General features: G+C 39.5%; 1 protein-coding gene, 2 long non-coding RNA genes and 1 pseudogene across 20 annotated transcripts; 2 read left to right on the forward strand and 2 right to left on the reverse strand.

Annotated features, from left to right (window-relative positions):
* Positions 1–14,660: 14,660 nt before the first annotated feature.
* LOC120093914 (U6 spliceosomal RNA) lies at positions 14,661–14,760 on the forward strand (annotated as a pseudogene).
* Positions 14,761–38,804: 24,044 nt separating this feature from the next.
* On the reverse strand, positions 38,805–88,943 carry LOC102552490 (uncharacterized). Its single transcript, XR_015625613.1, has 3 exons — positions 88,548–88,943; positions 49,727–49,812; positions 38,805–40,252 (listed from the first exon to the last, which is right to left on the reverse strand). It is a non-coding gene; the product is annotated as an uncharacterized LOC102552490 (long non-coding RNA).
* Positions 68,424–74,987, forward strand: LOC102552316 (uncharacterized). Of its 18 annotated transcripts, none has more exons than XR_015625612.1 (5): positions 68,424–68,499; positions 69,191–69,330; positions 69,434–69,623; positions 72,509–72,591; positions 74,298–74,453. XR_015625612.1 is itself a non-coding variant. In XM_087559798.1 (5 exons), the coding sequence occupies exon 5, from the start codon at positions 74,509–74,511 to the stop codon at positions 74,854–74,856; it is 348 nt and encodes a 115-aa protein (XP_087415924.1). In that variant the 5' UTR covers positions 68,424–68,499; positions 69,191–69,330; positions 69,431–69,623; positions 72,509–72,591; positions 74,298–74,508; the 3' UTR covers positions 74,857–74,987. The 18 variants fall into 18 exon arrangements, 17 of the variants coding, with proteins under 17 accessions (XP_087415924.1, XP_087415914.1, XP_087415919.1 ...); XM_087559798.1 differs by having other exon boundaries at positions 69,431–69,623; positions 74,298–74,987; XM_087559788.1 differs by having other exon boundaries at positions 69,431–69,608; positions 74,146–74,987.
* Positions 77,553–77,764, reverse strand: LOC148004812 (uncharacterized). The gene is made up of 2 exons (XR_015625614.1): positions 77,679–77,764; positions 77,553–77,585 (listed from the first exon to the last, which is right to left on the reverse strand). It is a non-coding gene; the product is annotated as an uncharacterized LOC148004812 (long non-coding RNA).
* Positions 88,944–144,179: the final 55,236 nt, after the last annotated feature.

A 144,179-nucleotide genomic window follows, 5' to 3' on the forward strand; every position in this document is an offset into this window, starting at 1 on the left:
CTGTCTCCATGAGGATGTCCTCACCCCTGACCCCCACCCCATCAGACCTCCCCACTCCCTGGGGCCTCTAGTCTCTTGAAAGCTAGGTGCATCTTTCTCTGAGTCCAGACCTAGCAGTCCTCTGCTCTATATGTGTTGGGGGCCTCACATCAGCTGGTGTATGCTGCCTTGTTGATGGCTCAGTGTCTGAGCAATCCTGGGGGTACAGATCGGTTAAGACTGCTGGTCTTCTTATAGGGTCGTCCTCTTCCTGAGCTTCTTCCAGTTTTTCCCAAACGGACCACTTTCTGTTCATTCTGCAGCATTGATTTAAGTGTTAATCTCATCTTGCACCAAAGTGTATAAATAATGTGACAAGGTGGGTTAGTAGGATCTCATGCTGCAGAATGCAAGGATTCCAACTTGTTTTGTTTCCTATTGCTTTGATGACATAGTCCATCCTTGGATTTGGGGAATTTAGTTCATGTAGTTTTAGTTTGATCTTACATAAATAGCAGTAAGTACTAATCTGATGTTTCTTAGACTGACCATTCTGTGTATAGTCATTAGACCAAGGATGTGTATAACCATTTAACAAGATGTTAGAAAAACATGGAGACAATCCAGGCAGACAATGTTGAAAGGTAGAGTTACCTTGCCTGATGAAAAGGAAGGGTTTGGGGGCAGGTGATTGAGATTAGGGTGAAATATTGGGCTTCATGTGCCTCCAAGTTTGTAAGAATTCTACCCAACAGTACATCAATAGAGTCATTAAAAGACAGGATTTATGATCTCAGCATGGGAGTCACAGAGTGTTTATGAGAAGTGGAGGGGCCTGTGTAGCTTGGGAAATCAGGGACATTGATGCTGTTTGACAGTTTGAACAGTGATGAATAACACACACTTTTCAACTTTGGAGTAATCCTGAGAACTTTGGGAATATTATAAAATAGGTAAAGGACCCACTTGTCTCCCAAGGGGACAGGAAGGTATAAAATTTCCATACATAGCTGTCTCATATTAACCCAAGAAGCAAAATTATACAGAATCACAGGCTCTATTCTGAATTCACTGAAGCAGAATATTGGTGCTAGACTGACCCATGTACGTGGGTAATCTTTCCTTCTTTGTCTATCCTACACAGATCCAGTTGAGGACTTGTGGTTAGGAGGTAAAACTTGAACTTTGGGTTTAGACAAACCAGAATTTAGATGGAAACTCCATCGCTCATAATGACCCAAGTTCTGAGGCAAAGATCCTCTGTTTAACACAGGTGCAATCACCCACCTCTCCGGGAGATGGTGTAGGTTGTTTGGTGTCACTGCCTTGGGAATGTTCACTCCAGTTCTTAAGCATAGTAACAACAAAGAGTCATACGTCTCTACACTCTTGCTTTCCTACTTAAGTGTAGGATGTTATTCTGTTTAGGTTGCCAAGCACTTGTGGAATTTCAGAATGAGTTTCCCTTCTTGGTAAAACCTTAGAGTTCTCCTTCACCTACATCTGCCCTTGGCTCAATAAGAGGTCATTTTGAATTCTAACCAGAAAACCAGAGCACTGAAAATGACACTTCTCAGGTAGTTGATGTTCCTAGTCTTTGCTCCACTCGAAACCGTCTCAGAGACAGTGAAACTGAAGATGATGAAAAGATTGCTTCTGCAAAGGCAGAACTTCTTCTGACAACCTTATATGAAAAGACTCCTTTGAGTTTTCTAGGAATCACACTAGAGACAGATTTAGCCATTAATCAGGTTTATTCAGTAAAGAAATGTCTACTTTGATTTTGTGAATGCATTGTCCCCTGTCTGTGGAAGAGGAAGAGCTACTTTCGCATGTGAAGGTGTCTGGGTGGTGACTTTCTAAAATAGAAAGAACTTGGAGTTGGAGTCCGTTCCTTTTCTCTTTGCCTCATCCCTTACTCATCATTCCTTCCTCTACCTTAATAGATTTTTTATTAATGACAAACACATAAATAGGTAAACTTACCAATGGATGTTTCATTTCTTTGCTTACACGTTCTTTTCTCTTTCCCTCTTTGCTTTCCTTAGTATTCATTTGTTTATCAACAGGATTTATTCCTATTTATTTGTATATATGTGTGTTTGCAGATCTATGTGCATATCATGTATGTGCAGGTGCCAGGGAGACCAGGAGAAGCTAAGGGATCACTGAAAGTGTAGTTACAGGTGGTTATGAGCCGCCCGATGTAGGTATTGGGAACTGAACTTGGGTTCTCGGAAAGAGCATTAAGTGTCCTGATCTGATGAGCAATCTCTCTAGATCCTTTATTTTATTTATTAACATACAGAGTTAGATAATTAAAATCAATGTTCTTAGACATACTGTAATTTCTTGTAAAATAAAAAAGGTAACTTACATCTGAGCTGCTTCTCAAGGAATTTCGTGAAGATTGAATGAGATGTCTCATTTTATTTATTTATTTTTCTTTCCATTTTTATTAAATTGGGTATTCCTTATTTACATTTCAAATGTTATTCCCTTTCCTGGTTTCCTGTACATCAGCCCCCTAAACCCTCCCCCTCCCCTTCTATATGGGTGTTCCTCTCCCCATCCACCCCCCGTTACCATCCCCACAACAATCCCCTGCACTGGGGGTCCAACCTTGGCAGGTCCAAGGGCTTCCTCTTCCACTGGTGCCCCAACAAGGCTATTCACTGCTACATATGAAGTTGGAGTCCCAGGTCTGTCCATGTATAGTCTTTGGGTAGTGGTTTAGTTCCTGGAAGTTTTGGTTGGTTGACATTGTTGTTCTTATGGGGTCGCAAGCCCCTTCAGCTCTTTCAGTCCTTTCTGTAATTCTTCCAATGGGGATCCTGTTCTCAGTTCAGCAGTTTGCTGCTAGCATTCGCCTCTGTATTTGACATGTTCTGGCTGTGTCTCTCAGGAGAGTTCTATATTCGGTTCCTGTCAGCATGCACTTTTTAGCTTCATCCATCTTACCTAGTTTCAGTGGATGTGTGTGTGTGTGTGTGTGTGTGTGTGTGTGTGTGTGTGTGTATCTTTGGTCCACATGTGGGGCAGGCTCTGAATGGCTGTTCCTTCAGTCTCTGCTTCAAACTTTGCCTCTATATCCCTTCCTATGAATATTTTTGTTCCCCTTTTTAAGAAGGAGTGAAATATCTGCATGTTGTTTAATATATTATTTCCTTTAATATATTGATCCTGAAAGATAATTATTACTTTCCTCATTGAGAAATTTGAAATTCAGAAATGCCGGTTTGAATAGGGTCATATAGCTAGTGGGAAACTGAGTTGCTTTCTTGTTTCAGTTTGATCATATGTGTGTGTGTGTGTGTGTGTGTGTGTGTGTGTGTGTATGTGTGTGTGTATGTATTTGTATATATGTATATATATGAGAAATAAATATAAAATATTTATATAAATAAATATAAAAAGCAGTATATTTTTAAAGGCTCAGAATAAGGCTAGTAAGACAGCTTAGTCAGTACAGCGTTTGTTATGCAAGCATGAGGACCTGTGTTCAATGGTGAAATCCATGTTCAGCTAAAGACCCTCTCTCAAAAAACAAGTTGGTGGTGTCTGAGACAGACACTCTCACTGATCTCTGACATCCACAGAGACGCACATATGCACACACATAGAAGCATGTACACATACCCCAAACAGGTGGAAACATCTTGAGGTGTTCTGGTGTCCCAGAGTGACCCCTTACTGAATAGTAAGAATATTTTTCCTCTTGTTAGCTCTATACTTTTCCATAGAACAAAACCAGGTATGTCTTAAAGAGTGTCTTAAAATGGCTACAACATGAAAGACTGGTGTACAGTTCGACTTAGAAACAACATGATTTTAGGTTATTCTGTTATTAATAGTCACCAACTAAAACACAATGCGGAGACTTGGTGAGATGGATAATAAGGGTGGCTGTTAAACTCAGCCACTGTGGATGATTCTGTCACTTTCATTGTTCTTAGATGCACAGTGATGAAGGCAGATAGCCTTTTAAGGTAAAATATCTGGAATATTGTGGCTTCAAGAATGCCATCCTAAGACTCTCACAGTGGTAAACTCAGACTTTAATTTTAAAATTGCATCTTAGGCTTTGTCTATGACCTGCATAGCTCTTAAATTCAGCTCACATTTCCTCGCTTTCTTTCACTGGTCCTGTGAATATTTCATGGTGGGAATAGTGAAGGAAGTGTTTGCTCACGAACTCATGTCAGCTGAAAAGTTAACTTACTGTGCTTCAGGAAATTTGTCCTGTATTCCCATTCTCATGATCACCATTTCTCCCAGTGCTGCCTTTCAGCTGCTAACTCTCCATCTTTAACCTCATGTAGGCTTCTGACCACACCAAAGTTGTTGGGGGACATATGGCTTCTGTCACCAAAGCTTTATCCTTCTTCTTAAGGTCACTTACTTTATTTCCAAAAGATCAGCCCATTCATCTAAAACCTAGGTGGTAAAATTTGGAGTTATTGTAGGATGGAGAGCAAGACAGTGAAGCTATGGCTGTCATCACTTAGTTCCTTCTAACATATTAAATCTACTAAGAAAGGTTTCATGACATTATTTCCTAAGTCTTTCCCAAGGTTTTGTTGTCTCTTGGTTTATTTGACCACCACCTCCTCCTCCTTTTTATTAAACCAGCTGTAGAGTCTCGTCTATAACTGACTGAAGTAACTTTCTTCACATGCAATGTAAAAGCTTTTCTTTTTCTGTATTTTATCTCTTAGGTTCCAAAATGGAACTTTTTTCTTGACATGTTAAGCCTCTTGTTTCCTTCCTTTTGGCATTTAATGTGTTGACTATAAATAACTCCAGGCAGCCTAGGCCTTGAAAATACACCAAGTCATGATGTTCTGTATTGGAGGTTACTTGAGAGGAAGTATTGAAGCAAAATAGAGTGGGTGTTCTTTTGAGCTGCCAACAATCAAGGCAGAAAGTGAGGGGGAATGTGGGATTAGAATTTAAGCTCTGTGCAGACTGGAATGAGTTTCTATTCCCAGACTTAAAATTGTACCCAGCAAATATAAGGTGCTCAATCATTGTCTACTGAAAGAGTGATGAATCATCAAATGGGAGTAGAGTGACTATTGACTTAAAGATCAGAGAGGGCAATGTAAGATTGTAGGTGCTGGATATTATTCAAAGTGAGGTGGAAGAGGTGGAAGGGAGGAAGGAAGGTAGACACATCAATACTCTGGGGTTGGTGAATATAGGCATACAAAAGCATGACCATATTTAACAGCATCTATGGCAGAGCAAGTGACAGGAGCAGTCACAGCACAGTGAAGCCTAAGCTTGTTATAGAAAGTTATTATTATTTTTTGGTAGAAAGTAGTATAATGAAGGAACCATTTCTGAAGTGAAGAAAGTATAATTATGCCCTTCCGCTATACCCATCTTAGAAAATATCCAGTATTGAGTACCAGAACCAGTGTGGTTGATGCTGAAATTTCAACCTGTCTAAGATTCTCCTTTTAATATTCCCAATCTGTCCTGCTGATGAGTCTCTAACAAATCTCTTTTTTTTTTTGGTTCTTTTTTTCGGAGCTGGGGACCAAACCCAGGGCCTTGTGCTTCCTAGGTAAGCGCTCTACCACTGAGCTAAATCCCCAGCCCCAACAAATCTCTTTTAATGTGTGTTCACATGTAAGAATGCCAGCTATGAGAATTTGGGCTGTAGCATTAGATTCAAAGTCATATAACCATAGCAAGTTACATTAATGAAGAAAGTTTATATCCTGGAACATTATACCTTCCATTCATTCAAAAAGTTTCTTCTCCTCCTTATCATCTTCCTCTTCCCTCTCTTCTTCTTCCCCTTCTCCCTTCCCCTTCCTCTTCTTCCTCCTCTTCCTCCTCTTCTTCTTTTCCTCTTCCTCTTCTTCCTCTTCTTCCTCCTCCTCCTCCTCCTCCTCCTGTTGCTGCTGCTTCTTCTTCTGCTTCTGCTGCTCCTTCTTCTACTTCTTGTTCTCCTTGCTCCTCTTCTTTTTTGTGTGTGTGTATTTGTGTGTGTGTGTGTGTGTGTGTGTGTGCTTGTGTGCTTGTGTATCACAACTCCTGTTTTGAGTACAGAGGACAAGTTTGTGGAGTTACTTTTCTCCTTCCATCATTACATTGGTTATGTGGATCAATTTCAGATTGCCAAACTTGGCAGCAAGCATCTTTAACTATTAAACCACCACTCTCCTGCTATAACTGCTTTTGAAATAATGGTATAGGTGTATCTTGGTCATCATTGCAGCTGATGACTCTTGATATGTGTAAGAGTCTTATCTTGACCTAAGATAGCAGGTGATCCAGAGCACTGGGTGGCTTTTACAAACTTCTCTTAATATGAGGGAAAGTCCTGGATCAAAGCTAAGAAAGGAGTTCTAGGTTCTCAAGAGTATTCATGAGAGAAAATTTCTTAGAAATAGAAATTGGAGTGTTAGAGACATTAGGCTTCCCTTCACCCACTCTTCTTTTGAATCCAGTTTCCCTGCCTCAGAGATAGTCATTGCTAATAATAAAGATACATTACTATGCTGGTGAATTGGGCTGACTATGTAGTTAGTAAATATCATGGAGTCTTCAGTAGACCATCCTATAGTTCAACCATTTATTACTCTATGTTAAAATCCTATTGTTTGGCCTATTTAGAATTCCTTTCTGCTCCATAGACCTCTCAGCATCTATTTTAACCAATGGGGACATACAGAGTCTGTGAGGGGTTGTAGGAAGATTGGAAGGGAGGTAGCCTGTGGTTTTAGTTGACTTTATAACCTATATTCTCAGAAACTCATTGGCTACTCTATGTATTTCTGTGTTCCTCACAAGGTGGTAATTGAATGTATGATTTAAAACAGAAACATTTCCTCTCATTCTGTAGGTAGAGGTGACAGAGGCTCAGAGGTTTTGGATGGCTTGCCGAAGGTTATGCAGGTAAGTGTTTTCAAGGCAGGATTGAATCTGCTCCCTCTGGCTCAGCTTTAGTGTTTCCTCCACTGGTAGTGATGGTGGTCACGGTGGTGACGTCTCCTCAGTCAGAAACGAGGAAGCTTCTTAGTTGTTTTTGTGTGGGGTCACTTTTAATCCTGTCAGGAGCCACCCAGGAAAGGCTAAAGGCATTAAAGTGACATTCTTGAAATGACACATTGTATTGCATGGTCTATGAAGGATAATTCTGAATTGAAAGGCTTTCAGCAATCTCATCTCAGGATTGGTTCTTGCAGCTGATTTGCCTTTTTTTGTCATTATTAAATTAAAATAACAATTACTGGGCATTAGCCCACCCTACTGGGAAGATTTTCTGCAGATCAATTAAGATGTACTCTCTTGTAGCAATGTTATATAGACAAATTGATGATTTTATGATTCCTAATAATGATTCTATAGAATTTCTAAATTAATACAAGTACATTTTGACCCCTTTATAATGTAGGCTGCTCTAGGGCTCTATAAACCTTCAGGTGTCATTAGCTAATTGCACTAGGATAGAAAGCCAACTTACTATTGGGGAAAATATTCTGATCAGGAAAAACATTCCTTCTGGGCTGGGCATGAAACCACTATCTGATAACTAAAGGTCATAAGTAGAGAATGAATAATTTATTGTAGATGCAAGGACAAAAATAAAATATCGACTGGGTTTATCTGTACAAAACTTTAATACTAATGAGACACAAGGCAAATAATTTGCCTCTTGACAAAACTGTGCTAACTTTGACATAAAAATTATTGTTTTAAACTAATAATAAACCTGTCGAACCAGTGGTTGATGATGAATATTTAATTAGATGACCAGTGTTAATGGAGTCACATGTAAATATCTCTGTTGTAACTTCTTATACAATTTATGATTAGAATTTGTGTTTGAACTTGTTGTGAACTTTTGAAAAAAGATGCATGGAATACTATGTAATGTATTTTACTGAAAAAGTACAAGAATTAAAAATGAGGACAAGAAGAGTAGAAGGAGAGGAGAAGCAGAATAGAAGCAATATAGAAGCAAAACAGAGCAGAGCTGAGCAGAATGAACAGAGCAGAATGCCAAGAGAGGAGGCAGGCTTCTGACCACAGACAGGTGTTTTCTTAACAACAGGCTTTTTCTTTTTTTTTTTTTTTTCGTTTGTTCTAGGGATCTAGGGTAATTCAAGCATTTGGGCTAATAGCCACTTATCAATGAGTGCATACCATGTATGTCTTTCTGTGATTGGGTTAGCTCACTCAGGATGATATTTTCCAGTTCCAACCATTTGCCTACGAATTTCATAAACTCGTTGTTTTTGATAGCTGAGTAATATTCCATTGTGTAGATGTACCACATTTTCTGTATCCATTCCTCTGTTGAAGGGCATCTGGGTTCTTTCCATTTTCTGGCTATTATAAATAAGGCTGCGATGAACATAGTGGAGCACGTGTCTCTTTTATATGTTGAGGCATCTTTTGGGTATATGCCCAAGAGAGGTATAGCTGGATCCTCAGGCAGTTCAATGTCCAATTTTCTGAGGAACCTCCAGACTGATTTCCAGAATGGTTTTACCAGTCTGCAATCCCACCAACAATGGAGGAGTGTTCCTCTTTCTCCACATCCTCGCCAGCATCTGCTGTCACCTGAGTTTTTGATCTTAGCCAATCGCACTGGTGTGAGGTGAAATCTCAGGGTTGTTTTGATTTGCATTTCCCTTATGACTAAAGATGTTGAACATTTCTATAGGTGTTTCTCAGCCATTCGGCATTCCTCAGCTGTGAATTCTTTGTTTAGCTCTGAACCCCATTTTTTAATAGGGTTATTTGTTTCCCTGCAGTCTAACTTCTTGAGTTCTTTGTATATTTTGGATATAAGGCCTCTATCTGTTGTAGGATTGGTAAAGATCTTTTCCCAATCTGTTGGTTGCCGTTTTGTCCTAACCACAGTGTCCTTTGCCTTACAGAAGCTTTGCAGTTTTATGAGATCCCATTTGTCGATTCTTGATCTTAGAGCATGAGCCATTGGTGTTTTGTTCAGGAAATTTTTTCCAGTGCCCATGTGTTCCAGATGCTTCCCTAGTTTTTCTTCTATTAGTTTGAGTGTGTCTGGTTTGATGTGGAGGTCCTTGATCCACTTGGACTTAAGCTTTGTACAGGGTGATAAGCATGGATCGATCTGCATTCTTCTACATGTTGACCTCCAGTTGAACCAGCACAATTTGCTGAAAATGCTATCTTTTTTCCATTGGATGGTTTTGGCTCCTTTGTCAAAAATCAAGTGACCATAGGTGTGTGGGTTCATTTCTGGGTCTTCAATTCTATTCCATTGGTCTATCTGTCTGTCTCTGTACCAATACCATGCAGTTTTTATCACTATTGCTCTGTAATACTGCTTGAGTTCAGGGATAGTGATTCCCCCTGAAGTTCTTTAATTGTTGAGGATAGCTTTAGCTATCCTGGGTTTTTTGTTATTCCAGATGAATTTGCAAATTGTTCTGTCTAACTCTTTGAAGAATTGGATTGGTATTTTGATGGGGATTGCATTGAATCTGTAGATTGCTTTTGGTAAAATGGCCATTTTTACTATATTAATCCTGCGAATCCATGAGCATGGGAGATCTTTCCATCTTCTGAGGTCTTCTTCAATTTCTTTCCTCAGTGTCTTGAAGTTCTTATTGTACAGATCTTTTACTTGCTTGGTTAAAGTCACACCGAGGTACTTTATATTATTTGGGTCTATTATGAAGGGTGTCGTTTCCCTAATTTCTTTCTCGGCTTGTTTCTCTTTTGTATAGAGGAAGGCAACTGATTTATTTGAGTTAATTTTATACCCAGCCACTTTGCTGAAGTTGTTTATCAGCTTTAGTAGTTCTCTGGTGGAACTTTTGGGATCACTTAAATATACTATCATGTCATCTGCAAATAGTGATATTTTGACCTCTTCTTTTCTGATCTGTATCCCTTTGATCTCCTTTTGTTGTTTGATTGCTCTGGCTAGAACTTCAAGAACTATATTGAATAAGTAGGGAGAGAGTGGGCAGCCTTGTCTAGTCCCTGATTTTAGTGGGATTGCTTCAAGTTTCTCTCCATTTAGTTTAATGTTAGCAACTGGTTTGCTGTATATGGCTTTTACTATGTTTAGGTATGGGCCTTGAATTCCTATTCTTTCCAGGACTTTTATCATGAAGGGGTGTTGAATTTTGTCAAATGCTTTCTCAGCATCTAATGAAATGATCATGTGGTTCTGTTCTTTCAGTTTGTTTATATGATGGATCACGTTGATTGTTTTCCGTATATTAAACCATCCCTGCATGCCTGGGATGAAGCCTACTTGATCATGGTGGATGATTGTTTTGATGTGCTCTTGAATTCGGTTTGCCAGAATTTTATTGAGTATTTTTGCGTCGATATTCATAAGGGAAATTGGTCTGAAGTTCTCTTGCTTTGTTGTGTCTTTGTGTGGTTTAGGTATAAGAGTAATTGTGGCTTCGTAGAAGGAATTCGGTAGGGCTCCATCTGTTTCAATTTTGTGGAATAGTTTGGATAATATTGGTATGAGGTCTTCTATGAAGGTTTGATAGAATTCTGCACTAAACCCGTCTGGACCTGGGCTCTTTTTGGTTGGGAGACCTTTAATGACTGCTTCTATTTCCTTAGGAGTTATGGGGTTGTTTAAGTGGTTTATCTGTTCCTGATTTAACTTCGATTACTTGTATCTGTCTAGGAAATTGTCCATTTCCTGAAGATTTTCAAGTTTTGTTGAATATAGGTTTTTATAGTAAGATCTGATGATTTTTTGAATTTCCTCCGAATCTGTAGTTATGTCTCCCTTTTCATTTCTGATTTTGTTAATTTGGACGCACTCTCTGTGTCCTCTCGTTAGTCTGGCTAAGGGTTTATCTATCTTGTTGATTTTCTCAAAGAACCAACTTTTGGTTCTGTTGATTCTTTCTATGGTCCTTTTTGTTTCTACTTGGTTGATTTCAGCTCTGAGTTTGATTATTTCCTGCCTTCTACTCCTCCTGGGTGTATTTGCTTCTTTTTGTTCTAGAGCTTTTAGGTGTGCTGTCAAGCTGCTGACATATGCTCTTTCCTGTTTCTTTCTGCAGGCACTCAGCGCTATGAGTTTTCCTCTTAGCACAGCTTTCATTGTGTCCCATAAGTTTGGGTATGTTGTATCTTCATTTTCATTAAATTCTAAAAAGTCTTTAATTTCTTTCTTTATTTCTTCCTTGACCAGGTTATCATTGAGTAGAGCATTGTTCAATTTCCACGTATATGGGGGCATTCTTCCCTTATTGTTATTGAAGACCAGTTTTAGGCCGTGGTGGTCCGATAGCACGCATGGGAGTATTTCTATCTTTCTGTACCTGTTGAGGCCCGTTTTTTGACCAATTATATGGTCAATTTTGGAGAAAGTACCATGAGGAGCTGAGAAGAAGGTATATCCTTTTGCTTTAGGATAGAATGTTCTATAAATATCCGTTAAGTCCATTTGGCTCATGACTTCTCTTAGTCTGTCGACATCACTGTTTAATTTCTGTTTCCATGATCTGTCCATTGATGAGAGTGGGGTGTTGAAATCTCCCACTATTATTGTGTGAGGTGCAATGTGTGTTTTAAGCTTTAGTAAGGTTTCTTTTACGTATGTAGGTGCCCTTGTATTTGGGGCATAGATATTTAGGATTGAGAGTTCATCTTGGTGGATTTTTCCTTTGATGAATATGAAGTGTCCTTCCTTATCTTTTTTGATGACTTTTAGTTGGAAATTGATTTTATTTGATATTAGAATGGCTACTCCAGCTTGCTTCTTCTGACCATTTGCTTGGAAAGTTGTTTTCCAGCCTTTCACTCTGAGGTAGTGTCTGTCTTTGTCTCTGAGGTGTGTTTCCTGTAGGCAGCAGAATGCAGGGTCCTCGTTGCGTATCCAGTTTGTTAATCTATGTCTTTTTATTGGGGAGTTGAGGCCATTGATATTGAGAGATATTAAGGAATAGTGATTATTGCTTCCCGTTATATTCATATTTGGATGTGAGGTTATGTTTGTGTGCTTTCATCTTTTTCTTAGTTAATAAAAAGGTAGAAGTATTTTCTTTCTCTAAGCAATAAAGGCTAGAACTTACTTTTCATCCAGAATGAGTGAGTTCTTTCTATGTTGGCGCTTGCTTAATGAACTTGCTAATGGGAGCCTTTGTTCCATCTACCAAATATACACATACAGATACACATACACATACAGATACACATACACATACAGATAGAGATACACATACACATACATATACATCATGTACATCATCTATGTATACATACACATACACATATATGTATACATATTCAGTGTATTCATGTAAGCATGCATATGTACTTGTGAAGATGATATAGGCAGTCAGGCCTGACATGAATGTATGAATGCCTATTCACATGTGCTTATGTAGAAGTTACTATTTTTTCCGTGAACATGACTTTCTTTTCCAGTTTCACTAAAAGTCAATTGCTCCAAGCTTCCCTCTTTCCTGGACAGTGAAAGTCAAGGCTTCTGGGCCAGAGAGAGAGAGCAATAAATCCTCTACTGAATTTCCTGCTGTTATTCAGCATATGTTAATTGCCAGAGATTTATAAAGTAAGTTTATAAATAAGAGTTAAGCTTCCCAGAGCTTATTCAAGTACAGAGAATTATAAAGTAAATACTAAGAGATATAAAGAGTTAAGTTTTCTAAGCACTTAATGAATGGAGCGAAGAACAGTAAGAAAGAGTTGAGTTTTTAGCATGAAGCAGTAAGAAAAAGTTAAGTTTTCCTACCAGAGATCATTGGTCTTTTGACCTGCATCCAATGGTGTGTCCAACTTTAGCCCATTCTAAGGAGGGGAATCTCCTGGCATATTCCTTTTTCCTTGCATCCTATCCTAAAGCCAGACATCTAAGGTGCACTTGTTAAATTAATTCTTATGTGTGGTAAAATCAAAGACTAGCTCTGATACAAGTCGAGCATGCTCTGTGGGCTTAAACATGGGCACAGACCCAGGATCATGTGCCAGGTGTAATGTCATACTTTTCTTTTTCATTACTAGGATGTGAATTTTGGGGTCTTGTGCATGACAGCCAAGTCCTCTACCACTCCTATGCTTTGATTTCTTTTTGAGACATAATCTCACCATGCTGCGCAGGCTGACCTGAACTTTCCTTCACCATAGTCAGGCCTTGAGCTTGTAATCTTCCTCCTTGGTCTCTTGAGTAAATGGGATTATAGACATGAGGCACAATTTCCAATGGAATTACTAGAGTATATGGATCATATAAGAAGCCATACTTTAAACCTATGATTTTGGTTACTTCAACTTCTTTGCATTTGTACAAACATAGTCCTTAGTACATCTTAACGTCCTTACATCTGCCTCTTCAGTATTTTATTAGATCAGCAATAACACATTGGTCATATGCATGCAGAGCTTACCTTGAGGCTGGGGGAGATGGTTATTTGGATGGTGCTGTGAGAATAAGTTAGACAATATGAAAAAATAAATTCCATGTTCACATAATAGCTACTGCTAACAAATGTGCAGCCTCATGAGGGAAATACAACTGAAGCAGAGGCTAAGGAATGAGATTCCCCAGCGAATACTAAAGGCACTGGCACCTCTCAGAGCAGCACTGAGCAGGATCAGCTATATCAAGGCTACGATGAGTGATGAGAATACATGGAAAAAGGGGAGAAGAATGAAGAAATGAAGCCTCACGGACATTTAGAAAACATGGCAACTTACATTGATCTAGCTGATAAACTATGTTCATTTAAATGTCATAATCATTCCACGAAGGTGGCGACATCAGTAACATTTTGTGGATGAGAAAACTAAGCTCACAGAATACTTAGTAGTACTAAGGAACCCTACAGATTGATAGTGTTTATAATTCACAGCATTTGAGAAAGATAGATAAGGCGGATTATGTACTGTCTGAAAAGCCATGGCGAGTGGGTTTAGAATAATGGTCTAATTTTAAGCTTCTTGCAGGCCTGTGTGGAGAAAGATTTATGAACCTTCCAGACTAGGCTGCTCAGTATGTCTTGGTACTGCATCAAACTTGGGCTCTGGAGAAGTGATGGTGAAGATGAAGGCAGATATTTACCATCTTAATCCTTCTATAGCTTCTTGTTTTATAGAAAACCAATATTAAGAGTTACTATAGCTATTATTCCTGGGGTCAACTATTTCCCAAACCTGCTTTTAATCTTCAATTTACTGATTCTTAGGACAAGAAAACTCTCAAAGTGGAAAACAACCAACCAATCCCTGACCTAAAAAATAATAAAAGAAATGCAAGAAGAAATATAGAAATTTATTTGTTGGCATTGTGGGTCAAATGAAAATGTAGCACAGAAGTATGAGTGTTAAAAATTTTAAAACATATGTAATCGCAACACAAAAAGGGCTTCAAACTTAGGCATACATCAGTAAACATAAAAGGCTTTCAAACAACTTCAGAGTACCACCCACTTAATTATAAAACCAAAACAAAACATTGGGTCTGGGATGAGACTCTTCATACACATGGATGAAGGCTGCTTCTTTTGAAGAGCCTGTTAATAGCTTTTCCTTGAACGTCAACCCGACGAACCTTAAAATGTAAGGAATTATTGAAACACGCATATTTTAAAAGATCTGGGAGATTCTGTCTGTCACTCTCATGGGACTTGTTAATAAGAGTTTCTGAAAATTGGATCACCATTTATTTAATTATTGCTTGTTTTGGCATTTACTAAAATTGGAAGCACACAGAGACGATTAGCACAGCCCCTATGCAAGGATGACAAGAAAACACTGCAAGTGATCCATACGTTTGGAAACCTTTACACCATTAGTTGAAATGTAAAATGGTGTACTGCTATGAAAACTAGTATGTCTCTACACCCTGAGAAGCCAAAAGAGGGTCTCGGATTCCCTGAAGTTGCCATTACAGAGGGTTTTTGAACCACCTGATGTGAACATTAGGACTGAACTCTTCTCTTCTAAAGGAGCAGTGGGTTCTCTCCAGCCATCTAGCTCCCAAGAACTTTTATAAAGTATCGGTGATGAGTTGAGGCTCTAATCTTGTATGTGATGTGACCTGTGAATAAGGCTTTTTGGAAGCTCCTCAGACAGTAGTAAGGGCTGTCAGACATTGCTAGATCAGTGATTTACACGTGTGGGAAGTTATAAAAATGTCTTTGAGCATGTCAAACTTATATATGCTTAGGATCTTTTCCCTCTCATTACCTCTGCTGAGTCTGATTGCCATCATCTCCTCTTACTAATTTGAGAATTATAGCAGTAAATGATTCTTTTTTTTTATTAACTTGAGTATTTCTTATTTACATTTTGAGTGTTATTCCCTTTCCCGGTTTCCGGGCAAACATCCCCCTAATCCCTCCCCCTCCCCTTCTTTATGGGTGTTCCCCTCCCCATCCTCCCCTCATTGCCGCCCTCCCCCCAACAATCACGTTCATTGGGGGTTCAGTCTTAGCAGGACCAAGGGCTTCCCCTTCCACTGGTGATCTTACTAGAATATTCATTGCTACCTATGAGGTCAGAGTCCAGGGTCAGTCCATGTATAGTCCTTAGGTAGTGGCTTAGTCCCTGGAAGCTCTGGTTGCTTGGCATAGTTGTTTATAAGGGGTCTCGAGCTCCTTCAAGCTCTTCGAGTTCTTTCTCTGATTGCTTCAACGGGGATCCCGTTCTCAGTTCAGTGGTTTGCTGCTGGCATTCGCCTCTGTATTTGCTGTATTCTGGCTGTGTCTCTCAGGAGAGATCTACATCCAGCTCCTGTCGGCCTGCACTTCTTTGCTTCATCCATCTTGTCTAATTGGATGGCTGTATATGTATGGGCCACGTGTGGGGCAGGCTCTGAATGGGTGTTCCTTCTGTGTCTGTTTTAATCTTTGCCTCTCTATTCCCTGCCAAGGGTATTCTTGTTCCCCTTTTAAAGAAGGAGTGAAGCATTCACATTTTGATCATCCGTCTTGAGTTTCATTTGTTCTAGGCATCTAGGGTAATTCAAGCATTTGGGCTAATAGCCACTTATCAATGAGTGCATGCCATGTGTGTTTTTCTGTGATTGGGTTACCTCACTCAGGATGATATTTTCCAGTTCAAACCATTTGCCTATGAATTTCATAAAGTCATTGTTTTTGATAGCTGAGTAATATTCCATTGTGTAGATATACCACATTTTCTGTATCCATTCCTCTGTTGAAGGGCATCTGGGTTCTTTCCAGTTTCTGGCTATTATAAATAAGGCTGCAATGAACATAGTGGAGCATGTGTCTTTTTTATATGTTGGGGCATCTTTTGGGTATATGCCCAAGAGAGGTATAGCTGGGTCCTCAGGTAGTTCAATGTCCAATTTTCTGAGGAACCTCCAGACTGATTTCCAGAATGGTTGTTCCAGTAGCAGTAAATGATTCTTAATGCCTTTCCATAACATGTATATGTCTTTCAGTTTTAGAAAGTTCTATTCTTCATCTGCTCAATCCATGTGATCAGAATCCTTTTTGAGCCTAAGACATTCCTAACTTTGGTCATCCTTGTGACCATCTGAGGCTTGCATTTGAGTGTTTCAGCCCTCAGATGAAACATGGCATTGCATTTAACATTAAACTTTTTAATTAAAGTTCTATCATTTTGTTTGTGCTTTAAGTTTTATAATGTATGGATCAGTTACAAGATAATTTGAAGGACAAAGGGATAAAGTTTCATTACAAATGAATATTTGTGTACAGGGATCAACTTGTGTCAAGGGTGGTTTACTCTGATTTTCCAAAAAAAAAATGTGTTGTTAAAGGTTAGGTGGACAATATGAGGAATTAGCTAAAGTTCACAGCTTTGAAATAAGTCCCCCAAAGTCACTTATTAAGAGCCAGTTCAGATTTTTATGAGATCAAAAATTTGGCAGCAGAAAATGCATGGACTTGCCAACCTAATGCTGTTTAATATTAATTAAACTTAATATAACTCAATATCTGTTTCTCAGATATTCCCAGGAAGAAGACCAGAGAAGGAAAAAAAAGACTATGTTCACAGCATATATATTTAAATTGTATAACCATAAGTTTATTCATAATTACATATTCATTTGGTGTAAAATGTTATCATATTTTCTAGATTTCTGAATATTTCTAGAGTCACTGAAGGAAATGAATGGGTGCACCAAGTCACTAATGCCTGTGTAGTGAGGCTACCTGGGAAAATCCACATGAAGAGACTCAGATGCTGATGTTATGCAAATGCAAATGCTCAGTTCCCTTAGAAAACTAAAGCATTGCTGTGTGGCCAGCACAGTAGGCATTCGGGAGTAGGAGTAATTAAATTTGGAAGAGCGTTTGTGAGGAGACATCATGGAGGAGATGAGTTTCCAACTGAGAAACATTTCGTGAGGTGGCAGATATGAAGGTATTCAGTAGCACTCAAAGGACAAGCAGCATCAGAACTTGGGCACCATCCCCCTTTGAGACGATGCTCAAATCTGAGACCTGAAGTGAAAATGGCACTGTGCTTCTCATCCGAGCAAGCACATGATATTACAGAGGCGTCTCTACTGAGTACCCCTTCTTCTTTTAAACTTAGTGTTTCTAGTAGTTACATAATGAAACATCATTAAACTGTATATAGTATTGAATTAGGGTTTCACAAATAGGCTATAGCAGACAGTGGCACTATTATTCACCTGGAAGATAAAATAGAGGAAGCCTTGGGGAAGCCTGGGTGTTTGTTACCCTGTGAAATGTTCCATAAATTTCAGGTTTCAATCTATACAAAATATGGTAAAATACATATTTTAAAAACCAGGATTACCAATTACTGTAGTGGAATGTTTTGAAAGTATTTGTTCTTTAAACTAGATCATAATTTATTATATATAAAATAAGTCCTAAGGATGTGAGTGCATAAGAATTATGTAGAAGAACTGGGGATATGCTTCTGAAAGTAAGAAGGCTTGCTATGCAAGCATGAAGACTTCAGTTTGAACCCTAAGACCCCACATTAAAAGCTGTTCAGGTCTGGAACCCCAAGATTTTGGTGCAGAGGCAATAGGATCATGTGGCCTGGTTGACCAGCCATCATAGATAGAATGTAGAGCTTCTAGTTCAGAGAGAAACTCTGTTTCAAGGCAAAAGACAGAGAACAATTGAGGAAGACTTCTGATATCTGTGCACATAGCCACAAACTCATGTTTAACATAAACTCATGTATAACTAACACACACGCACACACACACACACACACACACACACACACACACACACACACACACACCAAGAACAACAATAACAAAAAAAACAAACCCAAACAAAATTAGGGAGGATAGATTGTTGCTTCCAACCTATATGGAACAACCAAGATTATATTAAGCACCCCCACAGAAAAAAGTAAAAAGTAAAAACTATACAGAATGCAATGATTTTGAAAACAGTGGTCATTGGGTTAAAAAAAGACAGCAGTCCCTGAGAGATAAGCAAAGGAGATGAGTCTCACAATGGAACCAGCATACTGTGTTATTGGCTGTTATTGGCTGTGTTATTGGCTGCCACCAATATGTTAGGCTTGGTGCTCTCCTCTCTGAACACTGAGGGAAATGGCCTTGAGACTCTAAGGAAGTCAAATCAGCCAGGATTTATAGGAGTAAGTACTGGATTAGAGACAGCAGTACCCAGAAGGAGCCCTCAGAACTGCAAAAGGTCTTACTTACGGTCCTGGGCTAAGTTCTTCACAGTGCCTACTTGTGGAAAAATGTGGAGAGGTAAGAAACATGCAGCTTCTAATGACAAAAACATCTATAAAGCTAGGGAAACGGTGGGTGGGAGGACTCTCAATGTGATTCAAGACATCTGCGAAAAACTTATATTTTCTCTTTGGACCAGGACTAGCAAGCTCCTAGGGCCACTTGTGTCCACTCCCTAGTGCTGAGCTCGTAGGCATATACAACTGTAACTGACATTTTACATGCATGCTGGAGGCTAGAACTCAGCTCTCTTGCTGCACAGGAAGTGCTTTTAGACACTGGACGATCTACTCATGGCAACCCGAACTTCTTAATGCTCACAAATAGATAAGTACTGTTTACCAGCTCATGTTTATTCATTTAAGGATGAATGTATGTAAAGATGCTATAGAAGGGCAAAGCCTACCCAGTTCTAAAATAGTTAGCATGAAAAACCAGACATATTATGTAAATTATCTGTCTAGCATATCTGTCTGTCTGTCTGTCTATCTATCTATCTATCTATCTATCTATCTATCTATCTATCTATCTATCCAACATATCTATGTATCTGTGTGTTCACATATCTATGTGTTTATCTATCAACCGTCATCCATCTATGTCTCATATGAATAAAATATATTGTAGTATATATTAAAAATTGTGAAATGTTATCAAGTGTCAAGAAAAAACTTTGCCCAAGGAAACTCACTTGTAGGGTGAAGATTGTAATCCCGAGTTTGAGTTGACAACTACTATAGGAGGGTGACATATATGGAAGACAGAGACATAATCCAATTAACTAGTAATTAACACTCTTTTATTTTGTGCTTTAAATTACTTGACTATTATCGGTGTGTGTTCATGTGTGTACATGTGTGCCATAGAATGTATGCAGAGGTCAGAGAACACCTTTGTGGAGTCAGTTCTCTCTTTCCACATTTACCTGGGTTTGGTCAGACAATCACCTTTACCCACTGAGCCATCTTGCTGACTCTCTGATTAATATTCTCAATGGCGATTTTTTTCCTTTCTTTTTTTTTTCCGGAGCTGGGGACTGAACCCAGGGCCTTGTGCTTGCTAGGCAAGCGCTCTACCACTGAGCTAAATCCCCAACCCCCTCAATGGAGATTTGCCCTGTGGCTTCTATTTTGCTTTCTAGATGTTTAAGAGAAATGGTATGTGAAGACTATGAAGTTCAAAGTATGACCCATATTAAGAATTTTATAATGATAGTAAAAATTATATGTGAGTTTCAAGCCCTCCTGAAACAAAACCCAACACTATTCACAACAATGCTTTCCTTTACAATATAGACGAGAAGAAGTATTCCCTTCTGTTGAGAATAATTTAAGCCATGCAATTTGTACCATTTCCAGTATTGCCATGGTTACCTGGAGGCTCAGAACCAATTGTGAAGCACAGTTCTAACGACTCCAAAATCTCTATCAGTTTTACATCTGATTTAGCTTTCTTTCCTTTGATGCTCTGTTCGTTTTTAAATTAACTTTCCAGTAAACTGCCCATTTACTTTTGAGAACTGGAAAGAATGAAAACAAAAGCACCCATACGTAATTCGATTGGATATATGTGTGTTAATATTTATATATTTATTTATTTATTCATGAGTATTTATTCTGGCTCCACCTTTATTCACACTCATGAACAACTGAGGCAGTGTATGTAAGCCACTGGAGGTTGTAATTACCCAGTACTGTGGGTAAACTGAGTCCATCTCAGTGCCTGTGTCTACCCTGATTCTATCGACTCATTCCATAGAAACTTAACTTGAAAGAAAACCCATCCTTTTTTGGCTAAGGAGGATGAGGCGTTAGCTAATTAAATTCTTCATAGGCCTCCCCCCTGAAGCAGCAATACTAAATCCAGAGATAAGTTGTCTTGGAAACCACTTTGGCGACCGTTACCAGCTCGCTTTTGTAGCTTGTGAATAAAGATGTTTGAGAATGTAAATTGCCAGCTGAGGTCCAACTGTTTTTCCCTTCTTGCTCTTCCAAAGAAGCTGGACACTAATTGATAACACAGTGCACTGCACTGTTGTTTATGTGTGAATAATAAAGCCATGTGCACAGCTCAGCCTTTGGATGACTGCATATATTATTCATGCTTTCAAAATGTAATAAAGATACATACTTAATATCAGCTTTCCCATTAGAGTTTATGACCAAGCTCAGTGATAGTTACAGTTTTTGGCAGAGGTTTTTAATTTTCTTCCTATGTGTTCTTGAGATTTAAAAGCATAAGTGGTAGTGTGGAGGGAAAAGAGTAACAGAAGTAGCACATGCTCACAAAAAGATGCAGTAGCCACACGTCATTCATCCTGTAGCGGACCCGGCAAAAGACTTGACAGTAGGTTCTCTGAAAAGCAATTTCTTTTTAATAAAAGAACATTTCTGTTTGGGGCCCAGCACACTGGCAAAAATGTCAAGTGAGTGAATTAACCATCAACTTTGGAACCCTCTAATGTGCTCCGACTGCCTTTAGTTAGCCCTAAATAAGAAGGCTGAGAAACCATTTTTACTAGGTAACAAGGCACTTCTCATTCTGACTTCCTACTGGATTCCTTAGAGAAACCCAGGCTGTTAAACAATCATGTAGGACTGAAGGAGTCTGAAATTCTTTGATTTAAAACCTTTGCTTTATAGAAACAGTTTCAGAAAAGTCGTGACTGTCCTATGATCCAGTCTGTGTTCCCCAAATACTGCCAGTGTGACGTGAGGTCTTCTCATGGTAGCATTTCTTAACCTGTATGTGTGAAAATAGCCTTTTCATAATACTCTTTATTCATTATAGAGACTAAAAGGTATATTGTAAGAAGCTAGTCTTGTGTGTCATATAGACCTTTGCTCAAATATGCATTGCTTATGTTATGAAATAACATAATCTTGGTTATATATAATCTTGGTTTTTATATAATCCTTGTGGTCAGATAGTGGATTTCTACCTGTAATGAAGGAATTTCGGAACCTAGAAAATATAAACCCAACAAAGGGTTAAAAACATTTTGGAAATTTTAACTACAAACTCCATCAAGTAGAAGAAAGAGAGCTTGAAGACAAGACAACACACACACACACACACACACACACACACACACACACACACACAGAGAGAGAGAGAGAGAAAGAGAGAGAGAGAGATACAGACAGACAGAGATAAAGAGAGAGACAGAGACTGACAGAGACAGAGACAGGGAAGACCATAGTCTACTATATTTTATGGAATTCCATTCAATGAATCAATAAAGATAGCAGGAAGTGTATGAATAGCTGATAGACTGTGTCATAAGAAATTTAGTATACACGATGTCTTTTGTCAATGGCTAATTTAGAACAAAGGGTTAACTCTAGTCTCCCTGTGGGAAACTAAGTTACTAACAGGCAATTCATAAAATAGGTCAACAAAACTTTAGTGGTAGCTTTTCATTGAGGGTCCACTGTTCGTGTTTGGTGTTGCTCACAAAACGGGGATGGGTTGTCTAATATTTTTACATATTGCTCCTTTTCCATGTAGGTTAGTCATAAAAAAATAAATAAAAGGACTAACAACAAACAAAAATCGTGACTATTTGTTTCTTTAGGAAAGGTTGCAAAATACCAGAGTGCAACCCTCTCCCCTTTTCCTTCTCTTCCTTCCTCCTCCCCCTCTCTGTCCCCACTACAGTACAATGTGTTCAGTTCCTTCTGAACCCATCCCTTCTGAAGCATAAGTTGGAAAGCTTCTTTTAGAGTTAGCCATTTGGTAGGGCTCTCTAATACAAGTGTGATGGAAACAGTATATTCATAGGCTCATATGATGGACACTAAGCTTCATGGGACTTTTCAAATCTGGCTAATCCCATAAGGGAGCTAGATTCTTAATTTCACTTCTATTTAAATAGCCACACATAAGGAGAGGCTATCTATTGTATGGAACAGGTTGACAAGTGAGGTGGAGAGAACAGAGCCTCTTTCTCTTACTCCTGGTTTTTTCTTCTTTCCTTTCTGCCATCTTAACGCTGTTTCATGTTTCTTCCCTCTGCATGATAAAGTAACCTAGCCAAATAATATACTCACTTGTCTTCAGAGGAAATATCATCACATGCTTTTTCTTCTTCTTCTTTTTTTTTTATTAACTTGAGTATTTCTTATATACATTTCGAGTGTTATTCCCTTTCCCGGTTTCCGGGCAAACATCCCCCTAATCCCTCCCCCCTCCCCTTCTTTATGGGTGTTCCCCTCCCCATCCTCCCCTCATTGCCGCCCTCCCCCCAACAATCTAGTTCACTGGGGGTTCAGTCTTAGCAGGACCAAGGGCTTCCCCTTCCACTGGTGATTTTACTAGAATATTCATTGCTACCTATGAGGTCAGAGTCCAGGGTCAGTCCATGTATAGTCCTTAGGTAGTGGCTTAGTCCCTGGAAGCTTTGGTTGCTTGGCATTGTTGTACATATGGGGTCTCGAGCCCCTTCAAACTCTTCCAGTTCTTTCTCTGATTCCTTCAACGGGGGTCCTATTCTCAGTTCAGTGGTTTGCTGCTGGCATTCGCCTCTGTATTTGCTGTATTCTGGCTGTGTCTCTCAGGAGCGATCTACATCCGGCTCCTGTCGGCCTGCACTTCTTTGCTTCATCTATCTTGTCTAATTGGATGGCTGTATATGTGTGGGCCACATGTGGGGCAGGCTCTGAAAGGGTGTTCCTTCTGTGTCTGTTTTAATCTTTGCCTCTCTATTCCCTGCCAAGGGTATTCTTGTTTCCCTTTTAAAGAAGGAGTGAAGCATTCACATATTGATCATCCGTCTTGAGTTTCATTTGTTCTAGGCATCTAGGGTAATTCAAGCATTTGGGCTAATAGCCACTTATCAATGAGTGCATACCATGTGTGTTTTTCTGTGATTGGGTTACCTCACTCAGGATGATATTTTCCAGTTCCGACCATTTGCCTACGAATTTCATAAAGTCATTGTTTTTGATAGCTGAGTAATATTCCATTGTGTAGATGTACCACATTTTCTGTATCCATTCCTCTGTTGAAGGGCATCTGGGTTCTTTCAAGCTTCTGGCTATTATAAATAAGGCTGCGATGAACATAGTGAAGCACGTGTCTTTTTTATATGTTGGGGCATCTTTTGGGTATATGCCCAAGAGAGGTATAGCTGGATCCTCAGGCAGTTCAATGTCCAATTTTCTGAGAACCTCCAGACTGATTTACAGAATGGTTGTACCAGTCTGCAATCCCACCAACAATGGAGGAGTGTTCCTCTTTCTCCAGCATCTGCTGTCACCTGAGTTTTTGATCTTAGCCATTCTCACTGGTGTGAGGTGAAATCTCAGGGTTGTTTTGATTTGCATTTCCCTTATGACTAAACAAAGAACTCACAGCTGAGGAATGCCGAATGGCTGAGAAACACCTAAAGAAATCATCACGTGCTTTTTAGTGCATTCCTTTTGGTGACAGTCTTTTTTCATTAATGTTTTTACTCATTCACTTTACACACTGATTGTGATCCCCAATCCCTCCTCTCCTCCCAGTCCCATATTTACTAATCTCTCTCCCCCATTACCTCCTCCCCTTATTCTCAGAGAAGAAGAGCCCCCCTCTCAATTCATATATGCACTGGGACATCCAGTTATAGCAGGACTAAACATATCCTTACCTTTCCCACTGATGCCCTACCAGGATGTCCAGTTAGGGGTAGGGGATCTAATGGCAGCAACAGAGTCAGAGACATGCTCCACTCCACTTGTTAAGGGGCCAGCATGAAGACCAAGCTTCACATCTGCTACAAATGTGAGGGACACTTAAGGTCCCACGTCTGTGAGAGCTCTTGGGCCCAGGTTCGTTGACTCTGTATGTCTTCTTGTGGTGTCATTGACTCTTCCAGCTCACTCGATTTTATCCTTGGGGACCATCTTAATTTAGGCAAACAGTATAAGAAGTTTAGAGTTGGGGCAGAGAAAACCCTTTATGTTAAGGAGCTCTGTGGTCCTCCCATGCCTCTCAATGCACATCTTCTGAGGTTCCTCCATGATAGCTTAAGGCACTGAGCATCCCCTGTGCTGCTGATACTGCCGTCTCTTCATAAGCTGCAGTGATGTCTACTCTCCTGAGTTTCCTCTTAGAGATTTTAGTGCCAATGCCTTTCAGATCCTCAGAGTAGGCTTGACTCTTAAAACAGACCATGGTTTCTTCTGTTAAGCTTCGCTCATGTGTTTCTAGTCTCCTTGTTTCCATGATGTTCTGTCAACAAGGACCTCAGTCATATTGGTAGTTTCTTTAAATAGTTTTTGAGAAATTAAAGAAATATTCATGGAGAATTTCATACACATGTACACCAAAATATGATTCTATTCATCCCACATCCCCCCCAATTTCTTTAGTATCCCTTGTAACACATCCCTTTCCCAGATTCATGTCCTCTTTTTCTTTTTATTAATAACTTACTTAGTCCTATTAATGCTGTCATATGTGTGCAGGTATGGTGCTGACTACTGGAACATGGACTTCACACCAATGACCACCATCCTACTTTCAATCAGCTGTTGCTGGAGGAAGACAAAATGAAATAATAATAATAATAATAATAATAATAATAATAATAATAATAATAATAATAATGGCTTAGTGCACAGAGGCAGAAACAGACTAACATCTTAAAGAAAATCCTCTAGGAAGCTTATATATTTTTTAGAGAACATTTGTCTATTGGTCTAGTGTCTTGGGTAGTTTTGAAATCTAGGTACCTGAAGTCATGTGCTCCACCAGTGGCAGCTGAGAGCACCTCTACTGTACCAGAGGTACTGATGTCCACTGCTGCATTTGATTTGACTTTCTACGTAGCAGCCAGTTCATTATGAACCTAACAGGAATCAGAAGGCTGAGGTTATTTTTATTTATTTATTTATTTTTAACATGTCCTTGATAGCTGAACATAGGTATGCTTCAAGGAAAAACCTCCTAATTGGTTATTCAGGTGGCTAGACCTTAAATTGTAGATGCCGTGTGTGCATGTGTGTGTGTGTGTGTGTGTGTGTGTGTGTGTGTGTGTGTGTAACAATAGCAATTAAATAAGAGGCCACAATTTTGAGAGGGAGCAAGGTTAAGTACATCGGGGGATTGGAAGGAGAAAAATAAAAGGGGGAGATTATGAAATTTTAATGAAAAAATATAAAGAATAATTAAAAGCTACTGTTGGTATAATAGTTTACTTTGTAAACTCAGGTTGCAACATAGTTTTAGTCTGTTGTCAGGACATTCAGCAAGCTTCCCCATTCTCCACTCCCCAGTGAATCCTTTCCATATTTTTATGATGTTGTGAAGAATTTGTTTCTATCACACTCTTAATATCCATGGTATTAAAAGTGGAATAGAAGCAAATGAATTTTGCCCTACCTATCAGCATAGTGATGTTATGATTTTTGTAAATATTATAACATGGATAAGGGAAAACCCCATTTCTTTAGTTAATATTCTGGAGTTACCTGTTTCAACTTGGTCTGAGTAAGTTTCCTCCATTCACAGAATAAAATCCCCAGGAGGTGAGGTTGTCATCCATACTTGGAGATGAGGAAACAGAAGCTCTGGGAGTTGGAGGAGATTCTATAACATTTCACAGCTCGTGGTGGTGCTATTAGCACCCGAGCCAGGGTCTGTCTGGCCACAGTTACAGCTCTTGCCACTTTCCACACATTTAAAACCCTGAAAAAGCAGGCTGGTGTGAAGTGTGCTTCATATTTAGCATCCAGATTCCTTTACCAAGGACTCTTAAGTATTCATCACAGCAGACCAGCCAAGACTTGGAAATGAAGGAAATGTCTCTGAGGAAAACATTCATAGTATCACAGCCCATTTTCTTCATGAAGAAATAAGGTTTCTATCACCCTATTACGTTTTGGAGCCTGCTGGGAGCCTGCTCACACCCACCTGTGTTTTGTTTCCTGTATGCACACATGCAAATCCTGTCTTGAAAAATGAAACGCCATTTTCTGAAGATAACTATTAAAAAAAAGTTAAGCATTAAACGTACTTACCAACTATTTATTGGTTTGTTTGAGAGCGTTAGTGCAGAGCTGGACTCACAGTTCTCCTACCTTAGTCTCTCCGATTCAGGGACTATAGGTGCACATCACCAGCCACATCTTGCTTGCTATGTAGTTTCCCTCCCCCTTCCTTCTCCCTTCTCTTTCCTCTACTCCCTTCTCTTCCCTCTTCTTCTCCTTCTTGAGACATAATTTTACTATGTAGCCTAAGTTGGCTTTGAACTTCCCAGGCTAGACTTGAACTCACAGAAATCTTCCTGCCTCGGTTTCCTGAGTGGTGCCATGCCACCTTGGCTAAGACAACCAATTCCTCTAACTACTATTTTCCAATATGGGAATTTTACTGAGGATGGTGTGATGTATCTTACATCATTTTCCTCAAGGAATTGAAGATTTAAGAGTGGATTTGACAGAATCTGTACTTTGCTTTTGAGGCCACTGCCTTTTCCTGACCTTTGTCATTTGTTGTCCTTTGGGGAGAGATACATCATCAGCCTGCCGCTCATGCCTGCAGCATTCTTCTCTTCACCATGAAGCACTCGGAATATTCTCTTCCTCACAGAATCCTCATTCTTCTAAAGCATCTGAACCGACATGCCTTGATTTTGCAGATATTCTGAGAGCTTGTCTGAGGGAATCTTCTCTATCTGTCATTGCAGAGTGGCCACCAGGTGGCAGCCCGAGTGCCCGCATGGTGGTTGATCATGCCCAGGGTGCTTACTTATATGGAGAAAACAGGGTCAAGTGTCTGCCAGGGTGATGATGACTGTGGAGGGCCAACAGTGCAGGGAACCACTTCTTGATGGTGTTTTAAAAGCACTAGCAACATCACTCTTCCATTTGTCAGGCTTTCCAGGATGCGTTGTTTTACACAGGAAGATTAATCCCCATTTGGTTAGAGGAAACAAAAAAGGGGGGTTAGTGCAGGGGGGATACTTTCCTATTATCCAAAGTCATGGGTTCTCAACCTTGAATGTAAATTAGAATATACTGAGGAAAATTTTAAACGATTCTCTGGGGCAGTATCTAAGAGATTAATTTTTTAAAAGTACTTCAGGTGATTCCAAAGTGTATTGAGGGATAAGAATCATCTCTTCAATTTGTTTGTTCACTTGCTTGCCATCTACCACATAATTCCTCTTGTCAGCTGTGAGCAAGGCAATGGTGCTGGTGTAAAATTACATTATTCGGTTGCCTCCTAAGACCTTGCAAGTTAGTTCTTCAATTCAATGGAAGTCAATTCAGCAAACAGTTATCAAGTTACGATTACACAACAGGTTCTACAGTAAGAGCTGAAGAAGAGGCAGTAGAAATTTCTATGGGCCAATGTTTGGAGTCTAGTGTGTGACATGTACAACTAATTATCATATAGGTAGAATGTGGTATCAGTTGTTCTTTACTTTGTCATAACTTTCCATGGTAGCACAAAACATTTCTGTCTCCCAATTAACTTTGCAGGCTGATGAGCGACCAGCTCTCATTACCTGAAGAAATATCCACGGTGTATGAACAAGAAGCAGAGAGAGTCCTGATACTCAGAGGTCCCAGGATTCCATGGTTAATATCTCTTCCATGTTAAGTATTAGGCTCAAGGAAGGAGAATGATCTATTTCATTTCAGAAGTGAAGCTGTTTGCCCTAGGAGGTATCTGTGCATTTCTCCTAAACATTCTCTTTTTTGAGGAATGAGGGAATGACCATTTCCGTGCATGCATCTCCCAGAAAGACTCCAAGGTCTTTTCTGCTTATGTTTATTTGCCTCTTAAAACTACAATCCTCTGCTTCCACCAAAATGCTAATCTAAAACTCTGTGGATGCCTTTTGTTTTGAAGAGAAAACTGATAAACATTTAATTCTCTGGGCAAATGAGCTTGTTATCAGTTTCTGTCAGTCACAGAGAGGTTTAATTAGGGGACCAGAAATTAGTCCAAATGTATATTAAAGAAGCCAGACATGTCTCATTTCCAGAGGGCTCCATTCTGTCATCTAACAGAGTTTGAAGTCAAATGCCATATGGATGAGGACTGGTGAGCAGGATAGTTCGTGATGAGCATGTTTTAAAAATTAACCTATGGTTGGCTTACAGTGCTGGCTCTTAAGAGAATGTAGGTGACTCACAAAAATATAATCCTTGCATAGGGCAGCAAGCACAAGGAGGTGTTTCAAGGTTCCTGTTTTCCTGACCCATGGTGTTTCTACTGCACAGTGAACTTTGATGTAGATAATGTCAACTTGGGCTATGGAGATGCAGATCCTTTATCTGAAGGCATAGTCCTGTCAGGATTGTTTTGAGGCACTAAAGCCACAGAAGAAAGAAAACTAATACTGTCAAATGCAGAAGACTTCATCTGGAGAGGAATTAGGATGTATTTTGAAAGAGGGTTGAGGAACTGAACTGTAAAGACTTATAAATACAAATGGGAATGTGAGCAAGTCTATGAAGAAGCAGGCATGTATTCAAGAAGGTAGCCGTACACCAAGTCTGTTTTGCGCTAATGACAATGGCAGACCAAGACTGAAAGTAACAAAGAACACACTCAACTCAACCTGATAAGCCCATTCAAATGAAGGACTGGAAGCTGCTGCTTCATAAACTCCCTATTTTGTTCCGGAAGACTACATCGGGTATGTGGAGTACAGAATTTAGCAATCAGTTGCCTCAGATGAAGATTCCTGAAGTTATTTAGCCATTCTTAATTATTTTTATGTATCTAAGACTTTTATCATATTGCCACGGGTCATTGAACTTGGCTCTCTGAGACAGGGTAGAACTTGGCTCATTGATGTAGAAAATTATCCTTGATTATGTGACCAACGGGCAGTGAGTGAGCAAGATTTTCACCAAGTCTTTTCCTGTGAACATATGTTTTAATTTTTATGTTTGTAATGTCAACTCAGTTGTGTCCAGACAGGAAGAAAGGTCCCCTGTGCCCATTCTATTTCTCAACCTCATCATGAGCTTGACCCCTCATTGTTCACATCTGAATCATGCTCAGATATGGAGAGTTTTCCAAATGCACTTTCTTCATGATGATTTTCAGCCTCCATGAAAGTTATGTCAGGAAACAAGGTGCTCCATTCTCCACTGGCATCTCTGTCCACCATGACTGCTTCTTCTCCCTCTACTGCTTCCTCTGCAAAGGAAGCCACCCCTCACTCCCTGCTACTCTTTTGCCAACAGTGTTGCTGCAATGCTTTCCCCCCTTCCGGTAGGTATTATTAATTATTGGTAGGTATTGAATTGACTTCTATTCAGCTTCAGAGCCCTTCTCATGTCCTTCTAGGTAGATGCTACTAATTAACCAGAGTTTGTAATTGAGAGTCAGTCAACTTTTCTCAACATTATATTTAAAGGGCTTATGAACCCTTATTTGATTAAGGCCATAGTTACTATAAAAATAATTGTTTTTTTAATTGGACTTTTTAATTTACAGTTCAAATGTTATCCCTTTTCCTGGTTTCCTGTCCATAACCTGCCTATCCCATCCCCCTCCCCCTTCTTCTATGAGGGTGTTCCCCCATCCATCCCTTCCTGCCTCCCTGCCCTGACATTCCCCTATATTGGGTCATCCAGCTTTGGCAGGACCAAGGGCTTCTCCTCCCATTGGTGCTCATCAAGGCTATCCTCTGCTACATGTGCAGCTGGAGCCATGGGTCTGTCCATGTGTACTCTTTGGTTAGTGGTTTAGTCCCTGGGAGCTCAGGTTCGTTGGTATCATTAACCTCACCAACACCCATAAAGCTAGAGATTAGTTCCTTAATATACACTTAGGGGAGGACTTGGTTGAGAGAGGTTAGGAGGAGAAGAAGAGCTCCATGACCTTCCAGTGTGTAGCCGCACTTACACCAGGGCACAGGGCATGAATTGGCTGAGTGGAGAATGAATAGAGAAAACAATGCCCTCTGCTCTTTTAGAAGATGGTTTGGACAGTCCCACTTGTTGCTCCTTTAAGAACTGATCTTAACTTCTTAAGTGTAAGATCTGAAGCTTCTCTGGCAGGAATAGTCTCACCTTTGAAGTCTTCTCCTTCTTATTTACACAGCTGATTAATAGCTGTTCTGTTCATGGGAAGGGCTGCTTCTCTCATCTCATTGCTTTGCCACAGCTCTGTTATCTTTTCAGTGTAAAATGCCCACTTACCCACGGGAGATCTCTATAACTCTCTCCATTCCGGTTGTCTCATACATTTGCCACAAGGGAGCACTATTCAGTGGCCACAAGTTTCTGACCTTTGTCTACCAACATTTTCTAGGTTGCACTGTCACCTCATCCATGTAGAGAACTTGCTTTTTACAAAAAACTTTAACAAGCTTCTGCTTCTGGCCTTCCAGCACTGCAGGAATCGTTAGTGTGAAGGAGAACTAGTGGGTGACAGGGCAGACACTGGAGGCAGACAGGAAAGGTTCTACTATCCATGTTCTATTTGATTTTGGAAGGATGCTAAATGCTAATCGGCTTTCTTATTTTAAGAAAGAGTATCTTAAATGATTATGCTTGCCTCATATGATTTGGGGGATGATTACATACTGTTCCCTCAGCGAACAGGAGCTTATAAAAGTTTTTGAATAATTTCTTTAAAGGTCCCAAAGTATTCCTAGTCTGAAGATGAAAATGGGCTGAGTCATCTTATCTAGAGGAAGTATCGGAAAACTTTGTAGAAAAAGAGGTTTGAGTAAATCTTCTGTCACAGGGGAAGCCATGTAGAGCAAAAGTGAAAAAGCGATTCTTGCCAATGCTTGAGGTGAGAAGCTGGCATAGTGTAGTTTTGTTTTGGGGTGTGGTGATAGAGCGTGTAGTAGAAAATAAGGTGAAAGATACAAGTCAGGCTCCAGCTCAGGATATGGGGACAGGGTTAAGATGGAGGGCTTATCATGTACTTTGCTTTTTCTCTCTGCGGCAGATAGAGCAGGCACCAACAACATCCATTGGGGGACAACTCCTCCACTGGGAGTTGTTTCTGGGAGTTTGGAAATGAACAGAGTAATCCTTCCTCGGAAGTGGATCTGTGATCTGGGCATGACTAACCATGGCCCTTTGCTAACAGGCAATGCTTTGAAGAGTTGCAGCAGCTCCTTTTGAAATCCCTGCCTTAGTCATTTTCTTAGTTAGGAAGTCTTTGAAAGCTCAATGGACAGATGTAACAGTTCTCTTGTCTAGAGGCTGTGAACTGAGCAGGAGCTGAGCCCATGGTGAGAACTAAGTAGAAGACTCTGACAGTTGGTTAGAATACACAAATGTGGGCAGAACCAGGCTACTAGAGGAGATACTGAGATTAAAACAGATCAGGTAAGGAGCTGGAGATATGGCTTAGGCAGAAAGTGCTTAGCTCACTTGTGAACACCTGAGTTTGTGCCTCAGTAGCCATTGAAAAAATCTGGCTATAGGAGCATGTGGCCAAAACCTCAACCCTGGAGAGGATGAGAAATTCCCGGAGCTCACTTTCTGCCTACACAGTGTTCCAGGCCAAGTGTGAGATGCTGTCTCAAGAACAAGGTGGACAGCATGTGAAAAATGACAGCTGCACTTGACCTCTGGCCTCCTTGTGTGTATATACAAGTATACCTGCAAATGAACATGCACATGCGCGTGCGCGCGCGCGCGCGCGCGCACACACACACACACACACACACACATGTGCGCGCGCGCACACACACCTTTATATACAAACAGGAGGAGTACCAAGTGCTAAATACCATGTCTCAGCCCTAGTTTCCATCTCTGACATTTAGATGCTTGCCTCAGGAAGAGGACTTTGGGGCTTCTGTGCAAACAGCAACAGAAGCTTTGTGAAACCTGTTCCCCACAGAAGCATGTGAGAATGCTTGTCAGTTAATGGAAGAAGAGTTATCATTTATACATTATTGAAGAGTTTGATACAGAAAGCTTTAATGTTTAGGAAATAAAAGTGTATTTTTACTATTCTCGGGTGCATTGTCTAAGACAGAGTATACTATTATTATATCTGAGGGCTTTATATTTATTTATGTTTAAGTCTCTGGCCCATAGGATATTGTCTTCCACAGAGCAGGCATGCAATGAATATTTGCTGAGCTTGGACTTGTGAACTCCAAGATTTGTTAGCAGTATGTCTCAAGAATGGACTGAGTCCTTTCATTATACAAGGTATGCCTACCTGAAATCTACATATACCTAACATCTATCAAGTTATTCTAATTAGCCAGGACGTAGGCTAAATTCCTTTCTGATGAACTCATTTAATCTTTATGACTAACTTATTAAAAAATCAAAGGGACCAAGCAGTACCTCAGCAGCTTTTTTATTGTTATGGAAATGGAAACACACAGGAACTAAGTCACACACTAATGATTTAACATTGAAAGCACAGACAGTAGATAATGTGGGATTTGTTTATGTTTGGTTGCTTCTTTGAGACAAAGTCTCATTTTATAGCTAAGACTACAATTCTCTCTATAGCCTAGGCTGATCTCAAACTGCATCTTCCTACATCTGCCTCTTGAGTACGGGGATTCCAGGCGTGTCCCAGAACATTAGGCTGTTGATAGAGTTAAAGCTTAGGTCATGTCACTCCAGAGCCACCAAAGATAGTCAATTGAATATTCTTTGAGTGAATGAGTGACCATTAGCCATAACTCATGGGGTTGAATGAGTTTAAAACACAGCTAAGAATTCCTGAATGCTTCTCAAGTGACATGAAAACCTCAAGCATGCAAGCAGTCTCTGTTTTAATCCTCATCTCAGCTTTCCAGTCTAGGTGCTATTGTGTGTGTTCGACTGATGAGGAGTGGGACAGAGAACTCTTGAAACTAGGTCACCAGAGTCTCAAGCTTACCAGCTCCTTGCACATGACCATCCTCCCTGTCCTGTGATACCAAAGGATCAAATAATGAGTCCCCTTCACTCATCTGCACATGCTGCTCTAATAAAACTGTATTTGAATTTCTCTTGGAACTGGTTATCACAAAACACCATGTATGCTTAGAAATATCCTAAGATGTCTTTTATGCTTAGCCATTTGCTGAAGATTGGCTGAGGGCTTAAAGAGCTAGCTAGACGTGACAAAGAGACCCCTTAGGTAACATGATAGAAGAACTGAAATACTGTGTTGAGTAGAGATGGGGTGAGGTCTTGGTTTCCCATGTAGCTTACTTGGGTTGCAAGGGGACTTGGAGAGCTCATGTGTACTTCACAGTTGTATTTCCATGCTTCCCAGGTTGTAATTATAAAATTAGATAATAATTATCCTGCTTTAATAATATTGTATAAGGATGGATAAATGTAACACATATAAAACTTTGTGACTCATATAAGCCATTGTGTCTTTTTCTCCCATCCCTGGTCACTTTATTCTCCTACTTCTCTTTCTATATCTTCTTTTCTGCTCCATTTCACCCTCCTTCATTCTCCATTTCATTATTTGTACAACTTCCTAAAGAGGGCATTAACAGAATGAGTGGAGTTAGGTTGAGGAAGGGAGTGCAGGTCTCCTGTGCCTGATGAAGTTGAGCCTGTCTCACTGGGCTCTCAGACTCTCAGAGGTCCCATAAAATCTATGCTCTTACTCCAAATCACAGGTCAACCCAAAAGATAGGAAGATCCAGCCGGTCTCAGGTCTGGAATTTGTACAGTTTTTGGACCTTCTTTTAATTACAGAATACATTATAGGCAAATGAGATTTTGTCTTAGACTTTAATGTGGATTAAATTAAGTCATAGAAGGTATACCTCACTTTTCTTTTCTAATTTTACTTAACTAAAGAAAAAAATTAATCATACTCTTGAAGTAATTCTTGATTTTATAGTTAGACAGAAAGTGAGGGCTGTGGAGCATATCTGAACAAGATAAACTTGGTTTTACACGAAGCACATCTTGCTCTGCTGTCTTTTGATTTTCTATGTTTGAAGTCGAAATACTCTCACTGGATGCAAGAACAAGAACTGATGAATTCTGGAGTGTGTGACTGCCTGGGGCAGTTAATTCAACGCAAGGCATTCTCTGGGACAGTTTGGATGATGTGAAGCAAGGTTGGAGTCAGGAGAAGCCAAGAATTCACTGAACTCACTACATACATCATCTGGGCAAGTTATCAATTAAGAAAACTGTCTTCACTGGTTTGGGGATCCTCCTGGATGGTTTGAAACAGAGTGCCCAACTGTTGGTGATGCTGAACAGAAATATATTGTCCCATTTCATGCTTTGGTCTCTATTCCTCTCATAAATGGGGACTGGGAGCTCCCTCCTGACAGGGTATTTCTAGAGAGATTAATTAGCTTGTATCAGTAAAGGAACTTTGATGATAACTGCTAAGTATTTTCATTATATAATTGGTGTTTTCCCCCTAAAAATGTCTGTAGAGCTACTAACTAGTCATTGTCAAAGTACTTTGTATTTTTTATTTTACTGTTGTCTTGCAATTGCCTTGGATGAGTACCAGTTTAAATGATGTGCATTGCCCATTTCCTTGGTTTAATTTTTTGAAAGTCTTTGGAAGCCTGGGCATTGTTGTATTGCTTGTTTGCTTGTTTTTACTTAGTTAGCTGGTTCTACTTCAACTTGAATAATTAACAACGTTAATATGGCTTTGGGTGGCGAGATTTTCAACAGCTAGAGTCACTTAGAAATTTTAATTAAGAACAGTACTGTTGTACTTCTTGTGAATATTTATTTTTATACCCAAGCACTCTGAGAACTGTGGCCTATGGCTTATGACTCTGTGTATGTTCATGTTGGCCTGCAGGGTATATGTGGAAACCTATACTTTTCATGACCAGTGTATAAACACAAACTATGAAGAAAGAACCAAGACCTCTTGTGAGACACACACACACACACACAGAGAGAGAGAGAGAGAGAGAGAGAGAGAATGAGAGAGAGAATGAGAGAGAGAGAGAGGAGAGAGGGAGAGGGGTAGGGAAAGGGAGGGAGAGGGGAGGGAGGGAGGGAGGGAGGGAGAAGGGAGGGAGACAGAGGGGTAGGGAAAGGGAGGGAGAGGGGAGGGAGGGAGGAGAGAGAGAGAGAGAGAGAGAGAGAGAGAGAGAGAGAGAGCGCATGTGTGTTTGCAGAGGTCAGTATCTGGATCTTATTTTATTGCTCTAAATTTTGAACTGGGAAATCACTACATTGGCACACTTGATTACAATGAGCAGTAGGCCATTGCGTTCCTGGGATTCACCTATATCTGCTCCCTTCAAACACCTGCTGGGTGTTATTAATGTGCATCACTCCACTTGGCTTTTATGTAGGTACTGAGAACCCAAATTCAGGTCCTCATGTTTCCACAGTAAGCATGTTACCCACTGATTCGTCTCCCCAGACTGGGCATAGCTTTCTTGAAGACAAAATGTTTTTAAATTTGTTCCTATTTTCTTACTCTAATCTAGACATTTGAGTTAGCTTGAATCACACTTCATATGTTAAGTGTCTGCTACACTGTCAGCTATTGACCTTAATGTATTTCATGCTTCCTTTAATCTACAACAAGTCAGCGAGGCCTTTCATAAATAACAAAATGAAAGTTCAGAGAGGTTAAATATGATGTCTAGGTCATGCCATTATTAATAAGAAAAGAAAAGGCTCAGGCTCAAATTTGCTAGATTCAGGTTTGGGCCCTTTTTACTCTGTCTCTTTAAAAAAAATGTCTGAACTTTCTATTCAGAAGTGAGTCTTGTCACCCAAATGCCAACTCGTGTCTTTTCTAAGAACTCTCAGAAGATCATGTGTCTAAATGCATGCTGTCTTCTGGACTTTGGTATTAGATTCTACAGCATCTCCTAGGCTTAACTTTATATTATCTGTGTTCCAGGGGTGAGGAGAGCAATGTAATATGATATATATTGAAAGCAGGGGGTTTAGGGACAACTAGATTGCAGTTCTCACTCTGCCTTGTGCTATCTGGATCATATTCTACAAAATTTAGTCCTTTAAAGCCACATGTTGTTGATGTGAAGATTAAAATGGAAACTATATAGGACATTCTTAGGACATGAATGCACAGAAGTCATATAATCAATCCATGGCATTTGGTTGTGTGGACATGAAGCAAAGGAATGAATCAATAAATGATAGGGACCTTTGCTCATGTGAATGAATATGTTCCAAAGTTCTTATCCCTCAAACTTGTACTCTCTATCAGTTAAGGCAGTAGCAAATAGTACTTGAAATTTAAGGTTTTTATGGTTGAATCCGAGGCATCATTCTCATAGGAAAACCATACTAAATTATATTGATTCTTATGGAATATTCAACTCTTTGTCATCCAATGTTTAAGGTCAGAAAACATTGATATCAATAGTTATAAAATGCAAAGTTCTATTGTGGTGTAACTTCCTTCATCCCGTCTTGTGTGCAGCAGTGGTGTGATTCAGGTAAAAAGCAAAGGGGAGGCACTGGACTTGAAACCATAGTATGCTTACTAGAATTCAGTTTCATCTTGCCCAATATCTGCAGGACACTGATCTCTGAAGAACTATCCAAAGACCCAGAATTGGAGATGGTTCTAGAAAGTTTATAGTGGGGATGAGTGGTTTCTCTGGAAAAGCACTTTTCTGGCAGTGAAACACCTCCAACAAGCTGAAGTTGATTCAGCTGGCATTACGGTGCTGGAATGGTTCATTTTATCTGTCCTTTATGGAACAAAGCCAGCCAAACCTTGAACCCCTGTGGATTGTCTCTAAGACGAAGATGTAGTGCTTGGCAAACCGGCAATGGAGAGTGATTACTGGGGAAGTGCTTAGCTTTAAGATGACACAGGTTTGTGAGTTGTAGGAAGGAATCTCAGCTGAACTCTATTATGTGACCTCCTGTACCTGTACCAGGATTTCCTCCCTGCAGCAACTCTTATTATCATATCAATTTTACTCCTGGAAAAAACAGACTCTTGGAGTTAATTAAATTTCCTAACTGACATGCCAATTGCAAGGCCAATTTTAAACCATCAAAGCTAATGCACATTTTCTAGGGCTCTGTATTTGCTTACTTGGAGAGTCAATGAAAAGTCACCCAATGTCTTGTTGACGTGTTTGCTAAAACTCACATGATGGAAGAGAACTCTCCCTCTCCCTCTCCCCTTCCTCCCCCTCCCCTCCTCCTCTCCCTCTCCCTGCCCCTCTCCCTCCCCCTGCCCCTCTTCCTCCCCCTGCCCCTCTCCCTCTCCCCTCCTTCTCTCCCTTCCCCTATCCCTCTCCCTCCCCTCCCTCCCCCTCCCCTCCTCCTCTCCCTCCCCCTGCCCCTCTTCCTCCCCCTGCCCCTCTCCCTCTCCCCTCCCTCCCCCTCCCCTCCTTCTCTCCCTTCCCCTATCCCTCTCCCTCCCCTCCCTCCCCCTCCCCTCCTCCTCTCCCTCCCCCTGCCCCTCTCCCTCCCCCTGTCCCTCTCCCTCCCCCTGCCCCTCTCCCTCTCCCCTCCCTCCCCCTGCCCCTCTCCCTCCCCTCCCTCTCCCCTCCTCCTCCTGCTCTCTGTCTCATCTGTCTGGCTGTCTCTGTGTGTGCATGAATGTGTATATTTGCACATGTGTACCTGCTTGAAGTGTTTCAGTCACACTGCTTCTGACGACTTCAGAAGAATAACAGAAAGATGATACCAAACACTTCAGTATCAAGCAGTTTCTATTGAGCCAAATTTTTATTGCTTATAAACAATACTGAGTAATGATGGCATATCACAAACTAATTTTGTTTTACCTCCACAAGTATTGACTGCAGAACTATGTATTTGTTTGGGATGAAGCGTCAAGCAGCCCACATAGATTATTGACAAGTTTGTGTTGGAACTCGACTCCAGCACTGCTAAGAATGTTTTGAAGATGAGGATATTCAGAATCTAAAACCAGAGAATTATTTAGAAAACAACAGCCTGTGCTACCATTCCAGATTTGAGTAGTATGTTCCAAAATAACATGGTACTGGGAATGCTTTAAGAAAAGCAAGAGATTATTAGTCCCAGTGTGAAGATGTCAAAAATCTTGTATGCAGCATTACTGGGCATCATTATTAACTTATACACTTCCAGGATGCCAGCACTGGACTACATGAGCTCATGGAGGCACAGCAGCCCCATAGCAGTCTATCAATAACAGGGGTACCCTTCACTGACTGCTGAGGAAAACCAGAATCTCACTCAAACTGTCTTCTTTTTCTTAATTGATTTTTCAGGCTAGGTTCACAATGTCTCTGTGTCTCTCCCAAGTACTAACAATTCTCCCTAGCCTCCCTTTTTATACTCAAAGTGAGGGAGAGTTAGGATGGATATAGGTTTATAAGAATAATTCTACCACTTAGTCTCCTGCTAATTAGTGAACTGGGCTGTCCTTTTATTGGCAAATTGGAGTGAGATTGGGAGTTAGGACTATTCCATAATTATAAGGAAATTTACATGCTTAAAAAAAGTAACCCAGAAGTGCTCCTGAGCTAGAAGGCTGTGCAGACATGTTGACCTCAGAAAGGGGTAGGGTTAACCTTTATTTCCAGGAAGAGGTAGGCCTCCAGCTGTTGGGCGTGTTATGAAATGAAGACAGATACCTTCTAAAGTGTCTCTACCGACTAAGTCCATACTCCTTTCTCATATGTTTGCCACCTTCCACTGTTCTATTTTGTCAGGCTCCCTATGCTCAGATTCAGTGCAGATCAATGTCAGTCACCGGCTATTGCACACCTAGAAGCCTGTTTCCCCCTAGCTGTTGCATATTTCAGCCCACTGTGTTAGAATAACTGAGCCAGATTTTACTAGCCCCAGAGTATTCAGGCATCTCGCTATGTAGCCAAATATCATTAAGTGCAGTTTTTTTCTTTTGTGAGATCATCATTATGTGGTACACATAATGAATTCTTCCTACGGCCTACATCTTTAACACAGAAGACTCAAAGGTATGGTGCCATGATGCTTTCAATGTGCCTAAGGTTAGTAGTCTGGAACTTTTTTCTTGCAGATGAAAGCGTTCAGTGCATTGCTAAGTGTGGTTTATTTACTTGGAGGTTGAGAAGAGTATTCTTCAGTCTGTAGGTGGGAAAATACTCTTCTTGGGTTCTCACTACTTCAAATAAGGCAACCCTGCTATCATAGTTGGTGGATTCAGAGCACAGACTTCAACTCAGTTCAAATCCCTCGTCCTCACCTCTGCTCCATTTCTTCCATTCTTTACATAAATGTTTTCTCTTTGTTGTACACTATGATGTCCTTGAAGGGAGACACTAAATTTTATTGATTTACTTTTGATTCAGAACACGTATTATGAAATGATTCTGTAGTGGTAAATTGTGTAAATAAAAATGTACATAAATGTAGAAATAATTTTACCGAATGAATATTCACAAAGGAACATTGACAATTCATTTGTCTTTTGGAGGGATGGTCTTAACATTTTGAGCCCAATCGGACTTATGCTCTTATTTAAGAAAGCGTACAGTAAAATTATGCTGGAAACAAGTCACCATTTCTTCCTTTCAGCACATCCTTATCCTTGATCTTCCTTGGAGAAACTCATAGTCCTCAGACCGGCTGCTCTCACATGCATGATGCATTAGTGGACTACTGGGCTGATGTAATGATGAGCTGTCTGCTTTTCACAAAGTGAGATCTTAGAATGTTCTCTCTGCAGAATTTGGAGAAAAACAGAGTTCAAAATGAATGAGGACTGAATACAAATTAAGCTGTCACCTATTACTTATTTACCAAGAACTGCAGGTGGTGTTGGACACAGGACACATGTTGCCTTAAATCATAAATTAATATCACCACACTATTTTGCAAATTTGGAGGAAGAGAGGCTTATGGGGTAGGTTAATTTGCTATCAGGCCTCTGATGATTATTTCCTATAGACTGGGAACATGTTGGGATTCAGACATGGCAAGAGAAAGCTTTGCTGGAATGGGTTGCATATGTGTGGTGTCCACATTCTCCCAGGCCTCAGATGCTCGGTGAGGGCTTCTGTGGGCAGAACTCTGCTGAGAACGCAGTGATATTGGCAGAGACGGGAAGGATCCAAAATCCACTATTTGGCCACACCTCAGGAGCATTGGGTGCCCCTTGCTTAGGTCACACACTTGCACAATTTCTTTCATGGCTTCCATGTATGCTTTGTACAAAGTCTGTGGTCCTATCAAGGGCTGTCTAGTCCACCTTCTTTTTCCTGTTAACTCACTGCACACCTGTTCCCTGCCTTGGAGCTGGCCATAGTGCGAGCCATCAGTTCGTGCTCCTTTGCCTCAATAAAGGTTCTTGATTCTGCTCAAAACTCTCTTCTCCTGTGCCACCTACTTAAACCTCCACCGCCTTTTTCATTTTATATCTCCCAGCTATGCACATATTTCTCAAGACACTGTTGCTGTCCCAGGCAGCTGGTCCTCTGTGTATCATCAACACAGACAGACCTCTGGTCCTCTCCTTCAGAGCACCTCGATCACCATGCAGCTACACACTTGCACCTTCAGTTCGATGACTGATATTTGTCTTTCTCTTCAGACTGTAAATTCCATAAGAGCAGTGATAGGACAAGGCCTTACATGGTGTCTCATCACAGACACTTACTCTGGGAGCTTCACCTCAACCTCTCTGAAGCCCACTCTCCACTGTATGCGGCTAGTCTATGACAGCTAATAAATCCATGCTGGTGTGACTCACTTTCAGAGAATTGGCTCAGTTCAGAACCACACAGACTTTAGGACGGAGAACATGAGGAATGATATTGCAGACTCTCATAGTCTCAACTCTTTCAGCCAGGTTGGGGCTTCGGATGCACACTCCCGGTTCCTGACTCCTTAAAGAGCTTTTCAGGTCAGCCTGCCCATGTAACCAGGAGCTCATGTCCATAGTAATCATGTCTTCGATATTGTTGGTGGGTTGGGCAGTAGTAAGAGAAATGGTTTTAAAAGCATATTGCTTAATCTAAAGCCCAATTTCAGTACAAATTAGCTCTGATAATTTAGTGAGTTTCTTAACATCTCTCTAACTGGGACTTTGCTATATTTAAAAAGGACAAGCAAATAATATCTGATTTTGCTGATAGGGAACATACATGAACATAGTTTATATATAACAAAAACAAAGGGTTTAGAACACATTACCCGTTCTGCATACTTTCAAAACTTTAATTAGTTTTTAAACTTATTTAGGGTCTAGAACACAATGTACCTTTTCAAGTGCCAACACCTGAAACCACTTCCTGGGCGATCTCCTGTTATTTTATTTTTTTTGATAACTGTGGTTTCTGTCTCCCTTCTGATCTAAACATGTTTACCACTGATCTTACTTGGCTTATGATCACCCCTCACCCTGCCCTAGTTCCCAATGCAAAGTCCATGGTTCGAACTGTGGGAAATAGTCTTCTTGTCTCAAGTATGCTTCAGCTCTGTACCAAGAAAACTTATAGGTTAAATCAGTCATAGAAGACAGTGCTGGGAGGTGAGAGAGTTGAGCAAAGTGGCTTTTGTGAGTTGAAGAAAGACTTCATTACTCTGTGCTAACTATGGCTGCAGTTCTAGTATGAGATTTCGAACATAATAATCCTTCCCCTTTCCATCTGTTTGTGAACCTTTGGCCAGAAATCTGGCGTCACACAAACAAGGATGCCAATGAAATGACTCACCAAGATGAGTTTCCAGGGCATTCTAACAGTCACTAAACGTTCAGAATACCCATGATACAACTCACTGACCATATGAACCTTATCAAGAAGGAAGGCCCACGTGTGACTAATTCAATCCCACTTAGAAGGAGGAACAAAATAATCACCAGAGGCAGAAGGAAGGAGAGATCTGGGTGAGAGGAAAAAAGGGGCAGGATCAAGTATGGGGCAGGGGGTGGGGGGACAGGTGAGAAGCCCAGAGGCCCAGGAGAATGAATAGAAATATGCAGCAGTGTGGGAGTAGGGCACAGGGGAAACCTGTACAAAGTCCCAGATACCAGGGATGTGAGAGGCTCCCAGGACCCAAATGAGGATGGTCTTAGCTGAAATGCCTGACACTAAAGACTTTTGAAACTGTCATAGGAAAACAGTACTGTAGAATCTTCCTTAAGATATCTGCATATACATAAACAAACGTTTAAGTGGAATTACTCTGAAATGAGGGAGGCAGTGCATCAGTGCTTGGCTCCTCTTTTTAAGTTGTTGATCAATGCAGGACCAAAACTCCTCTCAAATTGCAGACTATTGCTATTGACCTTGGCTTTCCTCTAGAACTTGATGCTAAGATCCTATTGGTGAAGATATCACATGCTTGAGTAGCATGAGATAGATAGATAAATAAAGCTAGTACTGATCTGGAAGCTTCTTCCTTACTGGCTAGCTTTCTTAGTGATAGAAAGTACAACACACTCTATTGAAGGAGAAAAACAATGACTAGTCTTCCCCAGCTGTGAATCCTGTGAGGCACAGTAAAGACCAATCTTGCAAGATATGCTTACTTTAGTAGCGACAGGAAGAGTAAGGGAGTTAGCAAAATCTTTCCCATTGTATTTAAAGCCTGATCCACAAACTGAAACTCATGTCTAGCACTGGACTCCAAATCCGCAGATAGATACGTTTTAGGCATTGGGGGAGAACCTACTATTCTTATTCTGTTAACGAGACATAGTATTAAATTTTTATCTATGTTTTTATGTTTATACCTATAGATTGGTGCATCTCTTATCAGAGAAGTCTTTTTTTTTTCAGTAGATCACAATTACAACTTGTTAGGGTACAGGAGAATAAGAGACTATGAGTAGTCAGTTCTAAGTGTGATGTCTATATCACACCCCTCACCCCAAATCTGAGAGATGTCATAGAGGAGGGATGGTAGGACAGTAAGCTCGAAGTAGTGGGTGTCTACTGCAAAAAGTATTTCCTAGACATAAAAAGGCTCTTACACACTATGGACTCCCAGTGGCTGTGATTTCATGAACATCTGCTTGAGATTAATACGGTCAAGATTTCAGCATGGATGGGAGGGGAACTCAAAATCCCACCCCTAGCTGAGGAGTTATTACCTGGTGGGGAAAGGAGAGTCTTCTCTTTTCAGGAAAGTGGGCTCTGAGGTTACTCATAGTCTAATAGATGGTCTTACACCCACGGACATTTAGGGAGCCCTATGTACACTCAATGGGTTTTGAAAAGGAGCACACTGAAGGAAAAGTGGTAGGTGAATAAGGAAGGAATTAAAATGAAGAAATGGAGTTTGGATTTGATCAAAACACATTGTATGCATATATAAAATTCTTAAATGATGAAAAAATTAAAATGAGACTAAATAAAATGTGTTTTTTCTGCAAGTTTTTAAAAAATAAAGTTAATTATGAGTAGAGTTAATTGTGGGGGAAGCAATCTCTGTAATGAGCTAGAAACCTAGGATAATGAAAACTCCCAGGAATCTACGAGGTTGACCCTAGCTAAGACTCCTAGCAATGTGGAGTATAAAGCCTGAACCAGACATCATCTATAACTAGGCCAGACTCCCAACGGAGGGATTGAGATATCAACCCAGTCACAAAACATTTGATCTATAATTCGTCCTGTCTACAAGATGTACAGGGGTAAAGATAGTGCAGAAATTGAGGGAATGGCCAGCCAATGCCCGTTTCACCTTGAGACACATGCCGTGAGAGGAAGCCCACTCCTGACACTGTTAATGATGTTCTTCTCTTCTTGCAGAAAGGAGCCTAGAATAATCACCATCAGAGGGGTTTCATCCAGGAACTGATGGAAACAGATGTAGAAGCCCACAGCCAGACATTAGGCAGAGCCTGGGGAATCCTCTGGAAGAGGTGGAGGAATGATTGCAGGAGCCAGAGAAGTCAAGGACACCAAAAGAAACCTACAGAATCAACTAACTGGGCCCATAGGGGCTCACAGAATTTGAGCCACCAACCAGAGTGCATACATGGGACTGACCTAGATCCTCTACACATATGTAACAGTTGTGTAGCTTGGTCTTCATGTGGGACTCCTATCAGCAGGGTGTGAGTGGGGAGCAGGAGCTGTCTCTGACTCTGTGGCCTGCCTTTGCACCCCTTTGCCCCTACTAGGCTGCCTCATCTAGCCTCAAGAGGGGTAGATGTACCTAGTTTTACTACAACTTAATATGCCAAGGCAGGTTGATATCCATGGGACACCTCCCCTTTTCTGAAGAGAACCAGGAAAGGAGTGGATAGAAGGGGAGGGAAAGGGAAAGGACTGAAAGGAGAGGAGGGAGGAAAAACTGAGGTCATAGTCAGAATGTAAAGTAAATAAATGAATTATTTAATTAAAATGGAAAACAACAATAACAAAATAAAGACAGTTAAGATTTTTATATTCCATTCACTTGCTTACCAAATAGCTAGACTACTTCAGGTGCTATCACTGGACAGTTGAATTTTTAGATGTTTTATGGTAGATTTTTTGAAGTTCATTTATGAAGTCAGATATGTCAAAAATTGGGATAATTAATATGTAGCATAAATCATGGCATGTATTGTGTCAGATGTAGTCTGAAAATGTTTGGTAATCCTTTTTAAAAGTTTAGTGTTGGCATTCATTTTGATTTCCTAAAAAGATTTATATATGACTTTGCTAGTTTAATTATTAAGGTTTATCGTGTCCTTGCTTCTATTTACTTAGAGTTTATTGTGCCCATTTTTCTTCTAAATCTTAAGAAGAAGTATATAAAGATGCGAACTTTTTTTATTTAAATTTAAACCTCAGTATCTAGTGGTAAAATTATCCCCTACTGGTGGCTTAGCTGTGTCACCAACACTTTGAAATGTTGTACATCCATTATAATTACTGGAAATGTATTAATGATTCCTGTGATTTCCTTTTTTATCCAAATAGCTTTTAAAAGTATTTTAGTTAATTTAAATATTTACACAGATACGTTTTATTGTATGTGTCTTTCCTTTAGCACCAAGGGATTCTTGCTGCTACAGAAGAGATGTTCACCACGTGCACAGCCAGCTCTGGGTCAAGGATCCACAGTGATTTACCTTCTCCATTACAAGGATTTCTGTACGAATCATGTACTTCTCCTTGTTAACCTGCCTTGCAAGCTCCATGAAGAGCATTAATAGCTTCCAACTCTGATTTACAGCATATGAGTTGTTTCCTTCCTGGGTTGCATCTGCTTGTGACAGGCAACGACCTTGAAAGTTCCCCCCAGACAGGGCGTTAAGAAAACAGGTTTCTCTCATTATTAAAATTATGTACTGATACCCTACTCTAATTCCTCCCCAAAACTTACTTCATTCATTTTCCACGGCATTGTAGAGAGATGAAGTGTGGTCTTAAACATCAGTAGAATTAAAAAATGGTTTGGGAAGTTGGATTTAAATGAACACCTTTTTAGTCTAACATATTGCACTTAGTTTATTTTTATCAGAGCCATGTTCATGTTTTTAGCTTTCCTTTTCATGTCTAACCATAATTTCTTTATGTGTATGAACTTGGAAGGGAAAGTATTGTTAATTCGTTTCCCCATGGACAAGCGCTCATCACTGGGCAACGAGAATACATCTGTGAGTCTATGTAAAAGCTTTTAAACAAGACTTTCACTTGAGGCTGTTAAAAGGCGATGCAAAGAGGCAGAACAGAGGAGTGAGTTTAACTTCATAGCAACCATTAGTGCCTTTGTAACTGGTCCACGTAAGCACAGCATTATCATCTCACCAGTTGTGGGCCTTTTCCTGGGGAGGCATGGACAAATGCCTGTTCTCCTAGACAGGGGGAAGGGGGAAAGGACAGGGGGAATGCATGGCAAACAGGGCTCTGACAGACCTTGACTTTCCCCTTCTTCCCTCTTGCTTGCTGAAAAATGTTAGATTAAATTTTTAAAGCTGGCCACTGAGGTCCATTCTTTTATTTATCCACTTCCACCTCCTGAGGCTGACTACCAAGGTCCAGCTTTCAAACTATTGAAGTCCAGCAATCAAAAACTCCCCATGACTGCCCTAATTAACCTAGTCTAATCAAAATTAAACACCTCAATCTAACATGAAGTTTCCCCTTTTACCTTTTAAACTGCCATTTGCCTATGGGTCAGGTCTATATCCTCTCTTCAGACACAATCCTTTTCCCCTCTAGGACAAATATTCCTCCCCTGTCCCTTATATCCTTCTATTTCTTTCTCATCCTCTATCTCCTGTTCTTGTTTCTTAATCCATGTTCTTTGTACCTCTGGGACAAATAAATTTTCTTTGTGCTGAGAACTTGGTCTTGGAGTATCTTGAGCTGAACATCAATTTCTTCACAGGGAGCTTAAGGCAGATAAAATAAATGTTTCCTCTAATGTCTATCTTGGCAAACCAGTGGATATAATTGGGGTTGTTTACAGTGGCATGGTCAAAATCAACCTACAGGATTGTGGGCAACATATGGGCAGATCATAGGGGAGTTGCTTCTAGCTCAGTAATTTCCTCCCACACCTCTGTAAGGGAATGTTATTAGGCACAATCCTGTGAGATCTATGGAGGAGTTAGAGAAAGGACTGAAGGAGCTGAAGGGGTTTGCAACTCCATAGGAAGAACAACAATATCAACCATCCAGACCCTCCAGAGCTCCCAGGGGCTAAACCATGATCCCAAGAGCACACCCGATGGGCCTATGGCTCCATCTGCATATGTAGCAGAGGGTAGCCTTGTAGGGCATCAATGGGAGGAGAGGGCCTTGGTCCTGTCAAGGCTCTGTGCCCCAGTGTAGGGGATGTTAGGGCAAGAGGGTGGGAGGGAGTGGGTGGGTAGGTGGGGGAGCACTCTCATAGAAGCAGGGGGGAGATAGCGGGTTTCTGGAGGGGAAACAGGGAAAGGGGATAACATTTGAAATGTAAATAAAAACATATCCAATAAAAGAAAAAAAACAAGATCAGAACAGTGAATTCTGAACTATTCCAACTTCTGTTGACCTATGTAGATTTATCAGTCAGCTATAATTTAAAATCATACACAGCAGACCTTTTGGGGAACAGTTGTGCTTTCTACTCTATAGGATATAAAATAAGCAACCAAAACACGGGAAGAAATCCCAGGCAGAATTATATGCAAAATTCAATGATACCAAAAGAGGGGCACATTTTGTGAAACAAAAATATTGGAAGGTAATGAGAACGTTGAAGGATGAAACTGGGGTTGGAGTTGGGTGGGAGATCTTTTCACAGAAAAGCTGTTGTCAAAGGAAGATTATATAACATTTGCTAATTGACAGCCTAAAACTTGTGGTTTCCACCCCCTGTTAGTGATGTTTTTTTAAACAATAGGGTGTTGTCTAGTGTGATATCCTGTTGCTTGTCTCTTTGTGCATTATCTGCTGTGGCTTTTGCTGCTTTTCTCAGTAGATGATATGATCTTCTAGGAGACCCCGCCCTATGCTTCAGTTATTGCCTCCTTAGGTACAGGACTATCCATGGGACCTGAGCATCCAGGGGTAGGATGGCTTCATACTCAAAGAGTAACCTTGGCTATAGGTCCATCTGGACTTCTACAGAATAGAAAGAGCTTCAGTGAAAATATTCACAACCTAGTTGGTTGTACACAGCTCTTTGGAACTAAATAGCTTCAAAAACAATTCTGAATTTTAGTCTTTAAGGACATATCTGAGCACCCCTTAACCCTCTATCCCAGCTATGCTTACAGAGACAAGAAATTCAAAGGCCTATCAAACAGAGGGACTAAACAGCTATATCAAAAGAAACCATTGTATTAGAAAAATAACTCAGATCATTAATTTTATTTTTGTCTTCAAGAGGGAATATAATTAGGCACAAACTCCTAAGGATAGTTTCCTAGTTCCTAGCAGAGAAAGACACATGAATGGATTGAGTACCTGTCCTTATTTGGAAAATACAAATTAAGTAGTGAAATAAGCTAGTATATATTATGTGTGTATGCATGTGTGTATTCTCATGTGTTATTGTGTTATTTTCTGCACATGAGTGATCCTTCCAAGAACTGACAGAGGCTTGCTGTCTTTTGGACAATAAGAATGCTGCTCTTAATTTCCTCTTCTGGCTGAGTGGTGCTCAGTAACTGGGAGTAGAAGTGGGTCTTAAAAGTGTACACAGCATTACCATCTCTTCTAGAAGCTTTTCTATTCAAAGCTAAACTCTTTTTCCTTACAGTTTTTGTTTTATTTTATAAAAACATTGAATCTATTTGTTGTGTGTAAAATACGTAACTCTATGCCTTTCAATCTATTAGATAATTGAACAAGTCTTTGTTAAATAATCTATCAAACTGGTAAGACTTTCCTTGGAGCATTTCGTAAAACAGTATGCTGCATTTTCATCATTTCTGCTTCCATTCATCTTTCAACTTCCTCCAGGTTTCCCCTATAGCTCCCTCTCTAATTGATACCCTTCTAATATTTATACAAACATACATGCATTTATATATAAACACACACATGATTAGACATTTTTATGACAGTCTTTACATATGCCAGAGTCAATGCTAAGACTCTCCATTGTGTTCCACTATTTCTCTGTTAGTTCCATATGTATAGCACAATTTTTTTCCTCTCTACTCAAAATTTCTTCTTATTAGCATATTGGGCTAGAAAATTCTTTGATGTGAAGTCTGTTCTGCACTGTGTAGGTTATTTAGCAGTCTCCATGACTACTGTTAACTAGAAATTGGTGGTTTCATCCCTAATCCTCAACTAGGTTATAACAAGTGAAAAATAAAAACCTTTCCAACATTATTATCAAATATCCCTTGGCATACAGAAACCACCATTGTTTCAGCCTTGTATTGAATTTTCTGAATCAGCTAGAAAAATTCCCCTTTCACCCCAAATAAACAGACTGAGATGAAAACTTTAAGGTTATTGCCATTGGGAGAAACTTTTGCTTCCAAAGTGTTTCTGTTATTCTTATGAATTCATGGTTTTAGTTGTGGTTCACAATCATTTAGAAAAATCTATATAATTTATATGTAAACTTAGGAAAACAGAATTTTAAAGTGCCAATTACTCCATAGAAAATTGTTTGTGCAACAATATATTCATATTAGAAATTGACATCTAGCTATGCAATTGGTTATACGTTTACTGGGAAGGTTTTTGTTATTGTTGTCATTTAATCCACATTATTATTCTATGGGCTAGACAGAAAGATTGCTTACATTTTACACTCTACCCTCAGATGTTCACTGATCGTGCTGGCTTGGATTTGAGGCTCTTTCTTTCATTATCCATCTCCTTTGAAGGCCTAAAATTTGGAAAACAAGATAAGAAAATATAAAATATAGTGTTAGGCTTGGCTACATTTTACAAGAAGAGCTAAAAATGAAATTTTCATTTTCTTCCTTTTTCTCTATAGTTTTTAAACTTTCTTTCTTTATCTCTTGGCCCAGAAATCCCACAAATTTCTTTCAAGTGGTTCTCAGATTGATTTTGTGAGCCCAAGAAGCAGCTGTACTTTGAATATATTTGAACATGACCCCATAGTTAGTGATGCTTGGGCCACAGACAGAGGCACTGGTATCTCATTCATTTTAACGGGTTCTTACTCATTGCAGAACTGATCAGCAGTGTGTAATAAGATAAATAACACGATTGTGATCTGAGGATTGCTGTGGTTGTGAACCATTAACTTTTTCTTCTTCCTTTTGGTGTCTATGTGAGTGGAAAGGAAAAATGTTGGATACAAAGTTTGCGACCTTAGATCTTTTTGACAAAAATTCAAACTGTAAATATTAAATCAATGTTTGTAAAAAAAAACAAATTCAGAAAATTCTTTTTTTTCTATCTCTAGATGTGGGCATAAAAACTTATTTTGGTACCAAGCAGTGCTAGTTCATGCCTTTTATCTTAGCTTTTGGAAGGTAGGCAGATCTCTGGGCTTGAGGCAGCCCAGTCTACACAGTGAGTTCCAGGACAGCTATGGCTACACAAAGAAAGCCTATTTTAAAACAAACACACAAACAAAACCAACCAAGGAACAACAACAAACAAACAAAAACTTATTTTACTAAAATCATATGAGGAAGGTTGCAGGTGAGAGAGACAGTAATGGTATATCACCCAGGAGGTGGGGAAAGCATGGGTGGACAGATCCAGAACAATGGGGAAGGGAGGAAGGATTAAGTCAGGCAATAGAATACCATAACTGGGAACAAGGATGGGCTACAGATGTGGCTTGTGTCCAGTGGAATTCTAGTTCAACATAGACCAGAAAGGATGTATTAAGAAGAGCAGACTGAAAATCCACTGGCTTAGTAACATCATGGAAAACAGTCTGGAAAAAAAAACAAATGTTGGCTTCTGTCTCTGAAGAGAACAATGTAATAAATACACGAAGTTAGATGGGTGTGCTAAAAAGACTCTTAGAAAGTCACGAGGAATGTGAACAGTGAAAAGTTCCACATCTCAGATCTAAATAAACAGGCTGAGATAAGAACTTTGAGGCTATTGCAGGTGGGGGAGAATGTTTTGATCTCAAAAAAGTTCTCAAGAACTTCAAAGTAGAGCAGAATGTGATTTTTCGTGTAGGGGAGGAGGAAGCTGAATTAAACAGAGGATTTTTTTTTGAGAGATGAAGGTATGCAAGCAGGATGAGCAGGGGACAAAATCAGGTTGTTTTAGTGTTTTCCCTTTGCTGGGTGGTCTGCTCTTAGAATAAACTGTTTAGGGAAGGTGGTTCAGCCATTACTGATATAGTCTGTGTTAAAAGTTAAGGGAAGTCAAACTTTGAGAGCCCGAGTAGAGTTTTGGTTAAGCAAAAATTCAATGGGTATGTCAGAGGCAGTTTTCCAGGGTCACAAGGCCAAATGCTCTTGTGTGTTTTGAAGTAGTATGATCAGTGAAGAGCACCATAGAGGCAAGCCTACCAGTAGACTTAAGGAAGGGAATAAGAGAAGGCCAAGACTAAGAGCTGCATGAAACAAAACATAATGGTTTTAGCAGAACAACATTTCAGGAAGAGGAAAAGGCCAGGGTAAGGTATCGAGGCATCCAGGGATATTGATATCATGAAAGTAAAATTATGGATTCTGCTTTCCAAAGCTTTCTCCAGTGAAGCCTGCCATTTAATCTGGTCCTTTGATTTGTTACCTCTTCACATCTTGCTGCATCTTCACGAGTCACTAGAATGGATTTCTCCATGCATTAAAATCTTTTAAGGCCTTAGGATTGCTTTAACAAATATAATGTAGCATGAGTTTTGCTATGCCAGTGACCTCCGGGTATCACACTAAGTTGGTCTTGGTAACTTTTTTCTACCTCTTGCCCTGTCATATTTCTTTTGGAACACTGACTCTCAGAATAAGGGGTTTTATAGTCACTCTGCTCTGAGAATCTCAAGATGGGGAGAAGCCATTGGCGAGCTTTAGTTCACGTAGCTCGAGTCAGACTTCCAGAACAAATTATGAGACTGAAGAATGGTCTACCTTTAATGTCAAGCCCAAGCAGCCTTCAGACAGCTTTGGACTTAGCTTATGCTAGGCTATAATCGCAGAGAGGAATCTTGAGCAAAATATTTGAAACTGGGGATGGGGTTTTAGCTCAGGGGTAGAGTGTTTGTTTGCTTCTGTGTGTCTCTATGATTAACTATCAAGTACCATAAAAGGAAGGAAGGAAGGAAGCAAGGAAGGAAGAAAGAAAGGAAGGAAGGAAAAAAGAAAGAGCTCATCTGGTCAGTCAACAACATATAGAACCAGATAAAGAGAGTATTAAATTTTTATCTTTAAGACATTTAATTTTGAAATGGGTTGGTATGGAGCAATACTCAGCTATAATAAATAACTAGCAAATGAGTTTGAGACAAATGAACAAGGGAAAGCCTCATATACACTGACAAAGAATATAATGGGAGGCACAGGTTCAAAAAGGGGGTTGGGGTAGCAGATACTAGATATCTAGCAATTGGGATTGTTGGACAACATAGTTTTAGAGATACTAAGTGTGTCAGGGTTAAACTTATGAACGAGAGAGTCACCAGCACCTGAAGTTTTTTAATCAGTGAATTAATGAGATCACAAAGGTAAGCGAACATCCTTAGAATAGAAGAGGACCAGTATCATTTTGATCAGAATGTAGTTGAAGACCCCTTTTCAGCATCCCAAGGTATAGTGCTGGAGAAAGGATAGAGACAACAAGGTAGGCAAGAAGTAACAAATGGGGAATCTAGAACCTTTAGGGAAGTGTTCAAAGGAGGAAGAAGCTTGGGGATCCAGTACTGCTAAGAAGGTTAACTAGGAGGAAAAGTGAAATTGACCTCTGTATTGAGCAGTATGGGCTCAGCTTGCCTGCCCTAATATTTCCTGTTCCTTCTACAAGCAGTGCAGTTAAGGATTTCGTATGCATCAGGTACTTCTAAGCCTTGGAGACAGTAGGCCAAATGAAATGTTCCTTCCAGAAGTTTATGAGTACTCAACCAGTGAGACAAGATTCACTGTACAATACCTACATGAAAGACATTGTGCTAAATACCATGAAGGATAGAACTGTGAGGAGAGAAACATGCTTAGCTTAATTGGAAACATTAAAAAAATAAAACCACAGGCTATTAAATCATACTATAAGCAAACTGTATAAAACATTTCACTTCAATAAGTGACAGTAGATAAGAGACTACATTCTGTAATCAAGGAATCAGGAACACAGTTTGGAAAAATTTAGAAAAAACCTGGAAAAGCTTCATGAAAATAAACAGCACTAGAAAAATTCAGGGGCAGGGAACATGTGGGCATGCAGTAGAGGTCACTAAATGACAATCTGAGAAAAAGAAAATGGATATAGATAGTAAATCTGGAAGAGCAGATGAAATGGGACATGTTCCTAAATAAGGAAGTCAGTAACAAAAGGACAAGTGTGCATCGATATGCATTATCCAACTTATGTGCGGTATCTAAAATGATTAAACATGTTATTGATTTTAGGCATTCTAGGAACTTCTTGGAACACTGTCTTTGAAGAATAAATGGGACTTCTTTACATTTAGAAATGTGTAGCCTTTTTTAATGAAAGTGCTCCTCTAGGTAACCAGATCCCTTGCTGTCCTTAGACTTTCCACCAAGAACCAATATCTCTACCTTCTAGAAGTATGTCATCTTTTGGCTTCTATGTCTATATTGACAAGACTTCCCAAGAAAAAGTGCATCCCAGTTCTCTAGACTGTCCAACCTATGCGAATGTTGAATGTAATAGGGCACATGTAGATTATGAGACAAGATGATCCTCTAAGTATCTGCAATGCCTTTGATCAATCTCAACTTTCCTCTAAGACACATGCTCCAAAGCACATAGGAACAGAAGGGACATACCATGCCATAAGAAAGACTGTACAACACATGTATACATGTTGTTTTACTACATAGGAATGACAGAAAGCATTTCCACCAAAATCTTATTCAATATTATTCTCAAAGTCTAAATTGGGCCACTGAGACAAGGTAAATTGATAAAAGGGTATAAACAGAAAGGAAGAGCTCAAAATATCCTTATTTGCAAACAATGTTGTCCTACACAATATCCTGTACGTTGAAGGATCATAAAAATTACCAGGAAAATCTTGGTACTTGATACTTTCAACAAAGTATCAATATTCAAAAACAAATACACAAAATAAGTAGCTTTTTAAAAAAAATATGCCAACAATCAACTTCCTGAGAAAAAAATCAGGAAACAGTTCCCTTTGCCACAGGTTTAAGCAAAACCAAAACAGCTAAACAAAAGCAAGACAAAAAAATCAAAATGAAACAAAGTAAGAAAAAAAGAAAGAAGAAAAAGAAAAACTCCCAAGTGGATCAGCAGCGTCTAAAATGAAAACTTTAGTGCACTGAAGAAGTAGAGTATAGAGGGCACTAGACCATGTGATGGCATCCATTCTCACAGCTTTTCAGAATGCACATTGGGAAAGTGTTTGTATTACAGATCAAATCTGTAGACTCAGGAAATCCCCATTAATATTCCAATGACTTCTTCACGCGCTAGAATAACCAGTCCCAAATACCCAAAATTACCAGAGCAACCCTTAGCAGATGAACCAATGTTTGGGGCATTGTGTTGGGGCATCACAATACCTTGTACTGATTCAAAAATAGACCAAAGGAAAAGGAGAGAAAGCCCAGGATTAAGGCCATGTAGCTTGCAGCAAACAGAAACATAGAAATAAAACAACTTCTTCAAGAAACTGTGCTGAGAAAACTGGAAATTCACCTAGAAAAATGAAAGTAGATTTACCTCCCTTCCTTGCACAAAACCAATTCAAAACTGATCAAGGCCAATGGAAGATCTGAAACAGTGAGACTACAAAAATATAGGTAAAACACTCCAAAATACAGTTGACATGAAGGGCTTTCTGACAAAGGATGCCAATGGCATAAGAAATAACCCCAAAAACTGATAAATGTGGCACATTACATTATGATGCTTTTTCACTAAAAACAAACAAAACAAAACCAACAAACCAAATCAAACCAAAACAAAACACAAATAGTAGAGTGAAGAGACAGAAAAATCAGGAAAGTCTTTGCCAACTTCACATTGACAGGAGATTAATATCTAGGTAGGATATACAGAGAGCCATAACAATCAAACACTAAGATTTATCCAATCAATAAATGGTCTTTGGAACTGAAGAAACATTTCTCAAAGAAATAAAAATGGTCACAAACTCTGATGACACTCCACCGCTATTACTTCGGTAAGTGCGCATATTATCAAACTGCTTTTTAAATATTTATCTTTGGATATGTAGATTTGTGCAGCTCTCAGCCCGCATCAGTGGAATTTCTTTTTGCTGGGAATGGCAGTTAATATAAAGAATTACATTTAGTAAATAGAGAGAATAAGGGATGGAAGAGCCCTCAGCTTATGTGGGGCATGTATTTCACACCCCCTACCTCAAGCCTCAGTAACATCAGCAACCATGGAAAGATTGTTGGCCAGAGACGGTGGTGGTGGGGGCTGTCATGAAACAAACTGGTCATGATTCGGCCATTGTACCTGTGAATTCACAGCAGCAGTGGGCACCTCAGGGGAAGCCAGTCAGAATTCCCGAGTAGGGTGTAGCTAGCTACCCATCTTCTGCCATGTTCCCTCCATCTTAAAAGGGTTCATAGAGCTCTTACATACTTTCCACCCACCTTTCACAGTGTTCCCTGTCTTACAGGGGATGGTATAAACGCGTTGTTTAGGGTTGAGCCTGCAAATGCTGCTTAGTTCCTGCTCAGCTAGGAGTGTCTGCAGTCACCATCTCTCTCTCTCTCTCTCTCTCTCTCTCTCTCTCTCTCTCAATCTCTCTCTCTCTCTTGCTTATTTTATTTACTTACATTTCTTCCTGGTTCCCCTCTGAAAATCTCCTAAACCACCCTTCTTCCATGATTCTATGAGGGTGCTCCCACACCCACCCATCCACCCACCCACTCCCTATGCTGGAGCATCAAGCCTTCACAGAAAGAAGGGCCTTCCCTCCTACTGGTGCCAGATAAGGCCATCCTCTGCTACATATAGCTGGAGCCATGGGTCCCTCCATGTGTACCACCATTCTTTGAAAGGGGCAGCTTCTCGGATTAAGTCTGGGAGCAGCATTTGTCTAGGCGTATAAGTACAGATAGAAGCAGTTTTCTGCTCTGTCAATTTACTTAATCACCAGTAATGAATTCCATATGTGAACCTACAACTTCCCAAGACCTGGGTTGCAGCCATACAGCACCAGCAATCAGTCAATAGGGTAGAATAAGGAGTGTAATATAAGTCTACTCAACTACAACAATCTGACTTTCAACAAAAACATCAAAAAATACACATCAGTGAAAGGATATTTTTAACAAATGGTGTTGAGAAACCTTAATATCAACATGGAGGAAGGAAACTAAGTCCTCATTCCTTGCTTTATATAAAACTCAACTCAAAGTGGATCAACGGCCTCAACAGTCCCAATACACTGAAAATGCTAGAGGAAAAGGGAGGCAGAAAGAAAGCTTCAACGGACAGGTACTGCCAATGGTTCTCTATAGCATTCTAGTAGCACAGGAAGTAAGGCCAATGATCCGGGTTTCATGACATTAAAACTCTCTGTACAATGAATCAAACTCTCAGTCAGGTTGTCATTTGAACGGGAGAATCTCTTTTCTAGCTACACGTCCACCAGCTGATCAATAATGAGAATAGAAACAGAATTCAAGAGAAAGCAAACCCGAGAAACCAAACAGCTCAATTAGAAGCAAGTTAGCCACAGAACTAAAGACAGGGTTCTTAAAAGAAGAAATATCAATGTCTAGTGAACATTTGAAAGTGTTCATTGTCTTCATGCAGAATAAAAGCATTTTAAGAATTCATCTTTGCTGGGCATGGTTACACTTTAATCTCAATACTTCAGAGGCGGAGGAAGGTGGATCTTTATGTCCTTGAGCGCAGCTTGGTCTACATAGTGACTTCCAAGCCAGGTAGAGCTACAAAGTGGGGAACATTTTTCAAAGAAACAAACAAAAAGAAAACAAAACCCTAAGATTTTATTTCACCACAGTCAGAAAGGCTACCATCCAGAATAAAAATGTCAGCAAATGCAGGTGTGGATTTTACGGATAGTGGGAGTGAAAACTAGTGAAGTCGTTATAGAATTTGAAACCTGTCTGGAGATCCTAAAAATAATAAAAATAATAAAACTACCGTGGGACCCAGCTACCACACTCCTGAATATGTACCCAAATGATTCTCCACGCTATTATAGGGATAGCTGAACATCTGTCTTCATTTCTGTTCTATTCATGGTATTTAGGAAGCAGAAGCAGCCTAGTGCCTGTCGGCTGATGAATGGATGAGAATGTGGTCCACATATGCAGTGGACTTTTATTCAGCTGCAAAGAATGATGTAATTATGAAATTTGCAGAGAAATAGATGGAAGTAGAATGTTACAGTGAGTGAGATAACCTAAATAAAAAAACACAAAATGAGGTTTGGAGGAAGTCACCATGCAGGACTAGATGTTGCTGTTCCTAGAAAGCATGAGGTACTGCATATAGTTTCTAGTCCCAGGTATAAGAAACCTCCAAAGGAGTGGGCTTGGGAGTACCCAGAAGTCCACCTGTGCAAGGGCTTGATACTTCTGGCCCTTCATTAGAATTAGAAGAGTAAGATCCTATTACAGGTGACAATATACACGTTGGCTTTTAAAGCAAATTCCCATGGGTACTGAACTGGGAACTTCCTCCATGCTGTTTAGCATTCAGACAACCAGAGGGTGCTGACTGGACTGCTGGGGAAAAACAGGCATTATGGGTCTTGTCAGCCATGACCCGTACTAACCAGAGGTCCAAGGGGACAGTAGTGTAATAGTAGCTTGACTCAGGTCAGTGTAACCAACTGCTCTGTGCTTGACTTTGGGATCTTCTCCATGAATGGAGGGGTCTGGGAAGAGTGTGATCCAGGCCAAACACTTTGAAGTCATTTTCAACCTTTTGTCTTGTTTGAAATTCTTTCATCCAATCCTGTAACTTTGAGATAGCTCTTTTGCGTTGCATTCCCGTGCCTTTAGAAACGTGAACTAAGTATGTACGGTGGGGGTAACTGAACCAAGAACATAACTCAGCATTGGTACTCACATAGCTCTCCGTCTCCCAGGAGAAGGAGGCACTGATTCAAATCATTATGGCCAAAAGAAAACAGCAAATGCTGTGCAGGTGCGAGCAACTTACTGTCTTTCTCATTTCTGAATTTTATCTATTGGCATTAGATTAAACTGGCCAAATTAAAATGTATAATGTTTTCTAATTGTCTTCTAAATACTATTATGGTTTCTATAACTTTTGAAGAAGTTATTTATCTTGTAATTATCTTTTTAATGTTCATGGCTTTGTATATTTATCTCCCATCTTTTGATGTCTTTAAATTTTTTCTTATTTGCTACATGTTTAAGGTAAGGGTAGGGATATTGCAAAGTTATTCCCTTAGTCATAGTAATGCTGAGAATTTATGCATTCTTGTCAGTTAATTGATAAGTCACACCATTTGTATTTTAAGGGTATTTCATTTTGCTACACAAAGCATATCTCTAGATCTTTTGGGCGTAGACTTCATTACATTTTATTTTGAAATTTAGAAGCGATCCCTTTTAATTGAAGCCACCAAGATATTCACAATAAATGTGATAACAAGACATTTTCCATTATCTTTTAATTCTATTTATTGTACTTATTCCTATTCACGTACCATGTATGTGTGCATGTGCGTGTGTGTGTGTGTGTGTGTGTGTGCGTGTGTGTTGTAAAATGAGTATTTTAAAACTCTTTCCTTCCCTTTTTGATGGACTTGAAAAAAAACCCTGTAGCTCATCTAATTTTTCTTTTGCTTTAAAATAGTGATATTTTTAAGGACTCTTTCTATTTTTTTAAAAAAACGTGTTTTTATTTTAGGCATCCAATTACATCTATTGTGAGAAACAAGAATCTAGGCAGCTTCCTGGCCTCAGTTTCTGCTAGTGAATACCTGTGAGTACAGGTCTGTCTAAAAGTATAAGTATCCTCAGGTGCTTCTTATTGGAATGTCCTGGCGTCTTACTCAGTATTCCTAGGATAAAGAATGCATTAGTGAACTCACTTCTGTTCTCCAAGATCCCTTCTTGCACAAGGGCAGTGTGTAGCAGCAAACTTCATACTAACACACGTGCTTTAACACTAACACCACATTAGTGCATCTTAAAGTCCCCAATTTGTGTAGACACAAAGGAAGTCTTGGAGAAGGAACTACTTGGGAGTCTACCGAACTCTGTTTTGATAAAGACGAAAGCCTGTCTAAAAATACAGAGACGCAGGGCAGGGAAACACCTTTGCTTGTACTATCGAGTGAGTGGAAAATTGAGGTAGCCCTGGCATCTCGGATTGTGAGGGTTAGAGGTCCTGTAGATCTGAGTTAGCTTAAGAGAGAGTGGAAACAGGGTCTTGCTATGGGGGCCAAAGAAGATGCTTTGCAAAACTGGGCACTTTTCTGAAGAAAATCAAAGGATATGATCGAATACTGAAGATTCTCTTTACAGAATGTGTGAAATGCACAACATTGAAAACAGACTTTTGGTGGTTTTTGTGGATAAGCTGTAAACATGGGAGGGGTGCTTGAAGCTTTCAGCTTGTTTTTCTTCTTTGCAGAGATGTTTTCAGCCCTTTACGCCATTGTTCTCTGTGAAAAATAATCCCACCAGAAACCAATGCTTCTCTGCACAGCTATAGGAAAAAGATGCCCAGATGAGGTCATTTGATTGACAGACTCTACCTAATTCCCTAAAGCCTGAGAGGGGACCCTGCAGGCTTTGTCACCTCAAAGGCAGCTTCAACCTAAAGGCAAAGAGAGGGGAATCTTGTAACCTCTGTAAATGGGTAGATACAGCCCAACATATGTATGGAGGAATAGGATGCAGATGTGAAAAATTATCTCTAAACTGTTGGTGCAAATGGGCAAAGTACTGGCTGTCCACAACTGCACAATTTTACATCTCTAGCTAAGTACTGGTAGGCAGGAGGGTAGTTTAATCACTTTTAAAAATCAGCTTTCCTGACTCCTTCATTCTCTTTAAGAATAACCAGTCACTATTGATGATGCCATGAAGTGCTTGCTGACAGGAGCCTGATATGGATGTTTCCTGAGAGGCTCTGCTAGAGCCTTACTGATACAGATGAGTATGCTTGCAGCTAACCATCAGACTGAGCATGGAGACCCCAATGGAGGAGTTAGAGAAAGAACCGAAGGAGCTTAAGGGGCTTGCAACCCCACTGGAAGAACAACAATATCAACCAACCAGACCCTCAGAGTTCCCAGGGTTTAAACCACCTGCCAAAGAGTACACATGGAGGGACCCATGGCTCCAGTCACATATGTAGCAGAGGATGGCATTGTTCTCATCAGTAGGAGGAGAAGCCCTTGGTTCTGTGAAGGCTCATTTCTCCAGTGTAGGGGAATGCCAGGGTATTGAGGTGGGAGTGGAAGGGAAGGGGGAACACCCTCATAAAAGAAGGGGGAGGGAGAATGGGAGAGGGTGAATTGGGGAAGGGAATAAATTTGAAATGTAAACACATAAAATATCCATTAAAAAAGAATAGCCAGTGCTCTTAAATCAATAAGCCATCTCTCCAGCCTATGGAAATATTTTTCAACTTAATGCAACAATTTTAAGACTAATATAAAATGTAACTATACACAATTACAATCATGTAATACCAATGCAGTAAAACACCAAAAAGAGGGAAAAAGTAACAGGTACCCACAACTATTAAGAAAGATAAATTACAGTCTAATTAAGTCTTTACATTTATAAAACCACAAAGAGACAAAAATTCTCAGCGTTCCTAAGACCAAATGTAATTTTATTGTATATATCTCGAACGATTAGCAGAAAAGGTTTAATCCATCAGAGACTTATTCTTTTATAAAAATAAAACAATGATTTAGCAGAAACCTGGAAAATTGTATAGGCTATAAATATTTTACTTATTAGACTCACTACACAAAAAATGTTCTACTATGAAGGTTTCTGTAGAGTTTCTCTATATTTTGGGACTAAACACTTCAATCAAAAACTAGGATGTGCTTTAGTCTGGACAGTTGTGTAGTATCATTCTCCTAGTATTCTGAAAGGATAGTGTATGAAACCCATTAAGTACATGCTTATTTAAATCTTTTTCACCTTTCTATATCAGTGTACTGTGTATTCTGTCTGTCCATCTGCCTACCATCTATGTATGGATACACATATCTTTTCTCTCTTCATAATTATCTAAGAACTATCAATTTTCTCCATGCATCTGTATTCCTTTGCTTATTGTCATCATTTATCTTTACCTTGTATAACATTACTTTTAGATCTTATACTTACATGCTATTCTTTTAGATTTTCTCCTATTAATTTAACTGAAGCCACAATAGCTTCTTACCCTTATGGAGTGCATGCTGACCAGCAAGGCTCTCCAGCAGTGCCCTGTACTGTGTGTGGAATGGGGAAAGCTTGGCTTGGCTCTGGATGCTGAACAGTCTTCTTAAGCAGACTTTTAAGTAAATAGTAGAAGTCACACTAAAAAATTAATGGCTTCACTTTTTAGGTGTCTTCCTTACTTGTTGGTGTAAGTCTTTGGGGTAATGTGTTGATTGTCAGAAATTCTTTTAGATATGCTTCAGTTTATACCTCAATGATTTTGCAGTGGAATTCCTAACTGACTAGCTTCTTTTCACTCTGTTAGTGCTTTCTTAAGAAAGAATACAGGATTTATTTTAAAATGACATTCCACTGAGGTTTGTTCTTGAATTACTTATTCTACTGTTTGAAGATGAGGGACTTACTTACTAGTCTTTTTTAAACCCTTGTGACTTTAGTCTGTTTCCATGATATATCCAAAGTAAAATTAGCTAATCTGGGACCCACTGCTGATTATAATTATCTGGTTTTCACATATTTGTGTTGATTTCCTCAAATCAATCACCTGATCTAATTCTTAGAGGCTAAACATAGCATCATTCATATTGATATTGCTAACTTTCTGCTTGGGTCTATATAGAATTATATTCTTACACTTGCAGAGGAAGTAAGATGTTTTTCTTCTTCCTTCACTGAGCTTTACCTGGGCCTCTGTGGCAAATAACAGATTAACAGATGAGAAGTAAATAGAAGTTTTGAACACACATACCTTACACAAAGGGAGAGAGACTCAGAGAGGAGACTCAAAAACTTTTGGTTTGAATTTCACAGTATTTTATAGTCCAATGAAGACTATGTCTTTTGGAGAAATGTTAGACAGTGGAAGAGGATGTAGGGACCCTGAGTAGAAACCCTCAGAGAAATGGGAAGACAAATGTTTGGTACTGTGGGGGAAGGTGAACCTGGCTCGTGAAGCCAAGTCTGTGATGCAGGGACTTCTGGCTTCTGATTTAAGTTAGTGAGGCTTTGAAGTTATCTCTGGGGAGGAACATGGTGAAGAAGGACTGGCAGACATCTTTGTGCATATATTAATTTTTGGAAAGATGGAGGACATACAGGTTTTGCTTAGGCCTTCACTAACTTCTGGTCAGAATAACCATTATATAAAACCAACATGTTTGGGCATAGTAACTTCTGCTACCCTTCACATAGGAAGTAGTAAAAGTTGAAGGTTAGAGGAAGACTTTTGTCTTTCAGCTTTATTCCTAGGAGAGGAAAATCAAGGTTAAAGTATTATTAATGTACATATTTGATTTACTATCTAGGGCTTTAAAAGTTGTATGCAATAAAATCACATCCCTAGTTGCACAAAAATAGTTCAATGTTTTTATTTATTTGCAACTACTTATGATAATGATTATAAAATTTAAAATATTACAAAATAGGGATCTGTGATTTAAAAAAAACAAAAATTTTAAACAAGAGCTAATAAGTAAATCAGCAAGGAAGAATAAAAATCTATGTTAAAAATCTGTTCTGAAATATCTGCATTTATGATGAAAATTAAATTACTATCTTGTATAACAGTAATTAAAAGCATACAACCCATACCAGACTACTTAGATTTCGATCTGCCTGACATGTTAAATGTAATTATTTGGAATCAAATAACCACCTTGGGTGTGAATTAAGGATGGGCAGAAGAATATGTGGACCATACTCTTAATAGAGGTTAAATGAAATAGTGCATTAAAGCATGTGGAACAATGACCTAGGAACTGGGGTATAAGCCATGTGTGCTATATGTGTTTTTCTTGGAGTTATTAGAGTTTCTTATAAGCAAAGTATAAAACAGTAAAAATATTCCATGCTCCAAAATGAACAAAGAAACACACACTTAAACGTGGCTAACAAGTACAGGAAACTGAGGCCTGAGAAGTTTCTGTCTGGTTTACTTTTGATCTCTAGGGCAGGAAGATGGGACAGGGGGTGGGGGTGTCTTAGAAGACAATGTCCCTGTCTAAGAAAAGATCCAGAGTTCCTTGTGCACCACAATGTATCTTCTCTGTTTGCTAGCTATCTGATCTTTGGGACTTGATCGGCTTCTCTGAGTCTAAACGTCTGAATTTGTTTAATGAGATAATGATATTGCCCATCTAGGAAAGTTGCTGTACATTAAATGAGCCAATGCATGTAAAGAGCTGTACAGGGTACCTGACTCACAGTTTGCATTCAATATATCTTAACTTGCATTAATAGCAATGCAAGCATTCTGTCTCATCTCTATATTGCTTATGGAGGCTACATTGTATACTCGGGTCATATAATTGAGATTGGTTCTGCTTTGTTTTTTTTCCATCTAATTTTTGCTTCTAACTAGAGCATATGACACAAAACATTCAAAAATAATAAATACTTAGAGATGCATACTATAATTACAAGGCAAAGTCTTCCCCAAAGAAGTAACTAATTATAAACAAAATGGCTTGAGTTTCCTCCTCTTTCTCGAAGCTCAGACAAGTGGCTTTAACCTGTCCAAACAGTTCAGCTGGAGAACTACAGAGACAAAGAGCAAAGTTCTTCAGACAACACAGTCTGTATTTAGCAGTCAGGGTCATTTTCTGGCATCGGAACACTGTCTAGTGTAAGCTGATTTGCTTTTTTTTTTTAAGTGAGGAATAGAAACGTCTCTGCCCTTTCCACAACCACCAAGTATCCCTAGACACAGTGGAGTTGTCAGTTTCAAGGTCTGAGTAATGCCAGAAAAAAAAAAAAACGCAAGATCTCTCTGCATGGGGGAAAAAGTTATGGCCTTCATTTGCAAGTAATTTGTAATGAATTCTCTGAAAATATATGCTTTTAAGGCTTTTAGCTGATTTTAAAGTGTGAAGTGCTTAAATCTCTCAAAGCTGTTTTCCTTTTTTCTTTTTCTTTTTCTTTTTTTAACAAAAGAGGACTGTGGTCTGAGTGATATTGAGTGTAACTGAAAAGCAAATAAAATGGGGAATTCTGGGAAGGCTGATTTCAGATCAGAAAACCACAATGTAGTCCTCAGGTACAGCTATTCTCTTCAAGTCATTGATACCATGTGAGTTCACAAAGCCAGTGGCACACATCCTTTTGGATAGGTACTGGAGAGAGAGTTCAGAGAGTTGAGAACAAACCTGTTTAGCTCCCATTGGAAAGATGAGAGTTATAGCTGACCAAATGACTGATAGCTTGCCAAATGACTTTGCCCAAAACCAATGGAAAAAAAATCTCAACATGAAGAATCAAAACACGACTTAGCCATGTAAAAGGCATAAGAAGCAAGTACTTTGAATTATAAGAAGACAAGGGTTCAAGGGTCTACAAAGGACCAGAAGATATTTAATGGAGGAGGTGAGATCTTGTTTGAAACTCAGTGGAAGTACAATCCAATAATCCACATGAGAGAAAAGAGTTACGAAAGGATGAATGGGAGCTGCTATACCACAGTAGGGGAAGGCAGGAATAGGTTCTGTCCCTAAATAGCCCACAGCTACAATCCTCAGACTTCTTATGGTTGATTAAATATGACTAGTGGGGACCCAGACTTCTCAGGTAGGACAGTTTGAACAGCATTTGGCATTGGCAGAAACATCAGACAAATCCCAAGGAAGAATCTAAAGAATGTCAGAGAAGGAATTAACTAACTTCATTGTTCCTTCTGTAGTCTCATGAACTGTGACCATCTTAAAGTGGTAGACTATGTTTCTGTGTATTGGACTTTCTGTGTCCCACCTCTGGTGAATATTGTGATTCCAAGGTCTGATAGGCTATGGAGTAGAGCAACCCATATCCTCCATTTTAAGATAGGACCACATTGCCTTCAGGTCTCCATCTGTGCCCAGAGCTAAGGCTGTACCACAGCCCTCTGGACCCAAAACCTACCTGGAGAGAACTGGTCTCCGAGGAGAGCTCTCACTATTAAGACCACAGGTGAGACCCCCACATTAAGAAGATGTCAAAATACCACTATTTGCAGATGATATGATAGTATATTTAAATGATGCCAAAAGTTCCACCAGAGAACTACTAAGCCTGATAAACAAGTGGGTATAAAATTAATTCAAGCAAATCAGTAGCCTTTTTCTACTCAAAGGATAAACAGCCTGAGAAAGAAATTAGGGAAACGACACCCTTCACAATAGTCTCAAATAACATAAAATACCTCAGTGTGACTCTAACCAAGCAAGTGAAAGATCTGTATGACGAGAACTTCAAGTCTCTGAAGAAAGAAATTGAAGAAGATCTCAGAAGATGGAAAGACCTCCAATGCTCATGGATTGACAGGATTAATATAGTAAAAATGGCCATTTTTACCAAAAGCAATCTACAGATTCAGTGCAATTCACATCAAAATTTCAACTCAATCCTTCAGAGAGTTAGAAAGAGGATTTTGAAATTCATTTGGAATAACAAAAAGCCCAGGATAGTGAAAACTATCCTCAACAACAAAAGAACTTCTGGGGTAATCACCATCTCTGACCTCAAGCACTATTACAGAGCAATAGTGTTAAAAACTGTATGGTATCGGTACAGGGACAGGCAGGTAGGATGGAATAGAATTGAAGACCCAGAAATGAACCCACACATGTACAGTCACTTGATCTTTGACAAAGGAGCTAAAACCATCCAATGGAAAAAAAAGATAGCATTTTCCTCAAATGGTGCTGGTTCAACTGGAGGTCAGCATATAGTAGAATGCAAATCGATCCATTTTTATCTCCCTGTACAAAGCTCAAGTCCAAGTGGATCAAGATACATCAAACCAGATACACTTAAACTAATAGAAGAATAAGTGGGGAAGAGCCTCAAACACATGGGCGCTGGGGAAAACTTCCTGAACAGAACACCAGTGGTTTATGCTCTAAGATAAGAATTGACAAATCAGACCTCATAAAACTGCAAAGCTTCTGTAAGGCAAAGGACACTGTCATTAGGACAAAAGGGCAACCAGCAGATTAGGAAAAGATCTTTACCAATTCTACATCTGATAGAGGGCTAATATCCAATATATACAAAGAATTCAAGAAGTTAGACTCCAGAGAGCCAAATAACCTTATTAAAAAATCAGGTACATAGGTAAACAAAGAATTCACAGCTGAGGAATGCCGAATGGCTGAGAAGTACCTAAAGAAATGTTCAACATCCTTAGTCATCAGGGAAATGCAAATCAAAACAACCCTGAGATTTCACCTCACACCAGTCAGAATGGCTAAGATCAAAACCTCAGGTGACAACAGATGCTGGTGAGGATGTGGAGAAAGAGGAACACTCCTCCATTGTTGGTGGGATTGCAGACTGGTACAACCACTCTGGAAATCAGTCTGGAGGTTCCTCAGAAAATTGGACATTGTGCTGCCTAATGACCCAGCTACACCTCTCCTGGGCATATACCCAAAAGATGCTCCAACATACAACAGACACGTGCTCCACTATGTTCATAGCAGCCTTATTTATAAAAGCCAGAAGCTTGAAAGAACCCAGATGCCCTTCAACAGAGGAATGGATTCAAAAACTGTGGTATATCTACACAATGGAGTACTACTCAGCTACCAAAAACAATGACTTCATGAAATTCATAGGCAAATAGATTGAACTAGAAAATATCATCCTGAGTGAGGTAACACAATCACAGAAAAACACACATGGTATGTACTCACTGATAAGTGGATATCAACCCCAAAGCTTGAATACAACCACAGATTACATGAAGCTTAAGCAGAAGGATGATCAAAGTGTGGATGCTTCACTCTTTCTTAAAAGAGGGGAAAATATTCATAGGAGGAGATATGGAGGCAAAGTTTGGAGCAGAAAATGAGGGAATGGCCATTCAGAGCCTGCCCCACATGTGGCCCATATATATTCAGCCACCAAAACTAGATAAGATTGATGAAGCTAAGAAGTGCGTGCTGACAGGAGCCTGATATAGCTGTCTCCTGAAAGGCACAGCCAGAGCATGTCAAATAGAGAGGCGAATGCTAGCAGCAAACCATTGAACTGAGAATGGGGTTAATGTTGGAGGAATTAGAGAAGGGATTGAAGGAGCCGAAGGGGCTTGCAACCCCATAAGAACAATAATTCCAACCAACCAGAGCTCCCAGGTACTAAACCACTACCCAAAGACTATATACATGGACTGACCCATGTCTCCAGCTGCATATGCAGCAGAGGAGGGCTTTGTTGGTCACCAATGGAAGGAAAAGCCCTTGGTCCTGCCAAGGCTGGATTCCCCCAGTGTAGGGGAATGTCACGGGTGGGGAGTGGGGAGGGATAGACGAAGGGGAGGGGAATGGGATACAGGGCTTATATCCAGGAAACCGGGAAAGGTACAACATTGCAATGTAAATAAAAATATCCAATAAAAAAGACATGTAAATAAGTACATTAATAAATATCCAATAAAATAGTAATACAATTAAAAAAGAGTCAATTTGTATATGGTATTGTTCTGCAGATTTGGAGCATGGTCCAGGGGGAAATTATACCTTAATATATATGCAGCATCCCTGAACTAGCACACTCTCTCCCTTTCTTTGCCTTTCTTTGTTCCCTTTAGGGACCCAAAACAGTGGGATGGAGGTGCCCATAGTCTTCTCTCCCTTAAATAATAAATACCTTCACTGACATACCTTGACAGGTGATTTAACAATTTCATAGGCATCTCTCCATTCCATCAAATTAGGTGATCTAGCTAAACCATCATACCCAGTAGTCCCTTGAATTCTACCAGCAAGAGAACCATCATAAAATGCAGACTTTAGACTTGTAATTCAGGTCCATGAGCCCAAAGCAGATTAATTTTCCTTATAAAGTTGCCTAGTCTTTGGTCTATCAGTGGGAGTGGCCTGAGGTAATAGTGCTGTGGAGGTTCCAATATTCAGACATCAAGACTTCATAAGACGGAAGAGGAGGGCCTTTGAATCAGAAAAAGAAGACTGTGTCTTGGCTGGATGTGGAGATGAAGACAGAGTGAGATAGCTGCTGGCTGTGAGGAGAGCTGGGATGCAGAGACTGGCTAAAGTAGACCGGTGAGTCAGACAATGAAGGGTCTTACTCTCGTGTTCTATAGTATAGAGTCTTCAGAAGGCAACGAGGACAATACATTTAAAAATTATTGCATTTGTTTATCTATGAGTGTATAATCTGAGCGCCACAGAGTGTGTGCGTGCTTGTGTGTGTGTTTATGTGTGTGAGCATGAGCTTGTGTGTAAAGGCAAGAAGACAGCATGGGATAGTTGGTTCTCCTTTTCACCATGTGGGCCCTGGCTGGCCATTTTACCGACTGAATCATGTCACTGGCCCAAAACATTTTTAAGAGATTGGTAATATAATATTTTTATTTTAGATCCTTCTGGTGTTTCTGAAGAAATTGACTGGTGAAGGGAAGGAAGGGAGGAAGGAGGGAAGATGCCATTTAGGACAGAGATGTTGTATAGGGCAACGGTCATAGATAAGTGCAAATAAAGTGTGGAAAGTCGTGCATGGTGCACACTTGTCATCACAGAACTGGCAGGCAGAGAAGGAAGTATAGAAACAAATTTTAAGCCAGGCCGGCTACACAGCAAGTGCCAGGCACATGTCAGATGGGGATGGGAGATAAGAAGCAAGTGCATATGAGAGTGGGAGGTGAGAAACACACCCGTTTCACGGTTTGCAGGAAACACTAAGAACATTTTGTAAAAAAACAATTCTGTTTTTATTCATTACCTGGAAAACAAGAAACCACTGTGCTCACAGTAACTGCAGATCAAATAGACGCAGACCACAGCATGCCCCTTCATAGTTCTATAAAAGCTCCTGCAGACCCGCAGTGTCTTTTGTGAGCTGCACCTCAGAGGTGATTTCCCTCTTAGAACAGGGTGAGTAATGTTTCTCTATTTTATCTACTATGGCTTTAGCGGGTTGGGTTTGCAACAGTGTGAGTAACGTTTCTCTCTCTATTATCTGGTTCTGCTTTAGCAGGTGGTGCTGTAATTCAGGATGTGGACCTTACCCTCCGATACTCATGTCTTCCACAGGGTAAAAAAGGCTGCCTAGAGCTTGGGAGCTCTGTTTCTACCCAAAAACCCCTGGCCCAAACTAGTGAGTCTGGGTCCTGATCCTGTGTTCCAGGCTCTCTCTATTCTGTTGACAGCAGGTAAAAATTTTACAGGTACATTTTAAAAACTTTTCAGTTGCGTTTAAGTGATCTTATGGTAATTTAGGAATCTCTGCCAATGAACTGACTGTTTATAAATATTATGTCTCTATTAGATGAAAAATGACAGAAAATTGAAGAAGTAACTCTTTTCCATTTAATTTTCTTTAAGGGCAACTTGAAGAATTTGTTGCTTCTAGGAAAATGAGGGTCTTGAATATAATGTTTCTGTGTTTATGCTTGATTTATGGTTAAATTATATATACATATATGTATATGTATCTGTAATAATGTAGTATATTCCTACTATCAGATAATGTTATTAAAGTCAGTCATATTTTTAGAAGCTCTATTCTGATTGACTTACAGCTTAATAAGTTTTATCTTGCATAATTGGCTTGGTGATGTAGTTCACTTAGCTGCATGTACTTTCTGAACAATGCACAGAGAAACTACAGAATAACTTTAACCCCTCACCTGCCTTGGGTTACAGATACATCCCTCTCTGAGCAATAGCATAGCTTTCTCTGCTCCTAACACCATTCAAATTTAGACACTCTGTATTCGAGAACATTCTCAATGTATGGTATGAATAGAAGGGTCAGTCCAGCCTGAACTGGTTTTAGGTATATGTACAGTAAGGTAATCTTAGCCCTTCAAGTGAAAAATCATGTTTACCCTTTTTACCTTTGCATAATCTTTCTTATATATGATTAAAATCCTATGCACTATGGGAAGGAATATGTGCAGTAGGAAAAATGGATATATGCCATAATCTACAATCAAATTAGAGAACTATTCAAAATAGGCTTGTTAATAACCAGCCCTGCTTTTCTTTAGCCTCCATTAAAAGAGACTCCAGGCTGTAATCTAGGGCCCTTGACTATCCTTACTTATTGGGCTCACTGTCAATCTTGGTCCACCCTCTGACTGTTTCACATCCCATGCCTCCTACCCTGTCTCCAGGAAGATGCTTCCCCCGAACCAAACCACCGCACCTGACCTCCCTATTCCCGGGGGCCTCAAGTCTCTTGAGGGTTAGGTACATCTTCTCTGACTGAGTCCAGACCCAGCAGTCCTGTGCTGTATATGTTTTGGGGGCCTCATACCAGCTGGTATACGCTGCCTGGTTGGTGGTCCAGTTCCTGAGAGATCTCAGGGATCCTAGTAAGTTGAGACTGCTGGTCTTATAGGGTCATCGTCCTCCTCAGCTTCTTCCAGCTTTCCCCTAATTCAACCACAGGGGTCAGCAGCTTCTGTCTATTGGTTGGGTGTAAATATCTGTATTTGACTCTTTCAGCTGCTTGTTGGGTCTTTCAGAGAGGCAGTCATGATAGGCCTCTTTTGCTGAGCACACCATAGCATCAGTAATAGTGTCAGGCCTTGGGGTCTCCCCTTGATCTGGATCCTAATTTGGACCTGTCACTGGACCTCCTTTCCTCAGGCTCTTCTCCATTTTTGTTTCTGCAGTTCTTTCAGACAGGAACAATTCTGGGTCAGAGGTTTTGACTATGTGATGGCAACCCCATCCTTCCACTTGATGCCTTGTCTTTCTACTGGAGGTGTGCTCCACAAGTTCCCTCTCTCCACTGTAGGGCATTTCAATCTAAGGTCCTTTGAGTCCTGAGAATATCTTACCTCCCAGGTTTCTGGTACATTCTAGAGGGTCCTCCCACCTCCTATCCATCCAAGGTTGCCTGTTTCCAATCTTCTTGCTGGCTCTCAGGGCTTCAGTCTTGTTCCTCCAACCCAATACCTGATCATGTTCCCATCTTCTCCTCCCTGTCCCCTTTCCCACCCAGGTCCCCCCTCTCCTGACTCCCGTGATTGCTTTCTTTTCCCTCCTGAGTGGCATTGAGGCATCCTCACTTGGACCCTTTGGCTTGTTAACCCTTTTGAATTCTACGAATTGTATCCTGGGTATTCTGTACTTTAGTGAGTACATATCATGCATGCCCTTTTGGGTCTGAGTTACATCACTCAGAATGATATTTTCTAGTTCCATCATTTGCCTGCGAAACTCATGATGTCCCCATTCTTAATAGCTGAGTAGTATTCCATTGTGTAAATGAGCTACATTTCTTTTATCCATTCCTCTCTTGAAGGACATCTGGGTTCTTTCCATTTCTGGCCTTCACAAATAAGGCCACTATGCACATAGTAGAACATGTGCCCCTGTGGCATGGTGGGACACCTTTTGGATATATCCCTAAGAGTGGTATAGCTGGGCCTTCTGATAAACTGATTTTCTATTTTCTGAGGAACTTCCAGATTAATTTCCATAGTGGTTGTACCAGTTTGCAATCCAACCAGCAATGGAGGAGTGTTCCTCTTTCTCCACATCCTTGCCAACAAGTTCTGTCACCTGAGGTTTCTGATCTTAGTCATTCTGATTTGTATAAGGTGGAATCTCAGGGTTGTTTTGATTTGCATTTTCCTACCGCTAAGGACTTTGGATATTTTTTTAAGTGCTTATCAGCCATATGAGATTCCTCTGTTGTGAATTCTCTGTTTAGTTCTATACCTCATTTTTTTTTTGGATTGGGTTGTTTGAATTTTTGGTAGTTAGTTTTTTGAATTCTTTATATATTTTGGATATTAACCCTCTAGTGAATGTGGGGTTAGTGAAGACTTTTTCCCAATCTATAGGTTGCCAATTTGTCCTATTGGCTATGTATTTTGCCTTACACTTTCAAATTTCATGAGGTCCCATTTATCAATTCTTATTCTTATAACCTGTGCCATTGGAGTTTAGGAAAATTTCTGCCAATGAGTTCAAGGCTCCACTGTCAATCTTAACAGTATATCCCTGAAACATTTGTAGCATTGCTTCACTAAGAAAAAAAATCATATTGCTTCATTTGCAAGTCTCTCTGAGCTCTGATTTTTCCATTCTTTAGGCAAGAGGACAAGAATCTAGAATGTTTGACAACTCAGAATTCAACTGAGACCCTAACCAGAGGTGAGCTGAGCCATCCAGGAGGTAAGACTCTGCTATATCACTGCTAACCACTTCCAACATTACATTATGTTTTTCCTTTTCATTTGGATATCTATCGTAAGTTGAATTTATGAGTTTGGTTGAAAAAATCTATCAGACTATGTTCTTTCTGCACTATAAAATACAGGTGTCAGTGACTAGAGTTTATACACCATATCCTTAGCCAGAGACAGAAAAAAAATCTGTCTTTGACAGTTTTTTCTTTTCTTTTCTTTTTATTTTTTTGCCATACTGCTTGAATGAGCAAATAACCCTACAAAGGCAAGTAAATGCTTGAAAGGGAAAGAAACACAAAATGCTAAAGTTTTATTTATTGAGGAAATATTCTCTTTTCTATAATAGGGACACTTCCTTTGGCTACCTTTATTTGATGATTTCTCCAGGATTTAAACCATATGCTGTCTGCTATCACTGATATAGATGTTTTTAACCCCTCTTTTCCTGTGACTTAATGTTTTGTTACTTCTTCAAACATCTATTACTAAACTTTGGGGACCTCCCAGCCTTCAAGTAATAGAGTCTCTGCATTCAAAGATTCAGAGACGTTGCTATTTCTGTCATGAGCTGGACTAATCCTCCTTCTTCGGTTAGGGAAAAAATCACTCTTTACATGTCCAAACTCATGGAACACTGTATGTCATGCCCCTTTCAAAAATTTAAAGGTATGCATGAGAGGTTATGGCATTTTCTTGACTTGCTTGACTGATTATATAGCCAGGATATGATAGTGATGGTTTTAAAATGATGATGATAATAATGATAATAATAATAATAATAATAATAATAATAATATAATGATGATCAGGATAATCAGTTACTACTCCTAACTATAAATAGAACTTCTCCTTCAACCTTCACTGAGCATCTCAAGATGCTCATTGGCAAGAGCCTAGGTTCTTCAACTGGAGGGTTTCTAAATTGCTATTCTTGCATTGAGAGGTGCTCCAGCTAAAATGTTTCAGAGAAGAAATTTATTTCTAAGGATGCAAAAGAGGCATCAATATCTGTCTAAGGCACTAAGATGTTCAAATTTAATGGGCAGTACTTTGGGAACTCACATATTCATTCTCCCTGTCTTTCTTCTCATGTGTATTCCTTTTTCACAAAAGTAGACTAACAATTCTCCATTTTCTCTCTCTCTCTCTCTCTCTCTCTCTCTCTCTCTCTCTCTCTCTCCCTCCCTCCCTCCCTCCCTTCCTCCCTCCTCCATTGCAAGTTCTACTTTTTTGTTTTACTATACTCTTCCCTTCAGGTATATCCTTACCCATTGACAGAAGTTTGACCTAGATAACAATTCATAGGTCACGATGATTGCTGGGATGTAAAAAAAATGTGGTCCTCAAATGGCAGTCTTAACTATAGCACCATCCTTCACTCTGTTCCAATTAGATTATTGCCACAGAAGACAGGGGAAATGGTATGCAGTGCCTCATGTCCAGACGTTTATGGTTCTATATCATCCCCACCCCTGCAAAAGACGTGTGCAGATAGATGAAGAAAATTTACATGTTATTTCAAAGTCCCTTTGTCTTTTAGGAGTAATCAGCATCCTGCCTTCTTTGCAGTAATTTCCTAGCACCCCTCCTATGCCACAAGGAAAAAAAACACTTCTGGATCTCTTCCTGTACTTTCTGATATTCCCTTGAGGTTCAGAAACCATAAATTCTACTTGTCTGTAACATCTGCAGGGAAACCTTATATAATGAAGAAGAAGGAAGAGGAGAAGGAAAAGGAGAAGAAAAAGAAGAAAAAAAAGAAGAAGGAGGAGAGGAAGAAGGAGAGGAAATATAAAGAGAGGAAGTAGAAGAAGGAGGAGGAGAAAGAAGAGGAGGATGAAGAGGAGATGATGAGAAGGAGGAGAAGGATAAGAAGGAGAAGAAGGAAGAGAAGGAGGAGAAGATGGTGGAAAAGGAGAAGGAGAAGAAGAAGAAGAAGGGGAAGGAGAAGGAGGAAGTGGAGGAGGAGGAGGAAGAGGAGGATGATAATGAGGAAGAGGAGAAGGAGGAGAAGAAGGAGGAGGAGAAGAAGGAAGAGAAGGAGGAGAAGATGGTGGAAAAGGAGAAGGAGAAGAAGAAGAAGGGGAAGGAGAAGGAGAAGGAGGAAGAGGAGAAAGAGGAGGAAGAGGATGAGGAAGAGGATGAGGAAGAGGAGGATGATAATGAGGAGGAGAAGGAGAAGGAGAAGAAGGAGGAGGAGAATGAGAAGGGAAAGGAAATGAAGGTGGAGAAGAATGAGAAGGAGGAGTAGGATGAAGATGAAGAGGAGGAGAAGGAGGAGAAGTAAAGTGAGGAGGAGAAGAAGAAGCAGAAGGAGAAGAAGGAGGAGGAGAATGAGAAGAAGGAAAAGGAAATGAAGGTGGAGAAGAACGAGAAGGAGGAGTAGGATGAAGATGAAGAGGAGAAGAAGGAGGAAAAGTAAAATGAGAAGGAGAAGAAGGAAGAGAATAAGGAGAAGGAGAAGAAGGAGGAGAAGGAGGACAAGATGGTGGAGAAGGAGAAGAAGGAGAAGGAGAAGAAGAAGGAGGAGGAGGAGAGGAAGAAGGAGAGGAAGAAGGAGAGGAAATAGAAAGAGAGGAAGTAGAAGAAGGAGGAGGAGAAAGAAGAGGAGGATGAAGAGGAGATGAGGAGGAGGAGGATAAGAAGGAGAAGAAGGAGGAGAAGGAGGAGAAGATGTGGAGAAGGAGAAGAAGAAGAAAGAGAAGGAGAAGGAGGAAGAGGAGGAAGAGGAGGAAGAGGAGGATGATAATGAGGAAGAGAAGGAGAAGGAGAAGAAGGAAGAGAAGAAGGAGAAGGAGGAAGAGGAGGAAGAGGAGGAAGAGGAGGATGATAATGAGGAAGAGAAGGAGAAGGAGAAGAAGGAAGAGAAGAAGGAGAAGAAGGAGGAGGAAAAGATGGTGGAGAAGGAGAAGAAGGAGAAGGAGAAGAAGAAGGAGAAGGAGAAGAAGAAGGAGAAGAAGGAGGAAGAGGAGCAAGAGGAGGAAGATAATGAGGAAGAGAAGGAGAAGGAGGAGAAGAAGCAGAAGAAGGAGAAGAAGGAGGAGGAGAATGAGAAGGAGGAAAAGGAAATGAAGGTGGAGAAGAATGAGAAGGAGGAGTAGGATGAAGATGAAGAGGAGGAGAAGGAGGAAAAGTAAAATGAGAAGGAGAAGGAAGAGAAGAAGGAGAAGGAGAAGGAGGAGAAGGAGGATGAGGACAGGAGAAGAAGGAGAAGGACAGAAGAAGGAGAAGAAGTTGGAGAAGAAGAAGGATGAGGAGGAGAAGGAGGATGATAATGAGGAAAAGAAGGAGAATAAGAAGCAGGAGAAGGAGAAGAAGGAGGAGAATGAGAAGAAAGAAAAGGAAATGAAGTTGGAAAAGAAGAAGGAGAAGAAGGAGCAGAATGAAGATGAAGAAGAGGAGGAGGAAAAGTAAAATGAGAAGAAGGAAGAGAAGAAGGAGAAGGAGGAGAAGGAGGAGAAGGAGGAGATGAAGAAGAAGAAGAAGAGGAGGAGGAGGAGGAAGATAATGAGGAAGAGAAGGAGAAGGAGGAGAAGAAGCAGAAGGAGAAGAAGAGGAAGAAAGAGACTTTCTGTATAGAAGATACCTGGGCCCAGAGGAATTTCTACAGTGTAGGTCGCCCCTTTTGTGGCATATATTCAGCAGTGAAGAAGATCATGAACGATTATTCTGAAGGTCAAGATAAATTTGTCAGTGTGTTCCAGACTCTGACCCTGGCAATTGATCTGTCCTGGAAGAGAAATATTTGTTCTTGTTACTTTCTGCTCTACAATAGAAAGTGAATGAATACTATCAATGGCTAGAAAAGAGGCAGAAATGATTGCTAAGAATTAAGATAACATCTGCTCTGCCAATTGTGGATTACAATACTGAGAAATGTGGATGAGAGCAAAATTCCTGGAGATTATTATTGGATGAATGAAAAAGGACATAATTAATCCACTCCTTGATGACAAAATCAGAAAGATCACTAAAGGAAAATCTGGAAATTCTGTTCTTTTCAAGTAAACTCAAGGAAGTTTTCTGTAAAAGTGCTAATATCGACCTTACAACTCTAGAAGCAAAAGCCGTAATGGAGCAACATTTCATCACTCAGTCTGCCTCTAATACATAAAAGAAACTACAAAATTACATATAGGACCAAGATCTACTAAACCTGCTAGTGGGAATGACCTTCCCTGTCTATAGAAATCAGAACTCAAAGGAGGAACGAAAATTAATTTAGAGATAAAACATAACCAAAACAATGACGGCCATAATTGGGGTAGTCCTTGTTGGAATACCCAAAGTTCAAGCAAAGTGTGGACACTGGGAAAATACTGCAACAGACATTCAGTCAGCTCCTGTTGTGGTTTCCAAGAACATAGGAAGAGTTAGGACATCTAAGACTCACATGGCCTCAGAGAATGGATGACTATGAACTCCTGGAGAGACTGTCATTGCCTCCACCTGAAAACATCTACATCACCACTGATGAACCACAGTAAGCTCTGGATGCTATGAGCAAACAAATTCATCTTCTACAGATATGAACTACATTCATGGATGAACAATGGGTCTGCAATTGTGAATGGAAGAGAAGATTCAAACAGAAGCCATAATCTCTCTAAACCAGTGGTTCTCAACCCATGAGCGGCAAGCACTTTGGGGGCCCAAACCACATTTTCACAGGACTGTGCATATCAGATGGCATATTCACATTCTCTTTCATAACCATAGAAAAATTACAGTTATAACAATACAGTAGCAATGAGAATAATTTTATGGTTGGAGGTCACCACAACATGAGGTACTATATGAAGAGTACAGGATGAGGAAGGTTGAGAACCAATACCCTAGACCACTGCAAGGACAATGAACAAGATGGTGGTGAGACTTCTGAGAGAAGTAGGTCTTCTTCAGTGGAAGTAAGCTCTAATGAACGTATTTTCCTTTTTCGGATGGGTAAAGGATCTTTTTTTCCCAATCAAACAGAGAGTGCTGTGGAAGTAACAAAGACTTTACTAAACTTTATCTTGGATACTTTTAACTCACAAAACCCGAGGAGTGTCTAAGGCATTAAATATCACTTACATTCTCCCAAGATGCCTTAGCTCTGCAGAAAAGCCCAAGGAGCCAATGACATCTTGAAATGTGTAGTAGACAAACTTTCCCAAGAGACTTCAGAAAAATGGCTATCTATACTTCTCATTGCCTTGGGGAATATACAAAATGGGACATTTGTGAAATACTTTCAGGGAGCAATTACCTCTTGTTTGCTGTAGTTTCTTTTCTTTTCTTTTCTTTTTTATGAGAATAGAGTTCGAATTGGTCAAGAGGTGAAACTTTGGTAGCAGATGTCTGAGCTTAAATGGCTTGACGTGGGAGGAGGAATAGCAGGAACATGGACCAAGGAAAGGAGGAAGTCCATGTGAGGGTACAGTGGAAGAACTTTAAGTGCAATACAAGCGTCTTGCAAGGAACTGTGAGACTGATTCCCACTCAGGTACTTGGGACAGTTTCATTGTGTAGGCCAAAAGGGAATTTAGACATTGAATTCCAGGCTCTAGGCTACATGTGTGCATCAGGGCCTGGTACTTGCAGTTTGCTTAATTGTATTGCACCCCTTTTAAATGTCACTAATCCCTGTGGCTTATATCTTTCTATTCAGAGATGGGGTTCTAAGAAGCCAGCCTCAGCATAGAACTGAGCCTTACCAGAAGCTTATTTGCAAGGAGAACACAGGTTCAGTCCTTCTAGAAATCTACTAACTACTGGCAATCGGCCCAAGGGGAAGAACAGGAAACAGACGTAAGATGAGGGTCCATTCCTGAATCAACCCCAAAAGGTAACAACACACCCATGTGCATGCACGTGCACACACACACACACACACACACACACACACACACACACACGTGCACACACACACATGCACGCACTCACGCATGCACGCAGGCACTCACAGACACACACACACACTCACAGACACACACACACACACATGCACGCACGCATACAGGCAGGCACACATGCACACACACACAGACACAAATTATCTATCTATCTATCTATCTATCTATCTATCTATCTATCTATCTATCTATCTATCCATCATCTATCTGTGTATCTGTGTATCTATCTATCTATCTATCTATCTATCTATCTATCTATCTATCTATCTATCTATCTACCTACCTATCTTCTCTCTATATCTATCTATCTATCTATCTATCTATCTATCTATCTATCTATCTATCTATCTATCTATCTATCTATCTATCTATGATGCCCTAGAGTAAGCAAGAGAGGAGGAACCTAGGGTATGCCAGCAGTATTTTCTTTACCCACTTAGTCAAAAGACTGATATTCCATATTCTTGTTAAGAAAATAATTTGTGATTATATTTGGTAAGGCAGAAGCAATTTTAGTAGATTTTTTATAGGAATAGAATTTGAATTGGTCCAAAGATGGGCCTTCTGCAGCAGATTTTGGAGAGTAAATGATTCGACAAGTGAAGAGAGATAACAGGAACGTGGACCAAGGAAAGGAGAAAGTCCATGCAAGAGCACAGTGGAGGTGCCTGGTAGGAAGAAAGATGTTACCTTTGTGTGCGTGTGTGGTGTGTGTCTGTGAGTGTGTGTGTGTGTCTGTGAGTGCCTGCGTGCATGCGTGAGTGCGTGCATGTGTGTGTGTGTGCATGTGTGTGCGTGTGTGTGTGTGTGTGTGTGTGTGTTTGTGTATGCACGTGCATGCGCATGGGTGTGTGTTACCTTTTGGGGTTGATTCAGGAATGGACCCTCATCTTACGTCTGTTTCCTGTTCTTCCCCTTGGGCCGATTGCCAGTAGTTAGTAGATTTCTAGAAGGACTGAACCTGTGTTCTCCTTGCAAATAAGCTTCTGGTAAGGCTCAGTTCTATGCTGAGGCTGGCTTCTTAGAACCCCATCTCTGAATAGAAAGATATAAGCCACAGGGATTAATAACATTTAAAAGGGGTGCAATGCAATTAAGCAAGCTGCAAGTACCAGGCCCTGATGCACACATGTAGCATAGAGCCTGGAATTCAAATTCCCTTTTGGCCTACACAATGAAACTGTCCCAAGTACCTGAGTGGGAATCAGTCTCATAGTTCCTTGCAAAATGCTGGAATTGCACTCATGGGAGTGGTTGTCCAAAACAAAAAACTTAGACAGTGCAGGACAAAATTACATTGCTCATAACTCCAGGATGGGTAAAGAAAATGCTGCTGGCATTCCCTAGGGTCCTCCTCTCTCTGATTCTCTTGCTTATTCTAGGGCTTCATAGATCTATCTCTCTAATTTGTCTATATGTCTGTCTGTCTATCTGTCTGCCTGCCTATCTATCTATCTATCTATCTATCTATCTATCTATCTATCTATCTATCTATCTATCTGGAAACTTGATTGATCATGGCCAGAGAGATACATCTGCTACACCTTGGACTAACACATTGAGTAATTTTGAATACACCTTCAAATTGGGGTCTCAGGACATATAATAGCATTAGCGACAGAATAGGGGAAACTTTCTGCCCTACTCAGCTCTGCACCCCTACTCAGCATGACACAATTACAGGAAGACTGACCTTCCGCCTTCAGTTTCCCTAAGGAATTGGGTGAAAGTCTCTCAGAGGGAAGTTGAGGCAGGTAAGATCAGGGAAAATTTTAGTGGCCTGGGACCACATTTGGTTTTGTATTATGCGTTCATCTCTTATACTTGGTAGCCTAGCTCCCTCAGCTGCATTATATGGGCATACACCTTTCTTTCCAAACAACGTACAAAGAAACCTCAGAAACTCTTAGTACCCTACTTGCATTAGGTGACAGGCATACCCTCTCTGAACAAGATTAAAAGATTTTTCACTCATGACAACAATTATTTTAGGTAGTTTCTATTCAACTGTATTCCTAATATACCTAGTATGAAGAACTGAAGAAGGGCAAATCAGGAACCAAACTATTTTCAGATGTTTGTACAGTAAGGCAAACTGTCCTTCGTGTGAACTTTTAGGAAGAATACCATACTTACAGTCACTGCCTTTGCATAATTGGACTTACATATAATTATAATCAGATGCATTATGAGAAGGAAAATGTGCAGCAAGAAAAATATTTGATCTACTTTCTCAATCAAAATACTGAACCACACAAAATATTATCCTGAGTATCCAGACCTGCTTTCTTTTGACTCCCTGACTACTCTTACTTATTGTGCCTACTGTCAAGCCTGTAGCATTGCTTCAATCAGAATAAACTTAGATTGCTTCATTGAAAATCTGTGTGAGACCTTATTTTCAGTTAGTTTCTGGATAAAAGACCATGGAAACAACCCCAACTCTAACCAAGGTTAACAAGAGGAAAACATGAAGGCAGTTCTTTCCTTACATGATGGTGGTTGGGGTGGGGGGTAATTCTCAGTGATCAAATTCCAGTCAGCACGCTTAGTGGCAAGTGCTTTTACTTGTTAAGTCATCTTATTGGCCTTAAATAGTTCTTATATAAAGGGAATATTACAAATAGTCATAGAAATGGAAAAACTTGAACTTCTAATTTTCATATGCTAAAATGCATTCTTGCAAATACAAGTTCAAATGCTTTAAGAATTCAAGTACATGCAATTGGTAAATTTTATCAAATGTATTTAATTTAATATTTGTGACAATATAAGTAGGTGCGTGTCCTAAGTTATCACTGTTAAGTATTAAAAACTACATGTACTTTTTATGTACTTGGTACTTTCTCAATTTTACAGGTTGTCTGGAAAAGTTATCATTTTGATTGCCGATGTTTCTCTGGTTACTAATATATAAATGTATATTAATTCAAATGAACCATTGTTTTGAAGAAAACAATCATACCTTAGCAGTATGTTAGGTTGAAGACTGTTTCCTACATGAATTAATTAATATTCACTTCATATATATATCATATTTAAATTAGATGAAACAACAAAGAATTAATTGCTAAACATATTTTTCTACTTATATATGTTTGCCTCTTATTTCCCTATGATATCCAAGGCCTATTATATACTTGGGTACATTCATGAACATACTTTTTGCCATCATGAGAGTCTCAGCTATAAATCATATTTATGACTATAAATGAGATACATATTCATAAACTCTGCTAATCTTCTGCAAAGTATTAATATGCTGAAGATAAGTGATAATTATCTACTCCCTTAGTAGGAATGATGTTGCATGCCGGTAGTTCCAGAGTGGAGGAAGCTGAGGCACAATAATTAGGTGTTTGAGGTTAGTCTAGACAAGGCAGCAAGACAGTTACCACTCTCAGCCTTAAGCAGAGAAACTTCTGTTTCTAGAGAGTAATGATGCAGCCGAGGCCTTATGGCTACACAAGGTTCCCAGAATGTGGCAGTTGAGTGCTCAGTCATAATAAAATCTCTTACTTTGTTTCTTGCAAGGTTTTGGCAACATTGTGTCACAAGCAGAAAGACTGTAAGAACCAGAAGCTAGAGAGAAGGGTTGTAAAATGCAAGCTTGTGGACAACATTTCAATTAGGAACTCTGGACAACTCTGAACGATTATTTCAAAGAAAAAAGTATATCTTTAGCAGTATGTTAGAATGAAGGCTGTTCTGTCTAACGTATGAGTGACTGCGCTTGGTCTGCATGGAAATGAACCTTTCCACAGCTAGACAAAAGGGAGGAGAGAACTCAGGAGGCCCACCCCTCACCACTGAATTATTTTCTATCCTTGATTCGATGATGACTCCTTCAGGGTCTGATGGATAGTCTTAATTCAGTGATCACATAGATTATTCTGATTAAATGCAGGGGATGATACAAAATGTCATAAATCTTGTAACGAGTCTGAGGAGGGGTCTCTCTCTCTCTCTTTCTCTCTCTCTCTCTCTCTGTGAGAGTTTTCAGTGTTCTTTTAGAAAATAACTTTTTTTATTAATTAATTAATTTACTTTATACCCAGACCACAGCTTCCCTTCCCTCTTCTCCCAGGCACTCCCTTATCCTTCCGCTCTGCTCAGAAAAGGAGAGGCCTCGCATGGACATCAACCTGCTTTAGCAGGTACATCCTTTTCTATCTAGGATAGATAAGGCAGCCCAGTTAAGGGAAAGAGATCCAATGGCAGGCATCAGAGTCAGAGACATCCCTTGCTTCTGCTGTTAGGGATTTCATATGAAGACCCAATAGCACAACTGTTACATATGTGCAGAGGGCCCAGGTCGGGCCAATGCATGCTTTCTGGTTGGTGCTTCAGTCTCTGTAATACCCTATGGGCCCATGTTAGTTGATTCTGTAGTTCTCCCTGTGGTATCTTTGACCTCCCTGGCTACTTTAATCTTTCCTCTCTATCTCCCATGAGATCCCCCAAGCTCTGCCTAATGTTCGGTGGGTTTAATGTGCTGTGGGTCTCAGCATCAGACTTCTATCAATTGCTAGGTGAAGCCTCTCAGATGACATTTATCCTAGGTGCCTGTCTGCAAGGATAGCAGAATATCATTAATGATGTCAGTAGTGGGCTCCTTTCCATGGCATGGGTCTCTAGCTTGGCTCTTACTTGGTCACTTCCCCCAATTCCTACTCCACCTCCACCCCTTTTTATCTTGGAGGTTCCACAGTTGGCCTGGCAACCCAATCCCTCCACCAGAAGTTCTGAAGTTGAACCTGGCTATAGGAGACAGCCTTTTAGTTTCCATATCACTATTGCTAGGAAGGAGTCTTAGCTAGGGTCACCCTCATAGATTCCTGAGAGTTTCTATTTTTCTACATTTCTAGTTGATCCCAGAAACTCTCCCCATTCCAGTTCTCTCTAAGAAAACAACTTTTTAAGACAAGTTAACAAGAATCCACCTGCTTGATATTGATCGATGTACTCTCTTATTTTACTATATACTGGTCCTTCACTCTGCTCATTCTATATAAATCCGAAGCTATGCCTTTCTATTCTTTCCTCTTCAGGAGCTCCATTAAGACTTGCCTTGCTGCTTACCATGTGCCTCACCTGTAACTTTCCTTTTTGCTACCACCAAAGGTTTTCTGCACAGTATAAGCAATAAGAGGTTATAGTTGTTTGCTGGTGAGACAAGAAGAACCAGAGTGGTAGAGAAAAATAATGAAGGATTTTTTTTAGTTTTTCTTAACCATTTTATTCATTTACATTTCAAATGATATCTCCCTTCCCAGTTACCCCTCCACAAACCTCCCATCCCATCCCCCATCTCTCCCCTCCCTTTGCCTCTGTGAGGGTGCTCCTTACCCACTGCCTCACTGCTCTAGCATCATTTTATGCTGAGCCATCAAGCCTCCATGGGACCAAGGGCTTCTCCTCCCATTGATGTCAGATAAAGCCATCCATCCCCCGTTACATAAATATTGTTAAGAAAAAGAAGAATGAATTTTTTACTTAAATAAATGAATAACTTCCGGAGTGCAAAAGAAAAAGTATAAATGAGTTTGTCTATAGTAACTTAAACTTTAGTAGCAAATATTATGCTGATGCAATTGTGCTACTGGTCTTTCTCTATTGAAATGATAACATTTTCTTAGATTAGTAATCTTTTCTTTATAAGGTAAAGTAAAAGACTTTTCTTTACCTTATGAGTAGTCACTCAAGAAATGATAACATTTTCTTAGATTAGTAATCTTTTCTTTATAAATTAAGTAAAAGACTTTTCTTTACCTTATGAGTAGTCACTCAAGAAGTTAAACATTTGGGTTCTTAACAGAATAATTGTCTACATTCAGGATTGATTCGACCACGTTCTTGATTATTAAGGAAACAAGATCTTCACTTAAAATATCTGGAAGATATATCTCTATCTTCTTTAAGTACACTTTGTCCCCATTTAGGGATTAAATTCAGGTATTTGCATATTGTATTCAAGTACTGTTGTTGAATTAATCCTTAATCCTTAAAATTCTTTTAGTGTCATTTTGGTTAAATAGGAAATCAAGGTTTGTTTCTGAGTACCACCTTCCTATTTGACTGTTCAGATTATCTGAAAGCTTTATGTATTTAAACTCCTCAAGTCAAATCCTGAATGAGATCATTGGCTTTGCCAAGGAAAGAAATGTACATCTAAAGTTAAGCGAGGCAAATGCAATTCTAGCAGACTACTGTGATAAGAAATCAACAAAGTCAAATGGAGAGATTTCTGGTAAGGAGAATGAAAAGGGGTCTTTGATAAGCAGAGGTCCTGGGGTAAATGGCAGGAAACTGAGGAAGGTAGAGTAATAAAAGTTTGTGTGTAGTTTTGTGGAATAGTGATGAGAATTGCAATTAGGTTCTGGGAAAATGAAATAGTCTCCAGTGTCAGAGTTTTCACCCTGTTTAGCATGCTGACAAATCAGTGATGTGTCCTTTCTGTCATCACATACAAAGAAAAATGGACATATTAAGGAAAACCGATATATTAACTCAAGAAGCAGAACCTGAAACCAAGGATGTCCATTTCTGGGAAGTCTAGGTGTGTTGGATGGACCTTTCTAAATGTGGGCCACTGGCACAGCTCCTTAAGTTTTCTGATGCTTCTCGGGATATTCTATAGTACCTAGGCAACCGCTCTTGGGAAGATATTTATGACAGCATTTCAAATGGGTTTATTTAGTGGTAAGGACAATAGCATGTCTAGAAGAAAATAGGGCCTAGTCAGGGCCTTCAACAGAATCAATAATTCTTGATACATCTATAACAAGACATTGGGATTTGTCTGCCCAGAAGAAACAGGAAACACAGGATATAGCAAACATCTGTACAAAGAGGTTCAAGTCTCACAGAATGGAGAAGAGAGAGAAAGCAGAAGATTAATTTAGAAATATAGACACATTTAGAGAAATAATAGGATATTTAAAGAAATTGGAAGATCAGAAAAACTTGGTTGGATGTTGACCATTTGTCCACGGTACAGCAAATTTGATAAGGGTTGACAATTTGTGCCAGGTGTAAGAACCAAGTCTAGTTTATAATTTGACACCCAAATTAACATGTCCACAGTGGAAGAAGAAACCAGTTAAATCTCTGCCAAACATAGCTTGCATATCCAACAGTCCCATGCAGTTTAACAGAGATACAAAGATGTTTGAACACAAGTGCACAGGACCAGACTCAGATAATCCAGAAGATTGGCTTATTGCCCTCATAAACATATATGTCTTCCTGTATCTCTCCTACTTTTGGATCAGAGACAAGAACAATTTTTCTTGAACCCTCAGTCAGGGATCTGGTTGATTTTGTTGGGCTTGTCTTGGCTATCTGGACAAGTGTCACAAGAATGACAAGTTTTAGGAGGATTTTCATACATTTGCTCTGCAGGAAGATGCAGCAGAGAATCGTAAACTTCACTTCTCACAACTTCTATGGGTAAGAAGTCAAGCTAAGGGCTCACCACAGCCTGTAGCTGGCATAATACATTTTTATGGCAGGGATTCCATTTTCCTCAGGCCTCAAAAAATACTCTGACTCCTGAGCCTAATGGGAAGCTATTTCCTTCCTCACCTCTAAGCCTGGAAACCCTGAAAGCCAGAAACCCAGCAAGATTCCCCCACTCAGTCAACAATAGTTCTTAAGGTTGTACAGTCAAATCCTATGAAATAAGAGTCATTCTCAAATACTTAGTCAAATTACATGTGTTTCCAATTGTGTCTCATTAACAAAAACATGACACACTTCTACAGAATGTGCACAAACAACTCCTTAGTAATGAAAATGAGGAAACTCAGGAAGAATTTCTGAAATTTGAGAGGGTATGTTAAGGAGGAAGAGAGAGAAATTCCATGTCTCATCTGTTTATAAGCAGAGGCTATGGAAATACTTTGAGTGCAAACATCTAGAGCACAAGATATTCCTTTCACCCAGAAAATAGAGGACCAAAGCACTAACACCCTTGCAGAGAAATCTTACAGCCACTCATCAGTCAATCTGTCCTACATGATTAATTCTTGTTCTACTTAATCTTTGATGAGAAGTCGTAGACCTACAGAACATTTTCAACTATAGAGTTATGGAAATCTCAACTCTTACATGGCTATGGACCATGATTATTTAAGAAGCACCATCAGAGGCTTCTGGCATGGTCATTTTTGTGGGTATCTGAGGTTCTACTTTGTTGCTGATAAAGTCCCCTGCCCTATATCTAATTTGCTGGTAACTGTTGGGAGGTGTCAGAGTTAGCACTGTCAACTAGAGCCAACAGTTAAAATGTCTGTGGTTGCCATTACTTTAAAAGTTTGAAAAGTAAAAGACCCAATGAAAGTTAACTACAAAATAATGCAATTGATGGGGAAATTTATCTGGCATTTAAAGTCAATTCAAAAGGTTTCGACTAAATATAAATGCATGGAAAGATTAATTCTATTTTTCAAAGAAGAGTGCATATGGCATCTAACTTATGAAATTGATAAGCATAATTTTCACAGAAAAAGATTTCAGATGTAATAGTCATGAGCCATCATATGTCATAAATATCAAAATATAGTTAGCATATACCAAGAATATATGTATCAAGCAAATATATTAAGTATATCTGCATAAGGAGGAAACACCGAAATGAAGTAATCTATGCTTGTCTTGCTGACAGTTCAGAAGACTTCACTGTAGTTATAAAGCCACCATATCAAATTACTTTCATTAGCTAAAGACTCTCCTGAAGCACGCGAGTTTGAGTTTTAAAACATTTTATTAAAGTCTTTATAGTAATACTTGGTTTTACTTTGACCATATAAAAACTTTGATTTCTTAATTTTCATAGGCTTTTATTTAGCTCTAAGCCAATCCAAAATGAGCTCCTTTAAGGGAATTTATAATTGAATGTGGTAGTACCATCTGGATGTAAGAAAATATTGCACAAACACAGTTTTTACAGGCACACACATGCATACATGTATACATACATATACAGACAGAGACATAAATAACCTAACATCTTCAGATTTTAAATTCTAACCATAGTCGAAGCATTATCACAGAAATATAAAGCCCATTGGTTTATAGAAAAGAATGGAACCTCATTGCCTGCCTTTTTCATTTTTACAGATTATGGTTTTGGCAGATGGGTAAATTAAAGCTTAATATAAAAACTGAAATTTTTCATTATTATTGGTGTCGTAGAACTTCATATTGTCCTTTTACATGATGCATAATTCTGTGAAGCCTATGGGCTAACACAAGGAGGGAGAGAGGAGAGACAATGGCTATGATCTGGTGTCTCTCAGGCCTGCTCTTGTGATAAACATTTAGTTTGCTTTTACTTAGGCCTTTTAGCCTCAGACTATTGCTCTTGGTGTCCCTAAGCTCATACAGAGTCACCATGGCAGAGAGACTTAAAGGAAAGCATAGCAAATTAGACGACAGTGTGAGATCTGGCAATTGGAGGCAAAGAAGTAGAGTGGGTAGAGGTATAGAGGTTGAGAAAAATGAAGAACATAAATCAGGTAAGTAAAGACAGAGGAGAGTAGAAGATTGGAGTTAGAGCAGGTTATGGGAATGTCTTATGATAAGAAGAACTGGGGAAGAAAGATGGCCTCTGAGGGAAGTGCTGTCTCTGATAAAGGTTCTTGAAGGAATGACATAGTTTTCATCTGCAACAAATAAGTGGATGGGGAAAGGCTAAGTGCTACTTGGATGAGATCTCAGAGGTATGAAATCAAGCAGCCTCACAAAATGAGACAGTTCAGGAAAATCTCAAATTCTCTCAAGACCATGTGCTCAAAGTCTGGGGTGTGTGGGGTAATAGATTATTGAAAGTTGACCTAGACAGTGAGAGAAAGGCCTGCCAGTGTCAGGGATCTTGGAACTCAGAAGGATTCACGAAGTTCAATCATGTATTTTTAAAATATAGAAGGATTTAGAGAAACAGTGGAAAAAGATAAGAATTGAGGCCAAACAAGTAGACTTAGAGAGATACAAAGAAAAATATCTAGAACACTGGGTTATTGGAATCAGGAGGCTAGAGACTCACCGTTTTTGATTTGGCTTTCCAAGTCAGGTTTCAAAGGTTCAATAAGGTGGCATCGTCACTTGGGTGAAGAGAGCAGGATGGAAGTCAGCATCCTGTCCAAGTCACAGCAAGTTGTAGAAAAATGACAGTCGAAGGGCAGCCAGCATTTTCTTCAAGTCATTACTACGATAGTAAACCATCCAATCATGACATGAACATGGAAATGTTTTATTAAGAAGTCTATTACAATAGGAGGAGGAGAGAATCATCCAACAAAGACTCTTAAAGCTTAAATCACAAATGTCTCATGGAAAGGATAGGAAGGCAAAATTTTATAGCTCTTGGGTTTTTTAAGTGGGGAAGTGAGAGGTAGAAATGAGGGTATTTCCTAAAGGCCAGGAAATACCACCAAATTCTGAGATAACAGGAACGTATTGACAGGAAGTGTTGGTTTGTGGCTTTGCATACACAGTAAGCAGTTTCACATGAGCTGGCCAAACAAAGAATGGGAAAAGTACAGAGACATGTCTGCAGTTGGTGTCTGGTGACCTTTAACAAACCAACCGATATTTCTGTCAAGTACATTATTAGATTAGCTTCATTAGCCCCTAAAACTGGTCACATCTCCAAAAGACCCCTCAAAAATCATGAAGTTATTTTCCCTTTCACTGGAAAAAAGTTCGAAATGGTGCTGGTTATTTGAAGTTCTGCAATGAGACACACGGGAAATATTGTCAAAATCAAAGAAGCTCACAGGCTGGATGTTCGATTTGTATGACTAAACATTGGTAATGTGAATGTTTTAAACATTGTATTCTGAATGGGAAGGATGAAGATGATGGTGAATGTTTCTATTGCCTTGATAGGGCTTTCTGCCTCAGACTCCTGCCGCTTTGTCTACTGTAAGACAACAGTGTAGTATTATGCCATTTTAGTTACTTTTTGAACATTAACATGGTTGTAAGGTTGTTTATTTAACTTGAACTTTGTACATCTTAGGCTGATTGTCTCTCTTCAGGACTCATCCCACTGATCTCTGAGGTCTCGATGCTTAAAAGTTATTTCTGATATAGGAACCTGTTTACACGGGAATTTTGATACATTTGTGGGAAGTTTTAGTGTATTAGAAGATTTGTATCATGTCTAAAGTGTTTTCTCTGTGATAATTACATATATTTATCTTTATAAATTAGAAATACTAACCACCCTTCTTTGGAGATATTCTTCAAACATTGTGTTTATAGATACCTTACATAAATATTTTACTTTGAATAGTCTTTGGATAGACTTTGTTTTGTAATAACAAGTTAATGTGTCTGTTAGCTGGATTAAAAACTGTTCAGTTTACCCATTTTCGAAAAAATATCAACAGCTTCATCTTGTTGGGTAGATAGATTTTTTTGGCTAGTTTGTTTTACTCTGTTGCTCTATGGCACCTTTATGATGAACTGCAAGTCAGAGAGTTGACATCTTTAATAAGGAAGAATTGCTGGCTAGCCTGACAGAGAAGGACCATGTCTTAAACACTGGGCTACACTTGATGGTATGGCACTTTGAGCTTCTCTGTGGTGTCTTCCAGCAGGAAAAAAATGTAGGAAGACCCACCTGCTATGCCTGTGTGAAAAAAAAAACCGAAAAATTTAATGAGGTCATCTGGATCACAGATCAAGTGATCAAGAATAATTTTTCTTGAGATTGTCCTTGATCAAAGAGTCAATGAGACTTTAGGAAGACATACTGTGTTTCAGCAGAGACAATGGCAGAGTCTTCTGGGTTCTCAAATTCTATTTCTGTGCACTTGTGTGTGAAATACTTTGTACCCTTTATAAACTACACGTGACTATTGAATATTCAGGCCCCATGTGCTCCCTTTCACTCTAGCAAACAAAGTCTAAGTTTCATTAGATGCCCTATCTTTCATCTTTCATAAGTTATTGAGTCTTACTAGCTTATTTATTTTTCTGTACCTTAGAAATCTGGCTACAGAGTGAGGACTTATAAACTAAAGTTTCATTTTTCTTCTTGTTAATTTTCTAAGAGCTAAATGTTGACTTTCCAGACCCTTATTGCACTCTAAGTCACTTACTGTCTATTCTTTTCCTAGAGGGTTTGCAGTATCCCTGTAAGCTCAAGACTGAGACCTCATTCTTAGCCTATAAGACTATGTCATCTCATTGGATTACTCTTTCACTGCTCCCAACATGAATAGACAACTGCTGGAACTACTTGGAACTACTTAGAAAGTCTAGTGAAAGTTTCAGGTCGCACATTTCTTATTGGAAAAGGAACCAACACAGTGAGCTCAATGACCAACACAATCATCATAGGAGCTTCAAAGCTCTGTGCGTGATTCAAGGTATGATGATCTGAATGTGTTTGAGGTTATACAGCAGTTCTACATGCTGATGGCAAAGCTCCCATTGCAGTAGGGTGAGCTGGCTGAACCTTAAGAAGGAATGCGCTAATGGAAGTAGCATAGGCCTTGGGTTCCTCCTTCAGAGGGACAAACACAAGTCTTGATGCGTACACTAGCTTTTGAGAAGATTACCATGAAGCCAGTTTTGCTGTATTGGCCTTCTGGTCTGGCTTGCTGGCTCACCAAGTGCTTTTCCTTTCTCTGGGCCACAAGATTCCACTAAGATGCTGCTCCTCACTTGTGATATAGCTGGAAGATCGTCACAAAAGTCAGATGCCAGGCATATGCTATTGGACCTCCAGAGCTATATGTTATTTACTTTCAATATTAGAAAGCAACAGATATTTTGTTAAAGTGTTAGAAAATGGACTAAGAGAGAGACAATGGATAATCTAATTACAAGTTCTGGTAATAACTAGTTTAAAGTAATTTAAAGCATAAAGTAGTTTAAAGCATATTTAGAACCTTCTCTCGCTGGCTTCCAAATCCATCTGAACTTAGTTAATTATTGCTAGATCCTGCAATTTTTGTTTCACTTTCAATTTAGGACAAAAAGGTGCACTCCTATACAACTATATTCAATGCTTATATTCTAGTTTCTCTTCTGTTGCCATGATAAATGCTATGACAAAAAGAATTTATTTGGCTTACACTTTCAGGTCATAGTATATCATTGGAGGACCTCAGGAATAGAACTCAAAGGCAGAAACCACAGAGAAATACTGCTTCCTGGCTCGTTTCCTTCTTTCTGCTTAGCTGGCTTTCTTATAGAGTCTGTTACCATCTTCTAATTGACTGGGCCCTTCCACATCAATTAATAATCAACACAATCTCTCAAATGCAATATTTTCCCAGACTGATCTGATCTAGACAATTCCCCAGTCTAGTTTTTCTTTCAGATGATCATAGGCTAACTGCTTCTAGGTGGCTTGCCTCTAACTTTCCCACACACTCTTAGTTAAGGTTTATGTGAAAGCCTTTCTGTCGCTACAGGGCTCTCACAATACTTTCTGTATTAGAGTCTCTGAGAAATTCATGTAATGTGTGCTGGGTAAATCTTTTGTTTAGCAGTCATTGTACAAATAGTATTTATTCACAGTTTAATGACCTGTGTTTATTTACAGTTTTTTTGGAGATTACACCAAGATTTAGTTTGTACTACCCATCTTCCATGATGGTCCATAAAATTTACCTTAGACCCCTGTTCAAAAATGGCCACAGAGTATATTTGAATGTGGCAGGCAAAGAAGGCTAGTTCTTTGTGATCTTAACATCTCTTTCAGATTGATAAAGTAAGACCCTTATTCTGAAGGTACAAACTCAGCAAACCTTCCATATTCTCAAGCAGGCTTCTCAATATCCTCATTAGGAATTCTTATTTATTAAGAGATGTTTGTGAATTCACAGGCAAATGGATGGAACTGGAAAATATCATCCTGAGTGAGGTAACCCAATCACAGAAAAACACACATGGTATGCACTCATTGATAAGTAGCTATTAGCCCAAATGCTTGAATTACCCTAGATGCACAGAACACATGAAACTCAAGACGGATGATCAAAATGTGAATGCTTCACTCCTTCTTTAAAAGGGGAACAAGAATACCCTTGGCAGGGAAGAGAGAGGCAAAGATTAAAACAGAGACAGAAGGAACACCCATTCAGAGCCTGCCCCACATGCGGCCCATACGTATACAGCCACCAAACCAGATAAGATGGATGAAGCAAAGAAGTGCAGGCTGACAGGAACCGGATGTAGATCTCTCCTGAGAGACACAGCCAGAATACAGCAAATACAGAGGCGAATGCCAGCAGCAAACCACTGAACTGAGAATGGGACCCCCGTTGAAGGAATCAGAGAAAGAACTGGAAGAGCTTGAAGGGGCTCGAGACCCCAAAAGTACAACAATGTCAAGCAACCAGAGCTTCCAGGGACTAAGCCACTACCCAAAGACTATACATGGACTGACCCTGAACTCTGACCTCATAGGTAGCAATGAATATCCTAGTAAGAGCACCAGTGGAAGGGGAAGCCCTTGGTCCTGCCAAGGCTGAACCCCCAGTGAAAGTGATTGTTGGGGGGAGGGCAGTAATGGGGGGAGGATGGGGAGGGGAATGTCCATAGAGAAGGGGGGGGAGGAGTTAGGAGGATGTTGGCCTGGAAACCAGGAAAAGGAATAACAATTGAAATGTAAATAAGACATAAACAAGTTAATAAAGATGGAGGAAAAGAGAGGTGATAACTTGCGAAACTTTCAAGGTGTTCCTATTATCTTGAGTCTTGAAGGATGGCTGTTAAAAAGGTTGAGATCCTGGAACAGTAAAGGAAATATGCTGAACTTAGAGTTGGAACAGGACATGAAGTCAATCAAGCTGCTACAATGAAGGTTATTAAACAACCTCTCAAAGGGTAAATCTTGGTGACACTGAAAATGAAGAAAAACCCTCTTGTTTTATGCTTTACTAGCACAATCCCTGGTACTCTCAAGATGGCCTTTTGTGATTCCAGGTCATTTCAAAGGAATATTGATAAAATTTCTCCACAAAGGTATTCATGGAATGGATTTTCACCAATGCAGCAACTGGCACATGATAGCCAGTTGTTTTCAGGACATATGTCAACTTCTAGCTACATAATTCTGTCTAAACTATAAAAATGGGTCACGCTTGGGACCCAAATCCTCAAAGGTACTTTGAAAGCAATTAGATGGATTTTATCCAGATTCGAATATCCACAGGATTTGAAAATGTCTTATTTTACTTCATAACCTGGCACATCACTTTCTTTCTGAGAAACTATTAGTGTTATTGAAATTATATGGTTGATTTTATTTTTAAATTTAGACATCCTATATTTCATACCAGGTGAAGAGAACTCTTAGTAGAAACACCCGTGAAAGACTTATCTAAAATATTACCCTGTATACAGAAAATGATATTGTATTTATCACCCACATTCTTTTGACTAGACCAATGACATCCTTTTACTAAATTAGCAAAATTTGCAAGGACATTTGGGCTCAATATGCCAAGGTACTTGGAGTAGCTCTATGGTTTTTCAATCTCCTCACTTAAGGATATATAGGTTATGCTTGTGAATCACATATTGAAAGCTTAACCTTTAAAAATATTGGAGAAATTTGTACATGTATATAATGTGTCTTGATCAAATTCATCCCATCTCCCTCTCATCTAACTGCAATTATACCTCTGACCATGTTTCCCTCCCAGATTTTCAACGAAGGAAACCTTTATAGAAAAACCAACCAGTCATAATGTGAATTGTGGAGTTGAGCTAATGGGTGCATCTACAAATCACTCTTGCACCGGAAGAAACTCCTGTACTCTTGCACTTCTACACAGAGAAAATATTCTCTAAGAGACTGTGAAAAGATTGTAAGGACCAGAGGACCAGGGAGTTTGGTGTGAGGTTGTGTCTTTTAGTAATGTCAGAAGCTACACTTATAGACTATTACCAACATGGTGGCCTAAACATCAGTTGAACAAGAGTGACACTAGTAGACATGGCAAGGAAGGAGGAGGAAAGCCAACAAAGCCTCAACCCTACACAGAGAACTACAGGAACTAAAGAATTCTGACAGTTAAACAAATTATCTTCCCCACAGAAGAATATACCAATTGGTTATTTAATATTAATTATATATACTCCTCTTAAAAACCTACTAAATTTATTTAGTGCTGCCAACATGTGCTTGAATGTGGTGCCATCTGTTGGATCGTGACTAGCCTATCATGTCCGACATTTGCTTCCTCTGCTACCCTATCTTATTGCGTAGAGACATGACAAAATACTGCAAAATGTTTATGTTCATTCCACTGTGGGTTAAATCTACCTATTTACATTGTTTCTCTAAACTACATTTTTATGCTCTTATCAACAAGAATATTTCATCTGTTAGAAGAGACTGGAGAATAATTGTTCTTGATTTTATGGGATGAGATCTCATTAAGTACTGTTAACAATAAATCCAGTAGTAAAATTCCAGTGAGTCAATGTTTGGAGTAACTGGGAATTCTAACCAATTGGAAGAGTACTATAATCAGGACCTTCTACTAGAGTACCCTAAAGCCAGTAGATAGAATTGATTTTAGGTGTAAATGCTGGCCCAAGACTTTTGTAATGACTCATAACTTTGGAAAGTTAGCAGCTTTCACCAACTGTGTTCTATCAAGACTCCTATGTTTGTCTTTTTCAAAAATCTACTTGCTAAGCCTTCTTTTAATTTTCAATAGGCTTTGGGTCAGTTGTGGTCCCATCAAGTCAGACGACAGAAATTATAGTGGCTAATTTTTCCAATGGAGTCCATGTGAAAAGTGACCTTCAACAAATTACCCTCTGACTTAAATAGTTTGTTTTTCTTGAAAGAAAAATGAATTATTCTAATATGTTGACCAGGGACTATGCAATTTAAATATCAAATTTAATAACTTTTAGAGCAGTGGGCCATATATTTGCCATCTGGAAGAAATTAATAGAGATACAAATACGTTATCTGGCTAGGGAACATAATTCTACAGAAGTGCCTTTTAACATCTGTGGGTTTCATCCACCAACCTCTTGAAATTCCCTAGGTTTGTAGTTACTAGGATACAATGTCTTGCTATTTATTTCAATTTTTTTCACCTCACTGTTTATTTTTTTACTTCAGCATTCTTCTGGAGATATGTATACCTGTTCAGAATTCTATAAAAAGACCTTTGCTGTTATCTCTCATCAGATTACTCATTTGGTAAGAGCAAATGTCGCAGAGTGACTATTTATTAGAACTGTTTTCATATCATGAAGGAGATTTATGAGTGTTTTTTAGTTGTTTGGCAACAACTGAATTTATTCATCTTGCACAGAAGGTAGACTGATGGTGTTGAACTTTTCTTGAGCTCTGTGTTCAAGGAAAACATTGATAATTTCAAAATACACTCATCATGTCATATTTTTTAGTTTATCTATTTTATTTCATTTAGTGTGTATATATGTGTGTGTATGAGGATCATAATACATGTGTCAAGGTCAGAGGACAACTTTTTTTTAAACAGTGAATATTTTTTATTGGATATTTTTATTTACATTTCAAATGTTATCTCCTTTCACCCACCCAACCACCCACCCCTTCCCACCTCCCCGCCCTGACATTCCCCTACACTTTGAGGGGAGCATCCAGTCTTAGCAGGACCAATGGCTTCTCCCCGAGGACAACTTTTAAGAGCCTGTTTTCTCTTTCTCCTTTTTTCTTTTTTTTTTCCTTTTTTTTTTTTCGGAGCTAGGGACCGAACCCAGGGCCTTGTGCTTGCTAGGCAAGCGCTCTACCACTGAGCTAAATCCCCAACCCCCGTGTTTTCTCTTTCTAACATGTGATTTTCAGGAAGCAAATTTTGATTGTCAGGTGTCATAGTACATGATTGTCGATCTCCTTAAACTTTTTAAAAAACAAACAAACAAACAAATAGACAAACATCAACAACAACAACAACAACAACAAATTCCAAATCAGTGAACTAAAAGAAATAATAAAAAGACAGAAGTTATGAAATGGAAACAAAAAGACAAAAAAAAATCAATGAAACACGGAGTTGATTTCTTGAAAGAATAGCCATCTTGGTAAATTCTTAAGCAATTAACCACAAAAGAGAAGATCCAAGTTAACAAAATTTTATATTTAGACGAGATATCACAAAAATTGTAAAATAAGGACATACTTTAAAAACCCCTATCCTACTAAGCTGGAAAGCTTAAAAGAAATAAATGAATTTCTATATGCATGTGAACCATTAAAGTTAATCTGAAGCAGTAATTTGAAGGGAAATATAGCAAGTAAGATGAATGATGTAATGATAGCAAAAGATGGGTTCATAGCAGGATCTACCAGAGTTTTAAGGATGTTGCTACAGCCAGTGGTTCTCAAACTATGTAATAAGTTTAAGGTGGAAGAAATAGTTCCATTATTTCTTTTTAAAGTCTATATTACTCTAATACCAAAACCAGATAAAAATTAACAGCTAAAAGAAAGCCATAGACCAATATTCTTATTGAACATAGTTGTAAAAATTCTTATCAAAATACCTGAAAACCAAATACAGAAATAAAACAAAGGGATTAGTCACTATGATAAGGTTGGCTTTATTCCAGAGATTCAGGAATGGTTCAACACGTGGAAATCAATAAATCTAATAAATCACATAAATGGATTTAAGGAAATATATTGCATTAACATCTTAAAAGATGCAGTAAAAGTTTATAACAAAAGACCACATCCATTTATGATAAAATCCCAAGGAGAACAGGGCTGGAAGGAACAACATAATAAGGACTGAATATGACAAAGTTATAGCACATATCATATTAAATGTAGAATAATTTGAAGCAATTTAAAGTCAGGATTGAGACGGGCTTGTACATTCTATTCGCTTCTATCAAATACAGTGACCAATTCTTAGCAAGGGAAACAACAACAGCAACAACAACAACAACAACAACAACAACGACAACAACAACAACAACAACCCAAGAGACCGAAAATAATAAGAAATGCAAATAGGAAAATAAGTTAAAGTATAGTTATTTTGAAATAACATGATTTTATACACCAGAGACCTACTATAGACAGGCGGTACACATTTTTAATCCCAGCAATTGGGAGACATCTAAGTTAAAGGTCAGGTTGGAATATAGTGTGAGTTCCAGGGTAGCTAGGGATACACAGAGCAATCCTGTCTTGAAAAACAAACAAACAAACAAACAAACAAAACAAACAAAAGACTCTATTGTAAACACCTAGAATTGATAAACACTTTTAGCAAAGTGACAAGAAAGCAAACACACAAAAAGCAGTATCTTTTCTGACAGGAAAGTCAGGTAGTCAGATAACATGACTACTTAGTAAAACATTCATTGTAGGTTCTTTCCTAGGGCCTATGGCCTTCACTCTGACAGGATCTTGCTTAGCTTTACAGAATCAGCAATAAGTTCCTTCCTGAGGAGTGGTCTCCAAATCCACAGAATCCAATCAGAAAGTGACTGACATAATCCCTGAGCCTTTGGAGGAGAGGTGTGATAACGATGTCTTTTTTAAGGATGGCCAGTCCACAGTCTTCCATTCTCTGTGCTAATTACCACCTATTCCAGATAAAAATTTCTGTGATAAGGGTTGAGACATACATTAATCTCTTTATAAAACAGTAAGTCATTAGTATTTGATTTAATAATATGTTTATCTAACAGAAAAAATAGTAGTAGATTCTCCCTTAGGGCCTTTGACCCATCTAGCCACAGGCTTTTGTCATAGGAATGTTACCAGGTATTAATTTCATTTTGTGGAGTAGGTCTTAAATCCAGTCATAAAGTGGTTGGTACTCCTATGATGCTCACACCATTAGTGTACCAGTAGGCACGTTTTGCTAATATAGTCATTACTGTAGCTCTCAGGGCTCACAGTTGGATAACACTGACGATTACCTTTTTCCTCTGGTAGAGTATATAGCACCCTCCAGCACCCTAAAAATGGGTTGGGATTGGGAAACTACAGGAACAGGTGGATCTGTGAGAATTAGAAGAGTAAATATCAAAATACACTATGCAATTTGTAAGAAAATAGTTAAAAAATAGTCACAGGAAGATGGGAGGGGAAAGACAGGTAAAGGAAAGGGAGAGAAAAGACAGTATTCTGCTCATGAGAGAGAAGTAAGGTAATCCTTTAGAAAAGGACAAAATGAAAGCAAATGAATATATGTGTCACTAAAAAATAAATAAAGCTATCCATTTTCTAGTTTTAAATCTATTATAGGCTTTTCTTTTTGTGTTATGGATGTACCTAAATAAACGCACCATTGATAGTGGAGGTGTTAAGCCCCAAAGCTTCTTGGCCTTGGAATGGCCATTCTAAATGTGTGGACATTTGTTGATAGGAAATTTTAGTCTGGGCAAAAGTTTGAGTGGCTTCCTTAAACCAGCTGTGTGGTATTTTAGTTATGAGTTAATTAGAATGAGGTGATTGCATTTTCAAAATTAGAAAAAGAGAGTGACTGGTTATCCCATAATAGTCACCAGAGCCTTTACCTGAAAACTTTCTTTACTACAGCAGGGTGGTGGTTATGCAGAAATCCCTAACTGGCCAAAGTGCCAAGAATGAGTTATGGTAGAGCTCTTGGTACTAAATAGAACGTTTATATCATCTCTAAGGTTCTGGGAACATCATGGCAGAGGAAATGGGAAGAATGTCAGAGTTGGAGCATGGGAGATACGTAGCAACAGATGTCTTCTGGACATGCCATAATTGTTTCATTCAGAAACTGCAGCTGTGGTTATACACACAAAACCTGCACGTGATCGGGCCTATCAACGTATTCTCATAGAAAGAGGAGGGTGCATATGAGAGGTCCTGAGGGACTATTGGACGATAATAGAGTGGAACATGCTATTTTCTGTAGTGCTATAGCCACTGAGATGTTTTTCTTGCTTCAGTGAATAACCTTTCAGGCGCCTGTGCTCATGCAAGAAACTTTAATTAAATTCCTTGAGTTAACATATGCAAAAACAGATACTACATGTGTGCTAAGAAGATGACTCTCAGTAGAAAATAGAGGGAGTTGAGAGGTAGATGGGGGTGAAATGGCTAAAATCCATTATAAAATATTTGAAATAATCATCAATACCAAAAAAATGAAAAGGACAGAAAGAGTACCTCAGTAATGGAAATATTGTCTACTACGTGTAAGGCCCTGGATTCAAATAGCAATGGGAGAAGTGAGAAGCAAGGAGAAATAAAACAAAAACAAAATAAAAAACCCAAAACCATTGAGACTTTTGTAAATTATATCTCTCATAAGGAGTTTGTATCTCCTTATATGGGATGAGTATAACTTAATCATAAAGATGATAAATAATCTAATAAAATGACAAGTCTTAGGAATAGACATTTCTCCAAAAACATGTAGAGATGTTGGTATCACTAATTATAAAGTTAATGCAAATCAAAGGCAGAATTGGACACTGCCTCAGACCACAGCGACACTAGGATGAAAATAGCAGGTTATTAAAGATGTTGGCAGGGATATGGAAAAATTGGAAGCTTCACTGACTTAATAGCAATGTAAAACTGTGAAGTAACTTTAAAAACAATTTTCATGCTCAAATGTATATTTATCATCTGACTCAAAAATTCAGATCATAGATACATGGTTAACAGAAATGAAAATGTCCATCAGTACAACAACTTGCATACAAGTGTTGACAGGTTACACGAATGAGATTCATGACAGCTAAAAGGAGGAATCAATCCAAATACCCAAGATCTGAGGAGTAAACAAAACATGGAATGCCCATATGATAGATGGTAGTTTGGCCATAGATGGAATAGCACAACTTTACATGCAACGACATGGATGGACATTGAACATGATACATATGGAAGATGGTAATCACAAAATGTCACATGTGACATAATGAATTACTTGTACTGTTTAGAAAATACCAATGTAGAGATATGAAAGTAGGCAAAAGTTTGCTTAGAGATGAGAAGAATAAAGGGATAGGATATAGAAGCTGCAGGGTAATTCTTTATGAAATAATTTTCAGAAATGACAGTTTTAAAATATGTGACTATACAAAAACCTTACAGTATTCACGTCAAATGAATGGTTGTTTTGATATGTGAGTTGTATCTTAAAAAGAAACTGTTAGAAAGCCAAAGGGGAAAAATGTGCTACAATGCAAATATTTAGCTAGCACGCTCATGTTTATTGGAGATTCATTTTGAAATCTCATTTTCCATTTTTTTTCTAAAGTTTAGATTGCTTTTGGTGTTACTTGAAAGACTCATGCTGATATTGTCTAGGTAACTCGTGTTTAATTTGGCTGTGATTTGACTCGTCTTGATGATAGAAAATGACCTCTCTCATCTGTCCGGCCCTTGGTATTGAACTTTAGCTATGATACCTTGGCTCTTCTTGACATAGCCTCAGACATCCAAGGACTTGAGTTAGTATCGCTTGCATAGCTAACTTAGAGAAATGTTCCAGGAAATCAAATTAGAAGATACCAGGTCTCTTAAAACTAACCTCAGAAATTGTGTTTGTGTTATTCTGTCTTCTTCTATTGATAAAGCAAGTGACAAGGCCAATGAAGAGTCTAGAATACAGAAAGAGACTCCACAGTGAGATGAAAGAATTGTTAAAGTCACAGGAATAGTGATATTTTACATCGATAGGACAATTCTACAAATTAAAAAAAATCTATGTGAAGATACTGAACACTAACCCCAGTGTTCAGAGAATCTCTGAAAAATAAGGGTCACAGAAATGATATTATCATTTGTGTTTACAGAAGATGACTATGTCAGCACTATGGATGATGAACCAAAAGAAGAAAAATTAAAGTTAGGCAACATAATTAGAATAATGATTAAATAGTCTACTTAGAAATGACAGACTTGAGCGAAGATGGAATGAAGAGAAATTTTATGGATAATTGTATCTGATTTAAAATCTAGCGATGTTAAAAATTATATACAGTGTGGCAAATTATTATACTGTGATTGTATGCACGTGTGATAAATTTATACATCATTTTGTAGCAATAGAAAGTCTATCAGCGGAAAGAATGTAGATGAATAATAAGCATAGCCTTTGAGATGATTATCTTAGGCAAAGGGTATGAGTTACTATAAATGTTTTCTATATTCTCTGGGTAATAAGGTCATACCTATGGTCCTAGTCTGCTTTCTGATGCTGTGATATCCACCAGTATGAAAAGCAACACATTAAGGAAAGAGTTTATTTGACCTTACAGGTTACAATCTACCATTGAGGGAAGCAAAGGCAGAAACTCAAGTCACATTATTAAAATAGAAACAAGAGTAGAACTTGCTCAGCTTGCTTTCCTATATAGCTCCTGTCCACCTGCCTAGGAATGCCCATAATGGTCTGGAAACAGAAGGAGCTATCCACAGACAAATTCTGGACCGAGCTCGGGGGCCATTCTGGAAGAGCTGGAAGGATTGAAGGCCTTAAAAGAGATAGGGACTCCATAGGAAGGTGAGCAGAGTCAACTAACCTGGACCGAGGCCCCTGGCACATATGTAGCAGATTTGCAGCTCAGTCTCCACGTGGGTCCCCGAACAGCTGGAGCAGGAGCTGCTCCTTAAGCTAATTCCTGTCTGTAGAATCTGTTCCCCAAACTGGGCTGCCTTCTTTGGCAGCAGTGGGAGAGGATGCACCCAACCCTACAGAGACTTGATGTGCCAGGGTGGGGGAATAACCAATTTCTCCTAGACGTAAAAAGAACTTTCAGAAAAATGACAAGATGAGAACAAACAAACAAACAAAACAACAACAACAAAACAAAAAGAGAAAAAAATCCTCAAACCAAACAACAACAAAAGAACCTCACACAAATAAGTAGCCTTTTTATATACCAATGACAAGCACACAGAAAAAGAAATCAGAGAAATTCACATTAGTTACATACATAAAGAAATTAATGACCTCTACAGTGAAAACTTTAAGACACTGAAGAAAGAAATTGTAGAAGCTGTTGGAAAATGGAGAGACCTTGTATGCTCATGTATTGGAAGATTTAATATTGTGAAAATGGCCAACTGACCCAAAGCACTCTACAGATTCAATGCAATTCCAATAAAAATGCTAGGGCCATTCTTCATAGATACAGAACAAACAATCTTAAAATTTATATGGAAGCAGAAAAATCAAAGATAGCCAAAGCAATCCAGAACAGAAAGAATACGGATGGCCATAACAGGTTTGAAGTTATACTACAAAGTTACAGTAATTAAAGAGCATGGCACCGACGCAACACACACACACACACACACACACAGAGAGAGAGAGAGAGAGAGAGAGAGAGAGAGAGAGAGAGAGAGAGAGAGAGAGAACAGGGGAATAGAATAGAGAGTTCAGCTAAGTCCACACAACTACACTTACCTATTTTTTGTCAAAGATGCCAAAAGCATACATTGGGGAAGAGATAGCATAGTCAACAAATAGTGCTACAAAACTTGGATATTAACATGTAGAAAAAATAAAACTAGACCTCTGTCTCTGACCTTGTACAAAACTCAAGTCCAGATAGTTTAAAAAAAAATCACATCTTAAGACCTGACCATTTAAAGTTAGTAGAGACAAAAGTGGAAAACATGTTTCAATATATAGGTAGGCAATAATTTTCTGAGTAAGACTTCGGTTACACAGAAAACAATAGCAAGAACAGCAAGATACTTTTTTATTATAAAACATTCTGTACACCAAAGGGAACTGTCAATCAAGCAAAGGGGCAGCCTACTGAATGGGAAAGAAAAACTTTTGCTGTTTGTATATCAGAAAAATCAGATTAATTTCTAGGATTTACAAAAAACTCAAAAAAGTAAACACGAAGAAAACAACCTATTAGAAATGGGCTACAGAACTAAACATACAGTTCTCAAAAGTAGAAATATAGGCGGCTAGAGAACATTTTAAAATGTATTCAACATCGGCTATTAGAGAAACGCAGATTAAAATCACTTTAAGATTTTGCCTCATTCCTGTCATGATGGCGTCATATCATATACCTAGAACCATAAATGTAGATGTGAATACAGGGAAAGTGGAACACGTATGCAGTATAAACCAGTGCGAGTATAAACCAGTACAGTCATTTTAGAAAGCAGCCTGAAGGTTTCTCAAAACATTGAAAATCAAACTGCTACGGGAAATAGCTACCATACCCTAAACAGGTGTTGAGTGTTCATGTTCATTGAGGGTGAATGTACCAAGAATTGAGATAGGAAGTGAGAATGGACAGTAGACAAAGCTCACATATATGAAACTATAAAAATGTTAAAATTTAGGGTAAAATTCATGTTCTAATTTGTAAAAACAAACTGTCTGGAGCAATGGGTAAAGCAACCGCAGGTTATTAAGTTCTTGAAATGTCCATTTTTTTAACCAAGAATGTACATTTTTAACTTAATTTTAATTATAAGGTAAAAAATTTTCCATCCAATATAACTTTAATGCTTTGGTGAGATTAAATTTCAGCCGAGCTATTTAAAATTTAGCACTCAAACTGAAATATGTGACTCACAGAAAATATACACTGGATCTTGGAGTATGAAAATGTAAAATAATTCACTAATAATCGGTATATCTACCAGCTATAAAATTATGACACACACACACACAAATAAAGTATACTACTAAAACAAATGTCATTTTTTCTAACAACTAATTTTTATTGTGCCTCTGAGAAAAACTAGAATTCTGTGTGTGGCTTATATTTATTTGTATTTGACAGCACTACTGTAGGATGTTTTAAAATACAGAACCCAAATTTTGCATACTCTACTGACAAAGAAGCAATACTTTTCTGCGGCTTCCTGATAGTAGCTACTGACTCTTGTCAGTGTGCGGCCACAGTGTAAAGTTTCAGGGCCCCTATAGACCTCCATTGCTAGAGTAAGGGTGGGAAGTCAGAGGCCCTTTCCTTGTGACAGTTGTAATTCAGAGAGAAAGCACTTGTGAGTGATTAGAGGACTTGGCTTGACTTGTCTGTTTAATCAGTCTTGAAAGACATTTATTGCTTGCCTGACTAAAAAGTGGTGGAAATTATTGCTTTTCAGAGCCTTTCAACTGTCAGGTGGTTTTCTGAGTAGTGAGTATTCCTCAGGGCCACCCACATTATCTGTGTATATGCCAATGACTAAGATGACAGGAAGGACACGAGAAAAAAAACTTAAAAACATCAGAGCTCAAAGGTGCCCAAGGCTTTGAAATCATACTGAGTAAAAAGGCCAAGACGTCTGCTTTTTCCTAGATGTGGAGATGACAGAGGAGATGTGGAGATGACAGAGGAGGCTGTCTATCAAGTTGTATGCATATGTGTGTGCATGTCTGTGTGTGTGTAATGTTTAACTAAATTTATCCTTCCAAATGAAATCTTATACCACATGCACATGGTGTATACATTTCTTTTTCCAGCAAACCTTTGCCTAGTACTCGATTTAAGGTAGACAAAAGAAAAAGAGAAATAAGTTGCAAATACCAGGTGTCTAGCCTGAATGACGTGATACACTTCCTGAGATTCAAGAAGCTGATCTGGGTGAAATTTGTTTAGCTTTCTTTGGGTTGAACTGAAAGAAGAGGGAAAGAGCTCTTGTGTTCACACTGATTTAGAGAGAGCCATAATGGAGGGAATACAGAATCCTGTTCCCCTCCCAGAACAAGATGTATGAAAAATCTTTTGAATAATACTGTGGTTTTGGTACAGTTTAATCTTCCACATGACTCTGTGGTGTAGGCAATGGCAACATCAACTGAAATAGTTTCTGGCATTGGTTATGGGTGCTGGAATGTGCATGGGTAAAAATACATTAGATTTAAATGAGAAAAAAGAAACAGTGCCTACCCATATTCTCTTCAGTTTCTTCACCGGTTGTATGATATATTGGTCAAGTGCTTTCTATGTGATGAGGATCCAGAGTCCATCATTCTATGCTCTGAGTGACAGACACATAGTGTAGTGCACTGTTTAAAAATACCTGGTTAAACCCTAGCACCACTGCTCTTTCACATAGACTTTGCACAAATTGTCTAGTCTCTCATGTACCACTTTCCTTGGCTAGAAACTAGGAATCATAGTACCACTTAACTTACTAGAAAGTAATTAACATCTTTGAAGCAATATGCTAGATATATTTTCATTACTGCAATGAAATCTTTAAAGCAGATAATTTCTTAAGAGAAAAATGTTCAGCTGTATATCCAATATACAGATGGAGGAATTTGCTAGTGTGGCCTTTGTTGAGGGTGGCAGTTGGTGTCATGCCGTGGCAGAAACATATTTAAAAGCTGCAGGCCTGTCTCAAAGTGTAGCAGCAAGATTGGGCTCCCAAGATCTCCTTTAAGGGGAGGCTCCCACTGATATAATGGCTTCTCATAGGCTCCCCCTCCTAGAGTTTAGCTCCCTCCCAACATCCTCCTCCTCCTGGGACTGGGATCTAATGTATAGCCTTTTGAGAGATACTCAACATCCAAACTTAAGCAGCCAGCACAGTGTCTCATCTGATAACCTCAATAAAATAACCATTATTACAATTTTCCTTTATGGTCTTTTTATTTATTGTGTCAACCCAGAGTTCTAGGGAAATAAAACAGCACTTAGAAAAAGATATTTAGTTGACTTCCAATGCTTGCCTGATGTCTCAATGGGCTCATCTGGATATATTTTCCTCCCTTGCTTACAAATATCTTCCCATCCAAACAGAGTTAAATCATTCATTTCCCACCTTCAGGATCTGTAGCATTGACTTGAATAGTGGGATTATCCCTGGGTGCTTTCCCTGGCATTTTTAGTACCAAATCTTTATTTAAAGAAGAGTAAAAGCAGCCTTCTGTGAGCCTATCTGACTTCATTTGAGGTAATTGCTTTACTCACTTGCAACCATCTTCATTATCCTAAAGCTTTCCCTCAGACACATCTTTCTGCCTCCAAGTCCCATTACTAGAAATCCTGTTTGCATAGTTTGAGAAGTGGGGGGAGAGCTGGAGAAAAGAGGGGACATTTATTACATTATGTGCATGTTGTGCTTTTTTCTAATTAAAATTTTAACATTTAGTGGGAGGGGCTCAAGAGGCTTAACACTTGCAGAAAGAACTACTGGCGTTAGCATTTTCTGGGGGAAGGGGCTTTCATTTTCTTTGATGGTATAGCTGCCTCTGAACTTTGCGTCCATACTCAATGCCAGCAACTCTAGTCAACCTGGGAGAGTTACTTCTTGAAAAGAAGGGTTTTATCAGAAAAGGAAGAGAGGATGAGAGAGGGGAGCAGTGGTGTAAACAACTAAAACTCATCACTCACATGTATGAAACTGCCAATGGATAAGTAAATTTGAAAAGTTAAAAACTCTAAAATTTACTATCAGAGTGTATGAAATGTAAATTCACAATATTCGAACCCTTTAAAAAATGTGCTGGAGTTTTGAACTCTTATGATGGCTATTCTGTCATTTGAATATGCCTAGACCATGTGCCTTGGGGGCAGCCTGGCATCACCTCAGCCTTACAGAACACGCTTTCTCTGCTAAACCCCAAGCGGAAAAGCCTCTGCTGTGTCTCATTATAAAACTTCTGTGTACATTTATGTCAGGAGACAAGCATGGGGTCATTTTTCCATAAAGTTTCCTACTTGTCTTGCCCCAAGGAAATAATGCCCCCAAAGGACAGGTAGGAAGGCTTGTTAATTTTTTCACAGATAATTTAATACTGCTTATTATTATGAAAATACAGAATTAAATAATTCTCTAGACACATGCAGTACTGTCCACCTGTCACCCCAGGACTAGAGAGACTGAAGTAAGAGAGAGAACCAGGAATTCAAGGTGAGTGTGGGCTACATCAAACGCTATCTTTGAAAAAAGAGATTTTCACTGATGAACTTTAGCTAGCACATGTGTCTATGTGGACTGTGCTGTGTTAATGGGGAATGAAGCTTCAAGGAGAACACCATCACGGCTTTTTCCTCTTCCTATAGCACTTTTTCCTCTTGTTCCTTTTGTAAGTTTCTAAACATGAATTATTTTTTCTCTTTACTCTCACTATCCTGACTTAATTCTTTCCTACTCAATCCAACCATTTAGCATTGTTTTCAAATGCAGCGCTCTGTAACTGAAGAGAATTGTAAGCCATCTATATGTCAGGGAAGAGTTCCAAACATCTTAGAGATCATCTGTAAGGCAGTTGCAAAACATGATCCTGCCTTAGCATGGGCCAAGAGATATCGCTGCACAGCTTAGCCCTGTGTTTGTATCTCTGACCCAGTTGGTTTGAAGTGGGGCTTTGGAATCCATGATTTTAACACATTGTCAGGTGAGACTGGACAGTACTCTGAGAACTTCTGCTCGTGATCCAGGCTCATGTTCTAACACTGCCAGATAATGGCATTATAGAAATATCATAGTGAAGTATTAAGGTGACATCAGCATTTTCCCATTTTACAGGTGTGAAAACTGAGAAGAGATGAAATAGAGCCCTTAAGGTCAGGGGCACTTGATCAATGTATAGTCAAGCCCAGCAGGAAGGTTTCAGACTTTGGGTTTTCATTCCTGTGTTTGTGGCTTTCAGGCCAAAATATAACAGATCAGTTAGGGGGACTCAGGATAGAGGCACTAACTTAACAACAACAACAACAACAACAACAACAACAACAACAACAACAACAACAACAATTTCAACAACAAAACAGCCTCTCTGTAGATCCTGTTCCTTAACTGGACTGCCTTGTATGGCCTCAGGAGGAGAGGATTCAGGTAGTCCAGTAGAGACTTAATGTGCCAGGGTTGTGAGGATACCTAGTGCAAGGTCTCTTCCCTGGCAGGGGAGAAAGTGATTGGGGATGAGAGGAGGGACTGTGTGAGAGAGGGATGAGGGTAGGGGAGTAGTGATTTGGATGTAAAGTGAATAAATGAATTCATTAATGGGGAAAAAGAAAAAATAAATAGAAAAGGATCTAGGATGGCTGGAAGTATTTTTACTGAATTATAAAAGAAGGGCAAGTTCTGGCAAGTCAAGACAGGAATATGACAGGAATATTGGTGGGCAAGGAAACTCATTTGGCAAGACTGTGAGTAGAAAAATATTCAAAATATTTTAGTAGGTGGAGTGTGTCCATATGATATAAATAATTAGGGCATAGTTTGCCGAGTGACACTAAGTAAGAAATAAAGTCAGGAAACATCAGGAGGCAAGATGCAAAGGGGCCTTGGGTACATGCTGTAGAGTTTCTCTTCCTTCTTTCCTACAGTGAGAGTGGTCAGAGAAGTGTTTTGAGCATGGATGAAACAAAGTTCACAGCCATTTTGACCTTGACTGGAGGACGGCTGGAGGATGGTGTGATTAGGTAGAAGATGATGCATGAAAGATAGATGACCTGAGCCCACATCTCTCTGGGACACTGGGAAGATGTTAAAAATATTTAAATAAGTTAAAAATTACTAGTTCTTTAGCGTAACCATTTCCCATGTTCTTTTTCTTGTAATCAAGCAAAGTGCTTGGATCCCCGGATTGGTATAAGTTACACTCTCTCTTGCTAGTCTGGCTGCCTTGAGATAAAGAGGAATAAGAGCACCATCTGCCAGCACTGGCAGTTTGAACACACATAGATGCTTGAGGAAACTGTACAATAATCAGAGCTGACTGCTCTCTGGCTTGGAAAGCCTCAGTTTTAGTGTTTTGTGTGGGAGATACCCTCCTGTATTGATTCCACATCACAACATTGGGCCTAATGAAGGCCTCTCTGGAATATTTGTTTTCCTTACCACCCTTTAGGAGTCATGCTTCAGATCGTTTGTGTGAGGCTTCATCCAATTGAAGGCTGCAATGAGTTCTAGATGACCTTGCAAACGTTTCCAAGAGAGAAGCACTTCCCCCTGTGGCTTTGAAGGACTACTCTGACATGGTTAAGGGACATTACTGTCTTAGTGCAAACATTACTCTCCATTTGCATCTGGGGTGTGCTGTGATTGACACAAATAGGCACTTTCCTTTGCATGAGAGGTTGGGTTGTAATGCACCCCTACTTTGGCTGGAAGAGTTGGCTGTTTGGCTCACTTAGTATGTTGTCTGGGAGATACCCTCCTGTATTGATCCCATGTTACAACACTGAATCCAATTATGGCCTTCTCTGGAGTGGATTTTTTTAACCAACCTTTAGTAGTGCAAGCTGAACTGGTAAACATTAAGAAGCAGAGGCAGCAGAGTGACAGAGAGAGCAGAAGAGGCAGAATGGCAGGAGAGGCAACAGCAGAACAGTTGGCAGGCTGAGTGCCAAAGTGGTAAGGTGGCTGCTTGACAGCTGAAGAAGAGGCAGCCTCAGACTGAGAGTAGCCAGAGGGCAGTGTCAGGGAGATTGGGAGAACTAGTCAGGGTGGAGAGCCAGGACCAAAGAACAATAGAAATTGCAGACCCCATGAAAAGTTCTAGATAGCTGTCAAACCTTTAAGGCCATGGGTCTCAGACACCCAGGCCTGAAAGATTTCTTGACAAAGGACTGAGTCATGACTGAGGATGCATGATTCTGAGGCCTACACAGAGCTATAATGCTTGCAGATCTGAAGGTCCCAATATGTGAGAGTTAAAACAGTAGAGGCTGCCACTTGCTGATGTTCCTACCACTGGTGGCAGATGATCTCAGAACAAAAGGAGCAAGTGGCCAAGACCTGAAGAATTTTTCCTTGCCTACCCAGGACTTGTAGCAAGTAAGAACAAAAGGAATCCAGCTAGTTGATTGGAAAGCCAAAAATCGACCTAACTCAGGTAAAAATGAGGAGGAAGAAGCTGACATGGGCTTGTCTTGAGATTTATTAAGATAAATGAATCAAAGTTCTTCAAAGTTATCAAATGGGAACATGATACAGAAAGGAGAGGGGAGAAGAAAGTAGAGAAAACTGACTGATCACTGACCTGTGCTACACCTGCTCAAATGCAAACCACAATTGAGAGAGAGAGAGAGAGAGAGAGAGAGAGAGAGAGAGAGAGAGAGAGAGAGAGAGAGAGAGAGAGAGAGAATCTGGTACCTGACCAGTTGGAGCTTGGGAAAGACTTGGAGAAAGCACCATCAATGACTCCTTCAGTTCAAACCAAACTGGTATGTGACTTGTCCCAGAGCATAATAATTTCCCACTTTGGAATGTAGCTCTGGGTTCAGGAAGATCATTTCCTGTCTGGAAGAGCACCAAATAAACTAGCTACAGTCAGCACATTCTACAGAAGACAAATGTCTCCCTGCCACAGGCTTTTAGCTGGTAAATACAGCTGACACGTAGGCATCCATTGGTTGCCCTGTACTAATAAGTCTAGCTTCAGGACCACACATCACTAGAGCAGCGAGAGCTTCCAATACACTAGGGAAAGAATATGGTTTCAAAGCACATTGCCTGAAGTTAAGGAACACCAAGGATGCTAATGTGAAAATTTATGAGAAAAGTGCTTGAGGGAGGCCCGAGCCATTAAAAAGCTGGACACAATTTCTATTGGAAAACAAAAATAGTTCACTTGAAAAGTGTTTTCCCTTAAGTTTATTAAAATCTTATACTAGATTTTGCTACTGACTCAATGCTTTTTCTTCTTCCTTCGCTCCTCAAGATGGTTAATGATTAGGTTGGGAATAAGTATTAGAGCTGTATAAATGTACCCATAAGCATTTTATTTTTGCTAAAGAACAATATTGGACAAAATATAATGTAGTCTCTGCAACTACACGTGACTTTGTGTACACGTCAGACCCATATATTGATTTAATTATTCACTTAACAAACCCTTTTTACTCATAATACATTTATGCAACAGTTACTGTTAGGGTTAGACACAAACTGGAATCCCCTGGAAATCTCAATTGACAACTTACCTGCAACAGATTGGCCTGGGGGAGTATCCGTGAGGAATTTTCTTCATTAATGAGTGATGTTTGAGATCCCAGCCCACTGTGAGTGGTGCTACCTCTAGACATGTGTCCTGTGTTGTGTGAGAAGGAAAACTGAGGAAGCCATAGGGAGCAAGCAGGATTCTTCTGTGGTCTTTGCTTCAGTTCCTGCCTTCAGATTCCCACTTTGCACTCCTACCCTGACTTCCCCATAATGAACTGTGGCCTATAAGCCAGATAAACCCTTTCTGTTGTATCACAGCAACAGAAAACAAATTAGGACACTTACGTAGGTTAAGCATATATGCTGGCTAGTTTTATATTAGCTTGACATAGCTAGTATCATTGGAAAGTAGAAAGCCTCAGAAAAATGTCCCCATAAGATTGGGTTGCAGACAATTTGTACAGCATTTTCTTAACTAGTGATTAACGTGAGAGGGCTTAACCCATTATGGATGGAGCCATCTTTGCGGTGGTGATCCAGATTCTACAAGAAAGAAGGTGAACAAATCATGCCAAGCAAATCAGTAAGTAACATTCTTCCATGGGTACTGCATCAGTCCCTGCCTCCAGGTTCCTGCCCTGTTTGGGCTTTTGTTTGCACTTTATTTGACAATGATGAACAGTGATACGGAAGCTTAAGTCAAATAAATCCTTTCCAGCTTGATTTTGGTCACAGGGCTTCATTTCATCTTAACAGTAGTAACCCTAAGTAAGACACTTGTAACATCCTGGCATCCCAGCATGCTTGTAAGACACAAAGGTGCTATAATTTTGTAAGGGTTCATGATTCGATAAAGAATGATACCCAGACACAAGTAGTATGTAAACGCAAAGAATGTTTTATTCTGTAAAAGTCCAGAATGCGGGGGTCTCTCATTCCAAGATGGAGAGCCCTAAGTGAGCTCAAAGGCCTGATTTAAAGCACATTAGGGGAATTCTGGGCTAGGTGACTCCCATCTTAATCTGTTGAGTCTATCTCTAGGAACATTCCAGAACCACTATTGGGGCATGGTAGCTGGAAACTTTCTGAGAAAGTCTGGAATTTGCTCTTGACACATTGTTCTTGCCTCAAGTCAGATGGCTGGCAGGGTAGTTTCTGATAGCAGGGCAGTTTCTGACTAGCTGCCTGAAGCCTAGTGGCCTTTTTGTTTGTTTGTTTGCTGGTTGGTTGGTTGGTTGGTTGATTTTTTCTAGTAACTGACTCACCTGGGCTTGACTGGACTTGTCCAGTTCTTAGGCATAGTCTTCTGGACTGCCAATTTGAAGCCTGTTATGGAATCATCAAGCCTTCTCAATTTATAACTGCTTTGATTAACTGTTTCTTTGAGCAAATTTCTCCAAATCTTAGTGGCTCAGTTAATTTAACTATTGTTATTATGTTCCCTATAACTGAGCTTGCCTGAGCATCTCTCTTATGATCTTTTGGGTAGGTGGCAGTGGGCTCATTTGATGGTCCCAGGTGACCCTGTGATATGACAAGAAGTTGGTGCTGGAAGATAAAGTGGATATATCATTTACCCACATGTGACTTCTTCATGAGGCTTTGCTTTATCTCTGTGCTGCTGGGTTCTGAGAGAAAGCATCAATATAAAAAGCATTCTAAGAGACAAGGGTAGAAATTTAACACTCCACCCCCCACAAGTGCTTAGAATGGACAATGTCACATATATAATTGTATTGACTGACAGTACAATACGACAGTTTGGAGTCAAGGAACTAAATGAATGGCCTTATCTTTGTGGGAAGATGATGCATATATATGAACAAAGGAAGACGATGGACCTTTCAGATGAAAATGTCTCAAAATCTACAGGAGAAGAAGAGTAGCAAAAACAATCCCAGAGACTGACATCCAACTCAGATCAATGTTTATGATTGAAATAAAAGGTAATAGTGTTAATATCAATCTCATGGGCCAGTGTAATACAGTTTAGATGGGATAGTCTAGGTGGCCCTTGAAGCCCTTCATGAGACACAAATAGCCAGTTGAAAGGTTTTGCTTTAGGTCATTCTGACCTACCTACTCCATGCTCCATATCCACAGCCTTTGATATAGGTAAGCCCTTGTTTGTCTCTTACTTCACAGTTACACAGGTATTTGGAACAATCTCAGTGCCTCTGTTTTCCATCCCCATCCAATTGTCCTTCAGACAATCCATAGAGTCTTCACATGACATGATGCCTAATGCATTCACCATTTTCCAATGTACCATGAGGAATTTTCTAATATGTAGTGTGGCATTAAACTCGTGTTCATGAAACTCATACATCAGGTTAAAACTGCCATACCTATATTTATCTCTCTTCTTTGCCTTGTTCTAGGATATTTTTTCCTCCCAAGAAAACCTTCTCTAAATAACTGCATACTTATCCCCACTTCACCCTGCCAGATACATTGAAAATCCAATAATATTTTCCATTTTGCCTCCTCCTTTTATCTGTACCTGCCATAAAGGGCTCTCTTTGGAATGGTTATGCTGGAATATATAGATATTTCAGAGGATAGAGGAATGTAAGGAGGGGAAGAAAAAGAGATATAATAGGCTCTCCCAGGCATGTTAGTTTTTACCAGCAGTTTTAACATTGTTTAGTGTTTTCTTTTTTTAAAAAAATATATTATTTATTTAATGTATATGAGGATACTGTAGCTGTCTTCAGACACACCAGAAGAGGGCATCAGATCCCATTACAGATGGTTGTGAGCCACCATGTGGTTGCTGGGAATTGAACTCAGGACCTCTGGAAGAGCAGTCAATGCTCTTAACCGCTGAGCCATCCCTCCAGCCCCTGTTTAGTGTTTTCTTAATGAGGCTGTTTGTGAAGTTATTAAGATAGAGGATTTAGAAACCTTGAAGTGTTTTTGAGATTCAGGATCTTAAAATAATGTTCAATAGAAGGAATCCAGGGTATGTACAATAAAAGTGGAGTGTGTGAAAGGAAGAAGAAAGGCTTTGTGACCAAGTGGAGGAGAAAGGAAATAATATTCCGAGAATTTGTTGAAGAAAAGTGAGGCATAGACACAAACTGGTGGGGGATCATGTGGCCCAGGAGGAAACAGAAGGAAGGTAGAATCAGCATCCTGGAGTGACTCCATCCAGTTTTCTAGAGTGAGCCTTTCTCTAGGCCCATCCTGAGTGTGATTGTTTGAATAAGAATTGCCCCAATAGACTCATATATTTGAATGTTTAGTCACTAGGGACTAGAACTATTTGATTAGATTAGAAGGATTAGGAGGTGTGGCCATATTAGAGGAAATGTGTTACTGGGGGTGTGCTTTGGGATTTCAAAACTGCATGCTAGACTCAGTCTTACTCTCTATGCATGGGGATCAGGATGCAGTTCCCAACTAGTTCAATAGCACAATGCCTGTCATGTATTCCACCATTCTCCTCGCCATGACGATAATGGACTAAGCCTCTGGAACTGTTAGCAAGTCCAAGATGGCTGTGTTCATGGTGTTTCTTCATGGCAATGTAACAGTGAATAAGACACTGAGGAATTACATTAACGTTAATCAAGTCCTGCTTGTGCCTGATGCTAGAGAGAGCTCCTAATCTTCCCCCAACATTTTCCTGATATTTTTCTTATTTTTGTATCAAATAATCTCTTTTGTGGCCCTGGTGTTTACCTTCACCCACAAGAAAGAAAGGCCTGGTCATCAGTGGTGAAGGATAAATGGAAGAAAACATTTCCATAATCCTGCTTTGGTAGGAGAGAGTAGAGAAGATTCAACTTGAGAACTTGTCAGATAAGGGGGGCAAATCTCCTTTTGCATCACCATTGCCATTGAGAATGTAGTTCACAGTCACAGAGATGGAGTAGAGACCTGTGAAAGTAAGCACAGCATTGGTTATATTTGTGCCAAACGCCATTTTCTCCATTGATTTATACACGTTGACCCTCACTGTTACCCTTGCAGATTTATAAACATTTATTTTTACCTTAGGTTGTAAGCCAATATTCCCTTACTATTTTATGTCCCAGCTGGTTTCAGTTTTGTTTATTCAATGCCAAATTAGGGTTCCCTGAAGGAACAGAACTGATAGGATGCCTATCTATTACAAAGAGAACTTTTCAGATTGGCTTACATGACTCAAACATGTGGTCCAACAATGGCTGTCAGCATGCTGAGAGGCCAAGAATATGGTATCCGCTCAGTTTATAAGCATGAATTCCTCAGCTTTCCCAATATGGCCAATAGGACAGATCTTCGGTCCACGTGGAAGCCAAAGAAGTTGAGTTGCAGCATCTGCAAAATATTGGCAGTGGTGTCGTCATCATTATCATCATCCTCACCATCATCTGTGACAGCAGCAGTGGTGGCAGCAGAGTAGATGAACTGAAAATCAAGGAGCTAGAGCAGGCAAGCAAAAGCATTATTTCTTTTCCCTCAGATTACTTTATATATGGGCTGCTGTCTTTTTTCTCCTTCGGTTATTATTTCCAGGAAACACCCTCACAGATCTACACAGAGGCACGTCTCCTGGTTGTTCCCAGATCCAGTCAAGTAGACAGCCATGCCGAACCATCACTGGTGTTCTTGTTTTCATGAGCCTTTAGTATATTCCCATTGTTTTGCTTTGCTTTTTTTTTTTTTGTTTGTGGTTTTCTGTTTGGCTGCCTGATTACCTCTTTATTTCCTAGAAGTATGATCCACATTCATTACCTGTTTCCCATTTCCATCCAAGTAAAAGCCATTTCCTTAAAGAGCTTTAGTCTTTGTTACTGAGTGACATTAGGAACCGAGCCTCAGCACCAAGTGAACTTTGTATTTACTCTTTGTTCAGGAGAAGGAGCTCTTCCCAGAAGACATCCATTCTTCTCATGAACTAACAAAAATAAAACATCTTCCCCATCACTACAAATCATGGAGGAGGGTTTGGTGCAGTAAGAGAAAATACTCAGCCAAAGCTCAAATTTTGCCAGTATAAGGGAGGTGACTGCTCCATGAGTAAGTTTTCAGAATAGACCACAAAAATTATGCCAACATTTTGAAATTGGGATACTCTATCATTGTGAAATCATATGCTCTTGATCATCTCTGTAAATATAGACCAGTAATCTACACAATATATGTACACGTATATGTGTATACATGGATTTTAACTACTAAAATAATATCTAGTATCTCTGAGGTACTTATGTTAAACCAGGGAATAGCTTAAGGATTTAACAGGCATTATGAGATTTGATCCAAACCTATGAGGTAAGCACTATTATTACAATATGATGGTTTAGAAATATCACTGACTTACTTGAAGCAATGGATATCAAGAACTGAAGTTGCAATTTGAAGTCGGTCAGACATCCATAACAGTTCCAGCTTCCATGTTTCTTTTACTCCCTCAGAAAATAAGGGTAAGTATTTCAGATGGGAACATTGAATCCCCAGAGTCTGTTTAAAGATGCATCACTAGGTAAAGCAGAAAGATACGTTAGGTGTTGTGCAGAAGTGATACTCATATTTTGACTGACTATTATAGGATGGATTCTTTTCCTCTTCTCCAAATTCACATATAGAAGGGCTAAACCACAGTTTGCCCAGGTGTGACAGTAGAAACAGGGTTTTTAAAGAAATGACTGCCACACCCGAGGATCCCGGCCCGCAGCAGCTCTCTGCTCCCAAATCCCGTGGGGGAGAGACCTCACCGCCTTATCAGGTGGGCACTCCTGAGGCTGCAGAGCGGAGGAGACCACCAACACTGCCCACCCCTGCCCACATCCCTGGCCCAAGAGGCAACTGTATAAGGCCTCTGGGTTCCCGTAGGGGAGGGCCCAGGAGCGGCAGGATCCCTGCGCCTGAGACACCGCCAGAACCTGAAGGAAACAGACCGGATAAACAGTTCTCTGCACCCAAATCCCGTGGGAGGGAGAGCTAAACCTTCAGAGAGGCGGACACGCCTGGGAAACCAGAAGAGACTGCACTCTGTGCACATCCAGACGCCAGAGGAAAACACCAAACGCCATCTGGAACCCTGGTGCACGGAGGCTCCTGGAAAGAGCGGCTCAGATCTTCCCAGTTGCTGCCTCTGCGGAGAGGACTTAGGCAGTACCCCACGAGCAAACTTGAGCCTTGGAACCACAGGTAGGACCAACTTTTCCCCTGCAAGAAACCTGCCTGGTGAACTCAAGACACAGGCCCACAGGAACAGCTGAAGACCTGTAGAGAGGAAAAACTACACACCCGAAAGCAGAACACTCTGTCCCCATAACTGGCTGAAAGAAAACAGGAAAACAGGTCTACAGCACTCCTGACACACAGGCTTATAGGACAGTCTAGCCACGGTCAGAAATAGCAGAACAAAGTAACACTAGAGATAATCTGATGGCGAGAGGCAAGCGCAGGAACCCAAGCAACAGAAACCAAGACTACATGGCATCATCGGAGCCCAATTCTCCCACCAAAGCAAACACGGAATATCCAAACACACCAGAAAAGCAAGATCTAGTTTCAAAATCATATTTGATCATGATGCTGGAGGACTTCAAGAAAGACATAAAGAACTCCCTTAGAGAACAAGTAGAAGCCTACAGAGAGGAATCGCAAAAATCCCTGAAAGAATTCCAGGAAAACACAATCAAACAGTTGAAGGAATTAAAAATGGAAATAGAAGCAATCAAGAAAGAACACATGGAAACAACCCTGGACATAGAAAATCAAAAGAAAAGACAAGGAGCTGTAGATACAAGCTTCACCAACAGAATACAAGAGATGGAAGAGAGAATCTCGGGAGCAGAAGATTCCATAGAAATCATTGACACAACGGCCAAAGATAATGTAAAACAGAAAAAGCTACTGGTCCAAAACATACAGGAAATCCAGGACTCAATGAGAAGATCAAACCTAAGGATAATAGGTATAGAAGAGAGTGAAGACTCCCAGCTCAAAGGACCAGTAAATATCTTCAACAAAATCATAGAAGAAAACTTCCCTAACCTAAAAAAAGAGATACCCATAGGCATACAAGAAGCCTACAGAACTCCAAATAGATTGGACCAGAAAAGAAACACCTCCCGTCACATAATTGTCAAAACACCAAACGCACAAAATAAAGAAAGAATATTAAAAGCAGTAAGGGAAAAAGGTCAAGTAACATATAAAGGCAGACCTATCAGAATCACACCAGACTTTTCGCCACAAACTATGAAGGCCAGAAGATCCTGGACAGATGTCATACAGACCCTAAGAGAACACAAATGCCAGCTCAGGTTACTGTATCCAGCAAAACTCTCAATTAACATTGATGGAGAAACCAAGATATTGTATGACAAAACCAAATTTGCACAATATCTTTCTACAAATCCAGCACTACAAAGGATAATAAAGGGTAAAGCCCAACATAAGGAGGCAAGCTATACCCTAGAAGAAGCAAGAAACTAATCGTCTTGGCAACAAAACAAAGAGAATGAAAGCACACAAACATAACCTCACATCCAAATATCAATATAACAGGAAGCAATAATCACTATTCCTTAATATCTCTCAACATCAATGGCCTCAACTCCCCAATAAAAAGACATAGATTAACAAACTGGATATGCAATGAGGACCCTGCATTCTGCTGCCTACAGGAAACACACCTCAGAGACAAAGACAGACACTACCTCAGAGTGAAAGGCTGGAAAACAACTTTCCAAGCAAATGGTCAGAAGAAGCAAGCTGGAGTAGCCATTCTAATATCAAATAAAATCAATTTTCAATTAAAAGTCATCAAAAAAGATAAGGAAAGACACTTCATATTCATCAAAGGAAAAATCCACCAAGATGAACTCTCAATCCTCATCTTCGATTGGTTTATATACAAGTGTGCAATTTCTAGGCTTGAAAGTAATATGATGCTATTTGGTGCTGGATAGAGGAGCCTTATTTTTTATTATGGCAGCTTGCTATTTTTGTAACATGGTGATTTGGTTGAACACAATAAAGTACAGTAGTAACTGATCTCCCCCTCTTCCTGGATGAGTGAGGAGATGATTAAATGTTGATGTCAGCATCCATGAGCATATTCAGATGAGCTTCTGCTTCTGTTGAAAAGGATGCTGTGTTTGATTGTGGTCCGAAGCTTTGAAGCACTACTTGGCATCTCCTTCCTTGGAGGTCTCACTGTTTAAACATAACAGATTTGATAGCTTGTTGGTAAGGTGAGGTCCAGCTTGTCTCCACTAGGTCATCTTCATGTGAATCTGGTGGTTATACGGTTTTGTTCTAGGGATATTTCATTTTTTTAATAACGGTTTTAGCTGACATTCATGGAGAGAATGAATCCTTAGAACTGTGCCACTAGTGAAAGGAAATCCTGTCTAGAGTATGTCTCTTTACAAAGCTGTGTCACACCATCCTTTGGGCCCTCTGCTGGAAAAGTAGAATCAAGTCTCAAATAATGCCTTTTAAATTGTATCCTCTAGTATTATAGATGTAGGACAGTACTGTATCATACCTCTGTGGATGTAAAATAGCTTGTACCTGCTTTATGATACGTAGTAGTGACTGTGCTTTATCAGAGCTGTTTTTTTTTCTTTTTTTTTTTTTATTAACTTGAGTATTTCTTATATACATTTCGAGTGTTATTCCCTTTCCCGGTATCCGGGCATACATCCCCCTCCCCGCTCCCCTTCCTTATGGGTGTTCCCTTCCCAACCCTCCCCCCATTGCCGCCCTCCCCCCCACAGTCTAGTTCACTGGGGGTTCAGTCTTAGCAGGACCCAGGGCTTCCCCTTCCACTGGTGCTCTTACTAGAATATTCATTGCTACCTATGAGGTCAGAGTCCAAGGTCAGTCCATGTATAGTCTTTAGGTAGTGGCTTAGTCCCTGGAAGCTCTGGTTGCTTGGTATTGTTGTACATATGGGGTCTCGAGCCCCTTCAAGCTCTTCCAGTTCTTTATCAGAGCTGTTTTTAATGATGTTGCTCAGAATGTTTTCTTTCCAGATGATGATTGAGAAGCTAATTTAAAAAAAAATGGTGCCAGGTACCACAAGAGTAACAGAACTGTGCTGTTTTCTCGGGTTTTGTTTTTTTACTTTTTTTTTTTTTTTTAATGGAGTATGCTGGATGTCTCTACAGTTTTGTTCAGATGACTGCAGAACCTGGAAAAGCTGTTGCTGCTGTTGATGCATAACACTGCTATTATTGGTCTTTTTATATAAATATAAATATATATATACAGATATATAATTTGAATTTTTTGAAACTTTACCTGTGCTGTCAACTTTGGAAAAAAGTATCCCCGTTTACTGTGTTGAGTTGGCACTGTACAGAAATTAACAGCCATATTGGTCTAGAAATGTTGAACTTAAGTTTTTTCCATTTGTACAGGGGTAACACACTGTATTAAATATGTAAGGTCTTATATACGTGGGTTTGATTACAAAAACTAATAAAGTATTCTCTAAATTAAAAAAAAGTAAAAAAAAGAAATGACTGAGTAAAGACGAGGCCCAGAGAGTTTTCTCAACAGCAATACGATGGTATTCTTCCAAGAGAAGGTGATCTGGACCAAAAGAAGCAGTCAGGAAGGACCATGGACAGCTATCCGTAAGCCAAGGAGAGAGGCTTGGAAGGAATCGCAACTTTTAGCACCTTAATCTTACTTAAATGTTTAGTCTCTAGAAACACAAGAAAATGAATTTCTATTGTTGAAGCTATCATACTGTGTCATTTTATTATAACAGCTGTAGCAAACAAATACACCACAAATGCTTTCCGAGTTCTATGTTCTATTCCTTGGGATGCTTTGTGTGTGTGTGTGTGTGTGTGTGTGTGTGTGTGTGTGTGTGTGTGTGTGTGTGAGGATCTTCAAAGAGGTGCTCATGAGACCTGTGAAAAGTCAGGACTCTATTGCAGAAGATGGCAGCACGGCATGTGGTTGGCAAAATAAAAGCAATTGAAATAGCCAAGTGCTGGTTGGCGTGCCTGCCACTGAAATGCCAGTATGAATGGAAGGCTGTGACCAGGGCAGAGCTAGACAGAATTAGATCAAGCAAAAAAAAAAAAAAAAAAAACAGAGGTGACAGAGGATTGTAACTAATGTTGAGGTGGACTTTCCTGGTGCTAATTACCCCTCCCCCACTTTACAGTCACAGAGTTCAGGACTGACTGACAGCCAAATCCAAGGCGACCCTCTTACCTCATAACTCTCACATCAACAGACACGAGTGTGAGAAAACACCTGAGGCACTTGGAAGCCATTTTTACTTAAAAAGCAAAGACTTCTCACTGGGGCCACACAAAGTAACTTAAAAAAAGAAAACGAAAGCCGTTTTTCAATATTTGTGCTTGTGTTTCTGCTATGCCTGCAAGCTGTGCCCCACATGGGTGTGTTTGGTTGTGTGTGCAGGTCAGAGCATGGGGTTAGTGACCTTCCTTGATCAGAGTCATGGACCTCTTGCTCCTCTATCCATTGTGTTGATTAAATCTCCCTGCCTATCAGCGTCGATCATCTCTTTAATTAGCATGTTGGGCTGAGCCCCCAAGCCTCACTTGCTGGGGACTGCTAGAGTCTCTTAACCCTCCAGTGACACATGCCTCTTACAGAAGCTGATTTTGAATCCTGCCTTGACAGATGTGTAGCTTTGGGCAAGATGTCATCTTTCTGTACTTTAGTTTTCTTACCTGTAAAATTGGACAGAAATAATTCTCACCTAAGACTCTACTGTCAGTATTATGGGAGATGATATCCTTGCCAAGTTCTTGACACAATAGTTTAATGTATTTCATTAGAAATTTCATCCGTAAAGCACATGGATTTGTTTATAATAAAAACGTGTGATAAGTTGACTTTCTCAGTGACTGACATGACAGTCTTCAAGCAAATTTCTTTCATCAGAATATGACAGATGTTACTTGATCAGTCTGTGCTTAAAGGTTTCATCACTGTCATGACTATTATGGTTTCCACTTTTAAATACGTGGTTCAGTCCTCTCCTGTCTCCCCAGGGTGTGACTTCCAACTCCATCTATTTCCTGGGCTAATCCACATTCAGCAGGAACACAAGCTACTTTTGCATAAGTCCTGTCCTTTTCCACCTGTACAGATTTTATGCAAACTCTCATCTCTGCCCCAAATTTGCTACTTTATGCATTCATTTACAATTGCATTCATACCCGAGTCCCACTTCAACATCATTGATCTGATCTTACATCCTCTGATGCTGAGAGCTGCCTCTTTGTCTTCCTGTGCTTCTCTAGGAGCCTGGACGTGTCAATGATGACACTTACTATAAGCATCATCCGGGCTGGGGATTTAGCTCAGCGGTAGAGCACTTGCCTAGCAAGCGCAAGGCCCGGGGTTCGGTCCCCAGCTTCAAAAAAGAAAAAAAAAAAGAAAAGAAAAAAAGTGACTATAAGCATCATCTGTGTCTCTGTGCAGAACCCCACTGTGTCCTGACCACCGTGAAGTATTTTACATTGGCTCATTACTTGGTAATCACTTTATACACAATTAAATAAATAAACAAGTACGAAAGTACAGGCACATCAGTCTCTCTCCTGTTTGAACAAAGACAACAGAGATGGGCCTACACAATTGGTAGAGAAGAAGTAGTTTAGGTGCATTGTTCTAAGTAGTTTGGTTATTCAATAGACATTTATTGGATGCCACACTGTATGCAAGGCACTGGTTACACTTTGGAGTTGAGAGAAGGAAACACTGTCCTACTTTCAACCATGGGTAGGGGGTGGGGCAGTGCAGGGTAGAGAGAATTGGGATGCACACTGTTGATGCCCATATTTGAGTGTATAGGGAAATTCTGACTCAAGTAAGTCCATAAAGAATAAAAGAGTAACGAACTTGTTCTCGAGTCCTGGAAGACATGTTTGTATACACATAATTTTACCCTTGTCCTCTGAGTTTTATAATTTTAAGGCAACTTTCTGAAATTAATGTAAATGAGCAGAGCTCTTGTATTAATTTTCTAAGGTACTCGTCACAAGTTCTCGCATACTGGGTAGCTTTAAAGAACAGAAATTAATCTTTTCCAGGTCAGGAGTCTGCTTTGCAAGCTCAGTTGCTTTTGGGTGCCTTGGAGGAAAACCAACCACTTGGTTCTTTTCTAGGTTCCAGTTATTATCAGCAACTTGTCACAATCCCTGGGTGCTGCCCTCATTCAGTTCCTGCCTTTGTTAGTCTCTAAGTGTCCCCTCCCCGTCTCTGTCTGTGTATGTTTGTCTTGCCTTTTCATATTTTCTATTTTTTCATAGACAACATTTTGAGAGGCCCTAATTGCATCTGAAAAGACCTTTTCAGACCCTGTCACAATGTACAGTTCTGGTTAAACATGAATTTTGTGGGGGACACAAATGCGACCCACCTCAGTTATCCCAAGCGATATAATAAAAATGGTTTTACTGGCATGCCAGGTGTGAACCGCACCTTATCTCAGAATCATTAGTTATGTCAGAAACAAACAAACTGTTTGACTTGGAAAACTCAATTAAACCTTCTGTTTTCTTTTTCCCCAATCTGTAAAGAAAGTTATTTAAGTCAGAGTCTCAAGTTAAATAGGCCATCCCTTCCCCATTAATGCTTCTATCTCCCAATACCACCTTTTATATAAGGGCCCTTATCAATTGATTTTTACTCTTCTGTGGTTGTTTTGGGGTTGAAAAGATTTTCCTCCAAATATTACTTCCTATGCTATGCTATTTCTATCTTGAAAAAGTTTAGAAATGATGTTCCTTAACTCAGTGTCTTGTCTGCTGCCTCTCACTTTACGGATCTAGGTGAGATAACCTAGCTTTAATAGTATCCTGTCCTCACAGAACAGTTTGGGAGTAAATGATCTAACATCTTTCTTACAAACTGCATTGTGACAACAGGCAAAAGCAGGACCATCCCGGTCAAAGGGGAACATAGGGCCACAGAACCCATATCTGCTTACTGTCTTGGGTCCTTCAGTTCCATTAAGCTGTCGGGGTTTAATTATAGCCTTCTCTTCTAATGGCAAAATTTATGCTCATTAATAAGATGACTGGTTAATTGGAGAAATTTTGTGGTTGTTTTTAAATCTGTAGCCAGCTTTCGGATCCTCAGCCCAGGGGACCAGGAAGCTCTTCTCAAAGGACATGCACTGACTGCCAAAGTGGAGACTCTGCACCAGTGTTTCTCCAAGTAAACATTCTATTTACTTAATACTTAGGCCTTAATCTGTAAACACGAAAAATCTAATAATCAATATTTCACACATTTCATGACATGGTGTGTGGTGACAGGGGCAGCCAACTAGGCAATTTACAAAACATATTTTAGAATGAAAAAAACAAAACAACATGTAAAAATATACCCTATTTAGGGGAAGAATGATATTTTTAAATTGCTCACGCTCTGTTGCTACATTTTTTTTCTTTTTCTTGAGATGGGATCGTTCCAGTTAGTCAAAGATGACCTGAAATCTTGTTCCTCATGACTCTATCACCTGAGTGCTAAGATTACAGTCTTGTGCCATCGCTCCCTACTTTGCAGTGCTGGGAATTATAGCTGGGGCCTCCTAGGCAAAGACTCTATCAAACAAGCTGCAAGCAGCTCCCATTGTAGAGGGCTTGAAGGAATAGTGTTCTACAACCACTGCAGATAGCAATGGTTCATTTTCTTAAATTAAAGTGGAATGTAGAAGTGGCGCTCTTGAAGAATCATGCTTACAGTTTACCAGGAAGGAAACAGCCTGCAAGAAGAAACTGCTTTAACAAGCAAGACTTCAATTAATTTATTCTTTAAGGGGGCTCAGTGGTGGAGTGGTAAGTAGGTGAGAAATCCACTTATGAAAGGATGCAGGTGACCTAGTCAACTGTCGTTTAATGTTCTAAAGCTAGACTTTCTGTCAATCACTCAAAGTATTTTCTATAAGCAAGATAAACCTTATCTAAGGAATGCTTTTAGCAGAATGCACTTGCTGTCTAGGAGGGGTTTTTTTAAGCAAAGATAACAGAAATTTATGGATCTGTGTAAAAAGCCACATAAGCTAAGAAATTCTCAGAGTAAAAAATGAAGACATTCAGATACTGAGGTGACTGGCTACAAGCCTCACTGGGCAGCAGCAATTCGCCTGAAGATTAGGGACTACCTGTATCCTTGTCAATACCAGCAAAGCCTGATAGGGCTAAAAACTTGTGGTTCTTGTGAATTTCATCAAATTCTGATAGTCTTGTTTCACATCCTTATCATGGAGGGTACTTATTCTATTTTAAACTCCCTTTGCGGTTCAATTAATGTAGGTCTGTCTCACAACCTTAGAACAGTTCGTCCTCCCTCTTTCTTTTCTTTCTCAGTTTTTAAGAATAACTATAGCATGTACTAGAAGTCCATCAATCTGAGATAAAAAAGAAGCCAACAAGAGCTCCAGCTCCCCTTAGAATATAATGTCCTGCAATTATTCAACCTAGTAAATCCTGAAATATTCTACCCAAGGTGATCGGCTTCTCAGCATTCACAACCCTAGCTATGATCATGATGAGCTCATGCTCACCCCACCCAAGGCTGCTTTACTGAGCCAAGGAGGATGCAACTTACATGAAATCATGACTTCTCTTGTCTCCTGTAACGTTATCCATTTTGTAGTGTACACAGGTGTAGTTTCATAACAAACTTGCAAGTTGTTGACAGACACATAGTGAACTTGCATTGCAGAAATGGGAATTTATCGCTTAATTATGTTTTTATTTCTCTGGCAGGAGATGCAGATGCCTAGTATAGACCTCAAATAGACACTGTTTTACCTGCTTGAAAGCAAACACGATGCTGTAACTGTCAATGTTTCCTAGCAATATTTGTGGATATGTTTCACTTATTTAAGAGGATAGGCTGCAACAGGCTATGCCTTCTCCTGTTTCAATAGCAAACTGACAAAATGACATATAAATAAATTTTAAAAATCCAAATTCATAATTAGGGCACCCATGAGTGCTGTTCCTTAGACTAGAAGCTTTGCCAAATCCATACGATTATTAAATAACTATTTATGACTAAAATACTACAGAGAAATCTAAGAGAGCAACTGCCCCAGCCAAAGCAACAGACTTGGACTGTACCAAGTCTGTACTATCAGGAGTGACTGGCATTTGAATAGGAAGCACGTCAGGCACATACACCAAATGAGCCCTTGGCTTTGCTAACAGCTCAGTACCCGACTGTCAGTTTATCCTCAAATCTTCCCTTCAGTCGAGGACCACAGATGGTGGCATAGGTTGGGGAAGTTCCTGTTAGAAAAGATAGTGTCCTTTCATGCTGCATTTCTGGGAGAACACCTTGCTGGTCATTATCCAATGTTTAACCTCTCCGTGACAATATCCATAGCATTATCATCATGGGTTGTTTTCCAAGATGCCATTGAAAAGATACATCACAGTCTGACAGGATACCTCCTATCCTCAAAGGGAATACATAACTTGGGGTCACTCACTGAGAAATTCTTTTGACAAAGGAAGAGAGAGTAGAGGCAGTTGAGACCCTGACTGGATAGTCATATGTGTTTCTCCATAGCTATCTGAGACCAAACCCCCAACTGTGGGGAACTCCTAGAGGAGAAAAAAAAGTCTGCTTAAAACATCTTAGATCACATTTTATGCTTTTAGTTATTCTTGTCCTTGGTTGGTAATTGAATGACATTTTTCCTATGCCCTGGAACACAAGACCAGTTCCAAACAAACAAACAAACAAACAAACAAACAATTGGTTCACTGTCCAGCCTGGGCATCATAATAAAAGTCCCTAAGACTGACCTGGCTTGTGGTTGGAAAACTGGGGCAATTTTGTCCAAGGTCACAGGGACTATGTTTTTTTCCAGGGAAAGTAGCATTTCCCAAATGGGTCAAAATTGATTAAATGTCTAAGAGTTTCTGAGTTGGAAGAAAATGGATGCAAAGAGATTTGCTCTTTTTTTTTTAAACATGGAGCGAAAGACCATTCGTGAAGAAAGTTACCAACCTCAAAATGTCATGTATAAATAATGCTTCTGAACAACCCAAGGATAAAATAAAATCCTTAGGCCAAAGAATAATTATGACGATGCAGCAACTAATTTGCTCAACGGTATCATTTGGTACTTTCTGGCCAAATCAGGAAATTCATTTATTGAGGTATGGAGGGCAGGAAAACTAATCCTCTAATGTTTTATTAATTTTTACTAAAATGAAGCCAGTTCTGAAAACATGAAAGTGTTTGTTAGAGCTCATTAGGGAAGATGCAGACTTTTAGAATAACTGCTTTATTTTGAGGCTAAAGGGAAACAAAACCTCAAAACCACAAATCTTTAGGTTTTGTAATATGTGTGCATGCAGCATATGGAGGTCAGACGTCAACCTTGAGTTTCATATGCATGAGCCATCTATCTTGCTCTCTCTCTCTCTCTGTGTGTGTGTGTGTGTGTGTGTGTGTGTGTGTGTTATATGTGTGCAGAATGGACTATTATATACAAAAATTCATAGGGAATCATGCTTTATCACTATCCCTCTTATTCCCTTGAGATAAGGTCCTTCACTGAACCTGAGGCTAAACTGGCGTTCATAAGCCCTACCTTCTGCCCCTGCCACCATAGTACTAAGGTTATTAACACATTTGGCTATGCTTAGCTTTTCGCATAAGTGCTGGGAATATGACCTAAGGTCCTCAGGCTTGGGTCAGAAATACATTTACACATTAAGTCATTGCTCCAGGCCTACTTGGTCAGGCAGTTTCTTATTAGGCTGGGATTCATTGAACAGACTAGAAATCTACGTCTGTCTTCTTGCTGTTGGCATTCCAAGTGTGTGCTTTCATATCTGGCTTTCTTACACTGGTTTTGGAGATTAAACTCAAGTCCTCATGCTTGTACGGCAAACACTTTGATGACTGAGCAATCTTTGGTCTTTTTTTGGGGGGGGTGTTTATTCAATTTCCTCATAGGCTTTATGTCCTCATTAGTGTGATACAGATAGAATAGACCCAAATGGTTTGTAATAGTAATTATGCAAATATGCATATGCATTTTAGAAAACAAGCTAGATGAAATGAAAATTTAAGTTCATAAAATTGAAGCTTTATCTTCTCTTTTTTTTCTGCCCCAAATCTTCCAACTCAGTCACTTCACAGTAATAAAATTACCTGTTCATACCAGCTACGAACCGGTATCTGATAGACATTTGCTGAAGGGAATAAAAATAGTCTCAGATCTCAGAGTAGAAAATTGGGTAGGGACTGCACTCTGGGTAGATTCCATGTTAAAAACTTTGATTTCGAGTGAGAAGAATTTTTAATCAAATTTGATATGAAAATGGGGAATGAGAAATTATGTTTTGGAATCAGCTATGCGGTATCTTGTAGGAAAACTACTGAACAGAAATATGAGGGTTATCAGTTCAAGAGGTACTGACTCTCATGACCACAATTCTGATTTCTCTGATATTTCTAATCATACCCCATTATGGAGGGGAACAAAGATGGCGGGACAGGAAGCAGGGAATTAATAGTATTTATATTATCAAAGTTGTAACATGGCATGCTTTCCTTCTGGGTTATTCCAAATGTCTAAGCATTTGTTTATCAGAAAAATAAGCCTGCAAGTGGGCCATCATTATCTTTGACTCTTTATGTGAGAAAATTTGCAGACCAATGTTATGTAGTTACCAAGTCTTTCTTTATTTTATTAAACTATATCATCTTTTCAGCTCAACAATCAAAAATCAGACTTCCTAGTATTGCCCTCAGGACTTACCAGCATTATGCAATACTGGGATTATGGAAAACGATGGCCTGCTTCCACAACAGAACAAGTCCTCCTCACAGAACCCTCAGTCATCTTCCTCCTCTTACTCATGTGTCTCTCCCCTTTTCTGCTAATGGATGTAATCTCTGAATTTTGTAGGTGTAAGACTTTAACCAACACCAGAATGGAAATGAGTATTTGGTTTGCTCTGCAGGAAAGAATTCCTTCTAGATTTAGGGTCTCAGTTCAGCCCTGGAGTCAGTCTTTGGGGTCCCTTCCTATGCTGGTCTTATCTTTCTTTCAAGAGGCTGACAAGTTTCACAGAGACGCTAATAGTTTCTCTCCAAGGATTAAAATTATTTGTACAAGCTCATAATCAGCGTGTGACAGGGCATAACCAAAAGCATTGAATTTTTATAGGAAGAGAAAGACTTTGAGTGAAAAGAGCTTTTAATATGTAAAGATGTGCAGGGACCTTCTAAATGAGGCTGACAGCACCGTCCATTCTGGTGTCAAAACAGAAGGCAATAAATTACTGAAGAGGTCTCAGCAAACAAATGTCCCTGTGTGTCATGCTGATGGATGTGCTGACCTTGCTTTCTCTTGCTCTCTTATTTCTGTGGTTTTGAGAACTCATGCACCCTGTTGTCTCACTGAAAAGAGAGAAGTGTCTCTAACGACATTTCCGAAGTGAAGAACGCTGACCTTTCCAAGAGAAAGACGCTTAGACATTTATTAACTAAAAGAAGCAGGGTGTATGTGTGTGTGTACTGTGACTGCAGTGTGTCAGCTTACATTTGAGCTTAAAGATCAACTACTGAGTGCAATGGCAGGAAGTGCCTTTAGACACGTGCAAGTTCAAAAGGTGCTGTTTTTCATTAATTCATTTAAGCACTTGGCATCCCGATATTAGTCCCCTTTTTGTAGTCCCCACCTCACAAAGGTTCTACCCCCATCCCCCTTTCTTCTCTTCAGAGAAGGGGAGACCCTCCCTGAGTGTCACTTTATCCTGGCACATCAAGTCACTGCAGGACTAGGCACCTCCTTTCCCATCGAGGCCAGATATGGCAGTTCAGTGAGGGGACCAGGATCCACAGGCAGGTAACAGATTCAGGGACAGCCCCCATTCCAGTTGTTGTGGGATCCACATGAAGACAAAGCTGCACATTTGCAAAATATATGCAGGAGTTGTGGGTCCAGCCCATGCTCTCTCTTTGGTTGGTGATTCAGTCTTTGGAAGCCTCCAAGGGTTCAGGTTAGTTGACTCTGTTGGCCTTCCTGTGGAGTCCCTATTCTCTTCAGGTCTCTCAATCCTTCACCCAACTCTTCCCTAAGACTCCCCTAGCTCCATCTAATGTTTGGCTGTGGATCTCTGTATCTGTTTCTATCGGATGCTAGGTGGAATCTCTCTGAGAACAGTCATGCTAGGATCCTGTTTGCAAGCATAACAGAGCATCATTCATAGTGTCAGGGATTGGTTCTTGCCCATGGGTTGGGTTTCAGTTTAGGCCAGACATTGGTTGGCCAATCCCTCCATCTCTGCTCTGTTTTTGTTCTTGCATTGGCCATTCTCTCAGTCTTGGTTCTATTGTCCTTAAACATCTTGTAGGCAGGACACATTTCAGGTCAAACTTTTGTGGCTGGGTTGCTGTTCTTATCCCTTCACTGGCTGTCCTGCCTGGCCACAGAATGTAGCCACTTTAGGCTCCATACCCACTGCTATGGGTCACAGCCACAGTCACCTCCATAGAATCCCTGGGCACCCCTCTTGCCTGTCCCAGGTCTCCAGCCTGTCTGTTTACTTCTCCCTGCTCTCCCTACACCTGATTCTCCCACCTCCCTCCTCATCGTTTCTCTCTCCATTTTTATATCAGTGTGCAGGTCTCAAGTTTCATTGAAGGAAATATTCATGCAAATCTCAATCTTATAACTTTGATTTGCTGTCATATTAATTTCCAATTAAATTGAAATAATGTACTACATTTTTAGTTTTAAAAGAAAGAAATGTTTAATTTCTATATTGTGCATTGAACTTTAAAAATATTCTAGACATAGCAATGTAGTATCACACTTTTTTTTTTACCAAGAAGTGATAATGTTTATAGTATGAATTATTCAATCTTCTATATGAGGAAACTCAGTTCTAAGACATAAGAATGACTCTAATAATTGTGGGACTGTAGTTTAGATGGCTGTGTGGTTTTTTTTTTGTTTTTTTGTTTTTTGTTTTTTGTTTGTTTTTGTTTTTGGGTTTTTTTTTTTTTTTTGGTTTGTTTTTTGGAGCTGGGGACCGAACCCAGGGTCTTGTGCTTGCTAGGCAAGCGCTCTACCACTGAGCTAAATCCCCACCCCCGGCTGTGTGGTTTTTAAGAAAATCATTTTACCTTATATTTATAGGCTTTAATGGCTGAGCCATCTCTCCAGCCCATCATTTTACCTTAATTTAAGATCTCATATTCCTGATTTGTAAACTTAGGGCTCTCTCTTCTCAGAAACTCAGGACTTTCTCTATGATAGGTAGAACAATGGGTTCTTAAATGATGTCTACATTCTAGGCTGGGGAGATGGCTCATTTAGTGAAAGTGCTTATCCTATGAGTGTGAGGAGGACTTGAACTCAAGCTGGGCTGCATGTCTAACTGTAGTGGGTAGGTGGGACTAGAATCTTCTGGCTTTCTTTCCAGCCTGGCTAACAAATTTGGTGAGCTCCAAGCTCAATGTGAGACCCTGTCTCAAAAAGCAAAATGGAGGAAGAAGAAGTTTATTGAAGAAGGCACCCAACCTTGACTTCTAGCCTCAACATATACATGTGTGTTCCCATGAACACTACTACACATACATATACATATGTACACACACACAGAGGCACACACACAAACATATGTGTCCATAAATATGTTAAATATCTGGAATCTGTAAATTTTATTTTACATGAAAAAATTTCAAAGAAAATTACAATTCGTAATTGGCAGACTTTAATTACAGAAACTATCCTAGATTATCCTAGATTTTCCAGGTAGACTCAATGCAACCATATAATTCTTAGAAGTGAGATGTGTGAGAGAGAGACACTGCAGGAATAAGTCTATTTAACTCTAAATAGACTGATGCTATTGGAGAAATGCTGACAATGGAAAAAGAACATACCTGTCGAGGCATGTCGGCACCCTTCAGAACCTAGAGGAGGAAGATGGGTAATCTCTTGGAGTTTCCAGAAGGGGAAGATCTTTGTCAACACCTTGACTTTGCACCTCAGTCTTTTCACTTTGGTTTCCATTCCCCCGGGATCATAAAATAATGTTGTTTGAAGTCACCAAGTTTGAGGTCATTTTTGATAAAGTGTTGAATTTTCTGAAATCCAGACTTTCATCGATGAGAATGTTACATGTTTTCCTATGTAGCCTGACAAATATGACAGATGGTATCAATGCTTTCTAAACATTGAGTGCCTTTGCAATCTTATAATCAATCTCACATTATCAAGTTAAAAAGTTACGCTTAATTTTGGATTTAATTTTCTATTTTAAAATTTTATTTATAGTATTTATTGGTCAGAATAGTATTTATTAACTTATTGTGTTACTATATTATGTTTAAGTGCATATGCTTCAGTGATTTGTTATCTGCACATTAAATAATACAGTCTACTTCATTTAATAGACAAAGTCAAATTCTAGGTATCTAGAGTCATGAATGTTGAAAACATTTGAAGCCAAGAACATTGGTAATCTCGTCTACTTGCTTATCTGAGGCAGGAATATCAAGAGTTCAAGGCCAACTTCATCTATGTAGTAGGAATTCATCAGAAAAGAGAAAACAATGGATAAAGTATTATGACCTGGGGAAGGAAGAATCATTGCAAACACAGCCTCAACTCAGCAGAATCAGTTTGCAGGAAAAGTCATGAAAACGCCAGGAAGGACTTACAAAAAATTTAGTAGCACTTATAACTGATGAATTTGTATTCAGAATGAAAGAAGCAGAAGTGGTTCTAACTATGAGAAAAAAACAGCCCATGGGAAAACGTGAATTGGCAATGCACAGCAAAGCTAAACCTTCATGGCCAATAAACAAATGAAAAGATACTCAGCTCACTACTAGTCCAGGAAGAAAAATTGAATCTAAATGAGGCACATTATACACTGTGATGGTAAAAATAAAAAAAAAATTATATTAAAACAACATATTAGTAGGAATGAGAATGGTGTTGGAATTTCCACTTGCTTATGTGAGCATCAATTGCTATAGTCAACTTAAGAACTTTCCAATATCTAGTTAAGTTGACGTATGTGGACCGTCAAAGGTGTGGCTTAGTACTTGCTTCCATGCAGAGGTTTTGAGCCCAGATATATAATTATGAGAAAATTAGTAGAATCTTCACAGCAGTACTAGAATGTAAATGTTCATGCAAAAAGTGATCAGATTCACTGTAATTTACTCAATATTACATTTAAATAACTTAAATAAGGATGTACTTGTCAACACAGTAATGATTAAGAATGGAGCAGTCAGAGAGATACAATTTTTGAGAAACTTAAAACATATAGAGCAATGTAGCAAAAAATCTAAATGCATATTTTATTACACAAAATTCAAATGTAAAAATTGGCAAGCACTAAATTGGGTGTATAAATAGGTTTGTTGGCTGTGGATAATCATTGGTTATGTCCAAGTTTTGGTTCATAAGTCAGGGGCTATGGTACATTAGAGATCTTGCTGTTGTTCCTGCTATTTGCAAGCACCTGATACTTAATAGGATAATACATAAAACTACAACATTATTAATGCTGATTTACAAGGCAGCTAGCATTTCCAAATATTATGTATTGATATATTTTCAGGCATGGAATAATGGACATATTGAATCAAAGGTATTGACTCCCATGTCTTCTATTTTAGAAAGAAATTATGACATCTTTTGACACTGAAGATGAAATAGAAGTTAAGATATTCTTTTTAAAAATTAGTAATTTCCATGCATGTAACTGGGAAAACAAGACATATAAGCCTTTTAAAACAGGAATTAAAATTAGTGTTTACGGAAAATGACATAAAGGGAGAAGGAAGCACAAAAATAAAGCATGAAAGAGGTAAAAGAAGAAATGCCAATCTTAGTAGCAGAAATAGAAAATAACTTAACTGAAATATCCACAACCTGGCCTACTACGGCTTAAGAAGTTCCTGTGGGGTTTAGCTGCCATAGTCTCTAAAGACATCATTATGAGTATGGTGTGGTGTAGTGGAGTCAGCTCTAAAACGGAAAGGAAAGGAAAGAAAAGGAAAGGAAAGGAAAGGGAAGGAAAGGAAAGGAAAGGAAAGGAAAGGAAAGAAAAGGAAAGGGAAGGAAAGGAAAGGGAAGGGAAGGGAAGGAAAGGAAAGAAAAGGAAACGGAAGGAAAGAAAGGGAAGGGAAGGAAAGGAAAGAAAAGGAAAGGAAAGGAAAGGAAAGGAAAGAAAAGGGAAGGGAAGGGAAGGGAAGGGAAGGGAAGGAAAGGAAAGGAAAGAAAAGGAAAGGAAAGAAAAGGAAAGAAAAGGGAAGGGAAGGGAAGGGAAGGGAAGGGGAGGGAAGGAAAGGAAAGGAAAGGAAAGGGAAGGGAAGGAAAGGGAAGGAAAGGAAAAGAAAAGGAAAGGGAAGGAAAGGAAAGGAAAGAAAATGAAAGGGAAGGAAAGGGAAGGGAAGGGAAGGAAAGGGAAGGAAAGGAAAGAAAAGGAAAGGGAAGGAAAGGAAAGGGAAGGGAAGGGAAGGGAAGGAAAGGAAAGGGAAGGGAAGGGAAGGGAAGGAAAGGAAAGAAAAGGAAAGGGAAGGGAAGGGAAGGGAAGGGAAGGGAAGGGGAGGGAAGGAAAGGAAAGGAAAGGAAAGGGAAGGGAAGGAAAGGGAAGGAAAGGAAAAGAAAAGGAAAGGGAAGGAAAGGAAAGAGAAGGGAAGGGAAGGGAAGGAAAGGAAAGGAAAGGGAAGGGAAGGAAAGGAAAGAAAAGGAAAGGGAAGGAAAGGAAAGGGAAGGGAAGGGAAGGGAAGGGAAGGAAAGGAAAGGAAAGGGAAGGGAAGGAAAGGGAAGGAAAGGAAAAGAAAAGGAAAGGGAAGGAAAGGAAAGAGAAGGGAAGGGAAGGAAAGGAAAGAAAAGGAAAGGGAAGGAAAGGAAAGGGAAGGGAAGGAAAGGAAAGGAAAGGAAAGGAAAGGAAAGGAAAGGGAAGGAAAGGAAAGGGAAGGGAAGGGAAGGGAAGGAAAGGAAAGGAAAGGAAAGGGAAGGGAAGGAAAGGAAAGGAAAGGAAAGGAAAGGAAAGGAAAGGAAAGGAAAGGAAAGAAAAGGAAAGGGAAGGAAAGGGAAGGGAAGGGAAGGAAAGGGAAGGAAAGGAAAGAAAAGGAAAGGGAAGGAAAGGAAAGGGAAGGGAAGGGAAGGGAAGGGAAGGAAAGGAAAGGGAAGGGAAGGGAAGGGAAGGAAAGGAAAGAAAAGGAAAGGGAAGGGAAGGGAAGGGAAGGAAAAGGAAGGGAAGGGAAGGGAAGGGAAGGGAAGGGAAGGAAAGGAAAGGAAAGGAAAGGAAAGGAAAGGAAAGGAAAGGAAAGGAAAGGAAAGGAAAGAGGCACATTTCTCTTAGGCTTTCATTTTACATAAATACAATCTTGTCAATCCATTAGAGAATGTGCCAGGAGACTGAAATGTGTTAGGTATACATTATTGCTTTGATTTTAGGTTGATTTGAATATAAGGCAGAAAAATTCCCAAAACAATTTTAGAAATGAGAGAACATAAATGTGGTTATTTATCAGATTTTTTTAAACAACAGAGTCAAAATTTTAAATGTGTGCCAATTCTCATCTGAAAGGTAATTTTAGCACTGTGAAATAATTTACAGGATTCATCAGATGAGGTATGGTGGGAGGACAACAGTCAGGTGATATTTTGGCAGGCTAGAAGACATGATGGTTAGAAGCATGGACTGCAGAGTTGGTCTAGGTTTCAATATCAGCCTTGGTACTTATTCATTATTGGCTTTCAATGAATGGCTTAGTCTGCATCTCATTTTATATGCGTATTAGGAATTGAAAAAACAATCTTCAAAAGACTTAGATATTAATATAATTGCTAATATCTATATATACTTTAAAATATATGTCCTATTATTTTCTAAATGTATACTCAGAGAAGATAGTTGATAAGCAACATAGAAAAGATGTTTTATCAAATAACCTTATTAATAATCTCATAAGTTCTGCTTTATTGGCTATTGTGTTGTTTTTAGTTAATGGCTATTATTATTTTGTTTAGTTGATATGTCACTAGTTTCAACATAAAACTAATTAAATTTGTCTCCTGTTGAAATATGGCCTGACATAGAAACTGCATAAAAATTCTCCAATATTTCCATTAAATTAATGGCCTTTACTAATCGTTAATGTCTACTAGTTTGTACCCTGGAATCATGGCAATTCTGATTCTGCCTATATAGGTTGAAATTCAATCAATGCTTGAGATTGCTTTTGTCCTGTCTGGTCAGATGGCTCTACCCATGATTGGCTTCTTGAGGTATTGCACCTACGCAAACCCTGCCACATCAACTCCATGGACTTCATGCCTCTGTAGTCGCTGCTGAGGCACATTTTTTAGTAGCTTCTGTTCTTGGTAATTAAATGATTGGCTTCAAACAGTTGACAGAACAGGGCTTTAGTATTTCTGAGAGTGCTGTCACTTTGGGTGCATACTATCTAATAGTAGAAAATCTTACTACAGTCCATTGACTCTTTATGAAGATTTTCTAAGTTATCACATTGAAAACTCAGAACAGTGAGTGGCTCACATAAAAGCAGTCAGTGGTAATTGGGGTTATCAGATAAGTGAACCTTCATTTTCAGAAATCAAGAGGGCACAAAAAATTTTCAGTATAAAAGACAATAGGTGTTAAATTCTTGCTCATTGTGAATTTCCTACTTATATTCATGTTTCACTGTGTACTTTTTGAATACCTCTAATTCAGTCATTCATGCTGTCTGTGTTGTGAGATTAAAAAATTTCAGTGTGGAAAATAGCTCATGTTAGAGGAGGCATTTCCTGTGTTTTAACCGTGTGTTATAATGGTGAACCTTTGCTTTGTGGGTTGGACGTTACTGCTTTATTCATGATCATTTGTGTTCTAAGTTCTATCAACATCATCACTGTCTCATTGTTTCAATTGCCAGCCAAGAATAATCTGGATAGTAAATCAAGCTTCTCGGTCAGTAAGAAAGTCTGATAAAGTTTAAAGCACAACACTTGACTACAAAGTTGTTCATTAAATACATACAACTGTAAATAGGAAATGTTTTTCAAAATGACTTGAAATATTTACCTTAGGAGCAAATTTACTTTATCAAAGCTGTTGATTGTCTCTTTTTCTCTTACATCTTCTCTTCACCAATGCCTCTGCCTTTCTATATGAGTAGTTAGAACACGCTTCTCTGTTCCTACCCACCTCTTGATTTGCTCTCCTACTAAAGAAATCAATTGTTGTTTTTCTATTTTAGTGAAAATGGGTTAATTGGGGGCTGGAGAGATGGCTCGGCCGTTAAGAGCACTGACTTCTCTTCCAGAGGTCCTGAGTTTCATTCCCAGCACCATGTGGTTCACAACCATCTGAAATTAGATCCGATGCCCTCTGCTGCTGTGTCTGAAGATAGCGACAGTATACTCACATATATAAAATCAATAAATCTTTTTTCAAAAAAGAAAGAAAATAAGTTATTTTCTCACACAATATATCCTGATTACAATTCATTTCCCTTGATTCCTTCCAGTCCCACCCCCAGTACCACCCCAGGTTCTATTCAGATCCACTACCTATCTGTCTCCTGTTAGAAAAGAACAAGTTTCTAAGAGGTAGCAAAATATAACAAAATAAGCTATCAGAAGGTAAAACAAAAACTATCACATCAAACTTTGACAAGACAAACCAAAAGAAAGTCTAAGAGAAGGCACAAGGATCAGAGACCTACACATTTACAATAGGGAGTTCCTAAAAATACTAAACCAAAAGCCAGAATATATACACGGTGCAACTGGTGCAGACCCATGCAGGCCCTTCTTGCTGCTTCTGTCTCTATGAGTTCATATGAGCTTTGCTCAGTTTATTTAAATGGACTTTTTTCCTGGTGTCCTCCTCCTTTTCTGTTTTCTTGTGGAGATATCTCATTAAGAGCTGTGTGTTCCAAGGTCTCTCTCTCTCTCTCTCTCTCTCTCTCTCTCTCTCTCTCTCTCTCTCAATCCTATAAAGTCTGGCTGTGGGTATCTTTATTTGTTTCTCATTTTCTGTAGGAAGCGTCTTTGATGATGGTTGAATAAGGCACTGTTTATGAGTATAGCAGAATACCATCAGGAGTCATTTTAGCACTTCTTTAAAAATATTTTTAAGAACAGTAGTATTTGCTTTTGCCCTAGGTCTCTGGGCTATGTTATTCTGACCTATTACAAATGTCAGTAGACTTCAAACTAATAATAAAAACCCTCTCTGTCTCCTTTTCTATGATTTCCCTCTCCTTTTTTCTCTTCTTGCAGACAGTGGACCGTCTTCTCTGAGTCTTGATTTCATATGGAAAAAGCTCTTCCTCTTTTATTCATTGAATTTTGAAATTAATCAGGCAAATTCTATTTTTCCAGGTCGTGCTCCTTCAAGGCAGAGAAAAAGAAAGGATCAGTGAAGCATTTACCTAATATTAACTCTACAATAAAACACTAGTGTTGTCAAACACTTGCCTTATTTTTGACATTTATCATCTACCCTTCTATCCATCCATCAAAAAATACATGTATTTATGTACATGTAAATATAATGTCTACTATATTTCTGACACTCTCTGTAGTGGTTTGAATAGAAACTATTACCAATAGGATATTTAAACACTCAGTCCCCAGTTGGTGGCACTATTTGGGAAGCTTTAGGAGGTGTGGCCTTGCTGGGAAATATATATATCACTATATATACAGATTTTTAGTTTTAGTGCTTTCTGCTACTTCCAGTTCAGACTTTATGGGGGTCAAGGGGGGGGGAGAAAGACCTCAGAACACACAGCTCTTACTGAGATATCTTCATCAAATCCTCCCCTCAGAACTGGAGAGGAGGCAGAAAGTATATAAAAACCAGAAAAGGAGAAGGACACCAGGAGACAAGACCCTTTAAATAAACTGAGCAAAGCCCACATGAACTCACAGAGACTAAAGCAGCAAGAACAGGGCCTGCATGGGTCTGCACCAGTTGCACTGGGTTTATATTATGGCTTTTGGTTTAGTATTTTTAGGGACTCCCTAGTGTGAATGTGTTGCTCTCTGATTCTTGATGTAATTCTGATGATGTTTCTGCTCCTCGTGCGATGAGAGAGAGAGAGAGAGAGAGAGAGAGAGAGAGAGAGAGAGAGAGAGAGAGAGAAAGAGAGAGAGAGAGAAAGAGAGAGAGAGCGCTGTGACATACATGTGGAAGTCAGAAGATAACCTTGTGTTTTGGTCCTCACTTTCTGTCTTTGGACAGAGTTTCTCTCGCTCTTTCCTGCACACTCCAGGCTAGCTGTTTCACAAGCTTCCCGGGAGTCTCTTGTCATTGTTTGCTTTCAACATTCCAGTAGTGGATCCTTGGATTTATGGATATGTTCACTACTGCATTCAGAGTTTTACATTGGTTCTGGGAATATGAAATTAGATTGTCTTTTGTGTAGCAAATGCTTTATCCATTGAGCAGTCTCCCAGCTCTTAAACTACCAGATTTTAGGACTCACCATTATGCTAATCGGGTTAATACTGTCAAATATTGGCAAAAAGATAAATTACCATGGCAAGGAAGGGCAAATGAGAGTCCGAACGTAGATGGTCACATACATAATGAATGCCTACTCAACATTGACAGAGAACTTCATTTTAGGAGAGAGGTCTTTCTAATCAATGAAGCTAAAGAAAGTGCCCATTCCTATTTTAAAGTAAGGTGTAAAAATATGAAGCCTTATCCACAGGTAAGCCAGATGTCCCTGCTGAAGATGGCCTGGGGTAATTCTAGCCATAGGAAAAGCACACACTTCTTGCAAGCCTTCAATACAATTGGGAGGTTTGATGACAGTGAATCTCTTTTGTTACAGATCAACATGGGAAAATAAATTCACTTTGTCACTAACCATGTTTCAGGGAGCTGTAGCCAGGGGCCATCTTGAGAAGAAATTTATTTTTTTGTTTGAGACGGAACTACTGTGGGAATTTGAGCAGCAGAAGAAAATCACAGGCCAGGAGTTTGGAGAAGACTCTGCCAAGTCTCCCTATGAGAAATGGCCAAATATGGCAGCTGTGCAGAGGGCGGAGTCAGATGCAGCCATGCTGAGCAGTTCAGGTGTCGGGAGGCTCAGGCTGTGAAGGGTAGGGCATTCGGTGGCTCCACCCTGTGTGTTGAAGATAATTATGAAGACTGATAGCTCCTGAGCCCAGTGGGTTGCCTAGCCTCTAGAAGTGCCTCCTTGGTTTATGGATTGATACTGGCAGGATGGAGAGGCATGAAGCGCAGGTTAAGCAGGACATGTAATCTTTGCAACCTGGTCCTTCTCACAGGGTGATTTTACTGCAGATTGAAGGCTCTTATGATTGTGTGCCAGCACAGGGATCAGTGCCATTTACTTTCCCCAGTTCTCCAACACACTCGGGCTGAGAGAGAAGCTACTCTGGGGCATACAGACTGGAGAAATTATAATGTGAGCAAAAGCCTGTGCAACCCATGGCTTGCAAGGTAAGTGAAGCTGGCAAAAATTCTAGGGGTGCACAGAAAGGGAACCCGACTGGCAACTGCCCCTTATCCCATTTCAACAGAAAGCAAACATGATCAACAGGAAAGATAATAAATTCCAGCTTCAACTGACTTCCATATGCATATTTTAATAGGCAACTTATTACATTGGCTTGTAAAGTATCCTCTAAGGATTTTAAGAATGGTTGTCCACGTGCTAGAGAGACCGGAAACTCAGCAGCTGCTCAGATCATGGACCAGGATGTCTCATCAGTCATAATCTGATCCTATCGATTTAGTTTGGGGCTCCATATTATTTTTAATATTATAATATTATTATATTTACCCCACTCCTTTCCCTGCTCCAAATCCTCCCATATACCCCTCCTAACTCTTCTTCAAATCTACAGCTCTTTTCTTTTACTGTTATTACATGCATATAAGTATATGTATATACATATATATTCTTAAGTATAACCTGTTCAGTTAGTAAATGTTACCTTTAAGTATATGAGGGAAGACCACTTCCCTCAGCAGTCTATAGTTCTTTGGTATGAGTCTTTGAGTTGATATTTTTAAGTTAGAAGTGGGAAAACAAAGAAAATGGGGTCTAATATCAAGCTGATGCTATCACTGGCAGCAATGGCAGCAAGAGGAGAAGAGGTGGAATGGAGGAGGAGAAGGAAGAAGTGAAGGAGTAGGCAGAAGAGGAGGAGAGAAGGGAGTCTGACAGAACTCAAGGCAGTGAGGCAATACTGCTTTTGCCTTGGGCCTGTTAATATCTAGGAAAGCCACCTACTGGCAGGTAGAGTTTACTCTAAAGGTGAGTCTTTCTTTTTCTGTTAACCCTCTCTGAAAACTACCTCACAGTCATGCACAGAGGTATGCCTCATAGGTAACTCCAGATCCTGTGGGATAGTTTTACTTAGTCCCACAGAAATTGTTCACCTCATTTATCTGTTGTAGATTATTTGTATGCTATATTATTATAATAAAATCTATTCACATATGTAATTGCCATATACTTAAAATATTTTATCAATAAAAATTATGAGTTATCATAAATTCTGTTATTTATCCTGACATAAGGGGAAGAGGTTGGCTCTTTATGTTCCTATATTTAATGAGTAGAAGCTGGGTAAGTGTATAGGGCTAGGTTGGGGAATGCCTAGAAATCTCTAGTTCTTCTTGAAAATCCTGCCCCTTGACTTCAGGACCTCAAGAGGTCCTCCTAGGAGATTGCTTCAAAATTAACTGCAGGGTATATGGAAATATCACTCACACTGTCAGAACCAAGGAGCAAAAGTGGAGAGTCTCAATAAACCCAATTGCTTATTTTTACTTTGTGAAGCTGTGGATCAATCAATATCTACCTTCTTATTATAGCAGACATGGAGAAAACCGTCATTTCTGTCCCTGTTCTGTGGAACTATGTCTAACAACAAACATAGAGATTTGTATAGTATTTATGACTCTAGATATGCTTTAACATGGAACTTGCATATATTATTCTTCAGGTAAGGCCCAGTGCCCAGTGCAATATACAAATGAGGAATACATATTTAAAAGTCCTTAAGAGTTCTTTTCTTCTACCACCCGATCCTATTCCCCACCACAATTTAATCCTTCCTTTTTCATTATTCCCCTTTAAGCTTTTCTACTGCATTCAACCCCACCCCTCAAAGGCCTCTCCTCATGACATCTTAACAGTTTCCTAGCCTCTCCAGAAATTCCAAGTGAAACACATATTGGAAAATTTAAGTCTAACATCCTTGTTGTTTATGGGGAGCTAAATAATGCTAAAGACCGTTTGAAAAACTCATAAGGAAATAGTACTGTAGAAGTGTGTGTGTGTGTGTGTGTGTGTGTGTGTGTGTGTGTGTGTGTGTGTTTCCAAGTAACGGTACCCCCACTATGTACTGCAGGAAAACAAATAAAAATCAGTGTTGAGAATGGGTTATATCTTACTGAGTTGTTGGTCAGAAAAGTCCCATTAACCTCAAACATTAAAGGATATTTACAATATCATTTAGTTTCCCCCAATGGTTGGCAATAAAACTCTGTTGCTAGAGATCCCACATACTTAAGTTATAAAGCAATAAGGTATTAAGTTGGTATGGACCTGTAAGCCTCATCTCTACTGCTAGCTGTCACAGTTCTGGAAAGTGATGTACATGCTTCCGAGGGGAAAAAGTAGACATCAATCTTACCCAAAGGAACCTCGAGCAATACAATAACGACTGCTCTTGGAAGGAATGCCTGCAGGCTCAGCAGTGGCAGGCACATCATGGAAGTAACCAACTACTTTCTAATTGGATTTAAGTCTGCTCCACCAGATGAAACCTGTAACTGGCACCAATATCAAGCCAAGAACCTGTGGGGAGAAAGGTCACAGTCCCTAGGGGAGAAATAGTTACTCCTATTTGGATAAATAGATGTACTGTTAAACTGATTTTTCATGACTTATTATTATACACATAGACTAAATCACCTTTCAACCTTCATCAAAGAACTAATATTTAGTGATTAACAGAGGCCAGAGACATCAAGGTGGAAAGAGGAGAATATGGAATGCTCAACCTTAAACAGAACATCTGTATTGCATGCCCTTTTCTTGAAGCCTCAGGAATCCCCATGGAAAAGTGGACAGAAGAAATCTAAAAGTCAAAGATGATGGATGACCACTACTGTGCTTTCTTAACACAGCAGGGCAGCTGCATATATGAACTCATAGTGATTGTGACCTCATGCACAAGACTTGTGCAAACTAAAGCCAGACCAAATTTCAGAATGGAGAAGGGAGGTGAGGAAAAAGCCCCACCTCTGTTGGAAAGGCTATTAGCAATTGATGGCTGCTGGGAAGGGGAAAGCCCATTTTCTTTAAGAGTATAGCTCTGTCCTCCAGTGGAAGGTCACACATTCAAGAATCACAGTACAAAATTGACTTGATGGGTATTTTTAAAAATGGGGCAACCCTAATATGTGGGAATGTGCATAGTCTTATTGTGACTGGGTTATGTCATGTTTGCTTGACATCCCTAGGAGCCCTGCCATTTTCTGAAGGGAAATCGAGGTGGAATGGATCTGCAGAAGAAGGGAAGTGTCAGGGGGAACTAGAAGGAGGAGGGGAAACCATAGTCTAGATGATACGGTATGATATGATGATATGATATGATAGAAGAATCAAGAAAAAAGAAAAGCATAAAAATAGGACACAAAGATGAGTGCACAGGGAATCAACAGCAGATCTTGGGGGAGTCCTGAGTGATGAATATGATCCAAACACATTGTCCCAAATTCTCAAAGAACAAATCGATTCTCTTCAAACTGCTAAAACTCTTCAATGATGGCAGTGAATAATCAAGCCAAGAGTGATAGCCTTTCAAGACAATGACTCTGTGTTAGAACAGACTATAAACCA

Source organism: Rattus norvegicus, chromosome 7, assembly GCF_021556685.1.
Source record: "Rattus norvegicus strain SHRSP/BbbUtx chromosome 7, alternate assembly SHRSP_T2T, whole genome shotgun sequence".
Lineage (NCBI taxonomy): Eukaryota > Metazoa > Chordata > Mammalia > Rodentia > Muridae > Rattus > Rattus norvegicus.

Coding starts and splice junctions, on each gene's coding strand:
- LOC102552316 (XM_087559798.1), top strand. CDS start 74,509: ATGGTGGAAAAGGAGAAGGAGAAGAAGAAGAAGAAGGGGAAGGAGAAG.